We start from the raw sequence: 141,554 nt of genomic DNA, 5'->3' as shown, positions 1-141,554 counted from the left end.
CGATGCAGGGGACACAGGTTCGTGCCCCGGTCCAGGAAGATCCCACATGCCGCAGAGCAGCTGGGCCCGTGAGCCATGGCTGCTGAGCCTGCGCGTCCGGAGCCTGTGCTCCGCAGCGGGAGAGGCCACAGCAGTGAGAGGCCTGCATACCCGCAAAAACAAACAAAAAAAATACAGTTCTTCATCACACGCAAATCCACCCCATGGTGAAGAACCATCCACAGGAGACATTCCAGAAATCTTTCAATCATTGATTAGCCATAACCGTGAGTTGAATAAAAACTAGATACTTAACCCTTTATGGTAAGAAGTGAGGTGGAACATCCTTTGTCTCACAGGTCAGGTGAGGTTGAGGTCTGTTACCTGTGGCCACGCTGCTCCATCAGAGGTCCTGGCGCCCAGGCTCTTCCTGGCTAGACCACCAGGTTTTCTGTTAATGACCCTGATTTAGGGGCAAATAGTACAAAAGGACTTTGGTGACCAGGAAGAGAGATGTTGGGATTTTAAAGTTACAGTGTTGACTCATAAAGTTACTTCACAAAGAGTAACTGCGATTTCAGTGTGGTTGAAAATCAACATTCTGAGAACTAAGTGAGGCATGAAAAGCTCCCTTATCAAGGATGCCAGGAAGGACCCAAACATCGTTCCTTTAAAACAGGATTTTGCCAGGTTTGCACAGACCTGGGACATTTACGTGTTCTTTAAATGGATTTTGGACAGGGAAAAAAAAAACACAAAAAACTGCTGGCAAGCAGATAAGTGAATTGACTGCTACAGAAAAGGACTGGAATCAGAGACCAAACGATCCCAACAAAAAAGCAAGAGGCAGAGTTTTTCTGGGCCCACAGTAGAAATAGTTTCATCTGAAACAGCACAGCGTTTCCTGATCTGAAACAGACCCGAAGGAGCTGCGGTAGGAACGGCTGCCTTTCATTGGACGTTAAGCCACCGGACAGAGCCGGTCCTACTGACTTAGCAAAGGCACCCTGGAAACTTGTGTCAGATGCTCAAATATGCAGGAACCGACGACGGCAGAGTCCGGGATCCCGGAGCTGCTTGTGGATTTGACTCCAAGTCAGATGTGTTTGGAGGTTTTACACACGCCCGTTCGCACCCAGTTAAGTCAAAGTTTATGGAAAGGAGCACGAAGAAACGGGATGTGGAAACTCTGCATCTTGAGGAGGAAGCAAGCATCTTCCCTCCAAACCAGAGCGTGAGGGGCAGGGGCAGGAGCAGGGTTTGTCTTTTGTGAGGGCTGAGCGTTTCCTGAACGTCTACCAGGCACAGGAACAACACTTGGGTCCTTCACGAGAGAGCGATCGAGCCACTGTAACGAGACCAAGTTCTTTCTGTTTGCTCCGTGAGCACCCACACAGGGTCTCCTGCGCTTTCAGGAAAAGGGAGCGCAGGTGTCCTGAGCCCCCTCCCCTCCCCTCCCCTCCCGGGAGCCCCGCCAGCCTTGTGATCTGAGACATTAACTCCCTCTCCGATCACGAGGCAATTACGGATGATTACCTCTGAATCAGGGTCAAATCATCCACCGGCTTCCTGCCCAGGGTTGGAGTGGGCGGAACGAACTGCCTGTGAGAAATCCTCTCTGCAATGGGAGAAAAGTGTTCCGAGGATCTCCGCTGAGATGGCGGCTCAGGGTAACCAACCCTCTCCTGGCGGTGGTGAGGGCCCGGGTACCCGTGGGTACCCGCCACGGGGGTCTGCAGCAGGCGCACACTCCGGGCAGCTGGCCGTCCTCTCAGGGCCGGGAAGAAAGCGTTCAGTTTCAGTTTGCATCACTGAGAGGCGTCTGGAACTTCTTGCCCTGTAAGGTTTCTACCTTGTGGCTCCCTCACAACAAGTGTCCGACAGCCTAAGTGATACTTGCAGTTGGGTCTGAGTCCCTGGGCCTGCTCTGTGATTAGTCTACCCCCGTTCCCTCCCCCATAGAAGTTTCTGGTAAATTACTGAGTCCAGAGAGGGAGTCTCTGGCGGGTATTTCACCTCAAAGCACTATCAGTCATCAGAATTACCTGGAGTTCTTTGTTCAAACACAGAGCCGGCCTGAGAACGTTTTCTCCTGCCACGTTTCCGGTGATCCTAATGCGTCTGGTTCCAGGTCACTTGGAGAAACACTGGCCTACCCCACAAAGCTTTCCCTTTCTTTCCTGTTCTCCCTGAAACCCCCAACAAGAGGGGAAGGAGCCATTAGGGCCGTGTTGGCTGGTGCAGGAATTTCAGGAGAATTGAAATAAACTAGAGGAACTTGGATAACCCATCAATATTGCCACTGGATCCCTCTCCCAGGAAATATAATTTATTAATTTTTCTCCTTCTATGAACTAGACTTGTATCTATAGCAGAGAATTTTTCCCTCAAAAAGACAATCTTTTATCTTTAGAGAATAGGATCTAAACTGTAATCCTTCCTGATGAGAATTGTGTTTCCTGCTTTTTCTTTGTTGAGATATAATTGACTTACAACATTAGATTATTTTCTGATGTACAGCGTGATTTAAGATTTGTATATATTGGGAAATGATGAGCACAGTAAGTTTAGTTAACATCCATCACCTCAAATTTTTTTTTGTAAACAGAACTTTTAAGATCTGCTCTGTTGCACAGGGAGATCAGCTCGGTGCTTTGTGACCTCCTGGAGGGGTGGGATGGGGAGGGTGGGAGGGAGGGAGATGCATGAGGGAAGGGATGTGGGAACAGATGTATATGTATGACTGATTCACTTTGTTATAAAGCAGAAACTAATAAAAAAAAAGAAAGAAAAAAAAAAAGATCTGCTCTGTTACAACATTCAAGTATACCATACAGTATTGTTAACTAGTCACCACGCTGTACATTAGGTCCCCAGGACTTATTTATCTTATAACTGAAAAAAAAGTTGGTACTGTTTAACCACCTTCACATTTCCTTCTTTTTCAGATTCATCTCTCCTTTACCCACAGAATAAAAGCTAATACTTACTGAGGGACTACTAGGTACCAAGTGTGTACTAGTGGTAAGCGGTGTATATGCAGTGTGTCAAAGGATCTTCCCAACAGTTTTGCAAATGATATGTCATTGGCCCATTTTACATATGAGCAAACTGAGGGTTAGGGAGGTTTTGTGGTTGCCCAGGGCCACAGAGCTAGTCACAGGTAAGACAAGGATTCAAATCTGGGCCTGATTCCAGAGATCAGCTATATAGCTGCAGATAGTTATATTTTCTATAGTATTCCATCTGCTGTACCATGAAATAATCAATTACAAAATGAGAGACATCACGTATTAAACAATTCTTCTGTGACCCAACCATTCATTCAAATTCTGTATTTAATAAGCACATACTATGTGCCATGCCCTATAGTTAGGTCCTGAGAATACAGTTGGCCTTCTATATCAGTGGGTTCTGCATCTGAAAATTCAACCAACCTCAGATGGAAAATATTTAAAAAAAAAAAAAAATTTCAGAAAGTTCCCAAAAGCGAAACTTGAACTTGCCAGACTGGCAGTTAGTTACATAGCATTTACAACTGTTTATACAGTTTATGTATTATAAGTAATCTAGAGATGATTTAAGGTATACAGGAGGTAATGCAAATACTACTCCATTTTATGTAAGGGACTTGAACATCCTTGGATTTTGGTATCCTCAGGGGTCCTGGAACCAATACACCTCGGATACAAAGAGACAACTGTACAATGATGTACAAGATAGAACTTTACACAATATATTTTCCCAGAACGTCTAGTGAACTATTTTTTTAGTAGTTTGTCCTTTGGTTAAAATTGTTCAGAAAAGTACATATGTCATTAAGCTCAGAATGCATTCTGCCTTCCTCTGTTTGTTTTCTAGCAAACCACTTTTGACTTTCTAAAAACTCAGTTTAACAAGTTTCTTTCCTATTTTTCTTAAAGAAGGAGCATGTGTTGCTTTAACTTTTAAAATACTTTTTATTTTTGAAGGGACAATATATACGTATAGCTCAAAATTTCAAAAAAGACAAAGGATTTACAGTAAAAATCAGTCTTCCTTGTACTCCTGACCCCCAGCCACCCAGAACTCCCCAGCGGCAACCACTATTATATATATATTGTCTTCCCCCTTCCATTCCTTATTAACACAAATGGTTGGTTACTATTGCCAAATTAATAAATATACTTACCTCGTTCTTTTTAACAGCATATAGAACAGCTGTTCTTTTTAACAGCTGCATGTAGAAATAATTCTAAAATGTACCATGTGATATTTAATTAGGCCCAGTTGATGAACATATAACATGGTCCAATATTTTGCTATTACAAACAATTCTACGATGACTACTCTTGTATGTATATGGATTTACGCATGAGCAAGTCCACCTGTAAGTGAATTTCCTTTAAGGGGAAATGCTGGGTTAAGGGCAAATGATACGTGCATTTGTAATTAAAATTCTTTTCATTACTGAATATTTCAAGCATTCAGTAAAGAATGAGACCAGTATCATGAACTTCTACCACCTTTCAACGATTACCATTAATCTATGGCTGATACTATTTCATATATATATACCCTTCAGCCCAAATTATTTCAAAACAACCCCAGACATAATTTTTTTTTTTTTTTTTTTTGCGGTACACGGGCCTCTCACTGTTGTGGCCTCTCCCGTCGCGGAGCACAGGCTCCGGACGCGCAGGCTCAGCAGCCATGGCTCACGGGCCCAGCTGCTCTGCGGCATGTGGGATCTTCCTGGACCAGGGCACGAGCCCGTGTCCCCTGCATCGGCAGGCGGACTCTCAACCACTGCGCCACCAGGGAAGCCCCAGACATAATGTTTTTTCATTGGTAAACATTTTGGTATTATTTCTGAAAAGGGCTTTAAAAATATGTGTGTGTGTGTGTGTGTGTGTATAATTTCATTATCATACCTAAAATAGATTAATATTAATTTATTAATGTCACCATTTGTGTTACATTTCCCAAGATTGTCTCATGAAAACTTATTTTTCCAATAGTTTGTTCTTTGATTCAGAATCTAAGATCGATCCATCCATTCATTGCCGTTGGTTAAGTCTTTTTTTAATCTATTGGTTTCCTCCTCCATCTCTCTCCTTTCTCTTTTTTTTTTCTTTTTTCTGAGTGATATTACTGTAGAAACTAGCGAATTTGCTTCCAGAGTCTCGATTTTGCTGATTACATCCCCATAGCGTCATTTAATATGTTCCGCTATCCTTTAGGTCAAAGGAAATATACAAAATTAAACTGTAGAATTTCTTAAAATAATAAGAAAACACAACATATCAGAGTCTGTGTGGCATAACTAAAGTAATTAGAAAAAAATTTATAGAACCAAATAACTATCAATTAAAAAATTAAAATAAATGAATTAAACATTCAACTCAGAAAGCTAAAAGAAAAAGTAAAATAAAATCAAGTAAGCCAAAAGAGAGCAAAAAGGAGATAAATGCAGAAATTAATGTTTCATTATTTTTTCAATTTGTTTTTACAAACTGAAACTTTCGGCTCATCATTTGAGAACTAGGAGATCATTTTGTAATTTGCGACTAAATAGACAACATACCTAGGTAACTGTCAGAGGGAAAGGCTTTTCTACACAGTTTGCCCTGGATTTCAAGATAGGGCCTGCTTTGACTGTCAGTGGGAAATCAGGTCCGGAGCCCACATTTCCGTTCTTGGTGAGAAGCTGCAAGGTTCAGGCAGGAAGCAGGTGAGGCAGAGTTCTGGGGGCTCAGGTCTGGGGCGAGTCTCAGCCCCTGGAGTGACTGACGGGACTAGGGGCACCTCCTCTCCTGTGAGATAACAGGGCTTGGCCTTGACAGACTCCAGGTCAGATGGCAGCTGCCATAATTATTGCTCAGCAGGCCTTGAGCAAACCTCTCGAGCTGAAATTTCTTCACCATAAAACGGGGGTATTATTAACCCTTAACTTTTAAGGGGCGAGAATCCAATGAGATGCGCGGTAGAGCTAGATCTCAGTAGGTGGTAGCTAATAGGATGGCGCTCAGGTTCTGAGATTCCGTGATGGAGGCCCATGGGGAGCCGCTAAAACATCACGGGACACAGAGCATCAAAGAAGGGAAAGCAATCAGATAGCTTCCCTTCTCTGAGTCCCATCGCTGCTAAACGCGACACGCCTGCCCACGGTCCTTCTGCCCACCTTGCGCCCCGGCTGCACGCGGTGGACGTTTCCATCTCGGCTGCCGTGAGCTCTCCGCCTCTGACCCCCCCAGGCCGGGCTCGGGGGCCTGGGCTCTGGTGTGGGAGGCGCTTTCTCCTCTGCTAGGTCTTCCTGGCCCGGAGGGGGCCACAGAACGTCCGGGCAGCCCTCGGCCTGGAGTGTGGGCGACTGGTCCTTCCCCTCCCCTCCCGAGCGGGACAAAGACCCGGCCTTCCCCATTCTTCCTGCCATCGGCAGGCTCACTTGCTGGCAGAGGGGCCGCGGGGGCCGCAGAGAGACGCCCCCCTCCGCAACCCCCGTCCTCGGCGCGCCTCCCGCTCCTCCGGACCCGGTAAGTGGCCGCCCCTCCGCCGCGTGCCCCCGCACCTCCCCGGCCGGGCCGCCGCGCGCTCGGGACCCGGCGGGAGCCCCGGATCCGGCGCCCGCGACGCCGCAGGACGGAGGAAACGCCCGCGGCAAACAAAGGGCCGGGGTCCCCAGCGCCGCCCCGGAGCCCAGGGGCGCTCGCCCGCCCGGCAGCGCCGCCCGCGCCGCCCAGCGAGCGTCTCCTTATTTGGTCAAATGACACGCGGGGTTCTCCGGGCGGGGCGCGCCTCTCCCCGGGCCCAGCCGCCCGGACCTCCGCTGCCGTCCGCCGTCCGCGAGACGCCGCGCGGTGAGTGCGCTCCAGCCGGGCCAGGGCCAGGGGGCCGGCAGTGGGGGCCGGGGACGGGGGAGCCTGGACGGAGGGGGACCCCGGGCCAGGGGAACCGGGGGCGGTGGGGACAGCTGGGGAGGGGGTGCTGGGCAGTGGGGGGACATGGGGACAGGGGAGCTGGGCCACGGGGACACCCCGGGGGTACCTTGGGTGGGAGGGACCCCGCCCCATCCCGGAGGGAGGAAGGCAGCCGTCCTCTTGGAGAAGAGGGCCACCAAGCCAGTGGTCCCAGAGGGCTGGGCGCCCAGGCTTTTCCCTGCGGTAGGAAGGAGTGGAGCTTGCCGGTGGCCTCAGGCATCGACCCGTGGGGAAATTGAACTACTGAACCACCAGGGTTAAAAAAAAGGGGGGGGGGCTTGTTTTAGACGAACACAGTAGTAATCTTAAACTGTACTCGTGTGATACCTTAGCATACCTAAAATTGCAGGAAGAGAGAGTTAAATGTTTTATTGACAAATGAAGAGAGTTCTCTTTACTTTCGGATACCCATTTGGGTTTCCGTTCCCACTAGTCTAACCAGGTTAAATGAGCTGCACTAGGGCACTTAAATCACAATAAATCACAGCTGGGGCTCATAGCCGGGAGAACTGTGCTCAGAACCAATGCCAAATACTTCCTACCCCTTTGGCGCTAACCCCTGCTTGTGTGTGTTTTGTAATAATACGTTAGAGGGAGAGGCTTTGGTATCCTGAAGGTGATTTCGACTAAAAAACATTTGGGGCAAGTCTGAGAAGTACAGGAATTCCTAGGCTGCCTGTTAAACTCCTATAAAAGCAAGCAGTGAAGAATATTTTATTGTGCATCTATATGAAATTTTTCACAGTGTTTTTCATTCTGAATTTTTAAGGCTTATCAGTTAATATATAGAATGGGGTTCAGTGTTTGTTATCCTGGCGTGCCTCAGTGCTTCTGCACAGCTGCATGTTCAGAGGGCTGTGTTGGCTTACCACAGGCCAGGCAGTGCCAGGCACAGTGGGGTAGGCTCAGGTACAAACGTGCCACGAGGCAGGTGTGGCAGGTAGCCCGTGTGCTTGGGCTGGAGCTAGGCTGCCTGAGCTTACACATTCCCGTCCATCAGCCCCGAGCGGTGCAGTCTTGGCCAAGTCACCTAATCTCATGGTGCCTCAGTTTCAACAGCTGGAAAACACAGATAAGATGGTGGCTTGCTTTTCAGGGTTGCCTGCACATCAGAAACAGTGTATACAAATTGGATATTACCCTCATTTTTACAGATACACTGAAGCACAGAGAGATCAAAGTAACTTTTCTTAAGGTTTTCCAGCCTAGAAATGGTGACCCTGAGAGCTGACCCCAGGCAGCTCTTAACTTGAGAGCCTGAGTTCCAACCACTAAGCTATGGCGGATGCACCCGAACATTTTAGTGAGGCCTTAGTCTGCATACTTTCACCCAGGGTTGTTGTTAAACCACTTCCAGTACTGAAAAGACTCTAAATTGTAGACAAAAGGGCCCACCCAGCAGGATATTGAAAAAAATCCTACTGGGCTCAGGAGGTCTGGGTTCTCTTCCTGTCTGGCCCTGGGCTGGTTCCCCAGCCTCTGGGGCTCAGGCTGCCTCGTTATCAGCAGGGGGCTGGAGTAGGCAGGTAACTTACCTAAGCTGCTCTGACTCAGCGCCAGGAGGTACCCAGTTCTGTGAGCTCCCATGAGCAGAAAGAGACATTGGATACTTCCTAGGTGGTTTTCTCAGGACAGTTTTATCAGAGCCACATTGGTCCCATGGACTTATACTGAGCAGTCACTTCCTGAAGGTGGCCACCTTGAACTGAACGCACAAGCCCTTCTCTAGTGGCTGAGAGCCCAGTCTTCCGGAGTCCAGGCTGGCATTGTGACTTTGGGGTGAGTTAAGGGAATGGCCTCTCTTGTCCTGACTGGTGGATTTCGGTGTTAGCTCTTGTGATGGTTAATTTTGTGTCGACCTGACTGGGCCACCAGGTGCGGATCCAAGACACAAATGTTATTTCTGGTGTGTCTGTGAGGCTGTTCCTCGGTGTGGTTAACATTTTAATCTGTAGCCTGAGGGCTCTTCCCAAGTGGGTAGCCTCATCCAATCAGCTGGAGACCCGAACAGGCTGAGCAGGAGGGGACACCCCCTGCCCTACTGTGGAGCTGGGACTCCGTCCTTTCCAGGCTCTGGTCTCAGACTGAAGCATCAGCTCATCTTGGGTCTTGAGCCTGATGGCTTTTGAGCTAGAACTTAAACTTAAACCTCTGGCGCCCTGCTTCTTAGGCCTTCAGACTCAGACTAGAACCACCCAGTAGCTCTGCTGGGTCTCCAGCTCGTCAGCTGCTTGGGACTTCCAGCCTCCATAATGATATAAGCCAATTCCTAATATCAATAATAAACCTCTTCATATAATATATATATTTCTCTGGAGAACCCTGACTACTACCGTTCCCCAGTAACTTTGCTTCCCAGTTCTCCCCACCAGCTCTCAGTCTTGTTTTTTTTAAGATTCCATCACCCCTTTGCTACTGGTGGTCCTCACTTTCCTTTCGGTGTAAAAAGTGCTTGCCCACCCTCTTGGGTCTCTGATGAGAGGTTCAGGGCAGCCTCTGGTCTGTCCATCTTTAGTCCACTTCTCATGGGTGATTCTCACACACTGAGTTTGGACATCACATGTCACCCTGCTCATCCTTGGCCTTTGTCAGCCACACGTTGCCAGCCCTGATTTAGTCTGTGACTTACAGATCTCCTTTAGGTGTTTCTAAGTGTCTGTGCCCACAGGAGAAGTGGCTGCCATTTTTGTTTTTGTTTTTTATAAAATTATGTATTTATGGCTGCATTGGGTCTTGGTTGCTGCGTGTGGGCTTTCTCCAGTTGCTGAGAGCGGGGTCTACTCTTACTTGCGGTGCGCGTGCTTCTCATTGCGGTGGCTTCTGTTGTGGAGCACGTGTGGGCTTCAGTAGTTGTGGCTCGCGGGCTCTAGAGCGCAGGCTCAGTAGTTGTGGCACAGGGGCTTAGTTGCTCCGTGACATGTGGGATCTTCCCGGACCAGGGATCGAACCCGTGTCCCCTGCATCGGCAGGTGGATTCTTAACCACTGCGCCACAAGGGAACTTCATCTGCCCTGTTTTTATGGGTAAATAAAACCAGTGTAAAAGAGCATCCTTGAAGCCTGTAAACATTTAGGTTTCAAGAAAATAGGTCTGGGGCTTCCCTGGTGGCGCAGTGGCTGGGAGTCTGCCTGCCGATGCAGGGGACACGGGTTCGTGCCCCGGTCCGGGAAGATCCCACATGCTGCAGAGCGGCTGGGCCCGTGAGCCATGGCCACTGAGCCTGCACGTCCCGAGCCTGTGCTCCACAATGGGAGACGCCACAGCAGTGAGAGGCCCGCGTACCGCAAAAAAAAAAAAAAAAGAAAATAGGTCTATGTTTGGTGGTACAACTTTTGGAACAAATAAGAATTAGCCAACTTAGGCAGCAAGCGAAGGCAGCAGCAGGAGGTGTGCACGCCTGTTGTGCCAGGGCCCTGATGGTTGTGCTAGAGAAACGCCACGGGGAGCAGGGTTTCGAGGCCAGTGAGGGGCCAGCCTTTCCTGGAAGTTGGGATCATTGCAGATGGAAGCCCAGGCGGATGAGAGCAAACCGAGAGCTGCCTTTTGGAGATGGGAGGAGACTCCTGAAGGGCAGTGAGGGTTTTTCCTTTTGTTCTGTGTAAACAGACATGGATAACTGGACCGCAGGTTCCCAGGAAGCAGAGGGAGAGAGGGTGAGGTACACGCCCCCCCTGCCACCCACACCACACACCCACCCACACCCACACCATACACACCACACACCCACACCACACACGCCACACACGCCCATACCACACACACCACACACCCACACACACAACACACACACCATACACACCACACACCCACACCACACCCACACCACACACATACCACACACGCCCACACCACACCCACACCACACACCCACACACCCACACACCCACACACACACCACACACACACCACACACACCACACACACCACACACACCACACACACACCACACCCACACCACAGACACAACACACACAACACAACACACACACCATACACACACAGCATACCCACACACCACAACACACCACACACACCACACACCCACAGCACACCCACACCATACACACCACACACGCGCGCCACACGCCACACACCCACACCACACCCACACCATACACACCACACACACACCACACACACCACACACACCACACACCACACACACCACACATACACCACACACCCACACCACACACACACCATACACACCACACACACCATACACACACACCACACCCACAACAAACCCACACACCCACACCACACCCACACCATACACACCACACACACACACCACACACACCACACACACCACACACACACACCACACACCACACTGCACACACCGCACACACCACACACACCATACACCCACACCCACACACCACACTCAACCACACACACAACACAGACAACACACCACACACCACACATACCACACACACACCGCACACCCACACCACACACATACCACACACCATACACACACACCACACACACACCACACACACCCACACACACACCACACTCACACCACACACACACCACACACACCACACCACACACACACCACACACCACACACACACACACACACACCACACACGTGCTAGTTACGGACCTGAGGCCGATCACCGTCCTAGCCCGCGTAATGATTCTTGTCCTGCGTAGACAGAACTGACACGTTTCGAGATTAAATATCCAGATAGTATCTTAAAGGTGATTTAAACTCTTTGGAGCTAGAACTAAACTTTTTCGGAGACTGTGTGTTTTATCTCAGTCTCCCAGGGCCTAAGACGGTATCTAGAAAAGAGAAGTTAGTTAATATATCCTTGTTGACTGGATTTAAAAGTCCGCAGGATATCAAAACAAGTGTCACTATTCTTAGTTTATGGTCTTAAGGTCAGAAATCTGACATTTGTTATTTCCCATTTTCAGTATCCAAAAGGTAATTCCAAAGACAGCAGTTCACCTTATTCTAGCCTTGTCTCTCACACAAAACATTTCTTGACATGAGCATGGACAAATCAAGCTTGTTAAACGTTTTTGAAAGTTACCAGTTTATATATCAAGTTATAATACCTCCCTGATCTCTGCCTATATAGTCAGAAAAGGCTCAGTAAACGAAGCCATAAATATACAGCAGTAGGCATAGTCATTCTTTGAAGAATCCCAAAATGGATTTCAAATGAATTTTAAATACACTATAATATGTTTTTAAAAATAGCAACATCCCTTAAGCTGGTGTCCCTCTCCCTTTCACCAGAATTTTTATTTAAGAGAAACAGTTCAGCTGGACTAATGGAGAGAGTGTCGGGGTAGCAAAGCTGGTTCGTGTGTTGATCCTTCTGTTCATAGAAAAACAAACTGGTGCAGAGTGTTCTCTGGCTTCCCTTCTGGTGTGAGAGCCCCTGCCTTTGGACAGAGGATCTCTGATTTATAGGCTGCTGCATCCGTGTAGGACACCCAGGGCCCCGCTGGTACCTGGAGCCTGGGTCAGGGGGGCTGGCAGTTCCACCCAGAGATGTTGGGAGCATCTCATGGTGAGGTTTGTGCGTCTTGGCCTGACCAGGCCTCATCCGGGGCTGTGCAGCTGTGTGTTCACATGGGTTTGGATCCAAACACAGTAAGAACAGTTCCACCCACTGTGGAAGCAGCAGTGTCTCTGGAAGGGGGAAGAGGCCAGAGGCGGAGGAGAAAGAATGCAGCTCAGGATCTGTTGCATTAGAAATTGTACCAGCATCGGATGCCAAGCCCCATTACATCTGGGGTTTGCTATGCAAAGTGGATTGTTCACATAAAACATTCCTCGTTTCCACTCTGGATGTTGCCTACATGTTTGTGCTCTGGGATATTTGTATTCATCCGCCGCCCATCCATGTGTCCGTTCATTCATTCCCCAGGTGTTTATGAAGCACCTGACCCGTGTTTGTCACTTGGTGTGGCCGCAGTGATCCTAGGGTCCACCTTTGCGGGGCTTACGGCTGGGGGCTGGGAGGTGCACAGGCAGTCAGCGTCCTGTGGTGTCATGAAAACACTGCATTTTCCAGTACATTCTTCAAAAGAGCAAGCCCACGTGCAACAGACCAATTTTCTTAATTTTCTCTAAAAAGCTCTGGATGTTGGTAAGCCATGGCGTTTCCCACCTGGGACCCGGGTGGCATTTAAAGCTGGGCATGGCTTCTTCAGCACTGACTTACTGAGGCTGCTTCCTGCCTGTGGGAAGGCTTTGGGAACGTTCACAGATTTCTCTGCAGGAATCAAGGGGGTTAGGGTGGTCTCCTGGACCCGCGTGGATAGAGACGTGTGGGTTTCGAGGGGCAGGAGGCAAATGGCATCTTTGGGGTCAGATTAAAGTACATAGTTGAAAAAGGGAGCATTGAAGAGGGTGCTCCATGGACACTCGTGCGGCCCAAAGGGCCTCCTGTTCAGGAAACACCTGAAACTCTGCCCCTCCCTTGATTCCCAAGAAATGTTTCCGGTTAAAAAAAAAAATGCACCTGCTTCCTGGGCCGTAAACGCCCTCCTCCCATCTCCCTCCTCCTTCCTTTCTCTCCTTTTCCCACCTCTCCACTTCCTCTCCTCCTCCCTTCTTGTTTCTCTTCTCTCTTCCCTCCCCCCTACCAGCCCGCAACTCCAGACAATGACAGTTCTTAAACCTGAGAAGATAAAAATAGCCCACACGTATAAGCCTGTGGACCTTGCAGACAGTCATTATTTTCCATGGGGCAGCCCTGCGCGTTGCTGCCCACTGCGCTCTGAACCTGTGTCCTTGCCTCGGACTCAGCGCAGGGGGAGAACTGGTTTTAATCGGAGTCAACGCTCTGCACCCACCCCTCACCCCAGGACTCTTCTCTCCCAGCACCGTGGTCGGTGGTTGAGCCTTGTGGCCACATCTGTAAACCTGCCCCCTAAGATCCGGGTGCTTGTTCAGAGCCAAGGGGGATGATATCAGAGGATGATGTAACCCCGAGGGAGGGGTGAGAACTCCCAGACGCTGGGATTTGGGTTTGGTTCACGAATAACAAGTCAGCAGTCACACCTGCGGTCCAGATGTCTCCTGGCTTGCTGCTGCTTCATGCTCCCAGCACTTGTGCACCAGGTGATGGACAGGAGTGACAGGTAACCCGCGGGGAGGGATACGGCAGTTGAGAGAGGGTAAGCAGATTGTGCACAGTTAGGTTAAAAAAAAACAAGATGTTATGTTTTTTAAAATTTATTTATTTATTTATTTATTTTTGGCGGCGTTGGGTCTTTGTTGCTGCATGCGGCCTTTCTCTAGTTGCAGCGAGTGGCGGCTACTCTTTGTTGCGGTGCACGGGCTTCTCATTGCGGTGGCTTCTCTTGTGGAGCACGGGCTCTAGGGGTGCGGGCTTCAGTAGTTGTGTCACACGGGCTCAGTAGTTGTGGCACACGGGCTCAGTAGTTGTGGCGCATGGGCTCTAGTGCACAGGCTCGGTAGTTGTGGCCCGTGGGTTCAGTAGTTGTGGCTCGCGGGCTCTAGAGCGCAGGCTCAGTAGCTGTGGCACATGGGCTTAGTTGCTCCACGGCATGTGGGATCTTCCTGGACCAGGACTTGAACCCATGTCCCCTGCATTGGCAGGCGGATTCTTAGCCACTGCACCACCAGGGAAGCCCAACCAGGCATTTTTTTTTTTTTTTTTTTTTTTTTTTTTTTTTTTTTTTTCTTTTTTTTGCGGTATGCGGGCCTCTCACTGTTGTGGCCTCTCCCGTTGCGGAGCACAGGCTCCGGATGCGCAGGCCCAGCGGCCATGGCTCACGGGCCCAGCCGCTCCGCGGCATATGGGATCCTCCCAGACCGGGGCACGAACCCGTATCCCCTGCATCGGCAGGCGGACTCTCAACCACTGCGCCACCAGGGAGGCCCTCCAGGCATTTTATAAGATTAAAAAATGGAGTTATAGGAGGTGTCTAATGCAAGGCTATAGCTAAGTTTTTGCCATTAAAAAGAGGCTTGGGCTTCCCTGGTGGCACAGTGGTTGAGAGTCCGCCTGCCGATGCATGGGACACAGGTTCGTGCCCTGGTCTGGGAAGATCCCACATGCCGCGGAGCGGCTGGGCCCGTGAGCCATGGCCGCTGAGCCTGTGCGTCTGGAGCCTGTGCTCCGCAGCGGGAGAGGCCACAGCAGTGAGAGGCCCACGTACCGCAAAAAAAAAAAAAAAAAAAAAAAAAAAAAAAAAAAAAAAAAAAAAAAAAAGAGGCTTAAGATGGATCGTGTAACTTTAAATACACAATTTTGTATAATAATTTTCTATTTGGTAGCATTTGATTAAAGAAGAATTGGTTTTAAACACCTTGTGGTGGAAGGGACGCTCTTAGTCTCCTCAGTAGCTCGTGGGCTACTGATTCTGATGCTCAGGGGTTTGTGCTTCTTGTAACTTGCCGGAAATGCGCTCAGATTTGTGTCCCTCTGCTCTGCCCCTCATTAGTGATGGCCTCACTTTCCACCCCAACTTGTTGGTTTAAGCATAAGTGCTGTCCTAGTCAATAAAACTGGAGTGACTTCTCAGAGGAGATAAGGAACCAGATGGGAGAGAGATCCACCAGCGTCCAAGACAGTTCTGCAGAAACGGGGGCTGTCGGACCCTCCGGGCCCGTCGCGGCCACACTGGTCCTCCTGGGAGTTGGTTTCAGTGATGGGGGCGTTGTCTCGGGGTCAGCTCGGTCCCCTTCAGCTGATGTGGAGCCCTGTGTGTTCTCACAGTTTACTCTGTTAGATGATTTCTGTCCCAGTCCTGCAGAGTTGGAGGAGGTAGAAAGCATATCCCAGGTCTGTGAGCATCACCAGGGCCTTACCTGGGACGAAAACAGTTCCCCACTTTGATGACTCCAGAGCACAGGAATGGTGCTCAGTGGGGTTGGTGCAGTCTATGGTCTGTTGTCTCCTTTCCCCCGCAGGGCCTGTGCTTGTCCAAACCCACATGGAACCACCTTTCCATTTAGATCGGGAGTTTCTTTTTTCTAAGTGAGATGGCTCTTTGGGAATGCTCATATGAATCTTCTGTTTTCATTAACATTCCTGGCCTCCAGTTTTTCCATCCATAAAATGAGGTAGTCATAGATAATCTCCCAAATTGTTTCCAGATTAAAAAATTTTATGATCTATAGCCCTATCTCCTTTCCTTGTTCTTATTTCAAATCCTCAAGTCATTATTCTTAAATTTGTGTGACCAGAATAGGCAAATAAGGTTCCACAGGTAAACGGCAGCCTTTATTCGAAAAATCTATATGTTGGAGGGACGGCGCTTAACTGCGATGAACTAAACGATGGCCACTTTCAAGGCCAGTTAACTGAGGAATTACAGGAAAGCATTGCATCTTCTGCCAACATAGCCGCTGCAACCTGACGGTGGCCTTAGGACAAAGGATATTTACATGCTGTGTTTCAGAACAAAAATTCAAACGCTCAAGAGCCTCATCTTGTGATGTTATTGCAAGAATGTCCAGACAATGTTTTCTTTAACTCCAGGAAGAGCAATTCAGGGGGCTGGCTCTTGCCACATGTGTCCAGCTGCATGCTTCATACTTTTAGGAAAAAAACTGTCCTATAAACACAGAAGTAACCAAGTATGGATGCTTGAAAGTTGTCCATTTCTCTGCTTACAGTTGTCAGGATCTTATATACACAAGAGTACAAAATAAATAAACACTATCAAATTCGCTATTATCTCATAAACCAGACAGAAATATTTCATTTGCATCCTGGGGTATTATTTTGGAATTTCACTGTTAAGTGGGTGGAAATGACTGAAAATAGAATCAAGTTTAATCAGAGATTGTGAAACATCGCACAGAGTTACACAGTCAACCTGTCTCCATATTTAATCATTTATAAAGCTTTTTCACTTGTAGCAAATAAAATATTGCCACTTGAGAAGATATTTCTAAAGAAGTTGCACTGTGTTTCTAATGGCTCGGAGGCGTTTCTCTACACCTAGTCTTCCCAGGGTAGCCCGGCTCTTTCTGGGGTGGTGCTGACATGTTTGTGCAGGAACCACATGGGGAGGGGGGGAGGGGGGAGGGTGAAACCTCCCGCCTTCCTCTGCCCTTTCCCTGTCCTTTCTGCTCAGACACACACCGCACTCATCCTGGAAAAATGCAGCTCGAGGTGTCGCCTGGAGTGGCCGTTGACTGCCGTCACTGTGTTTCCCACCGTGATCATCCCTGCCCTTGGAAGCCAGCCCTTCCCTTTCTCCTGCTCCCTGGATACCTGGGCTGAGAGAAGAGAGTCTTGTCCCCTGGGAGGAATGACACCCCACCCCCCACCCCACCCCGGGGCGCCTCCTCTTGGGCAGGGGCCGGGCCTGCTTCCCAGTGAAGCCGGGTCGAGGCGATGCTCCCGTGGCCTCAGGTTTACCAGCTCTGACACCCCTCCCTTGGCTTCTGTGGTTTCTTCTTATTCAAATTCATGAATCATAAAGGGGAGCTCGCGGAAAGTCTTTTTATAGCAATGAGCATAGTGTTTTCTATCCCTGCTGTGCTATTTTGGGGGCAGGGAGAATGGGAAGATGTGAGCTTGCGTCCCACGTTTGAAGCAGGCACTCCTTCCAGGGGATGAGGGCTCTGATGCCAGCTCTTTCTTGGGTCCAGAACTGGGATCACGTTTTCTGACACGGTCACCCAGAATTGGGACTTTTAAAGAAGTGGAATGTACTCAGACACAGAACTGCCCCCAGCTAAGTTTTTAAAAGTATCATTGAAAATTACACCCGCTTCAAGGGTGAGTGTCGATTGCTCACGCAGAGGATGTAGCCACCGATGGGAAAGGTGATGGGAAAGGTGACCCTCACGGAGCAGGACGGTCACTGCCGTGTGCACGGGACATCGAGCACGCTCACTGAACCTGTCCTTTCTCTCCTCCCCGGTAGGTGGCAGAAATCTGGTGCCAGGATGACCGAGCGCTTCGACTGCCACCACTGCGAGGACTCCCTCTTTGGTCGGAAGTACGTCCTGCGAGATGAGCGGCCCTACTGCGTGGCCTGCTTCGAGGCCCTCTTCGCCAGCACGTGCGAGGAGTGCGGGAAGCTGATTGGCTGCGACTGCAAGGTACCCGCCCCTGGGCATCCCCCGGCCCTGTGCTCCCCGCCCGCCCTCGGGCCTCCCAACCCCCCTGGACACCCACACTGGACTCCCCAAGAACCACATGCTTCTCAGCACATTTGTGCTCACGTCCTGGTCCTCATCACCCTGGACACCCCGGAGGCCCCTCTGCTGGGCTCGGACCCTCCACCGGCCTTGCCCAGCCTCCTCCCCACAGACTTGGTCTCTGCCGGTCCCGGTCCCACTGCACCTGGTCGGGGCTTTTCCGGGACGTGTGTGCCGAGCATCCCAGGTCCACTTGTGTTGGCCCCATGGTCAGCATCCTTATCTATCCAGCCACCTGCCGCCCCATCCCCTGCTCCCCCGAGGGCAGCACTCTCCCTCCTGGGCTGACTCGTGGGGCAGGGTCGCACGATCAGTATTGGCGCGGTGAGCGTGCGTGTGGGAGAGCCGGCGCCCACCCCCGGCTGGAGGGGCTGAGAGGCCCTGCCTGCACTGGGGCGTCGGGGGTGCTTCTCTTCTTCGTGGGGAGGATCAGGATGTGTGGCTGCCAGCTGAGCAGGTAGGGCTGGCTCTGCTGGGGGTGATCCGGAGTGGTCCAGCGCGTGTCTGCCCCGTTTGTGTCGCATCCATCCTTCCCGTGACGGTCAGTAAGCAGCCGGCTTCCTGGCGCTAGGTGTTTAGTGACAGTCGAGGGATAATTTCCATGTTACAGGGAAGAAGCCTTTGCCCTGAGCAGAGACAGAGGGTGTGGGATGCCCCCACTTGAGCCCAGGCTGCAGCCACGTGTCGTGGCTCCACAGAGAGGAGTGTCACGTGGAGCGGAAGGGAAACGGGACTCGGCACCTGTCCTGTGGAAGCCTTAAAACCTCCAGAGCTTCGGCTACGACCACGAGCAAAAGTAGCTGGTCTTGCTTGTCTGAAAGCCGCCTGCCCTCCGACCTCCAGCTCTGTGTGATGTGTGTCCGGGCCCTTCTGCGTTCATCTCCAGGCCAAGCACAAGAGCTCAGACACCAAGTTGCCCCGTTCCATCCTGGCTCTGCGTCTCACTGGCTGTGTGATCGTGGGCCCATGGCTTGACCCCTCTGTGCCCATCTGCACGTTTATAAAAGGGAGCTACAACAAGGGAGCCTACATCATGGGTTCTCGTGGTGTGTAGCTACCATGCACTCAGTGCTCTAAGGAGCGGCTGATGGTGTGGAAAACTCCACCCCCTTTTCTCTTCCGACTGCTTTCCTGCAGCTTGCTCCCTCCCCCTGCCTCTGGAAGCTTCACTCTGTCTCTTTATCAGTTTTCACTAGAGAAACGTCAATAAAAATGTCCGCTTTGAGGAAGAACTAAGAAGCAGAGAAAACAATTACTATTTTATAAAGGCTTTACCTGGAAAAGACATAAGTAGCTGAGAGGTTCAGATATCATTCTGACAAACAACTCTGGTTTAAAGGAGATGTTTTGGAGATTTAGGGCTCATCATCCTTGCCTGGGGGCTAAAGTAAAAACAAAAGCGAAGTCACTGATCATTTCTTCAGTATGATTTAGTGGACAGACCCTTGAAACTGGTTACCCTTCGGCACAGGCTTTAGGAGCAGATAAACAAGAATTCCCCAAATGGGGCCAAAATCAACAAGACTGCTGCAAAGTCAGGCGTCAATCACGCTGAACTTTTCAACCCGGATAACGGTTCACTCTGTGGAGTTAGGCCACGTGATTCTGCGCATGTGGGAAGGGAAAAGATGTGAACTTGCAGTTAGACCTTGCCATTTGGGGCTTCTGAATGTTTGGAACGGTTTTCTTGGCTTTCAGAACTAATTATGCAGTTGGTTTTGTGGAGGAAGTGATGGCAGGAAAAATGTGCCTGTACTTCGGGAAGAGAAGCCCCAGCCTGACAGGAGGGGCGCTGGGCAGAGCAGCTAGGCTGGCGGGTCTGGTGGCTGTTCTTTTGTCTGAAAATAGCAGGGGTGCCATAAGCCCCACTTGGCTCTCCCTCTGAAGGACATTTGTGTATAACTGAAAATACCGCAAGCCACTGGGGATTAGGCCGATGTTGTGGGTATTGACTGACTTTCAAATAAGGTAGGCAGGACTTCAGGATGACCTGCTTCCATAGGTAGCTTATCTGTGTTTGAGCATCAGTTCTATGCGGACTCTCTTTCTGTTCTTTCTTTCTGTTTAGTTAACTCTGAGGAAATGCTGTGATCTCCAGGGGTAAAAATCATTCATTTTTATGGCTAGTGGAATAGTTGACAACAGGTAATACAAATAAAAATTTATGATCCTCTGACCTTATGCTCTTCCAGAAATTTTTCCTGGACACCTGTGGATACCAGCAAAAAAAATTTTTTTTTGCCTGATTACAGATGTTTTTCAAGGGATAGGTCTACCTAAGTCCCGGGCTTCAAAAAGTCAAGAAACCAAAGAAAAGATAAGCTGAGCCAGAACTCAGATGGCTCCTGATCCCCCCCATCAGCAAATTGGTGCCTTTAGCAAACTCTGGGCCACATACCTGGCTCAGACTTTGGGTTTTCCGTGTCTCTGCGAGCAGTGCCATAAAGTCAGACGGGCCTCCAAACCCACCCACCCGTGTGCCTGGAGGGGGTTGCGAAGAGTAAGACGTGGTAACAGTCAAAGGACCTTCTGCAGGTCTAAAACCAGCATTGAGGGCTTCCCTAGGGGCGGTGCAGTGGTTAAGAATTCGCCTGCCAACGCAGGGGACAGGGGTTCAAGCCCTGGTCCTGGAAGATCCCATGTGCCGCGGAGCAACTAAGCCCGTGCGCCCCAACTACTGAGCCTGCGCTCTAGAGCCCGTGAGCCACAACTACTGAGCCCGTGTGCCACAACTACTGAAGCCCACACGCCTAGAGCCCGTGCTCTGCAACAAGAGAAGCCACCCCAATGAGAAGCCCACGCACTGCAACCAAGAGCAGCCCCCGCTCGCCACAACTAGAGAAAGCCTGTGTGCAGCAACGAAGACCCAAGGCAGCCAAAAATTAAAAATAAATAAATAGTAAAAATAAATTTAAAAAATAAGTGAACAGGTCCCCTCGAGGGCACACCTGGGACAGGGCTGCACAGCGTCGTTCTTCAAGGATTGGAAAGAATGTGCAGTTGGGGACATGGTAGCCTGACAGTCTCAAAGTGCAGAACACCTTTTCAAAGTGCTGAGCACAAATGACACGGCAGATCCACTGATGAGGTGAAATGCCATGGATCTGAGGACTGGCTGGTTTGGGAATCAGCAGCTGAGCTTCTCCCAGCCCAGGAGGGATAGACAAGGTGTAAAGGAGGGTGAGGAACCCCCCCTGCCCGGAGCTGCCCTCATTAACTGGTGGGTGGGGGGTGCCTCCAGGCCACTGACTCCCCCTGCGGCTCAGCTGAGGTCTCAACAAGGGCACATTCGGAGCAAAGCCACAAGCGCTTCCCATATTAGGAATATTTCTAAAATGGAAAAATATAAATTCTGAAAGGAAGTGTTTGGGCCTTATCTTACCTTGTTTATCAGACATTTTACTGCAATTTACGACATTCTGCGTGCATAAGATTAGCATTGGTCTTTTTTCTGCGACGTGTCAAAGATTTTTTTTCTTCCTTTTTTATGTTTCTCCCCTTCATGCTCTCTCTCTACAGAACCTTAAAACCAGGGTATTTCTAGAACATTCCCAAGTTCTTGAAAGTCAGTGCATCCATATGTCTTAGCCTTGAACCTCTAGCGTCTAAATGGTATCTTTGGGGACCACATGGCATACGCGACACATAACAGAATTAAGTGAGACGAGACTAGCTCGGTACTAAAAACTAAAACTCTGTTTGGAGCCATGAACACCAGAGGTGGAAAGAGCCGCTAGGAACCCAGTTTTACAGACGAGCCTTCAGAGCAGCCGTGCATTTCGGTTCAGGCACCGGGTCGAATCAACCTAACCTAACCTGGAGGCATGGCCTTTCTGTGCCATTTTCCGGTCCATCCCCACGAGCCCCGAGCCCCCAAAGCCAGTGGCATTTCCCACCTCCGCGCCCACAGGGCATGGACTCTGCAGAAGTGAGTTCAGGAGGAGGTGGTGATGTGAATTATCAACTTGACTCAGACTCCCTTTTCAGGACCCCACAAGAGAAGGATTACGGGAAACCCGACAACACAGCAGCAGATGAGGGCTTCCACGTGTGGTCCTGAATGAGTTGCACGATGTGGGCTTTTCCGGGGGTGCCTGCGGGGTGGCACCAGGGGCACAGGGTCCTGCAGGGCCAGCATCACTCATGGCCACACAGACGTCACCGAGCGGCTGGTGCCCGCGTGGGGCCTCACAGCCGAGGGGGCGGAGGGGCGGGCCTCCCGAGGTCAGGCACGGGCACAAGGTGAGTAGAGGACACCGGGGCAGAGGGTGAGGCTGGGCGAGCGCTCTGAGACCTGCCTGCAGAGATGCTCCCGGGCTGCAGGTCAGCAGGAGGGATGCAAGAAACGGGGTTCACGGCGTCTTAGCACTGTTAGGTTAAACTTGCTCACCTATCAGATGGGAATAAACCTTATTCCGTGGGGTTATTGTGCGGCTGAAATCAAGTAAGAGAGGACTAAGAATTTTAGACTCAGAAGGGCTGGAGAGGCTGAAAGCACTGTACAGAGCAGTGACCGAGCCAGGAGCTCGGAGCTTCGATGAGGGCGTCCGTTCCATCCCCGTCTTCATGAGTAAATGTGATCTCAGCAAGAGACGCTTCGGGGCACCTGCTGTCACCACAAGCTGGCATCTAAGACTGACATGAATTGAGCCGTGTCAGTGTGCCAGGACCGTTGTCAGGGCTTCACCATCATCCCTGTCTCTCTGGGTGGATCTGAGGCTGGGAGAGGTCAGGTGACTCACCCCCAGCCCCACGGCAGGTACATACGTGGCGGAGCCAGGGTTTGAGTCTGGAACTCTCCGCTTTAAGTACCGGGATGAAATACATCAGGCATTTTAGACACTGTGCTCCTGGGTCCCCGAGGGCACTGGTGGCACAGCAGGTGTGCAGGGCGGTGACCGGAGGGCAGTCACCGCTGGCTGCAGCTGGCACAGGGGTGGACCGGTTCCAGTTCCCCACGGCCCCGCCCCCGACAGTGATGCTAGCTTGTTCAGAGACTGAGGCTTCTGAGAGCAGGGGCATGGGTTGGTATTTATCTTGAGGAAAAACATTTCATCAGAAGGTTTGAGAATTATCAAATGCCCCTGAATGAACATTTCAGGGCTGCGGAGTGTTAATGCAGAAACGTGTGTGTGCGTGCGTGCGTGTGCGTGCGCGCGCGCCTGAGAGGGGCAGACAAGGGAGCAGCTTTGTGAGGGTCACAGTGCTCCAGGGAAGGGACAGCTGGTGACTCAGCTGAGCCGGCATCTAGGAAGGACAGAGACTAGCTCCCTGGGGCGGGATGGGGGTGGGACCAGGAAGGGGGAATGTTTCCACGTGGCTGCCGTTACCAGCCTGGAGGGCTAGGCAGAAGCCAGGGCGTGAGCAGTCCTTCCCTTGACTACGGGACTCGAGACGCAGGACAGCAAGTGACTAAGTGACCAGCAGCCTCGGGAGGGTGGAGGCTAGGAGCTGGGCCTCCAGAAGGTCTAGAAGTCCTGCCTGGGTGCTTATGGTCTCGTCAGGACAGGGCGGTGGTACCCAGATTTCTAGGAAACTTTCTAGTGTCAGATGTCTGTCAACAAATCAGCTCTTGTCAACCTAGCTAATGTGTTTTCATGCCGGAAATGTTAACCGCAGGCAAGTGGATTTCTGCAGTGCTTTTGACCCACGAGATCGTTTTAAATGAGCTTTTTTCCCCTGACCGTCCAGTCCCCTAAGCATGCGCGGCTCCATCCTCCTATGGGACTCGCTAACCAGGGCAACTGGTGACAGCTGGTGGCTTCGCTCTCACGATGTCATCCGTGGAGGGTCCCCCTGGGCTGTGTTGAAGGTCAGGACCCAAAGGCAGATGTCCTTGGACTTGGCTTCCTTTCTTCACGGTTCACTCGCAGCCTCGCTGTCCCCTGCCCCGCCCTCCCGGCTCGCAGCTCAGCGGGGTGGGGCTCACGGAGGGGACCCGCGGAACTTCTGGAAGGGTGCTTTCCACATGCCACATGATAATCAAAACTTATTTTTTAATTGTGGTAAAATACACATACATAAAATGTGCCATCTTAACTGTTTGGAAGTGTACAGTTCAGTGGTGCTAAAAGTACGTACACTCTGCTGTGCGACCATTTCTTCTTGTAAAATTGAAGCTCTGTCCCCACTCACACCCGCACTGGCCCAGCCCCGGGTACCCACCCTGCTGCTTCCCGTCTCTGAACTTACCTCCTCCAGGACCTCATATAAGTGGAATGATTCAGTATTTGTCTTTTTCTGACTGACTTATTTCACTTAGCATGTCCTCAGAGTTCATCCATGTTGTAGCATGTGTCAGAATTTGTTTCCCTTGTGAGGCTGAATAATAGTCCATGTTTATCCGTCATCTGTGGACAGACGCTGGGGTGACTTCCCCCTTTGGCTGCTGTGAATGTGGGTCTGCAGATTCCTTCTTTTGGTTCTTTGGGGCATATACCCAGAATTGGAACTGCTGGATCGTGTGGTAATTCTCTTTTTAATTTTTTGAGGAACTACCATACTGTTTTCCATACAAAAAAACTGTTAAATGCATTTATTCTATAATCAGTGTTATAACAGTGATCCCATGACCAGAAACTCCTCCTCTTCTTAAATTAGGCTGATTATTGTTCTTAGTGGACAGGGCATTATTTATTTAGTTATTTAAATTTTTGGGCCACGACCCTTGTATCATGTGGGATATTAGTTCCCCAGCAGGAATCGAACCCGTGCCCCCTGCAGGGAAGCACGGAGTCTTAACCACCGGACCACCAGGCAATTCCCAGCGGATGGGACTTTAAATGGTTTGTTCGACTTTCAAAGTCTCAACAAAGACAGTGCTGAATTGCATTCATTCATTTGGCCTCCTTTGTCTAGCCGGGCGGGAACTCTCCCAGCCAGCTACCTGGAGCCGTGGCACAGCTCCGCCCGGCGCCCCTCTGTCTTGCCCTCCTGGTCTGTGCCCTTTCTCTGCCCAGCTCACGTCTTCGATGCTCAGCTGATGTCACCTACTGGATCTCTCCTGACCTGCTTTCCACCAGGTTGACCCAGGGCCCCATCCTCAGGTTCTGTCTCTGAGCTTCCCAGCAGCCTGGCCTCCCTCCTGCGGGGATCACAGCCATCATCCAGCACAGTTGGGTTTGCTCAGCGTCCTCGCGGCCATAGGACTCCCGGGGTCTGTGTGTCCAGGAGAGGCGCTGATGAGTTTCATGTGCCGTTTCTCTTTCTTACAGTCCCCAAGGGAAAGCCACTCGTTTTTCAGACGCATCTCTCGCACACACCCCTGTCTAAACAGTGGCCCTAAGAACAGCAATAGAAGCATCCTACCTGATTCATTCCAGCCCCTCGTTGCCCATTTGCCCCCCTCGCTGTGGGTCCAGCAGAGCCCACGCCCCCGGCCCCTCTCACGTCTCACGTCTCGTGTGCTCTGGGCCTGCAGGACTTGTCCTATAAGGACCGGCACTGGCACGAGGCCTGTTTCCACTGCTCGCGGTGCAGGGGGTCCCTTGTGGACAAGCCATTCGCTGCCAAGGAGGACCAGCTGCTCTGCACCGACTGCTACTCGCAGGAGTACTCGTCCCGCTGCCAGGAGTGCAAGAAGAGCATCATGCCAGGTGGGCACCAAGCCGCTGCCTCCCTCCCGCCCACCCGCAGAGAGAGAGAGAGATTAGAGCGAGAGAGACATCGTCTGTGCGCGTGCGTGTGAATGTACGTGTGCGCGCTTCCCCCGCCCCCTCTGCCCCCTTTGCCTCCCGCCCCTCCTCGCAGAGCTTGCGCGTGTGGGCGCGTGTGAGTGCGCGCGCGTGTGGGCGCGCTCCCCCCCCCCCCGCCCTCTCCGCACTCTCGGCGCACACGCGGAATTCCTTCCCCGTCGGTTACTGCCGCAAATGGGTGCTGGGCCGTGGCTGGGCGCTGTGCCCTCATGCAGGTTATGTTCCCGGCAGGCTCGGCGGCAGCTGGGTCCAGTGGCAAGGCCAGTGATGGGTGACCTGTTGGTGGAGGATGGGACTGTGTCCCTTGCTTTTTGGGGGGACTTTGGTTTCTTTGTTTTATGGGAGAGAGGGATCTTTCATTTTAAAGAACAGAGTGGACAAAAATACTTTATGGAATTTTTCAATACATAATTTAAAAAACGAATCTTGTTAGACACGCACACAGTGTGGGCGAGAAGAGCCTAAGATTTGGACCTTGGATGGTTCATCGGCTACTTAGGGTCAGTGATGTCCTCTGTGTGACCAGTAAGGGGTGGCTGGACGGTATAGCCTTGACAAATACATAAATAAAGCAAATAAAATACAGGACTCCCAGACAGATCGGAATTTCAGCTAATCCCACCTGGGACCTCGTTAATCTGGCATCCCTACCAGAGAGCCACCTAAAACCGGGAGAGGACGCTGTCCATTGACCGTCTTTGGGGATGTGGCCCCCGAATCAGGCTCAGGCTGGGGGAGTGGGGGTCGGTCACAGGCTGGGACCCCTAGCTCTTAGGAAGCTCGATACAGCTGCACAGGGAGCCCTCAAATTGCCCTGGAAGGTATCTGTTCTCAGGACAGCTTCTTTGGTAGATACACTTCCTTTAGTCCTGGGAAGTTTTAGAATTAAGGGCACACATATAAAGAGAATTCAACTCAGAGCAATAATAGTGTGTTAAATAATCTGGTAAAGTGTGGGTGAAGTTTAGAAAAAAATTGGTCTAAAGAGTAAATTAACCTTATGATTCTGACTGAAAGTGTGCAATCAAGTAAGTGATTTAAGCTTGTGGTTTTACACTGGAATTTTCTTAATTTGTAAATGGTTTTGATGCTTAAGATATTTTAGGATTCATTATATTTATAAGTTTAATTCATTTCAACAACAATTACTTAAGAACTTGAGGGACTTCCCTGGTGGTCCAGTGGTAAAGAATCCACCCTCCAATGCAGCAGACGAGGATTCGATCCCTGGTTGAGGAACTAAGATCCCACATGCCCCGGGGCAGCTAAGTCCGAGCGCTGCAACTACTGAGCCTGAGCGCCTCAAGAGAGCTCGAGTGCCGCAGACTACAGAGCCCACGCGCCCTGGAGCCCGTGTGCCACAGCTAGAGAGAAGCCCGAGCGCACCAACAAAAGATCCTGAGAGCCGCAACTAAGACCCAATGCAGCCAAAAAAATAAAATAAGTAAAAGAAAAGAAAAATAGGGGTTACTTTAAAAAACCAGGGCTCAAACCCGTGTCCCCTGCATTGGCAGGTGGATTCTTAACCACTGCGCCACCAGGGAAGCCCCGGGAAGAAAGATATTAACTGCCGCTTTGACAAAGACAAATATATGTCTAAGAGTAGAAGGTGAATTTTTCTTGATTCTGGCAGGCTGATCTCAAGACGACGCCCTCCTCCTCCCCAGGGATGTGCATCTCACCGTCTCTGCTGTAGGGGGTTTTAGGTAGAAACTGGGGGGAAGCCTGGCTGGTACCTTCTGTGACAGAGGCACAAGCCCAGAGGAGGGCAGCCAGGAAAGGGAGCCTTGGGGCTGTCACCTTTGAGCAGTCTCAAAGGTCAAGCTGATTTTAACAGATGGAGAAGTCAGGAGAGGAAACGGACTGAGCACCAAAGGCAGGGTGTCTGGAAAAGGCCTGGTGTGTGGGGGAAAAAAAAAAATGCAAGCACTAGATACTTTTTAAAAAAAAAACAAGAAAGAAAGAAACAAACAAAAAACAAACCTAGACCTGAGCGCTAGCTTCCTTCCTTGGTTTGATTTTAGAAAGTGCTACAACCAAATCAAGGTGAAAGCAGTGCAGACTGTCAGTGTGGCTTCTGCAGCGAAATCATATAGAGGACAAGAGGCCCCCACTCAGTGCAAAGCTCGCCCCCCTGCCCACACCTGCAAGTCACCAACCGCGGTGCACGGCTCCGTCCCCACCCAGGGAGGCTGAGCCCCAGCTAGCAGGTGCACCACGGCCTCCAGGCAGGGTCACGCTGTCACCGGGCCTTCACCGGGTTCCTCGCTTGCTCCTTTGAATCAGAAAAAGACACCCCTTCCACTAGGCGGTGGACTCTATCGGAGGCGCGTCCTCATCCGCAGCCCGTGAGAAGGAGCTTTGCCGCCCTCTGCTGGCGATGCTGCACAAGGACCACACGGTCTGCACCCAACCCCCTGGGGCTGCGGGGTGCCAGCGGGCGCCCTCCCACGGACCTGGGACGGGACAGTACCCCGAGCTCTGGGGTGGACATAAGACTGCCCTTCAGAACATGCAGAAGGCACGCGTGGTCTGGCCTGGGGCCTTTAGTGAGAATCACGATTGTCCTCCTTTCTCCCCGACCCCTGACAGGCACCCGTAAGATGGAATACAAGGGTAGCAGCTGGCACGAGACCTGCTTCATCTGCCATCGCTGCCAGCAGCCCATCGGAACCAAGAGCTTCATCCCGAAGGACGGCCAGAACTTTTGCGTTCCCTGCTATGAAAGGCAGTATGCCTTGCAGTGCGTTCAGTGCAAAAAGGTACCTCTTATTCCCCCTGTCCCTTGCACACCTGTTGTCCTTTCTGAAAGAGCGTCCACCTATCCCTAAGGTGTCTTCGTTCATCGCCCTCCTTGAATAAACAAGAAACGGCCCTAGACCTAGTTGGGGTGCGGGGAGGGGAAAAGGAAGCTGGAAAGGCCTGTCCCTGGGGTGGGGACAGATCCCTCGTCACTATCCAGGGCTGCGTCAGGTTAAAGAAAGAAAAGCGTCCTAAGACTACAGACAGGGTGGGAAGGCAGGCTCTGGGCTCATTTTTTCCACCCAGGAAGCCAGCCCCATGGTGTCTGTTAAGCCTCTTCCTTCCACCCGAGTAGCTGAGGAGGCTGTTGGAGCAGGTGCACCTGGTGGTAGAGATGCTACAGGGATCTGCCCGCAGGTGGGGCAGAGGAGGGGCTGCGTGACCTCAGATCCCGGCCCCTGAGCTGCGGTCTCCCTGCTTCGCCCTCCTGCCTGCCAGGAGGCAGTGCTGTCCCGGCAGACACCCCGGTACCCACGTCACGAACGGGGATCCGGGGTCTGCAGCGGGGGCCTGGCAGCTTGGGGAAGGGGCGGCAGGGGTGACCTCGCCGTCCGGAGGACAGCATCTCTGGGACCCGGACGCCGGTGCGGCGCATCCTGGGCGAGGACCGCGCGTCCTCCAGAGGCGAGGGCCGGGACAAGGGCGCCGGGCACAGGCCCCTGTGGGAGCTGACGCCTTTCTGCCCGCAGCCCATCACCAGCGGGGGCGTCACGTACCGGGAGCAGCCGTGGCACCGCGAGTGCTTCGTGTGCACCGCCTGCAAGAAGCCGCTGTCGGGCCAGCGCTTCACGTCCCGCGACGAGTTCGCCTACTGCCTGGGCTGCTTCTGCGACCTGTACGCCAAGAAGTGCGCCGGCTGCGCCAGCCCCATCAGCGGTGAGTGTCCGTCCCCGGCCTGTACCACCCCCTGCCCCTCGTGTGGCTGCCAGGCTTTGGCCTGTGGATCTGTTCACGTGTGCAGACTCTGGGCCGCCGCGCTCCCCTCCCCCGCACGCTGGGCGCGCTTCCCTGCCTCCCCCCATCCTCTTCTCCACGGCGGCGGCGTTATCGGCGTTATTTCTGCTCTCGGCTGGATTCTCTCCAAACCGCAGGCTGTGAGTCTCTGACATCCCCGCACAGGCGCAGGGAAGCAGCTGGGCTGTGCAGATGCTCCCCGGCCTCTGCGGGGGGGCTCGCTCTGGGTCGGCCCCTCCCACCCCCCAGGCACTTGGTGGAGCAAGAGCCCAAATCTGGGTGAACTACAGGATGTGCCCCAAATTCAGAGTGGAGCGCAGATGGCTGGTGGGACTCCAGTCCTGGAAATGCTCCCACTTTCAACACCTCTGGGGAACTTTACACATGTCTGCTGCCTGGTCATGATTTAATTACTCTGGGGGACGACCTGGGTGTTAGAATTTTTAAAAGCTTCTCAGATGATTCATATATGCAGAAAATGCTGAAACTCTCTGGCCTGAATCACTCGTTTGGTTCTGCCTGAGGGCCCGGGCCCGGGCTGTGTGATCTGCGGGTCTCTCATAGTCATTGTGAGCCTAGGATGGGTAAAGGCAGTTTAAGATGTTTAGGGAAAGAGTTGAAAAGCTTTGCTGGTGCAGCTCCATCAGTAGCAGAGGGAGTGTGGTATCAGAAAACTGGCCTCAGTTGTACACATATAGATTCTTTGATATTCTTTTCCATTATGGTTTATCACAGGATATTGAATAGAGTTCCCTGTGCTCTAGGGTAGGACCTTGTTGTTTATCCATCCTATATATAATAGTTTACATCTGCTAATCCCACACTTCAGTAAAAAAAAAAAAAGTTAAATTAGAAAAAAAAAAGTCCCTATCTAGGTTTCAGATCATAAAAAAAAAAAAAAAAAAAGAACTAGCCTTGGAGACCTGGGTTCACCCCCAGTCCTGTCACTCACTAGCCCAGGGGATTAGCCTGAGGCCACCCACGTGTGAATGGATTTAATGCCAGACATCAGGCAGTTAAATTACAAAAGGAGCTAACTGCTGGGTGAATGACAGGCTTCTCCTGCTACTCTGAGACCTCCAGCTATTAGCCAGTGTTGTTACTTGTTCTTAACATGGCAGATTGAGCCGTTCTTTCTGGAAAGCGTTTGTAATCGCAAATCATGATCCAAATTTCACCAAGGATTACCCCGTGTATTTGATTCCATTTTGTTTCAGGGGCCTTGGTGGCTGGACAGACCACCTGTGTTGTAACAGGTGGCCAACGTACCTTAAACATTTGATAAGAAGTAGACATCAGACAGAGTCAGACACCCCAACTGAAACGAGTTCCTGCTTCCCTCGTTTCGATAAAGGATGGCTTTCTCCACTGCCCACACGTCCTCCTAACCCGCTCCCACGTTCCACTGGCCTCACTAGACCTCCGAGTCTCGTGCGTGGCTGAGGCTTCTTCCTGCAGCAGGCGTGCCCATCCGTCTTCCCCCCGCCCACGTGGCGTCTCTTTCGTGAGGCCGTTCTGGGCAGTTCCAGAGACGGTTCACATCTTTCTCGTCTGTGCTCCCTTTGGCGCCTCATTCATTAATTGCCAAATTTCTGAGCACCAGACCTGAGGCACCCAGGGAAGGAAGGGGTGGGAGAACTGGGCTCCGTGACTCAGGCGTTTTTTCACTCGGGTGGGGGGAACACACACACACCCCGCAGGCTTCTTATAATTACGGCGATTGTCATGTAGCTGTGGAGCCCTTCTGTCTTTCTCCTGCGATTCAGGAGCTCCCCGACCTGAGCACGGGATGGGATTTAAACGTGGAGCCCAGCACTGATCACATGGCACCAGCCGGGCTTTGAACGGGTCCACACAGGACTCCTCCCCCCCGCCCCCATCCTCATCCGTGTCCTTTTCCTCCGTCCACAGGACTGGGCGGCACCAAGTACATCTCCTTCGAGGAGCGGCAGTGGCACAACGATTGCTTTAACTGCAAGAAGTGCTCGCTGTCGCTGGTGGGGCGAGGCTTCCTCACGGAGAGGGACGACATCCTGTGCCCGGACTGCGGGAAGGACATCTGAGCCCCTCTCCGAGCCCCCTGCAGCGCCCCCAGCCCCTGCTCGCGCTGCACCTGGCTCCACCAGCCACCTGGGGACGTGCCTCCGCGCTGCTCAGTGGTACTCACGTCTGTTTAAGCCCTTCATCTACCCTATGTGCTCATTCTGTTAGAGAAGGAGAAAAGCCGTGGAAGCCTGAGGCGGGAAGAGGGTTTTGAGATTTTGTAATCAGGCGAGGCCAATCAAAGTGTAAAAATCCTTTTGAGTGATACCTTTATAAACGCTTTTCTTTCACTGCATATTTAATTTTTAAGTGCAATTAATGTGTCACGCACTTGAACATTTCCAAGCTACGTAAGGTAATGAAGAGTTGGCATTTACAACAGTGTAACTTCCTGTCGTGCGGGGCCCAAAGCAAGATTACATGGCTTACAATAAAGTTGCCCAGAGCAGAATCTTCTGCCAGGCGCAGCGTGTGAAGCAGTGATGCAGCATCAGGTTCTGAGTACGAGTGACACTTCACTGCGGGTGGCGGGCTGGGTGGGTGTCGACTGAAGCGGCACCACACCTTCTATTTAAGAGAAAGTCTCAGCTGGCATTTCTTTCTCTTGGAATTCAGTGCTCTGCCTTTGACGCAGTGACACAGGCCCCGCGCATGGGCTAACGGCCCCGCAGGCAGCATGGGGTCACTTTTCTGGACAGAGCTCGGTGCCCTCCCATCATCATGGGTCCGGACCTGACAGTGGCCTGCCTTCTCCTCCGTAAGTGGAGGGGTGCCGAGGGACACAGGCACCTCGAGGCCGGAAATGACATCTTGGTCGCCCGTGTAGTTATCAACACCCGAGCAACTGAGAGCATCCTAGGAGACTTCAGTGAGTGTTTCTGAAAAGAAAGACAGTAAAGAGAGAGGGGATCGCTGCCATCAGGGTAACTCTTTTCTGGTAAACCTCTAAAAATGGTTCACTACTCACTTGACCCAGAAAACCCCATAAAACTGTGCAAATCAAGAGGTTCAAATCTTCGTGTTCACTTTAAGAACACACGTGAAACTGCCCAGGCTGTTAAGGGTATGCATACCCAAAAAGCCACCAAAATATCTGAAGGATGTCACCTGACAGAAGCAATGTGTGCCATTCCGTCGTTAGAATGGTGGAGCTGGTAGGTGTGCCCAGGCCAAACGGTGGGGCTGGATGCAAGGTCAGTGGCCCAAAAAGAGTGCTGAATTTTTACTGCATGCGCTCTAAAATGCAGAAAGTAATGCTGAACCTAAGGGCTTGGATGTAGATTCTCTGGTCACTGAGCACATCCAGGTGAACAAAGCCCCCAAGATGCGGCGCAGGACTTAACAGGGCTCACGGTGGGATCAACCCATACATGAGCTCTCCCTGCCACAGTGGATGAGCCTCACTGAAAAAGAGCAGATTGTCCCTAAAGCAGAAGAGGCGTCTGCACAGGAGAAAAAGGTATCCCAGAAGAAACAAGTAACAAAAGCGTATGGCCCGGGAATAAATGCCATAAGAAATAAATGCAAAGAAAAGTAATAAAAAAAAAAAAAGATAAACACTCAGAGCCCCTAGCCTGGCAGTAGTCTGTAAACTTGTCTTGGAAAGAACAGTTTACAGCTGCGAAGCACTGAGCCAACTTATGAGGTAGGGCACTGCATGCTTCTCTGTTTATAGTAACAGCTGTGACTTTTTGTCTTCCGTGTTCTAAGACAATGCAATGTGATAAAATGATAGGCTCCGCAACAGAAAAATCTGGTAGAAATCAAGTGCCATCTGTGCGGAGCATGTGTGAAGTCAGTTTCTTGACCTGAGCGCTGGTCAGTGCGGGAAACCTTTGATCACGGCTGAGACAGGCCTCTGGATGGACAGTCAGCTGGAGGCTTTTTAAAACGAATAATGCCCACCATCCCTTGTGAGTTGTTTTGCCGGCTTCTTCTACTTTATGATACAAAAGCAAAAGCGTTCTTGCAGATGTGCTTTTTAAAATAAAAATAGCAAAATGTTTTTAGAACAGTAAAAGCTTTCTAAATCTTGTGATGGAACATCTTACCTGCCCCTCATGATGGCCACGGGCACACCAGCCAGCCAGCGTTCAATTACCCAACCTTAAACTAACGGTTAGGAGAGTTCCACGTCTAGTAAGTAGCTCCTATTGGAATAATCCTCCCACAAGTTAGAACCACCCTGGACAGAATATTTTTAAAAATTTGAGAACACTGGAGCATGACCCACAGCAGGAGGACTCTGGAGGGGCGTGGGCCCTGGAAGAAGAGGGCAACCGGTAGGTTCCCATTCTTACAGCTTTTAGGTCAGGGCAGGCCCCACAGGGCAGCTACAGCTCTGTTAGAAAACCTGCAGTCTCACCAGCTTGAAGAACCAGAGGCCAGAGTTTGGGACCAACAGCCTCTGGAAAGTGAGGTGGAAAATGCTAGAAAAGAGAGCCCCAAGTTATGTGTGTGAAATCCCTACAAATTGCTGGCTGAACCGCCAGACTCCAAGCAGCCCAGCCAAGCCTCAAGGAACTGACTTCTTTGAGGAGGAGCTTCTGGATGGCGGTGTGCACCACCATCAGCCCAGGTCAGCTGGGCTCAGCGGACCCTCCGCCCAGTGAAACAAGCCTTTAGCTGGGGAAACCGTATACAACCTAAATAACGTAAAGTCTCTGAACATGTTCCTAGAGGCATACAGCACATGGAGAAACATTTATTCAGGAAACTCGACTGCCTGTTAATGAGGCCAGTGAAGTCTGTGGCATTTGAGCCCCAGCTGATCCCACCCTACCCCCACCCCCCAGTGTCATGTGACAGAAGCTCTGCTCCACGTTGGTGCTGCCCGGAAGGGAAGGGCTCCGCCCCAGGGGTGACAGGCTGAGAATTCCGGGGCTCCAACCTCTCGTGGGGTGGAGGTTCCACACCCAGAGGGGCAGTCTGAGAAGACCAGGGGCTACCAGTCCCCGCCACCCCCGCACTTCCCCAGCACCTACCTGGGAGAAGGAGTGTTAACTCTAGGAGAAGCCAACACTGTCCAGCCCCAGGGGGGAGGCAGGCCCTGTGAACTGGTAGCTCTGTGAACTCTGCAGGAGGGCTCTATTTCGAACCAAGAATGGAGAAATCTGCCGGAGGGGACTGTCAAAAACAACGGAGATCTTGGTGGCAAGCAATCAAGAGGGGGCTGGTGGCTCCATGATACAAATAGCAAAAAGCAAAATGGCAGGCAGGTCTGAAGTTTAACTGAAAGAATTGGGGAAAGAGTTGAGAAGAGCTGTCCTGGGATCCCCAGGGATCCCAGGAGACTGTGGGCATGGACTGGGCTGCACCCACCCACTCAAGAGCAGTCAGAGTGGGACATGAACAGACTTGAAAGCATGCTCCAAGCCACACCAGCTCCTCAGCAAAGAGCAGAGGTCTTAACTAGCTCAAGGTGCTTACACAGACCCTCCAACCAAACACTGCTGAATGTGTGTTATAAACACGCTCAAAGAGGGACTTCCCTGATGGCACAGTGGTTAAGAATCCGCCTGCTGATGCAGGGGACACAGGTTCGAGCCCTGGTCCAGGAAGATCCCACATGCTGCGGAGTAATCAATCCTGTGTGCCACAACTACTGAGCCTGCGCTCTAGAGCCCACGAGCCACAAATACTGAGCCCTCGTGCCACAGCTACAGAAGCCTGTGTGCCTAGAGCCCGTGCTCCACAACAAGAGAAGCCACCACAACGAGAAGCCCGCGCACCACAATGAAGAGTAGCCCCTGCTCGCTGCAACTGGAGAAAGCCCTTGCACAGCAATGAAGACCCAACACAGACAAAAAACCAAACAAAAAAAAACATGCTCAAAGAACTAAAGGAAACCACATTCACAGATTGAAGCATAGTATGTGCGTGAGAACAATCACTCATCAGACAGAGAATAACCAAAAAGAAGATAAACATGATAAGAATCAAGTGGAAATTCTGTAGTGGAAAAGTATATTAGCCAGAATGAAGAAATTCACTAGAGGGGTCAATAGTAGATTTGAGTTGGGAGAAGATAAAAAATCAGTGAACTTCAAGATGGATCAACAAAGATGGTGAAACTGAAAAACAGAGAAGAAAAAAGGCAAATGAACAGAGAAATGTGGACATCACTAAATGAACGAACGTACGCATAATGGGAACACCAGGGAGAAGACAGAAAAGGGACAGAAAAAATATTTAAGAATTAATGGCCAGAAACATCCCCCCGGTTCAATGAAAAATATTCATCTAAAAATACACATCCAGCACTTCCCTGGCGGTCCAGTGGTTGGGACTCTGCACTTCCACTGCAGGGGGCACAGGTTTGATCCCTGGTTGGGGAACTAAGATCCAGCATGCTGTAAGATCCCTGGTTGGGGGACAGCCAAAAAAATAAAATAAAAAAATAAAAACACACATCCAAGAAGCATCACAAACTCAAAGTAGGAAAACTGTGAAGTGATCCATACTCAGACACACCACAGTCAAAATGGTGAAAGCCAAAGATAAACGGAAAAATCGTGAAAGTGAACCAAGGTTTCAGCTGTCACACCCGCCTCTGGTCCCACCACACACAAAGCTTGCCTCTTCCTAACCCGCACCTCCCACCCACCCTCTATCAGTGGAATCATTACAATGCAGAATATTTCTGACGGGCTCTAAAATAATACAGTTCTTTGATAATCCTTTACATTAAGCAAGACTTGTATCACATTGTGAAATAAAACATACATAAAAGTTCATAAGATGAATGTTAGCAGGTAAAACTAAACTACGGAGATAGAAGTCAGAAACGAACGAACTGTGTATCGTTGGCCCACAGGCTAAATCCTGCCCACCACCTGTTTTCTTAGAACTTTATACTGGAACACAGCCATGGCCATTCATTTATGTACTGCATGGCCCACGAGGCCTAAAATTTTTACCATCTGACCCTTTACAGAAAGTTTGCCAACCTTGCTCTGTACCTTCATCTGGACAGTGTTTTTTGATATACATATATTCATAAATACATATATATGTAGATTCACTGAGCTGTATAAGACTTTTAAAAGTCATAGTATTTTATGATATCTCAATCAAAATAAAAAAAATTTTAAACATGTTACACTTTTTACAGTTTCTGTACTGAAGTCATTTTAAAGCTTGTCTTTCTTCTTTAAACACAGCAAGCCACTTGCTTGATTTCACCTGATTATTCTTTTTTTTTTGCTGTACGCGGGCCCCTCACTGTTGTGGCCTCTCCCGTTGCGGAGCACAGGCTCCAGACGCACAGGCTCAGCGGCCATGGCTCACGGGCCCGGCCGCTCCACGGCATGTGGGATCTTCCCGGACCGGGGCACGAACCCGTGTCCCCTGCATCGGCAGGTGGACTCTGAACCACTGCGCCACCAGGGAAGCCCTCACCTGATTATCCTAACACATGACAGCTGTGGGTCAGTCTCTCCCAGCTGATGCTTCTCCCTACCCCTGAAGTGTCTTCCTCCCAGAGTACAGTATGAAAAGGAGGAAAAAGACAAACTGTCTTAACCTAACAGATAGCACCTCAGCCAGGAGACCAAGATTCACCTCAAAAGTAGTAGGTCGTGTTGATAGTATGTACCCTTTATATGTGATGAAAGTGGCACTTTACCTCTGTGATCTTTGCCCCAAAACCCATAACCCTAGCCTAATCATGGGAAACACATGGGACAAATTCAAACAGACGAACATTCTACAAAATACCTAACCAGTTAGCCTCAAAACTGAAACTTTAAAGAGAGTCTGAGAAACTGTCACAACCAAGGAATTACAATGACTAAATGTAAGGTGGTATCCTGGGACAGAAAAAGGACATTAGGTAAAAACTACGGACATCTGGGGACTTCCCTGGTGGCGCAGTGGAGAAGAATCCACCTGCCAGTGCAGGGAACACAGGTTCGAGCCCTGGTCCGGAAAGATCCCACATGCCGTGAAGCAACTAAGCCCGTGTGCCACAACTACTGAGCCTGTGCTCTAGAGCCTGCGAGCCACAACTACTGAGCCCGTGTGCCACAACCACTGAAGCCCATGCGCCTAGAGCCTGTGCTCTGCAACGAGAGGCCACCACAGTGAGAAGCCCCGCGCACCACAAAGAAGAGTAGCCCCCGCTCGCCACAACTAGAGAAAAGCCCGTGCACAGCAGTGAAGACCCAACACAGCCAAAAATAAATAAATTAATTAAAAAACAAAACAAAACTAAGGACATCTGAATAAAGCTATGGACTTTAGCCCATAATAACGTATCAATACTGATTGATTTCAACACATATACCACACTAACGTATAGCAGTAACAGGGGAAACGGGGTGTGTAGTATATGGAAACTCTCTGTACTACCTTGGTGATTTTTCCATAAATGTAAAGCTTACCTAAAATAAAAGGTTTATTTAAAAGAATTATATAGCAAGGGAGAACAGAACAGAAGGCTTAGCTAGATGATGGTGTTTTTATATTTATGAAAAATATCTTTTACCTTAACTGGTATTTTAGTCTCTCCTAAGGCTTAATTATTAGCCATATTTTTAAAATAAATATTTTGATTCAGATATGCTAAAACAAAAACAAAAACTTAGATAATTTCACTAGATAAAAAAATGCTTAGGGCTATTATATATACTTATTGAACTAGTCTTGTTTCAGTCTTCTGATTAAACTGAACGCTTGGTTAAGTCTGAACACAGCTAACAGAGAGCTTCCAATTGCTCGCAGAATCAAATCCGAAGTCCTTACACGGCCCGTTTAAGTCCTGTGTAATCCGGCTCCTGCCCCCCCGCTTTGGGGTCATTTCATACTAGCGTCCGCACTCTCTCACTGATCCTAGCCACACCAGCCTTTCTGCCATGAAATCCTGTCCAGCCTCAGGGCTCCACTCTGCCCCTGGCTGGCATCTGAGTTAACCAGGGCTAGGAGCCAAGCACTCCAACACCTAGTGGCTTCGTACACCCCTCACTCTGCTCCCTCATGACTCTGAGTCAGCTGCCTGGGCTGGTCTCACCTGGCAGCAAGTGGGGAAAGGTGACAAGCAGTCCCAGGTCTGGGGGTTAGTGCTGGCCACTGGCTGGGGCACGTCTCTCCAGCAGGCTTTTCCCACGGCTGCTGCAGGGCTCCAAGAGTGAGAAGCACTGGTTTGATCAACGCAAACTACCAGGCCAGTCCACACCCAGCAGTGGGACACGGACTCCGCCTTCGACGGGATGAGCAACAAAGACCACACAGCCCTTTAAAACCCACCACCAACAGGAAGCTCTTCCTGAAAGCTTTCCCAAACGCCTTCCCTAAAGCATCATCTCTTCTCGGAGGCCTTCCCTAACCACTCCCCCCTCTCCCCCCATCCCTCAACTGTTTCACGACTGATTTTCTTCCTGTTGTCACGATGATCCATCACTCACTGAGCGGGAACTTACTGACTCACGTCTTTAACTCACTCTCCTGCCACAACAGGGCAGACAACCGAGCTCAGCGCCGCCGACAGCGCAGGGCACGTGAGCCGCAAAGGGCGCTTCAGTAAAAAACGATCTGAACGGAAACGAGATTTTTTCATCTCTTCTGTCCAGACAAAAAATGAAAGATCTCCTTTTAAGTTCAAGGTATAAAGTTACCTGAGGCTTTTCCAAGTTAATTAGTTACTTTAGAGCTTCAGTCTCCAACAGTAAGATACCAGTAAAAAACATGAACTTTTTCAAGATCACTCCAAACACAAATAACCCCTCGACCGAATCTCTGGTCAGTGCCCCCCTGGGTAGGAAAGCTTCCACAGGACAGGTTCGGGGGACTGTGTCTTCATCGCACGAAGTGCAGTGGCCGCCAGCGAGTCAGCCGTGCAGGAGGCCTCCCGTACAGCAGGCTGCCCTGGCGACCCAGCACCTCCCGCAGGCCCAAGACGTGGCTGGACTACTGGCACCAGGGCTGAGTCCAACTGATCTGGGTACAGAAGGCTGTACTATGAAGAATAAATAACACTTTTTGACATAGTTTAGTGAAACAGAAAGAGATCAAATCACTACAGAGTGTGTTTCCATTTTATTTTTTTTGTGAATGAGAAACCTACTCAATAATTTTATTCCTTTTATTTAAATAAGGATAAGGCTCCTTAGAAGATTTTTTACATACAAAAATGTACATTACAAGGTTAAACTTTCTGTACCGAATTACAAAACCTACACAAGCATTTAATAAAAGAGCACACTTAAAAACATTTTGACCATTTTGGAGCCTCAGAATTACTGAGGTCCCACAGTAGTAAACAAAGGAAGCTCTTACATACATATGATTTAATCCACTGGCAGTTTCACTTAATGTAAGTTTTTAACAGGCTGTTGCTATTAAATGAGTCTCTAGATCAGTTTTAGAACCACCTCTCAGAACCTAGTTAACCAAAATACTCTTTCAAACAATAACTGCAATCCTGAAGAATTTTAATACTAGCAGAAATACCACAGCCTCCCAGCAGTAGTGAGCCAGCCTTGCCAAGTGCCTGGAAGCCGCCCAGACCAGTGAGCGGGCCCTGGTAAACCGCCCCGCCTCCAGAGCCACTGCGGCAATTCAACGCCCGGTGCCGCAGGGCCTTGAGACTCGCAGACCCCCGCAGCAGCGTCTGTGGTCCTCAAGAAGCACGGCGCTCGCCTGGCCCCGGCCCCAGCGATAAGCGGGTCGGGCAATACGACTTGTAAACCTAAGCCTGGAGCTCAGGGTCTACAGGGTGAAGGAGAAGGAGCAGAGAAAGTGAACTGTGGGGGAGAGGAGAGTAAGAACAAGGGAAACAGGGAACAAAGTGGGGGAGGAAGAAAAGAACGAGACCAGCTGCTACGGGCAGGAAGTGGACACGTGCCTGTTCCCTGGGAGCCACCTGACTCGACCGACTGCCCTCCGCTGACCCCAGGAAGGACTCCAAGCCACCAGGTCAGCCCACGTTAGGGAGCGAGGGGTGGTCCAGGCGTGCGCCGTTCACACCAAGGCCTCGGAAGCTCGAAAGCCCACAGAGCACCGCCTCGGATCCCTACCGTGGCCCACGGAGCTGTGTCTGCACACCGCGAGGAGACCTAGCGCTCGGATGTGAGCGTACGTGACACACAGCACAGGGTTGAGGCTTCTCCACTTTTCAAACTCAAAATAGCTCAATAATATGCTGCTATGTGAGCACTGATTCTGAATGTTCATAATATAAACTTCAATTTGAAGCAACAATGTTACACAGTTCAGCTGTTACTACCAACCTACTCTGTAAGTTAAATATACAAATTAAAAATTAATTTTATTGAGTAACTAAAAACAAGTTTCCACTGACTTAAAACTGTCAAGTGGCTAAATCTCTCTTAACCAAGAGAGAAATGCAGATGGAAGCAGAAGAGACAACAGAATGTAGAATAAAATTTGTCATTCTACCCTGAAATCTGCACTGTTAAAATCTCCCTTAACACGCAGTTGTGTATAGGATTATGGCTGTCCTTCAACAATATTCCAAATATCAGCCCCGCAGACAACCAAACACTTAACAATTTAGCATAACATTAACAACTTATGCCACACTCGGTGTCTTTCAGTTTCGTCTTACAGGTATGGATTTATAGTCTGGATAAAGGCAGAAAAGCTACAAACTGTAGGGTTAAAGGTTTAGTACAGTACTTACCTGCAAGGCTGAATTAATTTTTTGTAAGGCTATTCAATAGCTGAACTGAAATGCTTGTTTTAACATATCAAAAAAGGAATGGATTGCTCTAAAAAGTGTTGAAAGGCAAACCCCATTCGAAGATCAGTCGTACAAGGGAAGAGTATAAAGTACCCTTGGCCTTGGTTAGAAATACACAGCAGGAAGCGGACACCAGAACTCGTGAACCTGAGGGCTACCCTATCTCCCCGCTGACTTCTGCTACACAACTGGAGCGACACCACTTAACACCAACAAAACCTCGGCAGCGCCTCCGCGGGTGCCGGTCCCTGCCCCCATGCTGCTCTCTAGTGACCTCCGACTCAGCAAACCCCCTTCTGCAGGCTGCACGTCGCGCTGAGTTCCCCTCACTGCCAGGCTTCCTGGATTCTCAGGTTCTAGAATTCTACCCACCCTTCCTATCCTGTAAGCTTTCTGCCTTCAGGTACCACCTCTAAAGTGATCACTTCCCCTGAAGAGTCTGAAGTCGGCCTCATTTGGAAAAGATTAAGCTCCCAGGAGAGGCTGATACCGGAGCTGAGAGGGAGGTCAGAGCCACCGTAAGAAGAGGAGCAGGGCTGCCACGTGACAGGAGCGTCCAAGGGTTGGGCTGGTCTACTCACAAGAAATCAATTCACAATTAAAGGGAAGGAGCAACAGCAAGCACTGGCTTCCCTTTCGATGTTTATGGGAAGAGGCAACGTGAGCACTTACAGAACAGCAATTTTATCCGTATATTCCGAACAGTGTACTGGCAGCACTACTAACATGCTTTCCATGGGGAACCTGGAGGAGGAGTGTGGCAGAATTCACTAGAATACTGCAATGAACTGTTATTTTCTTTTGCTTGGGAAAAGAAATGAAAATTGTGAACTTCTAAAATATCCGAGTTTCAAAAACCTCAAATTTCCCCAAAGACCAAAAGAGACTAATGCGAATAATTCCTAAAGTTCATCAAATGCTTTATACCTGACTTGCAGCTAATTATTTGAGGAGGACCAATATAAATGACTTATACTAAACCATTTGTTTAAAAAGAAATTCTTTCCTAATTGGAGCATGAAAGGCAAGATTTCTTCCTCCCAGAGGAAGGAAAAGGAGGGAAAAAGGAAAGGAAAGGACTTTATTTCTTTGAACCTAATTTAAACCTCTTAAGAAAATTCCACAATAATCAGGATCTCTGTAAATACTGTCAGTAAATGTGAACTCGTTTGAAAAACTAGTTACAGTTATATTTACATTTTTGGAAACTTTCCTTCACGGCCATGTAACATGCTGTATCTTCCTCTTTGCTTCTGGGGGCTTCAGGTTATTCTGAAAAGACATGAGAAGAAGTCAGTTTACACTTGCAGAAATGTCAGAGAACACCCAAAAGGCACATTTTAAACCAAGCCTGACCACTGAGGCAGAAACGGTGGGGCACTGCTGCCATCTGGTGGGGAAGGCGACGAAGGAGGCGGGGAAAGAAGGCGAGCCCCGGGCTCCCGTTTTGCCAGCTGTGGCTTTCAGATGTTTACCCTGCAGACTCACCCACGATAAAGGTGACCAACATGCCCAGGCCTGGGCCCTATCGCAGAAGTGACTCAGTCAGCACCCACGGGAGGGGGCTGGGACAAGGCTCCGGCTCTGGCCAGGTTTTCTGGAAGCCCCTCGAGGTGACCTCAGGCACATGCAGAGTTGAGAACCACTGACTGCTCCCGACCTGCTTCCTCCCTGCCGAGCCCATCGCCTCCCAACCTCACAATCTAAGACCTTAATACAAGATTTAAAAGAGAAAAAAATCACACCTCTGAAACAGTAAAAGCTTTCTGGGTAGAAAAATGCTTTCCAAGAGACTGGGGAATGACTCCTTGAAGCTCACTCTTATCACAATATTCACGGTCTGGACCGCTCGTCCCGCTCGCCCCACAGGAGTGACGGGATGAGGGCAGAGGCGGCATGGTGCCGTCAGAAGTGCGTCCGCTGAGGCCACACAGACCTGGATTCAAAATGCAGGCTGGCCACTTACTGACTCTGGAACCTGGACAAGGTTATTTAAATTATTTAAGCTTCTTTCCCCTCATCTGTAAAATGGGAAAAGCTATTGTACCTCCTTCACAGGGTTGCTGAAAGGAGTCAATAAAGAACTAACACAAGAACTTTGGGTGGCTCAGATATGGAGCAGCTTTCTTTTTCCAAGGTCTGCTATTTTAGTTTTTTTTTTTTAATTAATTTAATTTTTGGCTGCGTTGGGTCTTTGTTGCTGTGCGCGGGCTTTCCCTAGTTGTGGTGAGCGGGGGCTACTCTTCGTTGCAGTGCGCGGGCTTCTCATTGCGGTGGCTTCTCTTGTTGCGGAGCATGGGCTCTAGGCACATGGGCTTCAGTAGTTAATGCTCGCGGGCTCTAGAGCGCAGGCTCAGTAGTTGTGGTGCACAGGCTTCGTTGCTCCACAGCATGTGGGATCTTCCCGGACCAGGGCTTGAACCCGTGTCGCCTGCATTGGCAGGCGGATTCTTAACCACTGCACCACCAGGTCTGTTATTTTAGAAGGTCTGAACCACTCAGTTTTCCTCCCTTTGACACACAACTTGAAGATGATAATAAAGCCAAAGTATACTTACAGGAATGCTATGGACGGAATGTTTGTGTCCCCTCAGAATCGTGTTGAAACCTGATACCCAATGTGATGGTACCTGGAGGTGGGGCATTTGGGAGGCGCTTATGTCATGAGGGCGGAGCCTCATGAAGGGGATTAGTGCCCCCATAAGGGACCCCAGGGAGCTCCCCTGCCCCTTCTGCCATGTGATGACAGTGAAAAGCAGCTGACTCTGAACCAGAAAGTGGGCCCTCACCAGACACTGGATCTGCCAGTGCCTTGATTTTGGACTTCCAGCCTCCAGAACTGTAGGAAATAAGTGTTCATTGTTCGAGCCACCAGTCAATGGTATTTTTTGTTATACCAGCCTGAATGAACTAAAATAAGGAATAAAAGCTATAAAACTGCTGGATGTTTAAAAGTGAAATCACTTTTCTGAGAAGATCAAATATATATAGATATGTAAAATCTCATAATTAAACTCAAAATAAACCATGCTAACTATAGAAATCTGCCGTACAAAATCCAAGCATCAAAACGGTAAGTCTAGTAGAGCGTAACAGAGGAGACTCCCGCCTTCTAAAGATAGGTGCATGTGAGGGGTAGAGGAGGCAAGAGGTAACTCCTAGAGATTCTGGTGCGATTTTAAGGTAAGTGCAAAACAGACTTAGGGTCAAGCTCTAAAATGCTACTTAATAAATGTGCGACCCTGGACAACTGAGTTAACGTTCTAAGCCTTGCTAACAAAGGACTATTTCTCTCTTTTAGTTCCAAGATAGTTAAAGGATCTAAGTGAGGAAACTCTAGGAAAAGGGCCTAAGAGACACTCTCTTTACACATTTTAAGCAGAAATAAACTGAGTGCACTTCAAGAAACCTTAGCTTATCGTCATGGATTCCAGGGCTCAAACACACAAGAAATGAGATATACAAGTGAGACGGATCACTGACGGGCTGGAGAACGATTACATCTCCTATCCACACTCACCGCGGCCGCGGCCTCGGCCTCGGTCTCCTCCTTGGGAGCGGCGCGCTTTAACTTCACCGGAGTAGTTCCTACAGGCGACAAAGGCGGCGACTTCACAGGGCCGGAAGGACTTTTCCTATGCGTTAAGTCATGGTTCTGTTTAGTGTCATTATTATTGTGTTCCATTCTATTGTTCGTAGGCAAACTGGAAGACAAAATTAGGGGTGAAACACCTGAAGAGGAATCTGACAATTTTCGAAAGGCATTACTGGTAGCGCCGGCCTGAGGCCGGGACTTGAGTCGGTCATTGTCTCCGTTCTCAGTCTTCTTCACTTTTATGCTTGTACTTGTTGAACTCCCGTCAAACACGATGAGGGGTCTTTTCCGAAACCCGTCTGCAGTGCTACTCCTGAAATAGGAGAGATGTGTCATGAAAAATACCCTCTGGACAGCAAACCAGTTCCCTAGGACTCAAAGGTAAAACAATGACCGCAAAAGATTTATTGATAAGACTAATCTATTCTAAGTAGGACTACTGGAAATAGGGCTACCAGAAATGCAGTTTTCTATGATTACTTTAAGTAAAATGATAATTTTCCAGTGCTTTTAAGTTTAAAATATTTATTGACAAAAATTTAAAGTTACCTTTCATGAGTACATAGTTATTTTTAAAGCATCAATCCACCAACTAACCCCAAAACTTAAAACAGGATTTCCTAGTAACAAAAAAAATTTTTTTTTTAATTTTTAAAAATCACCATCCTATTGATAGGGTTATCTTACCCGTGTATCAATGATTATTTAGAAAGGAAACAGATTATAAAACTATACTAAACTACCATAATGGCAGTCTACAAACAATGGGACAGGACATCCTGCTCCATTCATTAAAGGTCTTTAAAGCCATGGCATCTTCTAAACTAACTGTAACTGTAACATCTGTATAATTTTAAGTTTTTAACTTGGCAAGTCTTCACATATAGCTTCCGAAAACCTAACTTCCACTCTTAATCATAAAGGTTAATAATAAAAGCATTCATTTGTTCATTATTAATTATACCTCAAATGAAACATAGACTTGTTTATTTAAAATAAACATGTTAAAAGAACTTGAGTCATCAGGAAGAACACTTCAGCTCTGCTGCTCAGGCACCAGCAGCACCAGCACCATCTCGGGAGCTCAGAAGAAATGCAGCACCTGGGCTGTGACCTGTACCGATTCAGAATCCACATTTTAGCCAGATCCTAGGCGACTGGCCAGACTCACCAATTCTTAGGTCAGCAGTGAACATCATTTGGTAGAAGATGAAAAACAAGCTCACTGTCCACCCACTGCCACCTCAGAAGGGAAACAGACAGCAGGACTGAGGGCAGGACACTCCGGCTGGGGAGAGGCCAGCCTAAGACTCAGGAGCGCGCTGAAGTTGGAGAAGCACTGCACCGAGAGCCGGCCCTGTGTGGTGTGCCCTGGGGGACATCACGGCACCTCCGGAGCTCAGCTCCTCCGGGGAAAAGCATAAGCAATTCACAAAGGCCTGATGGTCTCTTAGATCCTTCCAGCTTTAATGCTCTGATTTGAGAGTCAAACTGTGATGTTTACAAACAATCAAAGATCCTTTCCAAAATGATATAGAGGAATTAAGAGGGATTACCATAGGAAGTAAAACATAACAGTATTGAAAGCTTTGCCTACGACAATGTGCCTGAATGTGCAGGTCAAGAAGAAAATACTTTCTTAATAAGAGTCACCAAAAAGAAATTAAAGGTATACACGGCATAATCCACAGATTTACAACCGTTAACACTAACACACGGCCTGTAAGCACAGAGTTAAAATGACGCTCACCCTGAACGGTATGTGTTCCTGACCAACAGGGAGACTGTACACATATCTCTTCTCGAAAAGACTCTACACAGATGAGCACACATGTTACGTTCTTCAACTATTCTCAGACTTGGGGAACAATCTCCCTATCAGTCATGAATTTTTCTTTGTACCTAGAGATTAAAGCCACTAACTCAGAGCTTGCGTTCTCCTCATCCAGCCCTCTCACTCCCTCTTCCCCCACTTTCTCTAGTGCACTGCCTGTGACAGTAAGGCTCTAAAAAGAAATTCAGCAATTAATCAATAGCACCCACTTGTGATAAATAGACACAAGAAAAGAAATAATTAGCCCATTTAGGGATCTTAGGATACTTGGTCCTCACTAACCAGCTACACTGATTAGTTAAATGTAACTTTCTTTATAAAAGGAAATTCATTTGCTTGTGGTTTTATAAAAAATTTTCTGGAATTTAAAACTTTAAAAGAGTGTACCTGAAGCTACACGACCACCTCTTCATTTCTATTTTATTCAAAGACCTCAGAGTCTTATCTGACTCCACTTTTTTCTGACAATTCAACCAATCGTATTGGCTCTGCCTCCAAAACACATCCAGACCCCAACCGCTTCCTACCAAGTCCACTACTTCAGTCAAAGTCACTGCCATCTGCTGCTAGGATTACAGCACAACCCCTTAAGTGGTTTCCCTATTCCCCTCCCCCAACCTTAAATCATTTCTCAGTACAGCAGCCAAAGTAAACCTCTTAAAATGTACATCAGATGGTGTCACCACTCTGCTCAAAATTCTCCGATGGCTCTCATCTCAGAGCAAAGCCAAGGTTCTTACAACGACTGAGAACCTCCTGCACTCACCCCTGTGCACCTCCTTCCCTGCTCTGCCCTTGACTCTCCCTGCCCAGCCTGATGGCTTCTGGGTTGTTCCTGGCACATCGTGTGGACACACTCCTGACCAGGTTCTCAGGTTCGGCCTGGGACGCTGGCTTGCCCTCTACTTTCTACAGGTCTCTCTACTGAAATGTCACTTTTCAGCGAAGTTGTTCCTGGCCACTTTACGTAAAATTGTCATCCCTTTCCCTGTTTCACTTTTCCCTTAGCATTTACCACAATGTAGCATACCTTGTATTTTACTTAGCTTTTTTATTGTGTTTCTCCCAATTAAAATATGAGCAAGGAATTCTGTCAGTTTTATTCATGCTACAGCACAGTACCTGGTACTCAATAAACAGTAGCTGAGTCAATATTGCTTACCTAAGTTTATGTGGGGAAAAAAGAAAAGCAAAATTGTTTAGCCATATAAGATAAGACGATAACCAGAAGGACGGAAAAGTACCTTTTCGTCTCATTTTTTATCTCATGTTGTTCTCTTTTCTTTTCCATCACTTTCCCCCATCTGTTCTTTGGCAAATCTCTCTGAGGCAGTGGTATTGCATGCTGAACATAAAGATCGGTAAGACTGTCTTTGTTTACTCTCATGTCATTTTCAACAGTTATGTTCTTCTGTAGAAAAGGAAACAAAAGTAATTTCAAAACAACATCTCTCATTTTAATAACTAACCAACTGCCTACCTAACAGGGTAAAACATGACTGCTTAAATTACAAGTATAAAACCATTTTCATGTTTAGACATATGCCTAACATTCTATATGATACTGCAAGAAACAGTATTATAAAGACGCTAAGCTCTTCAAATTTTTGGTTCAGCTTCATCTTAAAGACAGTGGTCATATGTCCTCAGTGCGACAAGGACAGTTGTCCACACTGCTCAGCCCACACAGGAGGCATAAAGACCATTTCCAGTAGCAGCATCTTAATCTATGAACAAAATGAGGGACTTTCCGGGGAGACCAGACAAAAGAAAACAAACAATGAAAATAATTACTACATCCTGTCAAAAAGTTATCTAGAGTGTTACTATCATGATCAGATTAGCGGGCTGGAGGTCTCACCCTGTATATTATTCCCCATGTTTCCCTGATAGTGCTTCTTAAACTGAAGTTCACCACCCAGACTTCAATGGCTCTATGGATGGAAGCTGCATTCCGCTTACTGATGATGGTCCTGATAACAGTACACACTAGAAAAGCGGCCCCTCATGTCTGTACCAGTCCTTTCAATGGCTCCAGTCATCGTCCAACTATCCCTCTCTACATCACCTCACTTTCCGATTTATTCTCAACAGAAAACATATGGCAGAACGCATAGGAGCAGTTACGGATAGAGTTGGATTTAGGAAGGAAAATAAGGATGGAAAGGAGATTGTGGGCTCAACAATTCAGAAAGGCTTGGAAACGTTTGTGTTTAGAACTGACAAAACAAATCCAATCTGCCCTCTGATAAATTGATCCCCTTTCCTTTTGTTCTTCAAAATTTAAAAGCACAAATTTTACTTCTTTTCTTTCTTATACTGGAGCATTCTTTTTTTTTTTTTTTTTTTTTTTTTCCAGTACGCGGGCCTCTCACTGTTGTGGCCTCTCCCATTGCGGAGCACAGGCTCCGGACGCGCAGGCTCAGCGGCCATGGCTCACGGGCCCAGCCGCTCCGCGGCATGTGGGATCTTCCCGGACCGGGGCATGAACCCGTGTCCCCTGCATCGGCAGGCGGACTCTCAACCACTGCGCCACCAGGGAAGCCCTGGACCATTCTTTATTATCAATTTTCACCTATACTCACTCAGAAGAACGGGGAAACGCTAGGGATTCTCTTGGACAACATTCCTACAGAATGTATTCTCTTGGACAACATTCCTACAGAATCCATAGACACTTTAGTTAGGGAAGCACTGCCCCAGGACAGTGGTTCTCAAACTGTGGTCTCTGGACCAGCAGCAAGAACTCGTTAAAAATGGCAATTTCCAGGCCACACCCTAAACTACTGAATCTGAAACTCTGGATATGGAGCCCAGCAGTCTGTGTTTTCACAAGCTCCGGGGTGACTGTGACCTACCTAAAAAGTTTGAGAACCACAGGTAAGAAAGGTAACTGACATCCCTAAAATAATCTATTTAGCAGGGGAGCTTGTGGAAACCAGAGGAAGAGTACCGAGGGGGAAAAACACAACGAAAACACAAGGAAAACAACAAAACATGCTACTTAAACCCCTTCAAAAGCTTTCAGTAATTCTCTACCACTTTGAACAAAACTCATCACTTCTTTGGTCTTATTTCTCTTCTGCTATCAGAGGCCACACCAGCTGAAAAAGAGCAAACGCTGCACTGAGAGCCAGTTCGCCTGTCTGCACCATCTACCGACGGTGTGACCCCACAGAAGTAATGCCACTTCTCTGGGACTCAGTTTTCCCATCTTTGAACGCGGTGAGAGTGGAGAACAGTCGATTTCTCCGATGCCCTCCAGCCCTGGCAGTCAGGGACCGCCACCCGTCATTTCCGTTCTTCTACGACCTACCCCAGCCCCTCTCTTCGGAGGCCCTTGCTTACATCCAGGCCGCGGGGGTCGCCTGGACTCCCCTTTCCGAGTCATCAGGACTCAAAAACGTAAGTCCTAACTCCCGGGAGTTCCTGATATTCTGAGGACATCTCTCTCCCGGACAGGGTAGTGAGGAGACCCGGCCGGTCCGAGCGAGGCGGAGAGAGGCTCAACCCGGCGGCAGGCGCGCCGGCGGCGGGTGTGTCCGGCGCCGCCGAGGACTCCCCGGGGCGAGCTCAAGTCCCAGCGCCTCCCCGAAGCAGGCCCGCCCGCCCCGGCGCGCCGCACCTGCTCCAGGGTGAGGAGAAGGAACTCCTGGGACAGCAGCTCCGGGTGCAGCAGCAGCTCCGAATCGGGGCAGCTGCGACCGCCCACATCCCCCGCCATCATCGACGCCAGGAGACCCTGGCCGGCTACCCACAAGGCCCCGCGAGGAAGCGTCCCGGAAGTGACGTCCCAGCCGACGCGGCGGCCTCGGGTGCGCCGTCACTCTGGGTGCGCCGCCCGTCCCGTTCCGCCTCTCAGGGTCGGCTGGGGTGCCGAATGGGCTCTAGCCGGGGAATACCCCCGGGGGAGAAAGAAATGAAAGGTCTTTCTGCCGAGGAAACGATTGGCGTTTCCAGTCTGGCTGGAAGAGAGGGAAAGGCGAAGTTCATGGAGCGGTCCACGATTGGTCGCGCCCGGTCGCGCCTCCTGTGACGTCAGGGGCAGAGATCAATGGGAGCCCCAGGACGGCCTCGCGGGAAGACGGCGCGGGAGGCAGATAGATGTTATCCCAAATATGGCGTAGGAAGCGTTTCGGGTTTCTTTTTTTTAACCGTTTTATTGTTTGTTTCTTAATTCTCCTTCAGTATGACGTAAGGCCAGAGGGTTTAATTCCCTGAAACCCCACCGCCTGGCACATAGTAAGCGCTCAAGTATTTGTTCCCTGAAATAATACTCGGAATGAAACTGCTCAAACATGAAAGTAACGGCTGAGAAGCACCGGGGACACGGCCGCACTTTTGTTTAGCTTCCGCAGCTGTGAAATGGGAATGATAACGCCACCTCACAGTGTTGTGAGGTTGGAGCCAAAGCAGGGAAAGTCCCTTCCCTGTTACCTCTATCTACCCGGACATTTGTTGTAGCCTGTTGACTGTCATCAGGGGAGAGAGGTGGCAGGACGGTGGTGTAGGTGGGGAGAAGAGAATTTGTAAGAGCTTGAAACTGGGGTTACCGGTTCTTGCTGTGTTCTTTCTCCCTGTGGTTTTCAGGACTTAACCTGAAGCCTCAAGCTCTTCATCAGCAAAAATGCTTTATGGCAGGTGAGATCTGTGCGCTTTTTTTCTCCCGATATTTTCCAGTTTAAAGCTAAAAGTACTTCCCTGCTTAAAACTAAATCTATTAAGATAACTCTTGGTGCCTCTGAAACAAACATCTCAGGATAGAGGGAGCGTCCCCTGGGCAGAAGAAAAAAATCAAGAGTCAGAGAGGAGGGAGTAGAGTTCGGTTCTAACACCCCTCCCTGCTCCAGGGAAGGAGAGACTATGTCTTTGGTAACACCTGCCCCGGCTGCATCCTGGGCAGAGGCTTAAAGAATGGCGCCTACGAGAACATGTGGTCCGCTGTGTTTTAATCAGAGTTTCTGATGTAGGAAATAGGGCAGGGAGAATTCGCGTTTCTAACAAGTTCTAAGGTGATGTTTCAAATGTGTCCAGGCAGAAGGGCCACCTCACAGAGACTCCTGTCACATCGAAGCAAGGAAGCTACAGGCATCCCGACCTTCAAGCCAGGAATTTACCGTGATTGGAAGGGCCAGGCCTGTCAGCACCAAAACCAAAAGACTGAAAACCAAACCCCAGAGTGGCCAAAGAGCATCTCAGAATCTGTGTGGGGACCAGGGATGCGAGGACCTGACCTCTCCCGCTTCTCCTCATCTCTGGCACTTCACAAATTCCCTAACCAGACACAGTCCTGAGGAAGGGGGCCGGCCTCCGCTGATAAGATTATTGTCACTGCAGCTGAGTGGGGGCTTAAAGTAGAAATAAAGCTCAGTTACAGAAAAAATTCCATTTGTTGCATATTTAAGTTTGTAGACTGAAGTTTATTCCTGCTACAGTATTATCTGTGAGTATTATATAGTAACCATGAATGCTTAAGTTTTATTATGAGAATTTTCCCTTCACTCAAATATCATGAGGTTTTCATTAACATTTTTATTTGGTGCCTGTAGTCGACAAGAACAAAGCTGAGGCAAACCAACAAACACTGCCCTGCCTGGCATAATCACCTCACTGGGTTATGAGCTCCTCTGGGACAGGGTGCATATGTGTCCTTGGAATCTTCGCCCGGTCCCTAGCATGCACAGCGCTTGTACTTAAGTACTCAGTAAGTGTCTGCTGAATGAATGAATCGTGAACAAGATATAAACTGAAAAAAAAAAAAAAAAAAAAAAAAAAGATATAAACTGAGAACCTGGGGTGTTGATTCCTCTTGTTGGCAGTGTAATATTTAAGAGACTTATAAGTATTTTATCAGATGTATTGTCAACTATATCTGAGCGTCCATAAAATGCTTCAAAGTGAATATAACAAAAAACAGTTCACGTTTTGGACCCATGTTTTTAGCTATTTAGAACCACAGCTGTGCTATGTGTAAGTGAGGATGTTAAGTTTTGGGAGTAGATAGCAACTATTAAAGTATTCGGTTGTACCTATTCAATGCTTAATCTAGTAGACCATTTTTTTCAAACTATAAAATACTCTAACGTGTAGTATGGGCCCAAGGGATATTTAATAAATATAATAAATGAAATTAATTAATAATTCCTTTGAAAATATGACTTTGATAATTCCTAAATATGACCAATCAAAACAACATGAGAAATATTGAATTAGCCTGATGCAGATCTTTGCACATTTATGGAATAGTTACTTACAGCTGCCGGACATATGTGGAATAGACTTCTCAGAAAGTTCAGGAAGAACAAATGTTTCTAGATGGAATAATGAGCACATGTGGAGTTTGCCATTTTAAGAATCTTACGGCAAATCCTTTCAAACAGGAAATAATTATTTCTGAATTACCTCCTTTTACTCCCCTTTTTCGTTAACACGTTTGCACTCCTAGATTATTTAAAGCAGAACACAAATATTCCATAAACCATTCAACCAACAAAACTTAATTTTATGTATAAAAATGTTATGGTGTTATTGAGTTCTGGGTTCTTATCCTTGCTATTTTCTTCCATGGAATTTGGGAGAAGCCTTTCACTTCTCTTTGCGTCTGTGAATTCGCGTGTACAATGCAAAAATCAATAGTGCCTACTTCCTAAGGATATGGCGAGGCTTAGATGAGATCACTGCAGTAAGCCCCTTAACCCAATGTCCAGCTGGCAGTCAGTAGGTGTCACCTCTGCACCTAATCTCACGCCAGGCCATGGTAGAGCGCTGAAATGAAAAAGCGCAGAGTGGATTCAAGCCCCTGCTGGGCCAGTGATGAGCTGATGATCAGTCACATATTCTCCACAAGCCTGGGCAAAATGAGGAGATGGCTGTGTTTACTCTGGTGTTCTCCAGCTCCCTGGCTGCACTAGACCCGGGAGTCCATTCATTGCCACTTGTCCTTGAAGCACACATAGCTGTACACTCTGGGAAACCTCTTTCCCACCTGGAGGCTGGGCCAGTGACACTGGATCCATTGGGTCAGGGCTGAAGCACTGTCTGGGGCTGGGGCACGTGTGTGGCCATGAACTCAGAAGGGAAGGGCGTAAAAGGCCATAGAAAATTAATTCCTGATGGTTCTTTATTTCCTTCATTTAACTTTTTTTTGGGGGGGTCATTTGTTTTTCTCCATTTGAGGCAGAAGTCCACAGAGTAGAATCTGGTATGACTCCTGGCTCTGGAGGACGTTTTTATTCTGTAATCCCCAGGGGCTGGAGGAAAGCTGAGGTCACAGGGGACCTCTAAAGTCAGGGACAATCATTGAGAAAATTGGGCTTTTTATAATTTATGCTGATAAGTGAGCACTGACAGCTCTGGAGGGAGTTTTCTAAGTTTTTCATCGTGAAACTGGATTTTGACTGTATATTGAAGAGAGGCGCATGGATTGTTCGTAACCTAGGAGTCTTCACTGTGGCTTGACCCAAAGGAATAGCTATTGATGAGCTTTCCTTAAAGAGTGGGTAAAATAGTCCCAGGACTCCCTGCTTCAATAAGGACACCTTGGAATACACTGCCCCTGGGGCTCGGGGCCAGCGGTGGGCCGGAGGCGGGCGGCTCATGCCCAGCACTACATTTCGGTTCCAGTGGGGCCACCAGCAGCCGTCCACTCCTACAGCCCGACTTCGTCAGGTGGCAGCGCCGTCCAGCCTTTCCCAGGAGTGATGGATGGGTGGATGGATTCATTCATTCCTTCAGCAGGTGCACTGCCCAGCGCCGTCGCGGTGCTAGAAGCAGGGCGGAGAGCGAGTCCGGCAGGCCGCGGGGGAGGAGAAAGCGCGGCCCCGACAGCGGCAGCCTCGCCGCGTTACCGACCCCGCCCTGCGCCCGGTAGGCTCCGCTCGAGCGCCCGCGGGGATCGGCGCGTCTCCCCCCGGATCCCCGAGGCAGGGCCGCCGGGAACCCTGCAGACCCGCGGCACCTGAGACCGGAGGGGCGCCCCCGTCCCCGTAGCCCGGCCTGGGGCGGGGTCTGCAGGCAACGCGAGGCCGCAGGCCGGACGGGGCCTGGCGCTCCCTCCCTCGGCCGTCCACGTGACGGGAAGCGGCGGGGCCGGGCTGGAGCCGGGGCCGGGGCCCAGGAGCGCGCGGCCCGGGGCGCGGGGCCCGGAGCGGCCGGAGCGCGGGCCGGTGAGCGCGGGGCGGGCAGGGAGCGCGGGGAGGGTGGGGCTGGGGTCGGCAGGGGCTGCGGGGCGGCGGCCTGCGGGCAGGTGCGCGGACAGGTGCGCGCAGGCAGGTGCGCGGGTGGCGGGCGTGCGGCGCCGGGAGGGGGCGGCTGTGCGGCTGCGCGCTTTCGGGGCAGGGAAGACCCGAGACTTGGTCCGGGTTTGGGTGGGCTTTCGCTGTTCTGGAGGGAGGAGCCCGGCGGGACGACACCCCGTGCCCCTCGCCCGTCTCCCCTCCGCCCGTGCGTGCGATGGTTTTGTCGCTGTGCTTGACGTTTCCTGGAGCTCGTGGGGTTTGAGAGTGCAGATTCCGGGCCACATTCGGGCCTGTTTGGCCTGTACTGGGAGACGGGGCAGGGGTGCGATGGGAGGAGGGGAGACCTCGCCCCTGTTCTCCCCTGGGACGGAGGTGCGGCTGGAAGGAAGTTGAGTTCTCCGCTTCTCGCCTCCTGTGTTTTAAGGGGTGGCTTTCAAGACAAGCTCCCGCCTGCAGTTGCCCGCACCTGCCATTGCTTCCGCCACGGGCTGCTGGGTGACCATCACCCTCCAGGCCCTACCTGGCCGCTGGAAATGGGGGTTCACACAGCGCCTCTTAATGCACACGGACTGTACTGGGTGCTGGGGTCCCAACCTGTCGGATCAGGGTTCCATCCTTGAGGAAGCGCTTGGGGAGGGCAGGCAGCCGCGGGGACAGTGGTGGCAGGTGAAGACCCCGGGGAGAATGTGTGAGGAGGGTCCGTTGCGGTGTGAGCTGGCAGACCCTGGCCCAGAGCTCACGGCTGGAAGCGCCCCCCGAGCCCACTACCCCTCCTCTGGCCGCGCTTCTCTGTTGGTCAGCCGGAAACTCCAGCCCTATGGTCAGATAGGAAGGAACATCTGGCCAGCTGCTTCCTTTTCTTTTTCCTTCCATTTCTGACAGCCACACAGCCTCAGTGGTCACTGAAGCGGCCTCTTTGGTGTGTGGCCCCAGAGGCCGTCTGCCACTAACCTTCGCAGGCCCCGTTCCTTTGTGAAAAGGGGCAGTGCTGCTCCATGGCGGTGGTGGGCGTGGAGCTGCAGGTTCAAACCCTGACTCTGCCACTTCGTAACTGGGAGCCCAGGGCATTCACTGGACGTTCTGAGCCTCGATTTCTTCAATCAAAATAGGGGGAATATGAGAAGAGATACATGCATTCCAGGAAGAAAATGTGCATTGGGCACAGAGCCTGGCACTTAGTAGGTGCTCGATGAATTATTGTTACTAGATGGAAATTAGGATGTGGGGTGGTAGCTTCTCAGCTCTGAAGTCCATGGTGTTGGCTCTGAGTAGCTGTTAACCCAGTGAGGGCTCTCTTCTGGGACGAGACTCCCTGGGGGCTCCGAACTCCAGTTTGCTGTGCACATTTTACAAAGACACGGGGGACAGGTGTGGTGCTAGCCCTCGCCTTCAGGTACGTCCTCTGCCTTTTCTCTTCCACTCAGACGGTGAACAGCAGTCCTTGGGTCCTACAGGTGGAGGCAACTTGCCGTCCACTGCGGGCTCCCAGGACACTCCAGCCTCTGCCTAACCCTCCAGTGACAGGGATTTTCGTCAGGAGCCTGTTCTTCCCTCAGGCAGCTCCAGTTGACAAGTTTTAAAAGCACAGAGCTCACTGTTTAAAAAACGTGAAATTTCCAGGCCTGATTTTCAGCTAGCATTTCTGTTCATAAAAAAAAGTAGTTATTATGGTTTATTCCTTCACGCTAATATTAAAATATTGTGATCCTTTAAAAAAACTCGAGGAAATTTGACTTAATGAGTTAAGCATCTTCATCTTGGTCTCAGTTCTCATTAGAAATACATTAATCATTGTGGCAGCCAGGTGTTTGTATACCGCCCAACAGTTTGGCCTGTACTTTATAACTCATCTCCTCTGTGGCAAACCTGACCCGTTTTTCTTTCTTAAACAATGCCGTCCTACAAAATGAACGTAGAAGTAACAAGTTAGTTTGGGGCTACCCCGAGTGAGCTGGAGTGTTCCATGCAGAAAGGCAGGAGTAGTCATTGAGCATGTTGTGAAATCGTGCAGATGATTTGAGATCAAGATCTTTTGATAGTCAAGTAGCTGCTGTTGGGTAAATTAAAGATTCAGGGAAAATAACATGTGAAAGAGGACCATTGCCTAGCATCCAGTAGGCCCTCAGTAATTCTTATGATGGTTTGAAGGTCCAGTATTGAGGACGATGTTACAAAGGAAATGCCCTGGAGGTCCACACTCTTCCTCTGTTCCTTATCCACCTCCCCTGCCCTGCCGTTCCCCAATCCCTGCTTCAGTCATAACTGCTGATGTTGCTGTTCCAGGACGCATATGATATATAGACACAGAGACACACAAATGCATATATGTGGTATGTGTATATATGTATGTGTACATACACTTGCGTGTGTATATTTACATATCTATGTATGTAAATAATTCTGATTAGTATTGCCCAGGAAAAGGGTCCCAACTATGAACAGTTACATATAGGTACGTACTGGGAAACGATCAAGATGACAAGTTAGTTGTTCGGCCTTAGCTGTATTTTTTTCTTCTTCTGTTTTAAGATACTCTTTCAGGTCATTGAAACAGGTTTACCTTGATGTAACTAGCCTCATAATATCTCTGTCACGTGCGTGCAAAAGAGAACATTAGATGGTCATCCAGTGGTGTCCTGATTTTCGGAAGGGGGGAAGCGGTCCTTGGTGCAGGTCAGTAAATGTGTTGTCGATTCCTGGCAGACTTCAGGACCCGGTCACTGAGCAGCCGGCTGTGAGAGCTGAGAGAAGCACAGGGGCAGCGTGGGCTGCAGTCCCTCCGAACAACTGACGCCACAGAAACCTGTGTCCCGTGTAGATAAGATTACCGGCTTAGCGGAGAAACGTGTCCGCGTGTCACTCTGTATCTGAGGTTGAGCAAGGCAGTGCTGACTGCACTCCATTTGGGAAGGAGCGTTTATTTGTGACACAGGTTGTTTAGGGGGCGTGGGGAGGGGGCGAGGCATTTGGCCGCAGAGAAACGTCAGAAGGGAGGGTGAGGCGGGTCCTGGGGGCCCTCTTCTAGCCTCGGGATGGAAAGCGAGGACCTACTGCTGAGGGTCCCCCGGGAGGAGCCGCAGGAGGACCCCACCTGCGGTCCTCACACCGTGGTGCCCCCCGTGTCGGGGGTTGTCTGAGTTCTTTTGGGGGATCCGAAGTCACACTCGCCCCCTTTGGTCAACGCAGTAGGAAGAACATGGCCTTGGAGTCAGAAACAGAAACGGCGGTGAAGTCCCAGTTTCTTCACCTGCGGCTGTGTAGCCTCTGTGTCCGCAGTGACACCCGCCTCTCGGAGCGAAGCAACCGTCCAAACCCGGGGCCCAGGGCCGCAATCAGTTGGTGCTCATCCTTCATCCAGACTCAGAGCGGCCTTGCCCCCGGGGTGGGCAGTGTTGCGCAGTGGTTAGGGGCCCACTCCCCGTGGTCCTTCAGCCTGTGAGAGCTCCATCTCCCCCTGCGGAGTGGAGTGGTGAGAGTGCTGGCCTGGTCGGCCACCGCGGTGAGCTGGAAGAGCCCACTTGATCCAGAGCCTGGCACGTGAGGAGCATCCCAGGGATTGTGGCTTCCCTAGGATACTGTTATCACTACCCTGTCCTCCACAGGAGCCAGAGAATAGCCCAGAGGGAGCGTGTCATCCACCCAGATTCAAGGAGGGGACAGGCCCAGAGGCTTTAAGTGACTTGCTAGGAATACACCCTCTGTCCACCTGAGTCCATCCCAGACTTTCCCGGCTCCCCTGGTCCAGCGTCTGCTCAGTCTTCTTCCTGGGTCCATGAGAAACTGGCCCCGAGCTTGCTTCTTAGCCTCCATGGGAGAGAGGCCAGGTGACCTGCGGTGTCGTGAGACCTGCTTTCCGGCCCCTCCACTCAGCTCCGTCCTCTGGGCCTCAGCTGTCTCTCCTGATCTTATGGGACCAACGTGATAACCTGTTGACGTGGGGTTGAAAACAGCGGGTGAAACTTGGGAGGCTGTGTATCTCCCCCCGGCCCTTTCCTGGAACGTGAGAATGTGTGACAACTCTAATTCCCTTGTGGGTTTGATATTTTCAGACCTGATTTCAGTAGAACTGCTATTTTCAGTTTTCCCAAAGATTTCCCCCTTCTAGAGTATTGGTATCTCAGGTCTTTATAAATGTGTTTACCCAGATTAATCGAGAAACTTCTTATGAGACTTTTTTCTATGAAAGTCTGTTGTTAAAATGGCAAAATAATTTTTTTTTAAAGTTGCATTTGTAGAAATACTGTAAATGACAGGCAGATTCAAGGAATGCAAGCTCTCTTACAGCTAACGCCTGAACTTCTCTGACCAGTGGTGGGCTCTCCGAGGGTCTCTGCCATGCTCCCTGGGCCCACTTCTGAGACTCTGACCCCCAGTCAGGGTCTTTCTTTCTTTCTTTTTCAGTTTCTTGGCTGCACCCTCTGGCATGCAGGATCTTAGTTCCCCAACCAGAGATCAAACCCGTGCCCCCTGCGGAGGAAGCGTGGAGTCTTAACCACTGGACCACCAATGAAATCTATTTTCTGATGAATGGTTTCCATCCCTTGAAACGGTGCCCAGGGAGTGGTTTTTGCCCCCGATCCCTTTTGACAACTGGTGGGTTTGTAGAGAACCTCACATGCTTGCAGACGTAGACATGGCTTTCCAGCTCAAGTGCCTGAGGAATTCAAGGATTCAGAACTGAATGTAGCTTATAAAACAAGTGACTGATGTGGAATAATATGAATAGGTTAATGACTGTAACTTCTCTTTATAAGTAAGAGGAAAGGTTGGCCAAGTTTACATTTTTAAGGGTTTCGCATCTTGTGATCAGTTTGGAGTTTATCTTTTAGGCAGTGGCACACTTTCTGAAGCGCTTTAAGGGGGGTGATGATGTGAGGTTTGAGATGTGAGGTCCATGGTCCTGCCCATCTTCCTGTGTTGGCTTAGAATCAGGCCTGGCTCTGGTCTAAACGTTAGAATGACTGTTTGATCTCTATTCACTTATAAAGGACTATCAGAAAATTTAAAAAAATATAAAATGGGACAATAGCAAATCTGCCTTTAGGTAAAGTGTCCTTTTTAAAAGGTAGGTAAGAATTAATCTTTAGCTGGTCCATAGGGAAGTACCTCCTGTGATAGGGCTGTGATACCCATTGATGGGTTTTTACCTCTATAAAGTGATACATCTCTGATGCACATATGCTGCGTAGGGCTCTATAGAGTTTGTTTTATTTTAAAGTGTCGATGTAATCCTCAAATGTGTGATTCTTTGCAGACACACAGGGTGCCATGCCCATCTTAAGGCTGTTCTCATATTATGTGAATGTTCTGTGACAGGAGGTAACAGTGTCCTTTGGTTCAAGAAAAGTAATTGTTGGCGAGGATCCCATCTTAATATTAACAGCACTTTGTCATAGCATTCTTTTAGCAGGATATATTTATTTCTGGCTCAGATTGGGAGTCTATATGTATATATATATTTTTTCTTTGTTTAATCTTGTAACCTTGGGTCTACAAGTGTCCTTCTGCGTCTAGATAATCTTTCTACTTCAAACATTGCTTTTATTCCATGTTTATTCTTTCTGCTGTGACTTTTATCCGCAGCGTGGAGCATTTCCATTGCTCCAGGTTCTTGCAAATCCCCAAAGTCATAGGACTTCAGAGGTGTTGTCCGCTTGATGCGTATGCAGCGAAGTCTCCTTGTAGCTGCAATTTGCAATTCCAGGTGGTTCTGCAGGTTGATCACTCCTCCACGGCTGCTGGCCATTCACGTCTCCGCTTCTATGAGAAGCTGGATCACCTTTTGCCCGTTCTTCTGTGAGATTCGTGTTATTTTCTTCCTGTGCGAGTTCTCTGGACCATCCGGGCGTGTTTTCGTCAGACGTGTGAGGTCAGCGTCTTCTCCCCCATCCTCATGTTTCTTCATCTTAACTTTTCACTTTCTTGATGGTATCTCTTGAAGAACGTAGGTTTTACATTTTAACGTGAATAAATTTATCTTTCTCCCTAGGGCTTTGCTTTTTTATCTTATTTTAGAAGTTCTTCCCTACCTTAAGGTCATTAACATATTTTCCCCTATTTTCTTCTCAAAGTTTTAAAGTTATGCCTTCCAAACTTAAGAATCTTCATCCATCTGGAATAATTCTGATGTATGGTATAATGTAGGACTCTAGTTTATCTTTTTTCTTCTGTGTGGATATCCAGTTGCCCAGCACTGTTTATTGAGCATGTATGTGCTCTGTATACACCCTGTGATATACAGTAGCACCTCTGTCATATTTCTAGGTTCCGTATATGCATGGTCTGTTTCTGAGCCCTTGGGTATGTTCTCTTGGGTTCGTCCTGTACCAGCACCACATTATCCTAATAGCCATCACTTTATATTTCATCTTATCTGTTGTCAAGTCCCCTTACCTTACCTTTTTCAGAAGTGTCTTGCTTTTTTTGGTCCTTCTCTGCATATGAATTTTATAGTCTTCTTGTTGAGTTATACACACACACACAGATACACACATATACACCTGTTACAATTTTATTGGAATTGCATTTTTTTCTCTGGGTCTTTTGGGGGCAAGTTTGCTTTTCATGGAAGCAGAATTTGCGTACAGTAAAATACACCGAACCTAAGTGCACAGTTGAGTGAATTTTGACAAACCCATGCACCTGTGCAACCAATACCTCAAACAAGATGCAGGATATTTGTGTCACCCCAGAAAGTTCCCTTGTGTCACCCCTTCCTTTCCAAAGTAACCACCGTTCTGACTTCTATCACTATAGATGAGTGTTGCCTGCTTTTGAACTTCATATACATGCAGACACACATATGTGTATGGTTTCTTTCATTCCGTGTTTTTGAGATTCATCCATGCTGTTGGCTTTAGCCGTGGTTTATCCTTTTTATTTCCAAGTTGTATTCTGCTTTGTGAATACTCCACGTATGGGTACAAATGGGTAAAACTGAGCTGTTTCCTGTTTTGGGCTATTATGAATAAGGCTGCTATGCACATTCTTGTGCAAGTCTTATTGTGGGTGTTGGCATGTACTCCGGAGAAATGGAAACATTTAAGAGCGGAACTGAGGGGTGACAGGATACATGCATGTTTAACTTTGTGAAAGACCACCAGACTTCCAAGGCAACAGCATCATATCCTCCTTCCAGCAAAGTATGAGGTTTCTAGTTGTCCTTTATCCTCATTAACATTTAGTGTTGTCAGTCTCTTTTTTTTTTTTTTTTGCGGTACGTGGGCCTCTCACTGTTGTGGCCTCTCCTGTTGTGGAGCACAGGCTCCGGACGTGCAGGCCCAGTGGCCATGGCTCACAGGCCTAGCCGCTCCGCGGCATGTGGGATCTTCCCGGACCGGGGCACGAACCCGTGTTCCCTGCATCGACAGGCAGACTCTCAACCACTGTGCCACCAGGGAAGCCCGGGAGTTAGGACTTTTTAACATATTTGGGGAGATATAATTCAACCCACAAGAGATGATAAGGGTCTTGTTCCTTCTTTTATGTGTTTTCTCTTTTAATCTTTAAATGTGCTCAGTTAACCTGGCAGATTTTATTACCTTAAACCAATATTGCATGCCAACTTATTCATATTGTGTTCATACACACACACACACACACACACACACACGTGTATTGCTTGACTCAGTGTGCTAACATTTAATACTTTTGCATGTTATTTATAAGACTGATCTATGATTTTCCCTTTTCCTATATCCTTATCTGGTTTGGATATCAAAGTTATACTTTACACTGGCTTTATAAAATGAAGTTAAGATACGTTCCTTCTTCTTTTTCATTCTCAGGAAAATGTATTGTGTAAAGTTGGAATTATGCGATTGCCAAAGGTCTGGTAGAACTGTTAGGAGATCCATCTGGACCTGGTGCTTATTTTATGGGGCAGTGTCCGTGAAATCAGAGTATAGCCCGAGGTCTCGCATTGTGTAAACGCATCAGCTCTCCCAGGCTCGGCCAAATGCTACGAAGAGAAGTAGGGCCTCTAGAAGCCTATACGGCTGTTGTAACAGTTCTTCAAGTAAAGAACACAGAAAAACATTTTTGAAGCTTATGGGTAATCTCAGAGTCTGCTGCCCAGCTCTCTGTGTAGCAGCAAGAAGGGACTTATTGAACTGAGGTTTCCTAGGAAACCTTTAGGGACCTAGGAAGTTGCCAACCCAACAGGTTCTTTTGACAGTGGCTTCAGGTGTAACTAAAAGATACTGTGTACATCTGTAGAAGAAAACTAGTATTTTTACATTAACATTTTCAAAGACACTCAGATTCTGATTATCACTAGTGGTGGTGTGTATATTCTTAATTTGGTGGAAAGTAATCACTAATATTTAAATTTTGACCCTTAGCACACATGTTGCTTTATACCGTTACTTGTGTAGTTTTCTATTATGTCCTTAATGAGATTGGGAGACTCTTGGGAAAGGCACAGTGTCTTGTAACTTTTTTTGCACACATACAGGTGCTTGTTGCATATGTAATGTTACCTTTTTTTTATTGTCCATGCATGTATTAATATTTTTCCATTTTTTTCTCTAGATATATATTTTGCAATTTTGAGAAAACTGAAATATTGATCTTTTAAATTACAGCCATGCTTTTAAGGTGCAGTTCCAAGAAAAAGTTAGTTTAAATATCAGATCAGTTTGTGATCACACGATAAAGTATGAATTGTACACTTTAGAGAAATTCTTAATCTTATTACCATGTTAAAACCTCTCTGAATTCAGACCCCAGTAAGTTGGACTTAATATAGGGAGGTACAGCCTAAAGTTTATCTTTCTGTGATTCATTATTTTATCCAAATAAATTTATCATGTGACTAGATCATGGAGGAAATTTTCCTGCTGCTTAAAGGAATAAATCATTTTTTTTTTTTTAATAAATAAATTATTTATTTATTTATTTATTTATGGCTGTGTTGGGTCTTCGTTTCTGTGCGAGAGCTTTCTCTAGTTGCGGCGAGCGGGGGCCACTCTTCATCGCGGTGCGCGGGCCTCTCACTGTCGCGGCCTCTCCTGTTGCGGAGCGCAGGCTCCAGATGCGCAGGCTCAGTAGTTGTGACGCACGGGCTTAGTTGCTCCGCGGCATGTGGGATCTTCCCAGACCAGGGCTCGAACCCGTGTCCCCTGCATTGGCAGGCAGATTCTTAACCACTGCGCCACCAGGGAAGCCCGAATAAATCATTTTTAAGTATCAGAATGTTCAGTGTCAGCTTTCATTTACCTCCATGAATTCTGTTTTAGCAACTTTGGAGTTCATAATACACTATTGTTGACCTTTGTGCTGTGAATTGGCTCTCCAGGACTTATCTAGCACTAGATACACACTTGCACCCTTAGACAAAATCTCCCCAACATGCCCCCAGCACCTGGGAACCACCATTCTACTCTCTGTTTTCAGGAGTTCAGCTTTTTTAGACTCCACATATAAGTGAGATCAGTCAGTGTTTGTCTTTCTCTGCCTTATCTCACTTAGCATAATGCCTTCAAGGTCCACGCATGCTGTTGTAAATGGCAGTATTTTGTTTTTCTCATGGCTGAATAATACTCCCTTGTATAGACGTATATGTATGTATGTGTGCGTGTATGTGTGTCCATATATCTCACATCTTCTTTATCCATTCATCCATTGACAGACACTTAGGTGGTTTCCAAATCTTGGGTATTGTGAATAGTGCTGCAGTAAACATGGGAGCGCAGAGATCACTTCAAACTTCTTTTTTCATTTCCTTTGGATATATACCGAGAAATGGAATTGCTGGATCATATGGCATTTCTATTGTTAATTTTTTGCGGAGCCTCCACGGTGTTTTCCATAGGGGCTACACCAGTTTTCCACCGACAGTATACAAGTGTTGTCTTATCTCCACATCCTCATCAATACTTGTTGTCTTCTTGATCATAGCCATTCTAACACATGTGAGGTGATATCTCATGGGGGTTTTGATTTGCATTTCCCTGATAATTAGTGTTGTTGAGCACCTTTTAGTGTACCTATTGGCCATTTGGATGTCTTCTTTGAAAAAAATGTCTATTTAGTTCCTCTGCACATTTTTTTTTTTTTTTTTTTTTTTTTTTGCGGTACGCGGGCCTCTCACTGCCGTAGCCTCTCCCATTGCGGAGCACAGGCTCCGGACACGCAGGCCCAGCGGCCATGGCTCACGGGCCCAGGCGCTCCACGGCATGTGGGATCTTCCCGGACCGGGGCACGAACCTGCGTCCCCTGCATCGGCAGGCAGACTCTCAACCACTGCGCCACCAGGGAAGCCCTGCACATTTTTAATTGGATTGTTTGGTTGTTATTGTTGTTATCATTATTGATTTGTATGAGTTCTTTATATATTTTGGGTATTAATCCCTTATCTGATATATGGTTTGCAAATATTTTCTCCCATTCTGTAGGTTGCCTTTTCATTTTGTTGATTATTTCTTTTGATGTGCAGAAGATTTTTAGTTTGATGTAGCCCCACTTGTTGACTTTTGCTTGTGTTGCTTGTGCTTTTGGTGTCATATTCAAAAAATTATTGCCAGTCCAAAGTCAAGGAGCTTCTTCCCTATGTTTTGTTTCAGTTTTACGGTATCAGGTCTTATGTTTAAATCTTTATGTTTAAATCTTTAATCCATTTTGATTTAATTTTTGTGAGTGATGTGAGATGGTGTCCAATTTCATTTTTCTGCACGTGGTTATCCAGTTTTTCCAGCACCATTTGTTGAAGAAACTGTCCTTTCCCCATTGAGTATTCTTGGGTCCCTTGTCAAATATTAGGTGATTTTATAAGTGGAGGATTATTTCTAGGCTCTCTATTCTGTTTCATTGATCTGTGTGTCTACTTTTATGCCAGTACCATACTGTTTTAATTACTATAGCTTTGTAGTATAGCTTGAAACCAGGAAGTTTGATGCCTCCAGTTGTGTTCTTCTTTTTCATGATTGCTTTGGCTATTTGGGTCTTCTGTGATTCCATACAAATTTTAGGATCATTTTTTCTATTTCTGTAAAAAATGCCACTGGAATTTTGATAGGGATTTTATTGGATCTATAGATGGTTTGGGGTAGTGAGTACCTTTTAACAATGTTAATTCTTCCAATCCATGAACATATTCCGTAGGTATCCTTCCATTTGTGTCCTCTTCAGTTTCTTTCATCAACATCTTGTAGCTTTCATTGTACAGGTCTTTCACTTCCAGCCTTTGCTGGAACGCATCAAAGAATTAAGGGTTTGGTCTCTTATGAGGCAATGCTTTTGGATACGGGAAGTGAGAAGAAGTCCAGCCAGCCTCCCTCTGACTTCATCAGGCCCTGCAGTTCTCTTTAGAGCCGCATAATCCCCTCTCCTGCTTGAGGCTATCAGGGACTACTGGGCGTGAGTCTGCTTTCTGGCCACAGTGGAGACATCAGGCAAAAGCCATCTTGCTCATTTCTGCTGCCTCTAACTTTGTGGAGTGTGAAACCAGAGTCCTTTCCGGAGGAAGAAGTAGAAAGCCCAGGGTTAGAGTGTGGGGCAGTCTGTCTTCTGGTGGAAGTAATCCATTAACTGACCTGTCAGTAACCTCACCAATCCACTAAGCACCTCAACTCACCACCTGCAAGACTTGGAGATTTGCAGCACATCTTTTCTTTTTTTTCTTTTTTTCTTTTTGGCCACGCCGTATAGCATGTGGGGTCTTAGTTCCCCAGCCAGGGATCGAACCCATGTCCCCTGCAGTGGAAGCATGGAGTCTTAACTGCTGGACCGCCAGGGAAGTCCCGAGGCACGTCTTTACTGCTCCACGTGAACAAGTTTCCTCTGGGAGCCAAATATGGTGCTGGGGCAACGTGCGTACCTCAGTGGGAAAAATGCAAGGGAATTTGGGGTGTGATTCCTGCCTCTGCATCTCCTACGAGATCTGAGGGGCAGGAATTAACACACAATATAGGTTGCTCCCCACCATTCACTTAGACACCGAGCCAAGTGGCTGGTGAGGCTCAGGGGACCATCAGTGAGGGTCACTTTTGCCTTTTTCTGAAGTGTTTTTGTTGCGTTGTCTGTGTGAACAGGTGTGCTTGTCTTCTACCCACAGGTGTGTTTCCCAGGGACAGTGTAAGGAGACTCCCTATAAATCTCAGCTCTTTTTTTTGTTTGTTTGTTTGTTTGTTTTTTGCGGTACACGGGCCTCTCGTTGTGGCCTCTCCCGTTGCGGAGCACAGGCTCCGGACGTGCAGGCTCAGCAGCCATGGCTCACGGGCCCAGCTGCTCCGTGGCATGTGGAATCCTCCCAGACTGGGGCACGAACCCGTGTCCCCCGCATCGGCAGGCGGACTCTCAACCACTGCGCCACCAGGGAAGCCCTCAGCTCTTTTGAGAATGAGCAGGGTGGCACTTCATTAGAAGCATGCGTGTGCTCTCCTGCCAGGGTCTCTGTTTGCCTGGTGGGAGGAGACCAAGTGGGAAATCTTTTCTTTCCTTCGCTTTTTTCCAATAGTGTCGAATGATTTCCTTTCACTGAAATCAGAGCTGGCAATCAATGTATATTTATCGTGACCAGAAATGGTTCTGCTTAGTCCTCGTTCCTCTAACTTACCTTTCTTTTCCTCTCCCGCAGATCAGCCGCAGACATGATGAGCACCAAGGCCTTCACCCTGGTCCCCGCTGTCGAGCGGGATCAGCTGATGGGCGACAGGGAACGGGTGTCATTGGAGTGTGTGGAGTGCTGCGGCCGGAACCTGTACGTGGGCACCAGCGACTGCTTCGTGTACCACTTCCTGCTGGAGGAGAAGACCATGCCTGGCGGGTCGGCCACGTTCACGGCCACCAAGCAGCTGCACAGACACCTGGGTTTCAAGAAGCCGGTGAATGAGCTGCGGGCGGCGTCGGCCCTCCACCGGCTGCTGGTGCTCTGTGACGGCTCCATCACCCTGGTCCACATGCTGAGCCTGGAGCCTGTGCCCTCGGGTGCCCGCATCAAGGGGGCCTTGGCCTTCGCCTTGAATGAGAACCCGGTGAGCGGAGACCCCTTCTGCGTGGAGGTGTGCATCATCTCCGTCAAGCGCAGAACCATCCAGGTGTTCCTGGTGTACGAGGACCGCGTGCAGATCGTCAGGGAGGTGTCCACTCCGGAGCAGCCCCTGGCAGTGGCGGTGGATGGCCACTTCCTGTGCCTGGCCCTTACCACCCAGTACATCATCCTCAACTACAGCACGGGCGTCGCCCAGGACCTGTTTCCCTTCTGCAGCGAGGAGAAGCGGCCCATCGTCAAGAGGATAGGGAGACAGGAGTTCCTCCTGGCAGGCCCCGGCGGATTGGGTGAGCAGGATGCCAGGCACCTCGGCTAACCTCGCCGACCTCTGCCCAGTCTCCGTGCGTTCCGTCCTTGAATTCACGCTGAGATCGGAGAGGGAGATTGTGGTTCTGAAAACTAGACACGTGCAAACAGAACTGCACGCCCAGTGCTTGCACAGTTTTCATTAGATTGTTTTGTGAGTGTGGGTTTAATGGAACAAAAATAGACCACTCTTAGAATCACATTTCCTTTGTGCTAAAGTAGAGCCTGAAGGTGGCTCTGGGGAGAGAATTCCACTAAAGGGCTAAGTCCACAAAGAAGAATCTGTAAGACTTCTCTATAAGATTTTATCCTGTGGGTGGGTTTCCTAGCGGATTGTTTTTTTTAGCCATTCTGAAAGGAGCTGAAGGGGCTCGCTTAACAGATGATTTCAAAGGTGGAGGCTCCAAGGGTATGTCCCTGATTTTCTCTTACTGACTGCAGTTTCGTCCCACCAAAAAGCATCTAGCAGCTAGCTCCTTAAAAGGGCTTTAGCTGTTTGGTGTGGTCTTCCTCATTCTCTGCACTGCCTCCTAAGAATCAGAGCTGGCAATGTCATCTGTGGTCATGGTCGTGGATGGTTCGTAGTGTGTGTGTCTGGGACAAGCAGGTGCTGAGACGAGTGAGTGTCCCTTAACACCCATAGTCTTTAACCTGTCTTCCTGTCCTCCTATAACTTTGTGATGCCGTGGCTATGGATGAGTAGTGCCTCGATCCTTTAAGTCACAAGGGGCTGCCAAAGGGCAGCCTTCTGTTGCCGTCCATTCCTCCTTCCTGTCGACCGGAACCTTCTGCACGAGAAGCTTCTCATTAACTCGGTTTGCCCTTAGGATCATCGTATAAGAAAGGCAGGAGAAGGGGGTTTTTGGAAAGATGACCCTTCTGTCTTCCCTAAGTGAAGTGTCACCATGAATCATGGATGTAAATGTTTGTGCTGTTTCGGTCCATCTGCCCTTGGGGGTAGTTTATTCAGGTGGACTGCAAGCCCCTTCCCCACGCCCCTGGAACTTTGGTATCTTCCTTGCCTTCTGCTGTGACAAGGTGTCCGGGGTCCCTCTGTACGTTTCCTGTCCTAGATCTGGTTTCCGCCATTTCTCCAAGGACCCCTGATGCTTAGAGACCACAGTCTGGGTGCTGGAGGTGCTTGGGGTCCGTTGTTTCTAGGCCTCTTGGGTGGACAGAGCTGGGAAGTATGCATTATTTAAAGATAAAACCCATCATGAGAGCACATTGATGGAACAAGTTTGGGGCTACAGGGCCCTGACCCTGTCTTTCTGCATGCCTGTGTCTCCTCCTGGCCACCCCCAAATCCTAGTAAATTCCCACCATGACGTGGTTGTTCCTTTGATCTGCCCCACAGGACACAGAGCAGAAGGACAGGATCGACACCACTGCGCCCGCCATGTAATCACCAGAAAACGTTTGTTTGTAGTTCTTTTTGTCCTCGGTACGGGCCGTGTAACCCACTAGGAACGTGCGGTCACATTTCTGCATTTAAAGTCACTGGGAATCGTTCCCATCCGTGTGGCTCTGCCAACAACGGGATATTCAGTTAGATGGATGTGTTTCGTTTCACTTTCCATTTCTAGAAATTGCTTTCTCTTATTGTTTTCTTCTGTAAATATGTACAAGTTTCCACGTCAGATCCACACAGCAAGGTACATTCATACTCTCTCCTTCCCCCAGAGATAACCTTTATTAGTGTTTGTCCTTTCATTTTCAAAGAAAAATTATAAATGAATATGTAGATACGTATATCTCCCTCCTTCAGAGTTGCAGGCTGTCTCTCCTGTGTGGGGGGACCACCGTGCATCAGTCAGGCCCCGGTGGTGGGCATTTGGGTTTTTTCCAGTCCATGGTGTTAGTAGGAGCTTATCTGTTTGGATTTTTCCAGTGTGTCTGTGGGAAATCTTTCTAAAGATGGGGTTGCTGAGTCCACATGTAAATGCATGTGAATCTGGAGGGGGACACTGCCACCTCCCCACCCCGACAAAGGTGGTAGGTACCATTTTTTCTTCCCCTGGCGCCTGTTTCCCCTCAGCTTTGCCAGCAGCGTCCATATATTGTGAGACTTTTGTGTTTTTGCCCGTCTGGCACATGAGGAATGGTATCTCAGTGGTGTTAATCACATTTCTCCTTTTATGAGCAAGATGGAACATTTTTCAAGAATTTAAGAGCCATTTGCCTTTCTTTGGATGGGAATTATCCCTTCTCGCTAGCTGTTTACTTTAGCATTTGTTATATATTTGAGATACCAACTTGTCTGAGGCATGTTTCAAATATCTCCAGTTGTTACCCTGAAAAAGCGTTTCTTACACGTTTCTATATACTCAAATGTATTAACCTTTGTACTTTATTGCTTCTTTTTTGAGTCATAATCATTAGGGATGTTTCCCCCTCCCAGGTTGTAGACAGATTCACCCACATTTTCTGCTGGTACTTTTATGGTTTCATTTCTTATAGTGAAGAGTGAATTCGATTTCATCTTTGTCCGTATGGTTGTCTGTTCTCCCCACACCTGATTCAGGAGTCTGTCTTTCCTCGCTGGTGGCGGTGGCTGCCTCTCAGGTACAGTCAGTTTCCTTATCCCGTTGGGCCTCGCCTAATGGGCTTCCTGTTTTGTTCCATCGGTCCGATTGCTTATTGATGAGCCAGAGCCAGCCTTAGTTGTAAAGGCTTTGTTGTGAAAACATTTGACTCCAGTATCCTTGTGTTGGTTTTAGTGTTCAGATTGAAGGGGGAAAAAAAATGGTAGTCAGTCATGTTCAGGCCTCATTTTTCCTCAAACTTAATCTGTCTCAACTACCTGGCCATCATGGTAAATGAACCAACCTTCTTAATTGTTGTTCTGCTTGTAATAGGTGTGATTATAAGCAAATTGGAGCTCCCTTGTAAGCTCTGTAATACATCTCTATATGCAGGCTCTGTGTACAAGACAGTAAATCACCGCCATCATTAAAAGGCTTCAGAAATTAAGTTCAAGCAAATTACTATAATGAATGCATACGCACCATCAGACATACGAGCACTGTATGTTTTCATTTTGCCCACTGCCTTCCCCCCTGAAGATCACATGTGCCCACTCCCCTGTCATGAGAAATTGCTCTTAACTTTTTGCCTTAGTTTTTTTGTTTTTTGTTTTTGTTTTGGTTTTGGTTTTGGTTTTTTGGCGGGGCCGCACAGCCTGTAGGATCTCAGTTCCCCGACCAGGGATTGAACCTGGGCCCCAGCAGTGAAAGCCCAGAATCCTAACCACGAGACCACCAGGGAACTCCCTGCTTTAGTTTAAATTGTACTATTTTAAGCAGCGCTTTGTTGAAAATTTCATAATACAATTGATTATTGTGACTTTAAACTCTATCCTTGGATAATGCTTCTTGAAAAATGCAGATAATTCAGCTATTCCGTACCCCTCATGGCCCCCCTTCCCCCCCCCAGCTCAGATAAGGGGGTCCACTGATATTTAAAGGGTGGAAACCATCTAAATGGAAACATAACCCAGTGGAAAACAATGGTTTTTAAAGGTGTACCATTTACAAACGTGGTACATTTGCAGGTTGACAGCACTCGTGCGCCTTTGACAATATAGAAACAATAGCGCGTGTCACCTGCTTTCAAGCATAGAATCAGTGGGTGGGTGTCAACAACGGTGCCCCTGTTCCTGAGTGGACCTGTGAAACCTTAACTCCACCTGACCTGGACCCCTGGTTGCCAGTTACTGATCTGCTCTTTTATTCCAGTGAAATCCTCTGCTTTTCTTTTCGTGTAGAAGCCTCTGTTCTTGATCTCTGGTTTCTGCCCTTTTCATTGCAAGAACATTCATGTGCACAGTCCCTGATCGGGTGATGCCGGCCTTAGCGGGTAAGTGCGGTGACCCTGATTTAATTCCAGGGCGAGGCTGGACAGCGTTTTGGTGTCCGTGCTCCCATGAGAGCTGTGCTATCCAGAACATGGTTATTTGACCTGAAATTCACAGGCTCCTTGGGGTTGCTGTATGCTTGTCCCGTCACCAGGTTACATTTGCCAAACGCCTGGGTGCAGATGGTGTGCTTTTCCCTCCCTTCAGGCTCTCTTGCTGGCTGGTTCTAAATGCTCGGAAAATTCTAGAGAGTTGCAAACCTCATTTCCTCCTGCAAAGCTCAAGCTTTGCACCTCAAGTTTCTCTCCCTCCACGTTTCACGCTCTTTGAAGACTTTGGCGATGCAGTCGTGGGGTAATTCAGACCTTAGTTATGTCCTCTCTGTGACTGTACAGAATCAGAGATGCCAAAGTCCGTGCCTTCACTCTTGTGCCCTCTCCACCCCTGGCTCAGAACCCACTGCCCTGTCCGCCCCTCTTACCTGCTGGCGCTGAGCTTTCCGCGGTTTTCCACATTTCCACCGAACTCCTTGACTCCTGGTCTGCTCTGGAAAGAAGTAAGGAGCCCTCGCCAGCCTCAGAGGAACCTCCTCTCGCCATGGTCTGGCCTCCCCTGGCTCTCCTGCTGCAGGAAGGGTGCCCTCACCCCTGAGGATGCACTGGAGCTCCAGGCGCCCCTCCCAGAGGTCCATGCCCTGCCAGCCCTGCATCCTGACCCCGGCTTGGTCCCAGACTCGCCCGATTGTGTTGGTCCTGATTCTGATGGCGCGCAGTGGCCTTGACTCTCACTCCCTCTGAGTCAGGTGCCCAGTTCCCTGGTTCGCCCCAGAAGTTATCCCTCCTCGGTCAGACCCCCTGGCTGGCCTGACTCAGGCCTCCTTCCTGGTGGCTGGCGGCCACGTGGCCTCCCTCCTTCCTGGCTCCTGCCAGGCCAGCCTTCCTAAGGCCCCTGTAACCCTGTAACAAGTTCAGCCTGACTTTCCTGGTCAGGGTTTCCTGCTCTGCCCCGAACTTGAACTTGACTTTCTGACCCTCAGCATCCCAGGCAGGGTTTGCTCTCTTCCGGGGCCACATACCCACTTCCCTGCATCCCGGGGACCCTCGTGCGGGGGCCCCACTGGCCTCCTGTCATCCTCCTGTGTCTGCTTTTTATCTGGGAGGTAGTTACCAAGGCATCTCCCTGAACCCCTTCACCGCTGGGGAGCCCCCAGGTGCGGCTCAGGTCGGCTGTCGCTCTAAGCTGATGCTCAGCATGCTGCCTTACAGCTCTTTTTTTTGTTCTCATGTAATAAATGAGCTTTCTTTTCTGTTCGTGGTGGGTTCACCCGAAGTCACATACTCTTTCGGTGCATTATTCTCCATTTTACACTATTCTTAAAAACACCCCAGTGACCATTGTGCTTGTCAGTTGGCCATCGATTTAAAAGTAGAATCACCAGATTAACATGTCAGTGTATATTCAGTTTTGATAAAGAATTATTCTCCAGAAGTGTTCCTCATACCAAACCAACACTTGGTGCTATTAGTCTGTAGCCTTTGGCCAATCTGATGGGTGTAAGTTGGTTTTTTACTTTTTTTTTTTTTTTAATTTCTGTTTCCCTGGTTACTAAGGAATATGGGAATCTCTTCAGGAATTTAGTAGCTATTTGCATTTTGTTTTCTGTGAATTACTGATGCATATCCTTTGTTTTTCTCTTGAGTTAGTCATTTTCGGAATGATTTTAAGAGACTTTTAAGGGTGGAAGGGAAATACTGAAGGGGAAGGAATGTGTTTCCTTAGTAGGAGATACACTCTCTTACATACACACACACACACACACACACACACACTCTCTCTCTCTCACTCTCTCTCTAAGGCTCACTGCTCTGTCATATTGATAGGGTTTTGGTTGGTGCTACCTACGTGACAAGAGCCAATATTTTAAGTGTGAAGCAGAACCAAGCAAGTGTTGTACGTACAAGTGGCCCCTGCAGGAGGTGCCCCAGATTGTGTCAGGCAAGAGCACAGCGTGGACACGCATGTGTGATCCCACTGGATACCCATTTTCTCTTTTTATAAATTTATTTATTTTACTTTTTTGGCTGCGTAGGGTTTTCATTGCTGCACGCAGGCTTTCTCTAGTTGCGGTGAGTGGGGGCTACTTTTCATTGTGGTGGGCAGGCTTCTCATTGTGGTGGCTTCTCTTGTTGCAGAGCACAGGCTCTAGGCATGTGGGATTCAGTAGTTGTGGCGCGTGGGCTCAGTAGTTGTGGCACGTGGGCTCTAGAGCGCAGCCTCAGTAGTTGTGGCGCACGGGCTTAGTTGCTCCGTGGCATGTGGGATCTTCCTGGACCAGGGCTCGAACTCGTGCCCCCTGCATTGGCAGGCGGATTCTTAACCACTGCGCCACCAGGGAAGCCCCTGATACCCATTTTCAAGAACAGCCTACTTTGGAGGAAAAGAGCTATGTTTGTACTTGATTAAGTGCAATACGTTTCACTCTTTGTAACCACTGAAAATTTAGGAGGGTCAGTGATTTCATAGGCTTAGGAATTTTGCTCCTATCATATATTTGAGATACTTTCCATTGCTTTAAAGTACTGGCTGTATTTCTCTGTCTCTCTCCCTCTCCCCGCTTCTCTGTTGTGTAATAGAAACCGTTTTTCTACTGTAGGAATATCTAATCATTTGCAGGCAATAGCATGCTGTTTTTTTGTTTTTATTGAAGTATAGTTGATTTACATACCATGTCTTTAAAGGTGTTTTATGTCAAGCACTTTGAAAACTGACTTAAAATGGATTGACTTCACTGGGTGAACGTGAATTTTCATAAACCCCAGTATCTGTGGACTCTATCCAGCTCATTTGGAAATGTCGTTTAGTGCTTTATGTACAAAATAGATGAACCGTGGTTGACTATGGAAGTTATCATTGACAAACACTTAACAGCTCTCTGTTTTCAGTTGCAAGATTGGTTGTATCCCTGCATCAGAGAGAATGTGTATCCAGAATTAGACTTGAACTCTGAACAGAGACAGTTCTGGATAGGAAGCCTTGTAGAGTGCCCGGCACACAGTAGGTGCTCAATAAGTATCTGAATGAATGCGTTCAGTGTTGAATGAACGTATAGGGAAGAGCTGGCACTTAGAGACGCAAACCCGTTGGAGGACCGGATGTGGAAGCAAGCTTGTGAGGCTTTTTAAATTGTGTGAAAGTCACTTTTCCCCACATGTGAGGACATGAGCTGTATACACCTTCATGTGGGTACATGTACACGTTTTTAACGTCATGTTTAATTGGAAGGAAATACTGATGTAGACATCCTGGGGAAAGCGGTTCTCTTCACGAGAATAGTCACGGAGGGTCCTTTGCACACGCGCTGTTATATTATCTTTCCCGTCTTGAAATGTAATGAAGGCGCAGGTATTCTGCGTTCAGACACATCTACAGAAAACAAACAAGCAAAGCCCAGCTCTTTGAAGCCCTCCTGACCCTTCCTGTTTTCCCAGGCATGTTTGCCACGGTGGCCGGGATATCTCAGCGCGCGCCCGTGCACTGGTCAGAGAACGTGGTTGGAGCGGCTGTCTGCTTCCCATACGTCATTGCCCTCGACAGCGAGTTCATCACCGTTCACAGCATGCTGGACCAGCAGCAAAAGCAGACCCTGCCCTTTAAGGAAGGTCACATCCTCCAGGATTTTGAAGGTACTAGTTTCCACGGAATCTTAACAACATTTAGCTGTCAATCTTTTATGCTTGTATTTCTTCACTAAGTGCTATTAAGGGTCCATTGGGAACTTGGCCTCTTGCTGAGCATGGAAGATCCACAGGCAATGGTAATACAGTCTCTGTGCTTCAGGGGCACCGAGGTTAAAGGGAGATAGTGAAACAAATAGCCACAGCAGTTTGAGAGCTTGATGGCAACAAAACAAGGCCAATTGGGAGAGCAGAGGAGGAAGTATTTCCTAGAAGTATCAGGGAGGGCTTCCTGTAGGAGATGGTGTTTGAGCCAAACGTTTAAGGATGAGTAGGAATCTGCCAAGTGGGTGTGGTGTGAAAGAACCTTCAGGCAGAGAGAAAGGCACACGCAAATCTGCACAAGAAGGAACTCTGGGCTCCGGGCCACGCAAGTGATTCACAGGGACTGTGGTGCCTGTTGTATGAGGAGGGCTGGCCTGGGTGAGGCCGCAGTGGACCAGGGCAGCCAGGGAGGGAGGGATTTATTTTACTTTTCCTAAATTTTATTATGAACACCTTCCAACGTGGTGAAAAGTTGAAAGAAAAACAAAGTGAATCCCTGCCCCCCATTCACCTAGATTTTTTCATACTGGTTCACGTTCCACTGAGCAGTTTGGAAGTAAGTGGAGGAGACCATGGCACTTAATTCGGAATATCCTTCAGCAGGCGTTTTCCCGCGTGACCACAAAGCCCTTATCACACCCCAGAAATGTGCTCTCAGCGCCTGCCTGTGGTCAGATTTCCCCGGCTTCCTGAGAATGCCCTTGATGATATTCTCTTCAAACCAGGAGCTAATCTAGAGCTGTGCATTGCCCTTGCTGTGTCGGGATTGGGGCTCCCCAGACATTGCCCTTCCTGTGTTAGATGCTGGGGACGCAGACCTGCTGAGTCTCGAGGTCCCACGTGAAGCGTGTCAGGGTTTGACGGGGGCCCTGACACACGTGCTGGGAGAGCTCATTCATGACAGTGTTACGTGCTGTGCACACTGAGGGGTGGAGGTGGGCATGGGGGATGGGTTGCGGGCACGCAGAGGCTGGCGACATCACCCACCCCCAGCGGGAACACAGGGAGGCTTCCCAGAAAGAGGGACACCAGTGCACAGCAGGGGCAGAACCTCATCTGAGCGTGAGGACAGTGACGTCGGTTGACATGGAGGACAGATGACGCAGACAGAGAGCCGGGCAGGGAGGCCAGGAAGGGGAGATCCAGGCGGGGAGAGACCAGGCGGTGGGACTGGGATGGACACGATGATTCCCAAGGAGGGAGGAGCAGAGGGAGAAGAAGAGGCTCTGCTGACCCTGAACGACCTTCAGACAGAGAGACAAGGTCGTTCCACCGCTCCCTGGGAACAGGTGATAGTTTAGCTTCAAACGTGTCTCCGGAGGGAGCAGAAATCGCACTCGAAGCTTGGCAGGAGGGGCTGTCTTGGGTGGCAGGTCCGACTCCCCAGTGGACCATGCCAGACATCACGGTGCCGGGGGCAGTGGGGAAGAGAGAAGATAACGCCGAGATCGGGTGATTTTGGATGGCGGGCGAGTGTGAAATGTTATCTTATGGTTCCGAACGTTGCGTTGTAATCTTAGTTTCCTGTAAACTGACTACCCTGGAGAGAAAAGAATTTTTCAGAAGTTTTATATGAGGGATAGCATAATTCTTACTGCTTATTTTCCAGGACTGAGCACTATAGCCTCATCATGGACCTACTCAACTGGTTTTAAATTTATCAGCACTTCAGAATAAAAAAAAGGCCAAACATTTCAATATCCCCTACTTCGGAAATGTACTGTTAAGAGTTCGTCCTTGGGCTTCCCTGGTGGCTCAGTGGTTGGGAGTCCGCCTGCCAATGCAGGGGACACGGGTTCGTGTCCCGGTCCGGGAGGATCCCACATGCCGTGGAGCGGCTGGGCCCGTGAGCCACGGCCGCTGAGCCTATGCGTCCGGAGCCTGTGCTCCACAACGGGAGAGGCCACAACAGTGAGAGGCCCACGTACTGCAAAAAAAAAAAAAAAAAGAGTTCGCCCTTTTCTGATGGTGGGAAGAAGGAAAGAGAAGTATTCGTTTCTGGTTGCTGTGGGAACTCGGGGTTGGGGCGCTGTGGTGACATTGGTCAGACCTCCGCTCGTGCTCCTCTTTGGGCGAGGGGGTGTGTTTTCTTGCCAGCGCTGGGTTCCTACCCTTTCCAACCGTGTTCCATTTCTTCCCAGGAAGAGTGATCGTCGCCACAAGTAAAGGAGTTTACGTCTTGGTTCCGTTACCTCTGGAAAAACAAATACAGGATCTTCTAGCGAGCCGGAGAGTGGAGGAGGCTCTGGTTCTAGCGAAAGGCGCCCGGAGGAACATTCCAAAGGAAAAATTTCAGGTTTGTAATCCGCAGGCCCCCAGGCCACCGGCTTAGAAAACGTTAGGATCTAAGTGCCCCGGGCCCTGCAGACCGCTTCCTGTCCGTCATTCAATTTTCTCTGCGTCTCCACGTTGTACAGATAAGGAAGCAGGTCTCAGAGCAGCCGGACCAACAGCTGGATGAAGTCACGCTGCTGGCCGAGGCCAAGTCGGGATTTGAGCCTCTGACATAATTCCCGTGCCTAATTCACCAAGTTGTATTTCTAATCAGCATCCTTCTTCCAGAGGAGCCTCAGGGCACAGTGGTTACAGACGAAAAGAGGAACCTCAGGTTAATTTGTCTCCCAGTTCAGAATTTATATTTGTTGGGATGGGGTTGAATTTGTAGAGTTTAGGTTTATGTTATCAACAGAAAAAGCTTTGTGAACTGTACTGATAAACCATGTAATGTTGCCGGAATCCATCTAATTCATTTCCTTAGGAGAAAACTTTCAATGCATTTTACAAACGCTAACTTTAATATCAGTGGTATGATCAATACAATTGATGAAACAAACACAAATTATTCTCATGCCTGATGAAATCAGGTTTCCTAAAAATTTGCTCCCTGATCAGTTGCAAGGTGAGTTCGGGTTACTCTATATATTTGAGAATAATAGAGCGAAATATTGGTGTGTGCACGCTTCATGTGAACATCTAAGTCCATCATTAAAAGTTCTGATGAGGGCTTCCCTGGTGGCGCTGTGGTTGAGAGTCTGCCTGCCGATGCAGGGGACACGGGTTCGTGCCCCGGTCCGGGAAGATCCCACATGCCGTGGAGCGGCTGGGCCCGTGAGCCATGGCCGCTGAGTCTGCGCGTCCGGAGTCTGTGCTCCGCAACGTATTGCAAAAAAAAAAAAAAAAAAAAAAAAAAGTTCTAATGAATTCATAGTGATCCCCTGCTTGTTTCTGTGGGCCAGATTTTCAGGACGATGTGGTTTGTGGAATGAAGCTGTGCTTTCTGGCCTCAGTGGCTTTATGCTGCAGAGGGTAGATTCTGAAGGTGGAAGAAGTCAGGACGTGTCACTTATGGTCACAGGATAAATATTGATCAACTTTCCATCTTTACTGCTCATTTAAAAAAAATTTTTATTAAAGTATAGTTGATTTACAATGTGTGTTCATCTCTACTGTACAGCAGAGTGCCTCAGTTATACATAGATATTCTTTCTCGTATTCTTTTCCATGATGGTTTATCCCCGGCTGTTGACTGTAGTTCCCTGTGCTCTACAGTAGGACCTTGTTGTTCCTTCGTGCTACAGAGAATCGTTTGCATCTGCTAAGCCCACACTCTCAGTCCTTCCCTCCTCGCCCATCGTGTTCCTCATTTTTTAGTGAGATGACCTGTGAGCATTCAGCAGGGGGCAGCAGATGCACAAAGAAGAAACCCGTCAGTTCAGGGCGTGTTTCTGTGCTGAGCGCCTGTTTCTGCCGCGTTTTCCTTGCGTATCCACGTGGGGAGGCGGGTGCTGAGGCAGCCTTGGCCTCTGCTCTGCTGCTCTCAGCTTCTCTCCGTCCCGAGGGTGGGCCCTGGGAGCTCGTGGGTGTCTGGACGGGCACATGTCGGGTGCCCCCTCCTTGCACACACCCATGGGCACACCTCAAGTGTGTCCCATTTTCTTAGAGAGGCTGCCCGTGTTCTTGGCTTTTTCTTTCCTCTTGCCGTTTTCCTGAGAGCAGCTGCGCAGTGCATAGTGGATGGTGTTAGTGCTCGTCTGGCTCTGCCATCTGCCATCCCAGTTGGGGTTTGTGCACCTAGCACGCTCCCCGCCTTCCCCCTGTGGTATGTACCCCAGACGTGCACCCCCAGTGACCTTGAACTTGGCTCTCGTTCTCATGCCCACGTGGCTGCTGGGGACCCTTCTCCCGTTGTGCCTGAATTGTTTTCACAGCCCCTTGCCTGCATGTCTGCAGTCCGTCCTCCACGGCCCCACGGAAGGTGCTTTCTGACGTGCCCACCAAACCCTTAGCTGGAAATCCTTCCGTGGGTGCCTCCCTGCCCACAGTCAAGTCTGCATCAGGTGGCCTTCGCGGCCAGGCCCTGCCCACTTCCCCGCCCCCCCACCCCCGCTGCCTCCTTCCCCCCATGACCCCGACCTGAGCTGTCCCCTGCCTGAGCCCTGCACTGTGCCGACACTCTGGGAGCCATCCTAAAACACTTCTAATCCTGAAAGCAAGTCAAAAATAGCCAGTGCCACCATCCAAAGACCCACCGCAGAGATGGCTGGCCTCTGGGCATCCCTGGGTAAAGCCGGGACAGCCTCGCTGCCCCATCAGCGCCACGTGCTTTCACCCACCTCCCCGCCCTCCCTGTTGTCTTTACTTGTTATTTGTGCTATTTTCTATCAGTGGAGTGAACTTCTAAACTCCACCGAGTACAGCTTTCGATACCTTGCTCACATTTGCCTTTTCTCTGAGTCCCCCCCCATCCCTGAATGCTTGCTCTGGGCTCCCACAATTACACGTGTTAACCTGTGACCCAGGGCCGTTTTTTTTGTTTTTTTTGTTTTTTTGTGGTACGCGGGCCTCTCACCGCTGTGGCCTCTCCTGCTGCGGAGCACAGGCTCCGGACGCGCAGGCTCAGCAGCCATGGCTCCCGGGACCAGCCGCTCCGCGGCATGTGGGATCTTCCCGGACCGGGGCACGAACCCGCGTCCCCTGCATCAGCAGGCGGACTCTCAACCACTGCGCCACCAGGGAAGCCCCACAAAAGTAGTTTTTATTTCCCTTTAGGAAGGGAAGAGTGGGTGACATTTGAATCCTGCAGCCACGAGGGAAAAATTGTCATTCAGCGGATTTCTCGTCAGCAAGCCTGGGTGTGAATGAGAATTCTTCTGCCACAGCTGACGGGTCCATTTTTTTTTTTTTTTTGTGGTACGCAGGCCTCTCACTGCCGTGGCCTCTCCCGCTACGGAGCACAGGCTCCGGACGCGCAGGCCCAGCGGCCATGGCTCACGGGCCCAGCTGCTCTGCGGCATGTGGGATCCTCCCGGACCAGAGCACGAACCCGCGTCCCCTGCATCAGCAGGCAGACTCTCAACCACTGCGCCACCAGGGAAGCCCCTGACGGGTCCTTTTTATCCTTCTTGCTAAGTGGTTGGCCCTTGTTGCTTCTCCTTTCAGAGATGGAACTGGCATCCCCTCCCAACAGAACCTGGCCTCGCTTCTGTCTACCTATTGCTGGCGGCGTACAGAGGCCAGTTTTCCCGTCAGGCATAGCTAGTGTCGGGGAAGAGAGTCATGAAAAAGCAGCTGCCTCTCCTGCCGTCTCTGCAGGAATTGCTCTGCAGGGACGGGAGGAGATGCTGCTGTGCTTTGGAGAACAAGCCCCTCTGAAAGCTGATCGGAAGCAACAGCCTTTAGGTGTCTCCATCTCCCTCGTTTCTTCGGGGGTAACAGTGTTAGCCGCCTGCTGTGTACCTGGGTGAGCCAGTGAGCGGGAAGAACCGGGCTCTGGAAGCAGAAAGGTCCGGGTTTCAACCCTGGCTCAACCACTTACATGTTAGTAACTCTGGGCTAAAAACTTAGCATCTCTGAACAGGATGTTCCTGTCTGTAAAACGGGCTCAGCGAGTGACAAAGTGGAGTTTCATAAAAACAGATCAGGTCAGTAGGTGATTACTTAAATGGCAGGTACCCTGCCAGGTTGTGGGGATGCTAAGATGAATTACGTACATGCCTTCAAGGGATTTATGGCATATCAAACAGCGGGATGGATTGGAAAGGGGAGGAATTGAAGTCCTAGGGTCTTAAGCACAGTTAGAGTCTTTAGGTGTGAGGTGGTGAGGGCCCGGGCTGAGGTGATGGAGCCAGTAAGGATGGAGCAGAGGCGGGTCCACAAGGCCTTTCAGACAAAGGTGGACAAAGCTTGAAGCTGACCAGCTGGACAGTGACAGGGAGGGGGTGGAATTACAGACACCACAGCGCATCTTCCTTAAGTGTGTTGCTATTTCTGGAAGTTACCAGAACAAAAGGCTCTGTGGTCCAGGAAGTTTGGGTAGGACTGGATTAGACACAGATCAACGGCCCTTTTATTGCAGGAATCCTCGGGCTGCGGTGCGGATGTGGCTGTGTATCACCGTTGAGGGGAGGGGATAGAATGCACAGTGACTCCCAAGCTTCGGCAGGAGAACCTGCGTATTTATCTGTTTATCCTTAAATGGGTGGGCCTTGTGCTCTGGAGGGATGCTCAGAAGTGCTGGTGTGAAGAGTCAGTTCCACAAGAATGAAGAAGGATGGGCAGCTTCCGGGCTCCCAGGGACGCCGGCGATGTTCACATCCATCTGAGCACCAGAGGTGGAAGCAGTCAAGGAAGCCAGGGAGTGCAGGAGGAGGAATACGGATCGGGATGGATGGGAAATCTACGAAGAAGAAAGAACGATGCTTAGACAGAGAACAGCTTGGTCTCGGGAATGAGGGGTTGATTGACATGTATACGTGTCTATGTTGAAAATCATTTCGCATAAGCCTCGTTTTTTCCTTACCTTGTAACTTCAGGTTTCCGTGTAATAGTTAACAGTTAGCCTGGATTATGACCAGACGCTTAGCTTCTCCTCCTGTCGTGGTTCCAGGGCAGGTCAGAGTGCTGAAACCTGTCTTTCCCTGCAGGTCATGTACCGCCGGATCCTGCAGCAGGCGGGCTTCATACAGTTTGCGCAGCTTCAGTTCCTGGAGGCTAAAGAACTCTTCAGGTAACCTGAGGTGTCGGTAGCGAGCCTTCCAAGCGTCCCTCCGCGGTCAGACCTCCACTGTGGCTGTGATGGGAAAGGCCGCCACGGGTGCTGTGCTCCGGGGAGAAGTAGCGAGGCCGTCGTGTGTACACCCCTCGCACCCCCTGCCCCCCTTAGCCCGAGGGTCACTGTCCTGTGTCTTGAAGGTAGGGCAGTTAAGGGGCATACAGAGTGGTCCTCTAAGAGAGGAGAAGGCAATTCTTTTTTTTTTTTATAAGGAACGTGGAATTTTTTTTAAAATTTATTATTTTATTTATTGATTTTGGCTGTGTTGGGTCTGTTGCTGCAAGTGGGCTTTCTCTAGTTGCGGCGAGTGGGCTTCTTATTGCGGTGGCTTCTCTTGTTGCGGAGCACGGGCTCTAGGTGCGTGGGCTTCAGTAGTTGTGGCACGCGGGCTCAGTAGTTGTGGCTCGCGGGTTCTAGAGTGCAGGCTCAGTAGTTGTGGCACACGGGCTCAGTAGTTGTGGCTCACGGGCTCTAGAGTGCAGGCTCAGTAGTTGTGGCGCACGGGCTTAGTTGCTCCACAGCATGTGGGATCTTCCCGGACCAGGGCTCGAACCCGTGTCCCCTGCGTTGGCAGGCGGATTCTTAACCACTGCGCCACCAGGGAAGCCCGAGAAGGCAATTCTAAAGAGCGTGTTTGATGCCCTGTGAAGGATTCCTAGGAAAACACGATGGCTCACTTTCCCTTTCCTCCAGAGATTTTACCAAAAGCTCTGAGTTTAGAGAAAGAGCAGGTGCTTCTGGGAAGACTTGAAAGACTGTTCTTCTTCTGAGGACATTGTAAACGGCATGCTCCTGGTCCACCGTCTTAGGAAGCTGAGGTCCCTTCCGCGTGACATGGATCCTGCACGCGTGGGCCGCCCCCTTCACCAGCACCCATCCCACCCCTCTCCCTCCCCAGCCCAGGCCTGTCTCAGCCCCTCCCCCCTCCGGCAGCCCTTCCTCTGGGCTGGGGGTCAGGTGCGCCCTGGGAAGCAGTGGCTCTTCGCGCTCGCTCAGAAGATCAACTTAAACCCGCTGTGATCGCCCTTCAGTGTCCCACGAAGGCATCGCCTGTAGAAGAAGTTTTCCAAATGTCCGCATAGAACAGATTCCGCACGACTCAGAGCCGTAAAGGAGGAGATGTACACGGGGCCGCCTCTGAATCTGCCTTTGATCAGAGCTGCTGTGCCTCCTGCTGTTCCCCCCCCGCCTGGGTTTGCGGGGACCCATGGCAGCCCTGGAGGTGCCACGTCTGCGGCCGCCGAGCCCTCTGCTCTGTCGTGGGGTCTGGGGGTGGGCGGTGCCCGGCCCGCGGTGCTTTGCAGCCTGTGCAGCTGCGGACGGCGTGCAGACGGCGCGCCCGTCCAATGTCGTCTTGTGTGCCTGCGTGCACCCTCTCTCTCTTTTTGCTGCATTTAGTTTGACACTGTAATTGCAGAAGCGGCCAGCTGGACGTGCGGGAGCTGATCTCCCTGTACCCCTTCCTGCTGCCCACGTCCTCCTCGTTTACCCGGTCCCACCCTCCTCTGCACGAGTTTGCCGACCTCAACCAGCTGACGCAGGGCGACCAGGAGAAGGTGGCCAAATGCAAGCGCTTCCTCATGAGCTACCTGAACGAAGTCCGCAGCACGGAGGTGGCCAACGGCTACAAGGAGGACATCGACACGGCCCTGCTCAAGCTGTACACGGAGGCTGACCACGACAGCCTGCTGGACCTCCTGGTCACCGAGAACTTCTGTCTGCTCACCGACAGCGCCGCCTGGCTGGAGAAGCACAAAAAGTGAGTGTTTCTGTCCCCCGGACGCTCCCCCCACCGAACCCGGGGCTCCCTGCCTGACCCTTCCCCGTCCCCACCCATGGGAAGCTGTCGTGCAGCTTAGGCACCAGCGTGAGTTCCGAGTCCCAGGCGTTCATCAAGGGACCACCCAGCACCTCGGGATCTGTCAGCCTCATCACGGTCTGCAGATCCACCGCTGGGGTCTTAGAGGGCACAACTCTGATGCCAGCTCCTTCATGACAGACCGTACAGTCATAGGCCTTGTCAGTCAATGGTGTGCTTGTTCAGTTTCCATCCGGGTGGGACTCAGCTGTGCGAGATGCCGCATGCGTGTCGGGAAAATGATAGCGCACTTCAGCCACTGATGGCCAGGCTGAACGCACAGATGGGCATCTGGATAAACAGATAGAGAGTGAGGCTTCTGGATCTTGTGGATAAAAGGTTACGGGGTCAAACTCCTTCATTACAGGCGTGAGCTGGTCGGCACCCACCCGCTTGCCGACCGGCCAGCGGGTACGATGGGGGCCCGTCTGCAGTGATGACGTGGTTAGATCTGGCAGCTTCTTCATCCTGGGGGCAGGCGGTGGTCTAACCCTTCTAGGCCTGGCGGGGGTTGAGTGCTCCCTGTGAGATTCTTTGTGCCTTTTGGTATGCATTTGACATGGCGGAGGTGCTGGTGAAATTCCACAGAGACCCAGGCTCACGACCCAGACCCTGTTCAGATGCAGGACGTCATGGGCTGGTGACTGGCCTGCACGTGGGAAGTGGCTCGTTCAGCCGTTTCCCTCAGTTTCCCGAAGGCACTGTGGAATGGAGTGATTTATTTAGGAACTAGAAAACGCACTGACAGCTTATGGCAGTGACTTGGGATGGCAGGGTCTGGCGGAGTCAGTGGAACTTTCTAAAAGCTTTCGGGAGAAGAGAAGGGTCCTAGGGAATAGTTCAATATCTTGAGAGGTTGCTCTTTGAGGGAAGAGATCCGATGGCCCCCTGGGGCAGCTTGATCTGGTCACCTGCTGGGGAAGAGGACCAGGAGAGGACACACCTGTGAGCGTGGGAGGGTGGCGACAGCTCACGGCCCGGGCGATGCCCGTGTTGTCCCTGATCCTGTCCGCTTATAAATGAGGAAGCGAGGGCCAAGGAAGGTAACCTACTTGCTCAAGGTCATACAGTCCCTAAGTAATGAAGCCTGGATTGAAAGTCAGGGCCTGGAACTCTGGGTCCCCCCAGCCTGACTCTCCCTGACCTTCTGTTCTCTGCAGTGCCTGCATACTGTTGGCATTTCTTGCCGTTCAAAATCCTTACCCCAGAATGGCTCAGACAGCATCCCTTCCAAACGGTCTTAATACCTCGTGATAAGTTAATAATGGTTAACTGAAGAGATGGCAAATCATACTAGTATTTGAAGCAAGTTGTAAAGCAATTCCAAATGTGATTTTCCATAGTATCATAATAGTTTTATTTTTCAGTTCATCTTAGATGTGAATATGGTCCTTTCTGGAAATTGATAGGGAATACATTTTCAGACTATAAGTAAATAAACAGAAAGGAGGATCTTTCTGGTGCTTGAAATTTGTTGTTGAACTGAGTTGAATAGCACATGTGGGGCTGGGGGCCCAGGGCCAAGGGTGTTGCTGTGGGGGTACTGCCTGCAGTGGGTGGTCAGGAGAGGGTGCACTTACCCCGAGTTTTCTTCCAGGTACTTTGCACTGGGGCTGCTCTATCATTACAACCACCAAGACGCTGCTGCCGTTCAGGTGAGTTCAAAGGCATCTCAGCACTGTTTAAAAACCACCACCATTTAGCTTAGCAACTAAGTTGCTAAGCAGCTAAGCCCATGTGCCACAACTACTGAGTCTGTTTGAAAAAAAATCACAAATTGATAGAGACCAGTCTTGCCTGATCTACGTTTTTTACAAAACAAAAATAGTACTGTTTTAGAAAGCGAATCCTTGAGAAATGTTGTCCAAGGATTTTCTTTTATTTGTTTGTTTGTTTGTTTGTTTGTTTATTTATGGCTGCATTGGGTCTTCATTGCTGTGCACAGGCTTTCTCTAGTTGCGGTGCGCGGGCTTCTCATTGCGGTGGCTTCTCTTGTTGTGGAGTACAGGCTGTAGGCACGCGAGCTTCAGTAGTTGTGGCTTGCAGGCTCGGTAGTTGTGGCTTGCAGGCTCTAGAGAGCAGGCTCAGTAGTTGTGGCACGTGGGCTCAGTAGTTGTGGCGCACGCGCTTAGTTGCTCTGCAGCATGTGGGATCTTCCCAGACCAGGGCTTGAACCCATGTCCCCTGCATTGGCAGGCGGATTCTTAACCACTGTGCCACCAGGGAAGCCCCAAGAATTTTCTTTTCTTCATCTTTCCATCTCTTTAAAGAACATTGTCAAGACTGAGTTGTTTAAAATGTAAGAAAAATAGGATTTCTTACTGAGCCACAAAGCCTGTGACTCCACTGCCTTATCAAAAATTAAGGCTGTGAGTAACAGGTTGTAATTTCCACTGTTAATGACAATACGTCTTGCCAGAGAGCTGGGTTGTCATGTCATCTGTGACAAAACTAAAGCTGATCAAGGCCAGTCACTTGCCCGGGTGGCACCACTGGTCAGCAGGAGAGCTGGGGACTGAGCCAGTGCTCAGGGCCCTGGCAGGGGCTCTTGCGCCCAAATTTCTCATCTTGTCTCTTGTCTTGCATCTTTTGTGAGCGGCCAAGAGCATCAACAGTGCTCACCAAACTCACCAAGCATATCTGGTTGCTTTGAGAAATTACCATGGTAACATGATTGTGGGATAGGTTAAAAAAAAAAAAAAAAAGGTTCCCATCAACATACTCCCCATGGCTAAGAGCAGATTTGGGTGTCAAAGCTAAAATTTTTATTTTTTTAAAACACCATGTTCTGAGAATTTGTTATAAGTGTGTTAATAACATCAGCAAAGCTATATAGACAGGAGTTTACAAAATTGAAATAATATGGAATAAATCACCATATATGGCAGAATTTTTTTAATGACACATTTCAATGGCTGTGTGAATAGTTTGTTTGATTTGGGGAATTCAGCGCTGAAGAAACTAGTAACATAAAAAACATTGGTGTGCTGCTACCAGAATTACGGCTGCCTGTGACAAAACTAAAGCTGTTTACACTGCCTGCCTGTTTCCTGGGCTGCTTGCTGGTATGGTGTAGTTCAGAAGTCAGTGTGGACAGGTGGGTGAGGACCACGGCACAGACGATGATGCAGGGGGGCTCTCAGGCAGCCCCCATCTCTGCCACACCTCATGATGCCACTTCATTCTGAGGCTCTGAAAGTAAGATTCAGTTTACAGGGACTTCCCTGGTGGCGCAGTGGTTAAGAATCCGCCTGCCAATGCAGTGGACACAGGTTCAAGCCCTGGTCCGGGAAGATCCCACATGCCGCGGAGTAACTAAGTCCGTGCGCCACAACCACTGAGCCTGGGCTCTAGAGCCCACGAGCATCAACTACTGAGCCTGCACACCTAGAGCCCGTGCTCTGCAACAAGAGAAGCCACTGCAGTGAGAAGCCTGCGCACCGCAACGAAGAGTAGCCCCTGCTCGCCACATCTAGAGGAAGCCCACGCGCAGCAACGAAGACCCAACGCAGCCAAAAATAAATAAAAATTAAAAAAAAAAAATAGTACATATGCACAGTGGAGCATTAAAAAAAAAAAAGATTCAGGGGCTTCCCTGGTGGCGCAGTGGTTGAGAGTCCACCTGCCGATGCAGGGGACATGGGTTCGTGCCCCGGTCCGGGAAGATCCCACATGCCGCGGAGCGGCTGGGCCCGTGAGCCATGGCCACTGAGCCTGCGCGTCCGGAGCCTGTGCTCTGCAACGGGAGAGGCCACAACAGTGAGACCCGCGTACCGAAAAAAAAAAAGATTCAGTTTACATGGCAGGGAAGTGTCTGGATGAAATAGCAAAGGACTTTATTATTAAAATCTACCCTGAGCCCCCATGCAAAAGACAGTAGGAACACCAGGGCACAGGGTCACCAGAGGTTTTTGAAAGCAAATCAGACTCTCACAGTCCCAAAAGGTCTTCAAAATCAGAAATTCCTGTGACAGAGAAGGCTGGAACAGCCTGGCTGATGGATGTAGGTGAATTTCTTCTGTGTCCCAGCATTGTCAGTGATGATTTTATTTCAGGAAGAGACTTGTGTGTGTGTGTGTGGTATGTGGGCCTCTCACTGTTGTGGCCTCTCCCGTTGCGGAGCACAGGCTCCGGATGCGCAGGCTCAGCGGGCGTGGCTCACGGGCCCAGCCGCTCCGCGGCATGTGGGATCTTCCCAGACCGGGGCACAAACCCGTGTCCCCTGCATCGGCAGGCAGACCCTCAACCACTGCGCCACCAGGGAAGCCCCCGGAAGAGATATTTTTTAATGCATCCAAGTCTCCTCATATACTATATTTACTATTTGTATTACTATGATCTCATTAAAAAGGAAAGAAAAAGAACTTGGTGCTTTATGTTCCTGATTTCCTGGACCATGTCCCCTCTTTTTTTTCTCGTGTGTGTGAAAAAATTAAAATGGATTTAAGCCTCTAAAGTTTCTCCTGCCACCCTGAAATATTGAAAGGCCAGACAAATAAACACATGGCCTTTCTGAGCTAATTCTAAGAGGTATGTAACCTTCCCTACCTTCTTTTTTCTTCCTCTCCAGCTGTGGGTGAGCATCGTGAATGGGGATATTCACGACTCCACGCGCTCAGACCTGTACGAGTACATCGTGGACTTCCTCACCTACAGCCTTGACCCGGACCTCGTGTGGCAGTATGCTGACTGGGTCTTGCAGAAAAACCCGGAGGTTTGTGCTTAGTAAACGCATTCGTTCAGGGGCGGCAGCGGGGCTGGTGAAAATGGACAGAAAACTTGATTCTAGGTGGGAAAACAAGCTACACTTTAACCCTTCTCTCCACTTTCTTTCCCGCCCCTCCTTTTAATACATGGCTTGAGCCGTCTGAATCCCAGCTCTCGAGGAATTTCTGCATTTCAGTGCTTCTGCACACCTGTGTCGGGGGCAGGCCACTGTGTAGGAAAGCAGAAAGCACCGCAGGTCAGGTCTTAGCATCTTCTTAAACACCTGTGTGTTGACCCCCACCTCTAACGGCATCTGGTCCCTTGTTCTCTGTGGGCTGGAGCAGGACCAGACTGTTGCCCTGCAGGGCGTGGAGCTGGGCCGGGGGCACACCAGGCAAACCGTCATCCTTGCTTCTATGTGTCCCCAACCCCCTTTGGGAGGGGTGGGTTGGGGACATAGAAGGACCCTTTTTGTTTGTTTGTTTTCATCAGTCATTTTATTAATCCTTAAGGGAAATGTAAATCAAAACCATTTCACACCCAGTAGGATGGCTAAAATTTAAAAGGCAACAATAGTACGTGTTGGCAAAGATGCAGAGGAATTAGATTCATTGTTGGTGGGAAAGTAAAACAGTACAGTCATTTTGAAAGACAGTCTGGCAGTTCTACTAATGGTTAAACAGTTATCATATGAGCCAGCGATTTCACTCCTAGGTATGCATCCAAGAAAAATGAAAACCTTTATTCACATAAAAGCTTGTACATGAATATTTATGGCAGTATTATTCACGACAGCCAAAAGAAAGAAAAAACCGTGTCCATCACTTGATGAATAGATAAATAAAATGTATATGCACAAAATGCAATAATACTTGGCAATAATAAATGAAAGGGGTTCTTTTTAGTATTTTTTTATAAAGTTATTTATTTTTATTTATTTATTTTTGGCTGTGTTGGGTCTTTGTTGCTGTGCATGGGCTTGGGTCCCATGTGGGTAATGCACACAGTGGGTATGGGCGTTTGGAGAATCGAGTTCACTGAATCTTCAGCCGCTTGTATCTTCTTTCACTTATGATCCAGCAAGTGACCGTCCTTGCTTTGGATGATCTAAATGTTACAGAGTTGTTGCTTCATGGATTGTCAAAACCTACCACCAATAAATGTTTGGTTCCTTACTTTCTGACCCTTTTATAAGGAATTCCAGCTGGAGCTCTGCGGCATTTCCTGTCTCTGTCAGTGCTTCATCTGCACTGTTTTTCCGAATCGTCATGTTTTTTTGTTATTTTTTTAATGTGGACCATTTTCAAAGTCTTTATTGAATTTGTTACAATATTGCTTCTGTTTTATGTTTTGGTTTTTGGGCCGCGAGGCATATGGGATCTTAGTTCCCCGACCAGGGATTGAACCTGCAACCCCAGCACTGGAAGGCGAAGTCTTAACCACTGGACCACCAGGGAAGTCCCATGAATCATCATGTTTTTGACAGTGGTTTTACCCAAAGCATACAGTGCTCAGAATGAAGATAAGATGGGGTCTTTGCAAAGCACGATAAATAAATTGCTATTCTTCTTTCAGGTCGGAGTTCAAGTTTTCACCAAGAGACCTGTAGACGAACAGCAGAGTAGATTTAACCCAGATGATATCATCAGTTGCCTTAAGAAATACCCGCAAGCCCTGGTTAAGTACCTAGAACATCTGGTCATGGACAGGAGACTGCAGGTGAGGCCCCAGAGCGCAAGCTGAGCTGCGTGGGCTGCGGTGGCATCACTGGGACCTGAACTTGGCCCACGGGTCTAACGTAATGTCTTGTGTTCCCGGCACTCAGTCTGTACACGTGGGAGGTCAGGGAGGGAGCCGGATGTTCAAGAAAGAGACCGGCGGCCTAAGTAGCTTTTTTTCTCACCCTCCATCTCTTGTCCCCTCTGCTTACATTTTCTTCTCTTTTCCTTCCTTGTTATTCTTTTTTTTTTTTAGAGTTTTTTTTTCCTTGGTATTCTTAAAGGAAATGAGGAAAGCTGTCCCTTTTTTGGAGAATACCTAAATCCCGTGGCCCTTACTTCTCAAAATGAGATATTTTCCCATAGATTGTATTTTATTTTTTACATTTATTTATTTATTTATTTATTTATTTTTGGCTGTGTTGGGTCTTCATGTCTGTGCGAGGGCTTTCTCTAGTTGTGGCAAGTGGGGGCCACTCTTCATCGCATTGCACAGGCCTCTCACTATCGCGGCCTCTCTTGTTGCGGAGCACAGGCTCCGGACCCGCAGGCTCAGCGGCCATGGCTCATGGGCCCAGCTGCTCCGTGGCATGTGAGATCCTCCCAGACCAGGGCTCGAACCCGTGTCCCCTGTATTAGCAGGCAGATTCTCAACCACTGCGCCACCAGGGAAGCCCTCCCATAGATTTTAGATTCAGCTTCTCTGTGTCGTGGTTTCTGAAAGCTTTTGCCCCAGTACGTGTATTCTGTGGTTGTCCTGTAGCCCCCGCTCACCTTGCACGTGCAGTCTCGGGCACCTGCTGGCTGGTTGGTTGGGGGACGTTCTCTGGGCTCCCCTAGCAAATGCTGTCTGTCTGCTTGTCCTCCTGTCCTGTAGAAGGAGGAGTACCACACGCACTTAGCCGTCCTCTACCTGGACGAGGTGCTGCAGCAGAGGCCCAGCGCCAGTGGCAAGGATGCAGAGGTGACCGAGACGCAGGCGAAGCTACGCCGCCTGCTCCAGAAATCCGATTTGTACCGAGTCCACTTTCTGCTGGGTGAGTGCATCTCTCTGGATAAACGTCACCGGCGGGGGTGGGGGATGGGGGCAGGGACGGAGGCCTTGGCCTCTGTTCGTCTCTGTTCGGGGGGCAGGGGTTGGATTGTGAGCCTCTGTGGCACAAAGTCAGCCTCCTGAGGGCAGGCGAGCCTCCTTGTCCGTCCTCCACCCTCTGGAAACGGACAGGGCCCCTTAGCTGATGACACGAAGGCTGCCCTGGGCGTTGGGAGGTCTGCATGTCTGCTGAGCCAAGCTGCTTTGAACTTGTTTATTCGGCTTTGAAGCCCTCAGGTCAGTTCCTTCTGAGGCTCCAGCTCTGATCACGGCTTTGAAGGTGGCACTGCCCCCAGCAGTCCACTTGGCTGCCCCAGGCTTGGAGGAAGGCGGGGGTCCTGGAGGGGGTCTGGTTTTCATTTCCTCCAGGGCAGAAACCACACTGTCCATGTTGTTGTGTATGAGCCTCCGAGCAGCACCTGGCAGACTGAACCTGTCTCTTGCTGTATCGGGCACCGTGGAGTTTCCAGGTTGTCCTTACTGGGTTAATATATTTCTCTTTAGCAGCTTTTAACACCGCTCTCTGACCATTAACTACACCGATTCTCATTGCTCGCGGTAGTTGTGTCCTGTAGAGTCTCCACAGCTGAGTTCACGGACACTGAGCCATCATACCTGCAGGAATGCAGGGTCAGGCTCCTGAGGACCTCTGGTCACATCCTTTTCACCAACCGATCAATATGTAACCTTCTTTATGTGTGTTCCTACTTAAAGACCCCTTATTTAATGTATGTTGTTGATTCAGTGACACTGAGCTCGTGGCCAGCAGCACGTGACTCAAGCCTGAATGATGCTCGTGTGACACGTGGACTTTGTCCTAAGGCACATGGCAGCCCTGCGGGGAGGCTACGTGGACACCCCTGAACTCTGCCACCCAGGCCAGGGCGTCCAGGCAGCCTGGGTGGCAGAGGAGTTCAGGGGCATCCGGGCAGCCAGGCTTGCTCTGCCCGTTCTTAAGCTCATGGCTCATGCAGTTGCGGCGTTGGATTGGCACCACCCGGCGCAGGCCCTGCCGTTTCTAACCAGCAGGTCCCACCTCACAGACAGGATCCGGGACGCCGGGCTCCCCATGGAGAGCGCCATCCTGCACGGGAAGCTGGAGCAGCATGAGGAGGCCCTGCGCATCCTGGTCCACGAGCTGGCCGACTTCCCGGCAGCGGAGGACTACTGCCTGTGGCGCTCCGAGGGCCGGGCCCCACCCTACCGCCGGCGGCTCTTCCAACTGCTGCTGGCCATCTACCTGGGCCCCGGGCCCTCTGCGCCCGAGCTGGCTGTGGCCGCTGTGGACCTCCTGAACCGCCGCGCCGCCGAGTTCGATGCGGCCCGGGTCCTGCAGCTGCTGCCGGGCACGTGGTCGGTGCAGCTGCTCTGCCCGTTCCTGATGGGGGCCATGAGGGCCAGCGTCCACGCCCGGAGGACCACTCAGGTGGCTATGGGCCTGGCCAAGTCCGAAAACTTGATCTACAAGTACGACAAGGTGAGAGCCCGGCCCTCTCGGGCGAGACGTGTGATTTCAGGTTGGTTTTACCCGTGGAAAAATTGTCCTTGTCCGTTTCTTCTCTGTAACTTCAACACACGTGATTTCTTCACACAGTCACAGGTGTGCCCAGGTGGGAGCGGGGCCGGCAGGTGTACGGTTGGGGCAGCTTCCCGCCCCTTTTAGACACTGACGGTCCGCAGAGCCGCGCTCCGGGCCCTGGTCCACGCTGCACGTCACGGTGTCACTGCATCCGCACAGCGCTTCCGGGCACAATTGTGTCCCCATCACAGAAGGGGGGCAGGGGCGCCAGGAGGTGACACAGGACACAGGATCCCGGCTATGGACTGCAGGCCGATGCAGAGCCGCACGTTCTGGGTCCCCATCTCTGTCTCCTGGGCTTGCTGTGACTGATAACAAATCCCACAGGCCGGGGGCTCAGACGACACGCATCCAGTTCTCACCGTCTGGGGGCTGGGAGCCCGAGATCCAGGCGCCAACAGATTCGGGGCCTGGTGAGGCCCCCATCTCACTGAGCTCATGGGGCCGGGAGCCAGCGCTGGTTTCTTCCTCCTCCATAAGGGCCCTGAGGCCGTCCTGGGGGCCCAGCTCCAAACACCATCCCACTGGGGGTCGGGGCCTTGACGTTTGGTGAGAGATACAGGCATTCAGTCCATAACATCCCCAAGCTCATCCAGAGGAGGCTTCTCTCTGGTGAGGCCCAGACGCCCTGCAGCCAGCTGGGTGTCCTTCCAGAGCAGGAATCCGCCGTGTTCCTCCCGCTGGGAAGCCTTCATTGACTCCCCAGTGGAGAAGCCGAGGCCGGCAAGATTCAGCCTCCCTCCTCTGGCCTGTCCCCGCCCGTCCCAGGGAGCTCAGAACCTCCCAATGGACTTGCCGTTTCATACATACGGCCTTTGAATCCACCGTTTCCTCTGCCTGAGACGGCTCACCTCTTCCTTTTGTGCCTGGTGAACGCCCACTCGAAACCCCGCCTAAGTCTTTCCTTTGTGAAACCTTCCCATCCCTTGAAGCAGATGGGTGCCCCGCGTGCCGACTCACGTGCTGCATCCGTAGCTGTCCCCTTGCCTGTTAGGCTTTGGGTTCTCTGAGGGCAGGAACTTCCTTTACTGATCTCGGTATTCCTGAGCCAACCTGGCATCTTGAAGGCATTGAATGTTTGTTGAATGACTAAAGAAACTAACGAGTAGGGTGAATTCACTAAGCCGACACTCTGTCCGGCTACTAGGCTGACTCGCTGGGCTGATTCACACACATTGCAGAAACGCTTTTAGCTTGCAGAACTCGTCCTGTTTATCGGACAAGAAATAATAAAGTTTTGTTAGTTTTGTTAGTTACATTTAAAGGAAGGAAATGATGTTTCCTGGGGCCGGTCAGGAATGTGCCACGGATCAGCCCTGTGGGTTTGACCCAGTCTCTTAGTTGGACCTTAACTTTTCTTGTTTGCAAACGAGGGAAGCAGGGAATTCGATAGCTTTCACTGTCTTGTCGGCTCTAACGCCCCGTGATTCTGCAATAGGCCTTGCTTGAATAGATCAGAGCTCAGAGAATCTTTGAAAGATCTTGGTGAGAACTTCCTCCGCCAGACAAGCAGCAATTACTTTTGTAAAATAAGAAGGCAGTTTTGTAGCTTTTTTGACTTTTCCAGTTCCAGAGGATGTTTTTGTTTATTTTCACTGCTGATACTCTGTTTCGAGAAATTGATATTAAAGCTGTTCTCACCAGTGATAAAACAACCCATGGGGTAATGCGTGTCAGCTCTGAAAACCGGTGTCACTTACGTCACAGGCGTCCCTGTCTTTGTTTCTTTTTGCAGATGAAGCTGAAAGGAAGCTCAGTTCGGCTCTCAGACAAAAAGCTTTGCCAGATGTGCCAAAACCCCTTCTGCGAGCCTGTGTTTGTTAGGTATCCCAGCGGTGGTCTCGTCCACACCCACTGTGCGGCTGGCAGGCACACGAACCCCAGCTCCCCCAGCCCCGGGGCTCGGACTTGAAGAGGCTGGGCCGAGGGCTCCTTACCAAGCTGGCTGGGTGCACAGAGCAGGAAGCCGTGTCAGCCGTCATCGGGTTCTGGGGGGCTTCGGTCCGTGGGAAATGGGATGCGGCCGAGCCCCTGCATTGGATGGAAATGGATAATCCCCAAAATAGAGACATGCCAGATTCACCCGTCCAGGGACATCGCCACCCAAAACAGATGTCTGCTCTGAAAGGAAATGAGCCTTCCTGTGCCACCCGGACAAACCAGACCCCGCACCCCGAGCCCCGATCGGTAGACACGTATGTGCACTGGAAACGTTTGCTCCGGTGGCACGGAGGGGACCGCGTCCTGGTGGGCGAGCGGCCAGGGCGCAGAGCTCTCTATCATCACCGCCTGGCCACGCTGCGGGCTCTGCCTTTGCCCTGAGGGACAGCTGACCCCAGGGAGGTATCCTTGTTCCTTCCCACTTCCCATCTGGCTTCCAACCCCTAAAAGATCTGCCTGGGTACCCAGGCCCTCCCTTTGGGGTAAATTCCTTCGCTTCTGGCTGCCCCGCAAGTGAAGGCCCCGAGAAGCTGTGATGCGCCAGAAGGAACTGCTCGCAGGTCTGGAGCCGCCGGTGGGGACAGGAGTGCACGGCGCGTCGCCCGCCGGTTTGTTTGTAACTCCGTGATTAACATGTTCAATTAGAACTTTTAATTTGGCGTTATATCCTCTTCGTGATCCTTCTGTCTTTTGGAAATTCACCTCCATCATGTTCATTAGGGACGTTTTTCTTTCTACCCCCCCATTGATTCCTCGAGAAATTAAAAGGGAAAGGTCGTGAGCACACACCAAGCGTGTTTTCCGGGGCGGCTGGTGGTCACCTCCACGCTGGCCAGGGCGGGCCGTGGGTGACGGCTGCCCTGCGCGACGGGGATGTCGCCCCTCCCGAGGGAGCGCCGCCCCCAGAGGAAGTCCAGGCAGGCTGCCTTACCTCTAGCACTTTACACGCCTGCCCTGCGGCTTCCTGCACACACGGGACAGTCACCTCCCCGCATCACAGACCCCGCGTCCATTCCGCGTCTCTGTCCAGCATTGCGGAGAAGCTGACGCTGTTGTTACTTCACTGCCCTCTTCTGAATTTCTTCCTGGTGATTATCGACTCTATCAGGGACTAAGAAGACAGATGCCGTGACGCCTGGCAAACGTGCATCAGCTCGTGCGTGTGATGAGGGGACCCCGGGATCCGGCCCCTCTCCTTCGGCCCAGGCCTTAACAGACAGGGTGGAGAGCTCATCCTCCCTTCTGTGAAAACGCTTTCTGTACTAATCATGGTCACTGTTCTCCTTCCTCTTGTGATTCCAAGGGGGTCCAGAAAGCAAAGGCATCCATGCACTCTTCCCTACTGTGTCTCGATTTCTAAAGAATAAATGAAGAAATTCTTGCAGCTCAGCCGTGTGCTGTGTAAGCTGGTGTGAATGAAAGCCCAGTCATGAGTCTTACCCTGCAGATGGCTGTGAAGGAATGGCCGTGTTACTGGGGACGTGACCATTACGACTCGTGAGTTTGGGGTTATCCCTCAGAGAACAAGCGACTAGGACACGGAAAACTGCACCTTTAAAAGCACTGTTTCTCTCCACGAGATGGGTACAATCCTGGAAAAGCCTTCGGATTGTTCCTTTCTCACTTGGGGGCACTGGTCTCTCTTTGCTCTGAACGCTGATCAATATTTTGAAATGTTTGTTATCCTTTAGAATGATGGGAACGGAAGTTGAGCAGTTTTCTATCTCTACTCTAGAACCCTCGAATGCAGCAGAATTCTCTGACCCTGTGCCGAATTGTTAAAAACCTTGCCTTTCTCTAACTCCCACAAGGCCCTTTTCTCAAATCATATTTTTTAAAGAAATACGTGGTTCTTTCTAAAGACCTGCTCTCTTGTGATTGTACCATTGGTTAGAGGAATTAGAACCATCACTCGGCCCTTGTCCCCCTGGGTCGCTTCGATGTCACCATCCTAGTTAAAATAGCACGAACTGGACTCAGCTGACATTAGTATTCTCTGGGGAAGACTCTTCAATTTCACGAGCTGGTTATCTGCTGTCGCTTATCCGGTATCCACGTGGGAGTGGCACGTGGGCTATGGAGCCATGAGCCCGCGCTCAGAGATGGAAGGCCCGGGCCTGAGCCCCGGATGTGCTTGCAGTGGGGCTCCAGGGGCCCTGGGTACCACCCTTGAGTCACTGCCTGTCACACAGCCGGGGTAACCTGGGCTTCCCCCTTGCTTGCCTATGGAAACCTGGTCCTTTCAACTTTACCCTTTGCCCCTGGTTGGATCCCAAATACACAAGGTGTACAAATGTAAACTTGTTGATTTTATTAAAATTCTTTTGATTCTTTGTCCCTACTGTAATTGTTTTTTAAATAAAAGTTATCTTGGTGACGTGATGCTTTCTGCTGCATGGCACCTATAGCCCAAGGGGCCATACAACTTAGTCATCTGCCCTGGTGGTGCCTTCCAGCTCCTGCAGGGACTTGCATTGGTCGTTCCTCAAATCCTTTGGTGTTGCTTCACTACGTTTTAATTTACGTCTAATTACGGTGTAATTTACTGGTGTAATTTCCAGGTATCTGGTGTTTGTACAAATACTAGAAAATACGCTGCTTTGTAGCAGCTGACAGAGAAGCTCAGCCATTCCCAACCTGCCTCGGTCGTGCCAGGGTGCACACCCACCGGGCCAGGAGCTGAGGGGCTAAAAGACACCTTACCAAGAGCTGTACGCAAGGTGCTAAGGGGGCAGTTTTCCTCTTTGAATCCATGCATTCATTTATTCATATATTCATTCATTCATTCATTCATTCATTCATTCCACAAGTATATAGTGGAAGATGCTCTGTGCCAGACATCGTGCTCCGTTCTGCAGAAAAACTGGTGAGAGACACATCTGGTCTCAGCCCTGCTGGAGGTAATGACAGCCCCGGGGGACAAATGCCAGAGGACGTGCAGTGCTGGTGGACCAGATGCACGGAGTTGGAGGGAGAGTGCTGCACTCGGCGGGGGGGGGGGGTGAGCTGGCTTATGGCCCCGTGGGGATGGAGAGAAAGAGGATCCAATGACTCTGCAGCTCGGGAAGGCGGCAGGGGACAGTGACAGATGAGGCTGGAGGCCGAGGCTTTATCCCAGTTCTGGGCAGAAGAGAAACCCGGGTGTCTGTGCCGTAGAGAGACCAGCAGTTCCCCCACCAGGGGCAGCCTCAGCCAGCGTGTCCATCTGGTATTGGGTCCATTCATCTTGGTCTTTACACGGTTTTTAATTATATGGGAAAGGAGTCCCACCCCCCAAAAAAGAAACAGAATGTTGTGGCCAGTTTATTTGGAGAGTCCCTTGTATTAAATTATAGTACAGGGAGGGCTTCCCTGGTGGTGCAGGGGTTAAGAATCCGCCTGCCAATGCAGGGGACACGGGTTCGAGCCCTGGTCCGGGAAGATCCCACATGCCGCGGAGCAACTAAGCCCGTGCGCCACAACTACTGAGCCTGCGCTCCAGAGCCCCGCGAGCCACAACTACTGAGTCTGCGCGGCACAACTACTGAAGCCCACGCTCCTAGAGCCTGTGCTCCACAACAAGAGAAGCCACCGCAATGAGAAACCCGCGCACCACAATGAAGAGTAGCCCCCGCTCGCTATTAGAGAAAGCCCGCGCGCAGCAACGGAGATCCAATGCAGCCAAAAATAAGGTAAATTAATTAAATAAATATTTAAAAAAAATTTTAAATAAAATATAGTACATGGATAAAAAATTGGAGGTATAGTAAGGCCAACAGATCAGGAGACAATTGCCACTGAAAAGATAGTTTTTATACTCACGGATCCCGGAGACCCTCCTCACAGGGGAGGGGGCACACCAGCCACATGGGGAAGCACCAGGGCCAGGCAGGAGGCACAGGGCGGGTCGGGGAACGTGGGCAGGAGCCTTTATTGTGGCTTCCAAGGGAAGGAAGGGGTGAGGCAGCTGGGCAGGCTTGGGGCTGGCGAGTTGGAATGATTTCCATGGGCTCTGGGCCCAGCGGCTGCCCCTGGCTGGCTGGCCCTGGCCCTGGGGGATTAGAGCAGGCGGATAGCAGCTCGGGGTGTGAGCACTCACAGAGGAGGCGGTGGGGTGTGGGCGCTGCTTGGGCTGCTTTGTATTTGAAGGGGCGCTCGCGGGCGAATGGTTCACTGTCCCCAGGAGCCAGCCAGTCCTGGGAGCGGCAACCTCTCCAGGGTCAGCCAGGGCCCGGATGTCAAAGCATCAGAATACAGAAAATCAAAGACGTGGTTAATACAGATGTTCGATTAAACCACTGGGGTGGCCACATTGTACTCTGCTTCCCAGGACAGAGAATTGAACGTGACGAGTTTAACGTACTTCTAACAGCAAGATAGCAAAGGCTGCCCAGAGTAGGGGATACTCATTATAGGATATTTTTTTTTAATAGTGGAAAACAGAAATAAACAAAACCAAACAGGGAGTACTTAAGTAACTTAGCTTCTGGTGCAGCCGCATAATGGATGACTCCCAGCCAGCAGAAATCACTTCAAAACATGAAAAAAAACTACCAAAACACTAAGCTAAGTTGTGGGATAGTATGATCTAAATTTCGCAAAAGAAATACACATTTTTATATGTAAGTTATAAAAACTGGAATATCTTTACTTTTCTTTATGCGTTTGGGTAAAAAGAAAGTTTTCACTTCTACAAGGAGCAAATTAACTCTATAATAAAAAATAATCAGTAGCTATGATTTTTAAAACTTGTCTAAGACTAGGGAACATTTATTCCTAAGGATGGAAAGTACTCCATTCTCTTACAGAATCTAAATCTGAACTTTAAGGTATAGCATCACCTCATGTCTAGTTAAGAACTTACCCATATCTGCTTATTGCATCATTTGAGAAGGAAAGGTTCGAGGAAAACAGAGCAGGGGGCCGGGGAGTGAAGAGGATCTGGGGGAAGAAGAGGGTCTGCAGGTTCACACGAAGGTATAATGGAGATTTAGACTCTGGGGACAAAAACCTGGTGGAACCTCTCACCTTGGAGAGCGTCTGAGCGGATGCATCTCAGTGGTCCCAGGGCTCCCCGCCAGGGAAAGCAGTTCCTAGCAGCCTGGACTGCCTGCTTCCTGAGAGGCCCGGCAAATCCCGTGACAATCGAAGCCTTGGGGAGACAGAGCCTCCTGCTCGCCACAGTGTTTCTCCCTTCACGCCTTGAAAGCAAATTACGCTTTGCACTTTTCCATATGCACTTATAAAGTTATTCAGTCCTGTTTGTCTTTTATGGTGAGGTGAGTGACCCTTTCTTCATGGTTTAATAAAACATCCGAAGTCTTCATGACACCACAGCAAAGCACGGCCAGGAGGAGAGACTGCAGCAGCATTTCAATGAGGGAGGAAATGAGAAATGAGTCCCCAAAGGACACTTAATAAGGAACAGCAAACCTGTCTTTTCAAAAATGCTTCTGGAAATGAGCTTGGCTGTTTTTTTCCGGCTGGATGGTTGGCAAAGGGACAGCAGCTGCCAGAGGCAGCAGGAGAGAGCGCTGGGGAGCTGGAACACGCAGATCCGTGCAAGGGACCGGCCTCATTACCCCGGCCCTGGGGATGGTCAGACGTTTACCTGGACACCTCCAGGCTGAGCTGGCATATCAGCAGCCTCGGATTCCTGGTTGTAGAAGGTAACATTCTGGTGACACCTGTGTGTTTCTCATACAGGTGAGTTCTTTCTGTTCCTATCCGACTAAGTAGGAAAAACCCCTCTGTGCTGCAGCCCCTCCCTGGTTTCCTCTTAGCCAGGCACGCTGGCACCTCTCCTATTCTTAGATCACCTCGCCCCCGGCTCCTCCAGGAGGAAAGGGCGGAGGGCGGAAGGTAAACCGAGACTGTCTGCTACAGTGCCCTTGCCCGCCCGCCCCAAATAATGTGCGTGCACGCGCACACACCATGCTATTGTGTTCCAACATCCTTTCATTCTTACACAATCCAGATGTAACCACCCCTAGGGTCCCCAGCCCTGTTTTCTTGAGCTGCCCAATCGCCATGGCCTGGCCCCGGCCCTCCTTCTGCAGGTCCACCTTGCCATCAGCAAACGGTCTGCACCTTCCAATAGGCGAAGCTTTGAAAGTATACTCTTTCCTTAAGCATAATCAAATTCTTGGCAGACTCGGTCTCAATCGCTGTTGATTGCGGTTTTAAATTATAAGTTTTTTTTTTATCTTGGCAAAAGTCATCTCTTTGTGGCTGCAAATTTTCAAACACCTATTGTGCCTAAAAGGTTAAATGTGGCGACTCTCTTCTCAGCCCAGTCATCAACGCATATGCAATTTCTGTGTCTGGACGCACATCCCCAGGCGCTGGGGGCTAGAGGTAAAGAGAGAGGTACCATCTTGGGTTGATTGTGTTTATTTTACATTGAGAAGAGGCTCAGTTATGAAATTTGTACTTAGGACTTAAGAATGTCTGTGTGTGCTAAGGTCGCTCGTTTTTCAAAATCGTGCAGTCTTGGCAGAGACTGCTGGCAGTCCCCCACCTCCTCCTCTCCTGTGCTGAGAGAGGCTTGACTGGACACGTGGGCACCTGACTAGGGACTCAGTCTCCCAGCCTCCTTTGCAGCCGGTGTGATCATGTGACTCACCCCCAGCCTCCTCTGCAGCTGGCGTGATCATGTGATTCATCCCCCAGCCTCCTTTGCAGCTGGCGTGATCATGTGACTCATCCCCCAGCCTCCTCTGCAGCTGGCGTGATCATGTGACTGGGCTCTGGACCAGGGAAGACCAGGAAAGACCAGGGGAATGTGGATGTGCCTGCACACTTTCGCGTCCTGAGGAGCCAGGACACCGACCTGGCTGCGGCCTGCACTGACCACAGAGATGAGGACGGTGCCCCAGGGACAATGCACACCGAGATGGGCGGAGCCTGAGTCCCGAACAACCCGGTGGGTAGGGAGCCCACCTCACAGCTGGACTTCCGTGAGAGTGGGCGAGGTTATTTTTTAAAGTTAGCGCTGGGGGTGGGGGTCGGTTACAGCAGCCCTGCCCATTTCCCCTAGCCCACTGCCTCCCCACCGGCCTCCCTCCCGCCTGCATCCCTGCATTCCCGGTTCCGCCACCCAGCTGTCTGCGGACCTTAGGACCACCGAGAACAGTGGGGGTGTGACCTCAGGCTGTTTCTCCAGCCTGGGAATAGGGTGGCACTACCCACCCACCCCTTCCCCTAGCAGCCCAGGGAGGCTGACTCACAGCCCTGGGAGCGTTTTGAGCGGAATGAAGTGGTCAATTCAGGCCATCGAGTCCATGCTCCTGGCTTCAGTAGCTGTTGTGTTCTTGTCAGCCGACCCTAAAATCTTACAAGCACATGAAGATAAGGAAAGGGCAGGACAGCCAGTTTCTGAAACACATTTTTACCCTTGCCCCAAGCAGACAAAGCTGGGACGTAAGCAGGTTGACAACACGACCCTAGCGATTACTGCCCCGTTATATCCAGCCCAGGCGTGGGACTAGATCCTCATATACATTATGTCATGTGTTTCTCTCGGGGGCCTCTGGCTGGGAGTGTCTCCCTCATTTAGGAGGCCAGGAAGCTGGACACGGAATCACTTGCTGGAGGCAAGGCTGCTGACTGTGTGAGCAAGGGGGACATAGCAACGTCGGAAATACTTAACATGGCAGATTTTTAGTTCCCAAAAAAGCGTGTACTGTAAATCATGTCAGGGGAAACTACGCCAGGGCCCAAAGTAGCCAAGTAGGAATTGATCTAGATTTTGCTCTTCATCTTGGTTGTCAGAATGTCCTAGAGAACCTTTGCCTTTATTTCACCCCAACAGCAGGGGGCCAAGATTCATGATGACAAAGTAGTGGATTTTCCCGGGTGGTGAGAATTAGGATGACACTTCTGAGACTTACGGTGTCTCGTTTTCTGAGGCAAGGCTCTCCCACGGGCCGTCACCACCACAGTCACTGCCCAGGACCCCACAGAAACAATTCAGCGCCCAGGGTTTGGGGGAAGTCCAGGGCCAGAGAGAAGATGAAAACATAATACAGAGAAGCAGTGGTTGCCCTGCAGGCATCAGGGAGGGAGACAAGAACTTGCTATTTATGTGGTATTTTAAGAAGTTCCTTGAAGGCCCAGCGAGACTGGAGAGAATCAGGAAGTCGGCAGAGTGAAAGTCAGAGGTGAAACTCACTGTCTGGAATTATCTAGCAGGGTGGGGAGCTTCTAAAAATGTGGGCGCCCTGCTGTGACCCTCCCACTGCGCAGTCTCCCATTGTCGTCAGTAATGCCCTTTAGTCATTGCAGCTCGGCTAGTGGCTTACAGGTTCTGGACCAGACTTCCCGAAGTGGGTGTATCTTAGGAGGTGTCCGACCCCAGATTCTTGGTGTACTAGTCATGGCTCTGGTGCTAATTTTGGCAAGAAACACAGTCTTTTTTTTTTTTTTTTTTAAATCAGCAGCGATATTATTTATTTATTTATTTATTTATTTATTTAGGCTGTGTTGGGTCTTCGTTTCTGTGCGAGGCCTTTCTCTAGTTGCAGCAACTGGGGGCCACTCTTCATCGCGGTGTGCAGGCTTCTCACTGTCGCGGCCTCTCTTATTGCGGAGCACAGGCTCCAGACGCGCAGGCTCAGTAGTTGTGGCTCACGGGCCCAGTTGCTCCGCGGCATGTGGGATCTTCCCAGACCAGGGAGCGAACCCGTGTCTCCTGCGTTGGCAGGCAGACTCCCAACCACTGCGCCACCAGGGAAGCCCAGAAACACAGTCTTATGCACCGAAAGAGCAATAATACTTTACTTAAAATATATACAAAATTATTACTTTGAAACATATATATTACTATCCAACATACATCAAATAACGCTGATTGATGTACATTTTGGTCCCTTCGTTCGTTCAGTTTTGTGACTTCTCTTTTACACGAGGCTCCTATAGAACGTTCTCTTACATGCCCGCCGGAGGGGAGGTCCCCAGAGGCCTGGTCCCCGTGGTGGTCTGGCTGTGCAGCTCTGCCTCGCGGCGGGCACTCGGGACACAGAAGTGAGGGGACCCACCTCAGTCAGTCACATGCCACTGACCATCTTCAACCAAACTCTGTGCCTCTCCTCTCTCCTCTCCTGTCTGTCTCCCTGTCCTCTCTCTCCTCTCTCTCCCTCCTACTCACTCTAGGTATACAATGGTCTGGGGGGTCTGGGCCTGGGTGTAAAAGGAGGGTGAAGTTGGTGAGAAAAAGTGCCAATTATTTTCTGGAAAAGCCCTCGTCTGGACTTAGGTTAATGTGAATTATGTTATCTTTCTTTTTTGCTTCTGTCACAGGAGGAAAGCATGGGAATGGGGAGCTGGTCTCTTCATACAACCTTGGAAAGGAAAGGAGAAGAAAAACACAAAGGGGAGCGTGTGTGTGTGTTACCGTTATCCTGAGATAAATCAGACACGTGCCTTTGGGCCCAAACGGGCATGACCCATCACGGTCCCCTCCAGTGCCTTGCATCTCGTAGGCACTTAATGAATGCTCACTGCATGGATGGATAAACGAAGGCAGGGGATCTGGTGACTACAAGTGGAAAACATGCACATGGCAGGGACCTCGGCAGGGATGTGGGAGACCCTCTAGGCCTGCTTCCTCGCTTGGCAGATGGGGAAACTGAGGCCCAGAGAAGTGGGGGGTGAAACGAGCAAGGTCACGTGACTACTTCCTGATGGAGTTAGACTTAGAACCATATTTTCTACATTTATCCTTAAATTTCCCACTCTCTTCAGATCTGAAGCTGTAAAGAGAGCTCCGTGGACTCGACATGTGCCCTGACCTCAGGAAAGTCACCTCCCCCATCAGAAGCTCCCAGTGGTAAAGGAGGCCCTGGGTGTAGAGGCCGGGCATATGAGACAAGCAGCAGGTCCCCTCTAGGCAGCTGCCCTCCTGGGATCCCAATCCTGCCTGGGCTGGGGGACCAAGGTCCCGGGGAGGTGGCCCCGACAGCAGTGGTCAGACCCCTGTGGCCCTGAGTGAGGTAGAAGAACACAGAGGTCAGTGGGAGTGGGTCATTGCGTCCCCGCCGCAGGTCCTGGGACGGGGTGAAGCGGCAGCCTCGGCGCGTCGAGAGGAACATGTAGACAGACCCCCGACCGCTTCTGGGGCTGAAAGCAAGTCGCTACAAGTACTTGCTGAAAAGATGGATCACAGGAGAAGGAGTGTGGTTCCTACTCACGGGGACAGACGGAATGAGGACAAGGGGGGCCCGGGGGCCAGAGGTGAGAGAGAGGGAAGGGGCAGGGGCTGTCACGGCAGGCAGGGAGGTGACAGGCTTCAGGGTGAGGGTCCAGGTGGGCCGGTCCAGGGAGGAGGGTTGAGGATGTGCGCTGGGGTGGGCTTGTCATTTCAGCCGAGCTGCCCCCGAACATTCTCTGGGCTTCAAGCCACCAAGGCCTCCCACGTGTCACACGGGGGCAGCTGAAAAGCCCAGGGGCCCCTCTGCTTCCCGCGTGATTTTGGTTTATAGAACGGACGATTCGGCATCGTCCAAATGCACATCTGACCACTGTAAAGAACCTGGCCTGTGTCCACGACGTGTGCCACAGACACAAACGCCTCTGAAGAATGCTGGCGCCCAGCACACTGACTGAGGACCCAGAGATGAACCTACTTGGGTTCCTCATGTCAGAACATGGCACCACAGCTGTCTCCGAGGCAGATCTTGAGAGAGCTCTTTAGACAGACCTCCTGCCCCGCAGCCAGCCTCCCTCCCTGCTCCCCTCACCTCCCTAACAACGTTGGGCCCGACTCCTCCATCACCCACCCGTTTCCCCTTTTGTCGTGACGGCCGTCCAGTTTCCATCAGACCCGCAGGGAGAAACAAAAATAATTCATCGTGCCAACCTGGGAGCCGCAGCTCACCCGGTAACAAATGAGTCCCTTTGTGCTTAAGAGCCCCCCCCCGCACCAAGTGCTGAGTGCACGGGAGTCCCAGGAAGCCGAGCGGGGGGCAGGGGGCTCACCGCCACCCCCTACACGGCGGACTGGTTTTCGGTGCACGCGTAGACGGTGCTCGGCTGGATTCGCCTCCGGATCCGCTCAGGCACTTTGGGCAGGATCTGCAAGGTCTGGGGCAGCAGCTCCAGGCAGGCCTCGCGGAACTTCTTGATTCGCCAGCAGTAGACGATGGGGTTGAAGACGGACTTGAGGTAGCTGAGCCCCAGGATGCAAGAGCTGGTGGCGTAGAACGAGGGGCCGCAGTAGAACCTCCGGCTGAACACGGACAGCAGGCTGTAGACGGAGTGCGGCAGCCAGCACAGCGAGAAGCCCACGAAGAGGATCAGGATGGTGGTGAAGGCCTTGGTTTTGAAGCTCAGGTCCAGGCTGACCTGCTGCTGCTGCCGCTGGAGCCGCCTCAGGCCGGCGCGGGGCAGCCACCGCAGGTCCAGGCCGTCCGACTGGTTGTGCACGCGCACGGCGTTCTTGCGCACCGTGTGCAGGATGCCCAGGTAGGAGCCGAGCATCACGGCGAAGGGCGCGAAGAAGGCGGCGCCCAGCAGCGCCAGCACATAGGCGCGGCCGGCCGGCAGTTCGGTGTAGCCCAGCACGCACTGCGGGGCCCGCGCCGGCACCTCCACCAGCGGCCAGGCGGCCAGCGACGGGGCCGAGACGCAGAAGGACAGCGCCCAGGACGCGGCGATGATCACCTTGGCCCTGCGGGGGTTCAGCCTGTCCTGGCGCTGCACGATGATGAGGAAGCGGTCCACGCTGATGATGAGCAGGATGGCCACGCCCTCCAGGACGAAGAACCAGTAGAGCGCGGCCGAGAGACGGCAGAAGGCGTCCCCGAAGTGCCAGCGGACGGTGACGAGGGTGACGGCAGTGAAGGGCATGCAGCACACGGACAGCATGATGTCCGAGAAGGCCAGCGTGGCCAGCAGCAGGTTTATGGCGGAGCGCATGGCCGGCCTCTGGTACACGATGACGCAGACCACGGCGTTGCCGAGGAGCCCCACCACGACCATCAGCATCATAAGGACCGCCAGGGACATCCTGAGGGGCGCTGGCGGCGCGGGGGGCCCGGGGTCCGCCACGTGGCTCCCGTTGGGCAGCAGGTATTCGTGGGTCTCGATGGACGAGCGGTTACAGGCCATCGTGGAGGAAATCCTGGAGCTGGGGCAGAGGGGGGAGGGAGGGGCCTCAGCGCCTCGGGGGCTGCAGCCTTTTGCCTGCCGGCTGCATCTACCTCCCGGTTGTCTTGGATCTGGAAGGCACTGCAAAAGCCTGGGGGAGCCTCCCTCTTTGGGAGCAACTGGCGGGGATTTGCGATTCATCAATCACAGCCTCATCATCTCCGTGACAACCGACTGTGTCCGCAGCTTTCTACTTGGACGCTCTCAGTGGCCTGGAGCAAAGAAGCACGAAAGAGAACGGGGTTAGACCTTCCAAGCACGGGTTGAATAGAGCAGTTTTTGCCTTTTATAGGTATTTTCAACATCAGAGTGGCGATGACTCACTTACTTACCACGTGGGACAAGGCTTGGTCTTCACAAATACGCCGAGCCTTGTCACATCACCCGGGAAACCTGATTAGACCCACCTTGTGGGGGACCAGACTTTGTAATCAACATCTCCATAATCAGCATATATTTTATAACTTGAATTATAAACAGCCTGATCCAGTGAAGGTTTGGACAAGGCAACCCCCAGTAGAAAGCCAGCTCCATGAGGGCAGGGTTTTGTCTGTGTTGTTTGCTGTGTCCCCAGCGGAGAAGATGCTCAACAGAAATTTTGTGGAGTAAGTAAATGGTAGTTGATGCCACTGCTATTTGTTTTAAGTGTGGAGTCACATGCAGTTGTAAGAAATAATCCAGCAAGATCCCATGTACCCTTCCCCCAATTTCCCGTAATGGTAACACTTTGGATAACTGTAGTGCTGCTAGAATGTTACTTTTGGAAACACTGATGAAAGGAGGACACTATCACCCCAGATAAACCCTTTTAAAGGGTGCTATCGGGGCATCCCTGATGGCACAGTGGTTAAGAATCCGCCTGCCAATGCAGGTGACACAGGTTCGATCCCTGGTCCAGGAAGACCACATGCCGCGGAGCAACTAAGCCCGTGCGCCATAACTACTGAGCTTGCGCTCTAGAGCCCGGGAGCCACAACTACTGAGCCCGTGTGCCACATCTATTGAAGCCTGCATTCTAGAGCCCACAAGCCACAGCTACTGAGCCCGTGTGCCACGTCTACTGAAGCCCGCACGCCTAGAGCCCGTGCTGCACAACAAGAGAAGCCACCGCAATGAGAAGCCCGTGCACCACAACGAAGATCCAACACAGCCAAAAATTAAAAAAAAAAAAAGATGCTGTTATCTTTCATTTCGTGTTTCTTTCATGGGTGTGGCCAGGATGGTGTTCTGTAGCTCAGTCCACAGCTTGCCTGAGCAGGTGAAATCCACCACTTTCCCATCACTGGGCGCCTCCGGAAGGCTGCTTAACCTCTGCTGGTGTGACCTTCTCGTCTGTAACATGCAAATTCCATAGCTTCCCACTGACCGATGACTTGACAGGCTGTCCACTTGAGGCTGAAAGAATGTCCTTGCAGAGGCTGGGGGACGTCGCTCCTTCTGGCATTCAGCATTGCTGGGGTCAGGTTGGAAGTGGGTTTGGTTCTGTTCCTTCACAGGTGACAAGTTATTGCCTCTTGAAGGCTGGATATTTTCTTTCTGAAAAATGTTTACAAGGCAGTGTCTAGATATGAGTCTTTTCTTGTTTTTTGTGCTGGGTACTCAGTGGGTCTTTTAAATCCAAAGCCATGTGCCCCTCAACTCGGAGAAAGTTTCCTTTTTCATGTCTTTGCTAGTTTTCTCCCTTTTGATCTTTGTGGAGAATACTTAACAGGTAGGTGCTGGACCTCACTGATTGAGCCTTAATTTTTCTTTTCCCTTATTTTTTTTTTTTTTTTTTTTTTTTTTTTTTTTGCTGTACGCGGGCCTCTCACTGCTGTGGCCTCTCCCGTTGCGGAGCACAGGCTCCGGACACACAGGCTCCGCGGCCATGGCTCGCGGGCCCAGCCGCTCCGCGGCATGTGGGATCTTCCGGGATAGGGGCACGAACCCGTGTCCCCTGCATCGGCAGGCGGACTCTCAACCACTGCGCCACCAGGGAAGCCCTTTTCCCTTATTTTTTAAAAAAATTTTATTTAAAAAAATTTTCATTGAAATATAGTTGATTTACAATGTTGTGTTCCCTTGTGTGTGTGTGTTTAATTTGTCTGCTTTGGACTCTTTTTTACACTGTGCTCTGAGGGGTTTTTTGACTTTATGTTTAGTCCTATTTAATTTCGGACTTCGGCGTCATGTTTTTTTTTTTTTTTTTTGCGATACGCGGGCCTCTCACTGTTGTGGCCTCTCCTGTTGTGGAGCACAGGCTCCGGACGCGCAGGCTCAGAGGCCATGGCTCACGGGCCCAGCCGCTCCACGGCATGCGGGATCTTCCCAGACCGGGGCACGAACCCGCATCCCCTGCACTGGCAGGCGGATTCTTAACCACTGCGCCACCAGGGAAGCCCATGCTAGCGATCTTGAGTCCTGATCCTGCCGAGTTCCCAAGGCAGGGGGGCCACTGGGGGCAGTCTCCCACCCACCCTTTCACTGTGTGACGTGCCCGGGGGTGGTCCAGTGCGGGCCAGCCTTGCATCAGGGTGCACGGGTGTGGAGCCAGCCCCAAGCCGAGGGCTTCCCGTGCTGGGAAGAGGAGGGCTGCCCTCTGGGACCATAAACCTTCATGACCGCCAAGTGCATGGTTAGTACATTCACTGCAGTCTTCTATTCTTTGCCTAAAGGAGGAGAGAGAAATACCTATCACTTGACTTCACACAGGTTGGACCTCCCCTTTTAAAAAAGTGGTTTGAGTGGGTCTCTTTTTCCAGTGCAGATGTTAAATAAGTATTTCACATAATTTGTAAGGATTATACCAACCTCATAACTCATGTTTAAGAAGTGCTGGGGCTTCCCTGCTGGCACAGTGGTTAAGAATCCGCCTGCCAGTGCAGGGGATGCGGGTTTGAGCCCTGGTCTGGGAAGATCCCACATGCTGCAGAGCAACTAAGCCCGTGCACCACAACTACTGAGCCTGCGCTCTAGAGCCTGCGAGCCACAACTACTGAGCCCATGTGCCACAACTATTGAAGCCCGTGCTCCACAACAAGAGAAGCTGCCACAATGAGAAGCCCGCGCACCACAATTAGAGAAAGCCTGCGCGCAGCAATGAAGACTCAACACAGCCAAAAATAAATAAATTAAAATAAATAAATTAAATAAAAAAAGAAGTGCTAAGTATATAATAGGGTGTAAGAACCCAGCCCAGGATCCAGGTGGATCCTACCAATGGATGATTTTATTTCTTAATTTCTCTAAGTCTTTGTTTCTTCATCTGTAAAGTGGGGATAACAACAGTGCCCTCGGGGAGGGTTATTAGGGGAAGCACAGGAGGGGACGGGCCCACAGTGCTGGGAGCACGGCAAGCAGTGCACCGAGCTAGCTGCTTATTTTCTTTTCGTACCTGAGCTTTATTGAGATACTATTGACATGTAACATATGTAAGTCTAAGGTGTACAATGTGATGATTTGATACACGTATAATATTGAGAAATGGTGACCACAATAAACTTAGTTAACAGCTCCATGCCCTCATGTAATTATCTTATTTTTGGTGTGTATATGGTGATGACATTTAAGATTTACCTTCTTGGGCCTCCCTGGTGGCGCAGTGGTTGAGAGTCCGCCTGCGGATGCAGGGGATACGGGTTCGTGCCCCGGTCTGGGAGGATCCCATATGCAGCGGAGCGGCTGGGCCCGTGAGCCATGGCCGCTGGGCCTGCGCGTCCGGAGCCTGTGCTCCGCAACGGGAGAGGCCACAACAGTGAGAGGCCCGCATACCGCAAAAATAAAAAAATTAAAAAAAAAAAAATAATAAAAGATTTACCTTCTTAACAAGTTTCAAGTGTATAATACAGTCTTGTTAATTGCACTCACCATGCGGGACATTATTCACAATAGCCAAGACATGGAAACAAGCCAACTGCCCACTGGTGGATGAATGGATAAAGAAACTGTGGTGTATATATACAATGGAAGAAGCTTTAGAATTATTAACAATATATCATTTGGTATATACTTTGTTTAAAAATTACCTAAAGGTATAATACAATTTTAAAAATGTAAGAATCCAATGAACTAACAGTTTGACTAAATTTTCTTTTTACAGGCCCAATCTTTATTTCCTTTGAGAAATAAATGTTTCATAATTTCAATAAAAAGAATGTTGCAGGGGCTTCCCTGATGGCGCAGTGGTTGAGAGTCCCCCTGCCGATGCAGGGGACGCAGGTTCGTGCCCCAGTCCGGGAAGATCCCACATGCCACGGAGCGGCTGGGCCCGTGAGCCATGGCCGCTGGGCCTGCGCGTCCGGAACCTGTGCTCCGCAGCGGGAGAGGCCACAACAGCGAGAGGCCTGCGTACCGCAAAAAAAAAAAAAAAAAAAAAAAAAAACTAAAAAGAATGTTGCAGTAGAGAATGTAGGTGACTAGAGTGGCCATGGAACCAGGAGGCTGGGCAAGCAGCTTCGGGCCGCACCAGGCCCCTGGGAAAGTCCCACGAGCCATGGGGGGGATCACGTGGGCAGTGACCAGCTTGGGCTGGTGCAGGCAGTGCCCACCAGGAACCGAAAGAACACGCGTGACCAAGTGGAGATCCCTGCCGCAGGTGGTGGTCCAGGAACGAAAGCGTTCGAAGGAGACTGGAATGGTTTCTTCTTTCCTTTACCTTCTGCCAGAGACAAACTGTGTGAGCCAGGAGAGCAGCAGACCTGTAGAAGCTTCCAAAGACACCTCAGCTGACATTTCTCTTTTTTGGAAGCCCTCCTGCTTTCCACTTACTCATGCCTACTTCTTCCTCTGTGCTGGCAGGAAGCATCTCTTTTTCCAACTTCCCTAGAGTCGTCCTTATCACAGAGATCTCAAGTTGAAGGGCTGGGGTGATGTAGGAATCTAGGAGGCCTCAGACCACTTAGTCCTAAGGCTCTGCGGGTGGCAATGTCTTGGTGATGTTAGCTCAGGTCCACCCAGCCCCTGGCGCTCCAGGTGTAGACCCTGCCTTGGCCGAGCACGCCCGGAACGAGTTCATCTCTGTGGTGGGAAGAGTCATCCAGACTCGTGGAGCCTCGGCTGTATAATCAGAGATCTAGTGTGTTACTTTATAAGTGAGAAGTATCTCTCTGCAGATGACAAATGCTTGTGTTAGCACGATACAATACTTCTGTGCCTCAGTTTTCCAATCTGTGAAATGGAGATAACTACACATCTAACCCCAGCGTTGTAAAACCATGTGCAAGACCTGGTACAAAGACGGGCATTAGTAAATAATTAATCAACTAGTAGTTAATACATTAACCCACATCCCTCATTGTTTCAAGTTTATGGATTTCTATCTCTTGGATTAAGGAGCAAGAACCACAACAGGCATGCATGAAGCCCTCATGGATCAAGTCCTTCTTGGAGCACAGAATAAGGGGTCACTGAGTAAAAGACACATCCCTGTGTGTCCATGTGTCTGTCAGTCCTGGCTGAACCCTTCACCTGCTCGCTTCTCTACGCTGTAAGAGCGGATCTTCCCTACAACATAATTACGGGGGTGATTTCATGCTTAACCAAAGGAACAGGTGGTGCAAGGAATTTTTTTTTTTCATGTGTGTCTTGAGGTTGAATCAGATTAAAATTGTTTGGGCTTCTGGGCAACAACTTGTCTCAGATATTTTAATTTAGCGTTTTGGTCACAGTCCTGTTGCTAATATCCAAATCAACAGCACTTTTCTTACCAAGCGCTCGGGCACACTAAAGATCAAAGTGAGAGGTAACAGGCGAACAGGAAATGTTCCGGTACCTTCTTTAGTCTGACCCAGCATGACCACCTCTCTGGCGGATTTCACTCGGAGGGGTGGGATCCTGATGGGAATTACAAGCCGAGGAAGAAGCGAGTCGGGAACGGAACCGTTTCGAGGTACTTACTGTAGTTCCCATGCCATCAACCCCACCTTGGAGCTGGGCGGTCGTGCAGGTGTTGAAGATAAATAAGCATCTTGAACTGAGGTTTCATTTATGAGCTAAGGGGAAGAGACCAGCCTTTGCTGTGGTAGGATCAGAGCAAGAGTGAACGCAGTTTCTTGTCCGTGTTGCTGACGAGCATAGAGAAAAGACAAACAGTGCTTCCACCGAACCAACCACGATGAGGTGCAGAGAACCCTTAGGTGAGAGCACACCTTCCAGTAGTTGAAGGGTGGAGGGTGATCATCTGTGAGGGTGAGGGCAGGTGTCTTTCTCTGCTCTGTAAGTATGACAGCTCTGCGGGGGACCACCTGGTGGTACCCTGGGGGGTTACCTGGGCCAGGGGCAGCCGCAGGATGCTGCGAGGCCCTGGGACCTGCCCTGCCTGCCTCCCTCTCTCCCTCCCTCCCTCCTTCCTTCCTCCCTCCCTCCCTCCCTCCTTCTCTCTCTCCCTCCCCTCCCATCACCTTCTCCTCTCTATCTCTGTGTGTGTGTCTGTCCGTCTCTTTTCTAGCTTTTAAAACTTTTTATGATGGTACATTGCAAACCTATAGAAAAGTAGGAAAATTAGTATAACAGAGCCCCATTTGGCCAAGCTTTTGAGATGTGTTTTTCCCATTTCCTTCCATTGAAGTGGGAGCAGCTCTGCACGTCCTTGTCACCAAATACCTCCTGTCCTGGCTTTTTAAAAAATATTATTTTATTTATTATTTTTGGCTGCGTTGGGTCTTTGTTGCTGTGCACGGGCTTTCTCTCGTTGTGGTGAGCAGGGGCAACTCTTCTTGCGGAGCACGGGCTCTAGGTGCGCAGGCTTCAGTAGTTGAGGCATGTGGGCTTCAGTTGTTGTGGCTCGCGGGCTCAGTAGTTGTGTCTTGAGGGCTCAGTAGCTGTGGCTCACAGGCTCTAGAGCGCAGGCTCAGTAGTTGTGGCACATGGACTTAGTTGCTCCGCGGCATGTGGGATCTTCCCGGACCAGGGCTCGAACCCGTGTCCCCTGCATGGCAGGCGGATTCTCAACTGCTGTGCCACCAGGGAAGCCCCTGTCCTGGCTTTTGTTTCCAATGTAAAACCCGGAGATTCTGCTGGGTTTTCTTGGAGAGAGGAGAGCAGGCTGAGAGGCAGAGGAGTGTCCTGATAGACAAGGAGAGGAACGCCAGCCCAGGAGAGGTTCCTAGGGGACAGGGCCGGCGGGGAGTGGGTACTCAGAGGGCTAGGGGTTCTAGAACCTCTCCGAGTTGCTCCAAGGATTTGACCGTCCTAGTAACGATGGTCCTGCAGCCAGAGATCAGGCCCTGATAGGATGTCACTGACTGTATTGCAAACGTGTAGTTTCAGGTAACAGATCTCCTCTTAGCTGATAACATGCAGCTCTGAGTTGATGGGAAGGGACAAAGTCTGAAATGTTTTTCTTCCTTTTCCATTTTCAAAGTCCGACATGAAGAGACCATCCAGGCTGTAACCTGAGATGGAGCTCGCTAGAACCCAGAGCGGGAGGGAACGCAGTGTGCAGGCAGAAGCCCCTGGACTGGGCGGAGGGTTGCTGGGAGGGCAGCAGGGCAGGGCAGAAGGCAGAGCTGAGCCAGGGGAAGACTTGCTGGCAACTAGGAGGTTAAGCACCAGCAACCTCCACGGGTTCTCAGTGGAGGCTCTTAGCTCTTTCCTTCTTGCCCCTAAAGCAGAATGGCCTGAAGGCAGGTCCACATGGAGGCAGCAAGGCGCCTCATCACCTGTGTTGTCTGAAACATATAACGCACAACCTCAAAGGTGAGAGTTAGGTTTTATTTGGCAGACAAAACTGAGGACTTAAGCCCGGGACACAGCATCTCAGATCACTCCGAGGGACGGCTCCGAAGAGGCAAGGGGCGGGGGTGGGGGTGGGGGCCAGGATATATGGGAGTTTTTGCAACACAGACCAGGTAGTTGGAACATCAGAGGATTACTGTTAATTAAGAAAGCCAGACATGTCAAGTGAGGGAATTGAGCGCTTTTCTCTGTATGGGAAGATGCAAGAGTCTTAACTCACTGAATTCATTCCTTTGATGTGCACCGCAGCCATCTGGGGCCAGTATCCTGTGCTTTCTCACCCTGAGTCTCCTCAGGGTGCACCTTCCGGGTGGCTGCAGTCTGATGGCTGCTAGATGGGGGAGCATCCTGTTTCTATCCTGAGTTCCCTCAGGGCTCACCATTGGGGCAGCTGTAGTGTGATGGCTTGATGGCTGCAGCATCCTTTGTTTACTGATAGGGCAGGTGGCACTTGTAGTTCACACGTTTGAGGTCGGTGCAGCCCAGAAAGCCCGCGTCACTGTTGGGTGTTCAGGGAAGTGACGGCCCCTCCCCGCATGATGGCCACAGCAGCTGTTCCCCCATCTTCAGGCCCCACCTTCCATCTTCTCGCGGCTCCTCTGTGCATCTCTGTGTCCTCTGAGCAAAGGCGGGCGCTGGCCTTCCTGGGGCTGTGCTCTGGGTGCCTGGAGAGTGTCCCTGGGGCGGGACCACCGCCCACTTCGAAGAACAAACCCTCAACGCACTGGGCCGGAGACCAAACCCTTCTTAGGGAACTGTTTTCCAGAAATACTAAAGTCAAGTACTCACTACACACAGGCACGTCTACATTTCACTTCACAGACTTAGAAATATGTATTTAATCTCCAATAACATTTGCCATCTCTTCTGGTGGGCAACTTGGCGGACTCTTTCTCTGAAGTTGTGGTTATTGCTTCAGGTAACCAACTGGCATCTGAGATACTGGACTTTTAATTCTTACTACGGAAAAACACAGTGGTTCACAAACACCCAACCTAGGGAATGAAGTCGGTTTGGGCAGCTGGAGAAGTTTGCTGTGGAAACAGCTTGACTCTGTCCTTAGCTGCAGCCACGTCACCTGCCTTTTTGATACAGACTGTCAAACAGATGGCATATTCCAATTTCAATAACTTTATTGGCAATGAAAACATATGCAAGAGCTGCCAAAAGTAGTTCATCAATAGCTGTGCTTAGAAACAGGTGTCGGGCTACGTGTCTCAACTTTTAAGAAAAGTGAGCTGAGAGGGACCAGATTGTTTGATTTCTCAAGTCAGGCAAGGCTCCTGGGGGAAGTTTTTCAAATAGAACAGAGTCGGGGAGCCTTTTAAGGAAGCACATCTTTACTATTTTTAGCAACACCTGCAATGTATTGTGTGCGCGTTACTGCCACAGGCTCGGTCCTAGCTCGGTGCTTCTCTGAACCTGCATCAGCATCACATAGGAGTTTGTTAAAAATGTAGATTATCAGGGCCACCCAGACCTACTGAGTCAGAACCCTGGGGATGGGGCCCAGGAAGCTGTGTTTGAACCAGCGCCCCAGGGGATTTGAAGTTCTCAGTTGTGGGAGCTACTGACACAGCCTACCCCCTGGAACCGTGCCATTGACTCGGTTTTACAGACAGAAGCTCTTGACCTAGAAATTCATAAAAAGACACACCTGCCTTGGGACCCAGGAGGACTGGTTTAACCCTGTGCCACTTCCATAAGATGTAAGTGAGAGTTCACGGCAGTCTTTTTTTTTTTTTTTTTTTTTTTTGCTGTACGCGGGCCTCTCCCCGCTGTGGCCTCTCCCGTTGCGGAGCACTGGCTCCGGATGCGCAGGCTCAGCGGCCATGGCTTATGGGCCCAGCCGCTCCGCGGCATGTGGGATCTTCCTGGACCGGGGCACGAACCCGGGTCCCCTGCATCGGCAGGCGGACTCTCAACCACTGCATCACCAGGGAAGCCCCACAGCAGTCTTTTATATTTGCAACAAGTTAGTATTTCGGGGCAAGAGCAACAGAAACAGAAGAAGGGAGGAAAGTGGCTCAGAGGCTCTGTAGGACCAGCACGGCAGCCGTGGACAGGCCCCAGGACCCCGGCCGCCCTCGGGCACGTACGACCTGCACAGGTGAGCCCTCACAGGTGCTTCTGGAGTGATGTGGGTGAGTTCTCCTTGTCCCCCCAAAGTTAAACTCTGCTGGCTGGAGAGAATGTAGGATTCAACGCTACATTGGCAGGAGACACAGGGTAGCACCAGGATTCGGCCGCTGTCCACTCTGTTGAATCCGCGGTGCCACCCCCATGATACATACAGAAAACATCCATAGGGCCCCGTGGAGTGACCAGGCTTGGGGCCTGAGAGGGTTAAAGCCTTGACATGCCCGCAGCCCATCCTACGGAACTAGCCTTCAGGATTCTATGAGTAAGACGGGGGCTAAGACAGACTGAATTTTTGCTCTGACCAAAGAAACAGTAACAACACCTAGTATCTGGATAAAACTTTAAAATATTCAAAATGTTCCCAGAATGTGCTCATTTCCTTCTCACAGCCACCCGATGATATGTTAATATTCCCATTTACGGATGAGGAAACAATCAGTACATGAAGTGATTTGCTTGAGGTGACACAAGTGGGCAGAGGGGCTCCGGTCACTTCTCGCCTCATCTCAGGCCCTGATGCTTTCTCTGTCCTGGGGGCCCGCGCAGTGGTACCCACTCAGGGTGCAGGTGGGTTTCATCGTGTGGACAAATTCCTTTCTACAGACTCAGATGCCGAGTCGGATACACTGACTGCCCACACTTGCTCTAGTTATGAGAAAGAATAGCTGGTAATATAAGTCCTGAAAAGTCCAAAGAACCCACCCAACCTTCACCAAATACCTGTTTTTTGCATCTTTATGTTCCCCTCTTTCTTTAGAAGAGGCCGAAGCATATGGCTCACGTAGGGACCTTAGTTTCCAAGTGAATCCCTGAAAATTGTATCTGTGCACGTCACTGTTAAAAGGCAACTTCCCCCCCGCCTTTTTTGTTTCTGTGGTACGCGGGCCTCTCACTGTTGTGGCCTCTCCCGTTGCGGAGCACAGGTTCCGGACACGCAGGCTCAGCAGCCATGGCTTACGGGCCCAGCCGCTCCGCGGCATGTGGGATCCTCCCGGACTGGGGCACGAACCCATGTCCCCTGCATCGGCAGGCGGACTCTCAACCACTGCGCCACCAGGGAAGCCCTTTTCCCCCTTTCTGAACTAGTTTAGAGGTGTTGTGTCTAAGGTGGAGTTTTTAAAGTCCCGGAATCATGTATGAAGATTTTGCTAGAGGCACAAAGCCTACGGTGCTTGTTTAAAAATAGTTTGATGTTTTAATGAAATCTGAGACACTTAGCACTTTTTCAAGATGCTAAAAAATAACACCTGCCAAGGTCAAGTTTCTCCAGGTAGATATGTGATGTCCCAAGCAGCCTGTATGGGGCTCCAAGACAGCCCACCCTGGGGCTCCCAGTGCAACTACAGCTCCTTTAAATTCGAGAAACCCCGGGTGCCAGCCCCTCAGACTTCTCAGCCTTGCAGCCTGGCTGCTTTGCAAAACCTTTTCCCTTCTCCAAAATCACATCTGCAGGTGCCCATCCCTCTGCTTTAACTTGGCTTTCTCAAAAACTATTTTTAAACTCTTTTTTGGTACCTTTGCAATTTTTCTAACATTTTAATGCCCCTATTCTGAAAAAAGAAAACCCTGACTCTGATAAAAATATGCTTTTTCATTTGCAGTAAAGAAAACAGACACAGCTGATGTATTCAATTAAAGTGATTTTTGATGATATTTTAATGTTTTTAACAGCTTTATTGAAACACAATTTACATATGACAAAACCTGCCCATCGTAATGTTACAATTCAATGAATTTTGTATAATTTATAATGTTGGGCAACTGTCACCACAATCTACCTTCAGAACGTTTCCATGGCCCCCAAAAAAGACCCCTTGTGTCTGTTTGCAAGCAACTGGTTGCATTTTTAATAGTGGTTTTCTTTTTGTTTTTGTTTTTTGGCTGCACTGCATGGCTTGTGGGATCTTAGTTCCCTGACCAGGGATTGAACCTGTGCCCTTGGCTGTAAAAGCATGGAGTTCTAACCACTGGACCACCAGGGAACTCCCGATTTTTTTTTTTTTCTTGCAGTACGCGGGCCTCTCACTGTTGTGGCCTCTCCCGTTGCGGAGCACAGGCTCCGGACGCACAGGCTCAGCAGCCATGGCTCACGGGCCCAGCCGCTCCGTGGCATGTGGGATCCTCCCGGACCGGGGCACGAACCCGTGTCCCCTGCGCCGGCAGGCGGACTCCCAACCACTGCGCCACCAGGGAAGCCCTGAACTCCCGATTTTTAACAGCGTTTTAAATTCCCAAAAAAGAGTTCCTAATACTGCCCAAGAGCTTGACAGTTGTATGGAGGGCTGTTAATCTGGCAGCCCCGCCCTGACATTTCCCCCCTGGGTCCCCGGCAGGAGGAGGGAAGTGGTATTGAAATTTGTGATAAAGATGAAATAGCATTGGAATCATTTTAGTCCTTCGACCAGGCCCACGTGGATATTCGTGACTCCGAGTGAACAAGCATCAGCTGGGCAGGGAGCAGGGCAAGCTTAACTCCTTCACCCCTATACCTCCAGCAAACCCCTGACCAACCTAGAGTCACGATAGACCAGTGAAGCACAGCAGGTCGTGGGGCTGGGCTGCTGGTTAGGGAGCTCCACAGCCAAACCACCGTCCTGCCTCTGCTTCTCAGCCTTGGAACTTGAGGACCGTTTGCAATTCTTCAGCCTCTGCTGCTGCTGCTGCTGCTTCTGTACTAACCCCACAGGGTGGCAGCAAAGATTAAACAGCATCTTGCAAGTCACAAGTCAGGCGGAGGACGGGCCTTCATCAGGGCAGAAGGCAAGTTCAGAGACATCATGCAGCAGAGCTACTCGGGAAACACCTGCCTGGCTCTCCAGGAGGTGGATCCAGTGTGGATAGCCCTGGAGAGCACAGGGGAGCGAGGGGCTGGATGGAGAAATGGCCGCTAGTGCTCGGTCGAGTTCTTGTTCTGGAGAAACATTGTCAAAAGGAAGCTGCACTCCCAGAAGCCCCGTCAGACCCAAGATCATTACTGCTGCCCGATTAACTGTCATGCATGTGTTCAATGCTATCCACGGTCCCTCCGAGCACCTGGAATGACTTGTTCAGACTTGTTTCATTTACAACGCATTACAGTTTAATTGTCACATTAAAAGAACTGATCTAGAAATTCCACCTCCAGGAATTGGTTCTAGGGAAACAATTATTGATGGTCACAGAGATTTGGCCACACGAATGCTTAGGACAGTGTTGTTTCTAAGAGGGAGACTGAGTGTAAGTTCGGTGACAGGAAGGCAGTCAGGAGACGCAGGGCCTGTGGTCACAGCTCTGGGTTAAATGCTGACTCTGCTCTTGGTGAGCCTCTTGGTCTCGGTTTCCTCATCTGCAAAATGGGCAAATGAGATTCTCTCCCTCACGTGCTCTGGCAGGAGCAGCACCGTGCATGGGACCCGGTGAGCACTGGGCACGGGCTTCTGCTTTGCCTACGACATCCTACAACAGAATTGCGTCCCGCAGCAAAAATAACCCTGCAGGCCGATGCTCGGCAGCTTGGAAAGATGTTCACGAGATAGCAAGGGGAACATGAAGGTTAGAGCATAGTGTGTAGAGTTTGAACCCTCGCCAATAAATGCACGTGTTAAAAACGAGCATGGGGGGGCTTCCCTGGTGGCGCAGTGGTTGAGAGTCCGCCTGCCGATGCAGGGGACACGGGTTCGTGCCCCGGTCCGGGAGGATCCCATGTGCCGCGGAGCGGCTGGGCCCGTGAGCCATGGCCGCTGAGCCTGCGCGCCCGGAGCCTGTGCTCCGCAACGGGGGAGGCCACAACAGTGAGAGGCCCGCGTACCGCAAAACAAACAAACAAACAAACAAAGGTTCAACATCTGCACCTTGTTCCCATGCTGGATTCCGAAGTTCTAGCTGTAATTCACCGGAAAGGTTGAGAATCTAAGACAGGCTGGGGTAAGGGGAGGTGTCGACTCCGTAGCCCCTCACAGCCGCTCCAGAGATGGCCAACAGCCCCGGGGTTCCCCAGAGGTCCTCAGAGCAGCTCGGGGCCCCTCATCACCCACAAGTCTGCAGAACAATCCTCTCCCCTGAGGTCAAGGTCTCCGCTGCTCTGATTGTCATCTCTTCTCACATCTCTCAAAGGCTTCTCTGCCCGATCCACCTTCATGCTCTTCTCCTTGATACAAGGGCCCCTCAGCAAACGCCCCATGCCCACCGACTGCAAGAGCCAGAGACCCTCGAGGTCAGGCTGGACACCACCCTCCCTGCCAGTTCCTCACCAGTGCCTGCTGATTTCACCCCTCTTTCACCATCCCTTTCTCTCTAGACCACGACCCCAGCATGAGTTACGACCTGAATCAGCACATCGAGATCCTGACAGGTCCTGCACAAAAGAAACCCTTGGCTCGGTGAACCCAGCCTCGCTGAATCCTTTGTGGCCCAGGAACACTTGGTCCCTTCATCACGTCTCCCAAGACTGCAGCGTGGGATACTCCTTGGGAGACACCCTGGACCTCTCCTGGTGGGGGAACCTAGCATTTCCACCCTGTCCTTATCACGAGCTGCTTCCTTCTCTAAAACCCCAGGCATCTCCATCACTCCCAGGGATGGTCTGGGGCCACCTCTCCCCCTCAGGCGTGTGGCTGCAGGTGTGAGAGCAGAGCCTCTCCCTCGGGACCACTGGGATGTGTTTACAGTGCAGACTCGAGGGCACCAGGTCTGGGGTGGGACCTGAGGTTACGCCCTGCGTCCAGGCTCCCAGGTGAAGCCCAGCAGCCTTCGGACCCCTGCCCGGAGCAGTGAAGGCAGGAGGTGAAGGTGACTTGCAGGTGACAGACCCCGGCCCCATTCGGCTCTGCCCTTAACTAGGCAGCCTTCAGCTCTTTAAACCCTGCTTTCTTGACCTAAAATGGGCATAAGTACACGGTGAGATTGTGGACAGTTGCGGTTGTCCACACTGTTTTGTGGTATTTGATGAGACGATCAGTCAGCTGCGCCCCCAGGAGACAGAGGAGGGGCTCGGAAACTAAATGTGTTCCACTTGCAGGAGGCCCGGCCTCCCGCCGGGCCACGTGGGGAAGGTGCCCGGGGTCCAGGAGCAGAGGTCGGGGTGGGAAAGTTTTAAGGCACAGCCCTTATTGGGGTTTTCCAGGAAAGGCCGGGCAGGGCTGGGGAGCATCAGAGGATTGGCTGGTTTGGATTATTTGGGCGGGCTTCGGGGAGGGAGGGGTGGCCTCCGGTTCTCTGGTCCCTCTGGGACCACGGAGGCAAAGGAGTATTGCCTGCTGGGGGTCAGGGGCAGAGGGAGCAGTCTGGCGCTGGGTTGATGAGTCTGAGTGTCAAGGGCATGATCCTGGCTGGCCCTGGGAGGGACAGACAGTCTGCCACCCTCTGACCCTCGCCCAGGGCGTGCTGGCTGATTGGATGACGCGGGGCACGTGTGTGTGTGCGCGCGCGCGTGCGTGCATGCAGCACCGCCCGGCACACGGCACTCCCCACGTGGCTGCGGTTGCTGTCATCGTTTTTGTTAGTTGCTGTCATCGTTTTTGTTATTCTTGCTCAAAGCTTTTCAAACCCGCGTGACTAACAGAAAAGAACTCCTTCCTACCCCGCACCAATGTGAATTTCAGAGCAAGGTGCCGAATCCTTGAGGATGGAGCGGGCGTCCCCACGGGCTGCTTCCTCCCTGGAGAGCCCGAGCTGAACCCCGGGCCCCTCACCCCCGACCTGGGTCCCAGCCCTGAGTCCATCCTCCCAGACCCTCCGCCGAGAGGAACAAATTGTGATGATCTCTGAACTTCCCTTCCTGTTTGCTTGTAAATGAACTCGCTACCCGAAAGGCTGAGAATCTCTGCCTGTCAGATATTTTCTTCCTAATTGATGAGAAAGTGCTCAAAAATAGAGCTGTCACCTGACACATCCTGGAGCGAATTGCCTTATACACAGCAGGCAGCTCAAGGCATGTTCACGGCTCACCTTCGCCTCGTGGACCCCAGTTCACAGCAGTGGGCAGACAGCAGGGTGCGGGAGGGCTGGGAACGCCCTTTCATGCTCCCCCCACCCATCCCGGCTTCTGCTTGAACTGCGAACGTTTCAACCAAAGACGAAGCAGGCGATCGAGCCACACACCAAACCTAATCAGCAGGTCCACTGACCCCAGACTTTTTAGCGCCTGCCTGCAGGTTCCACCGGCATCAAAACGCGAAGACATTCAAAATGGACTTAATTGATATTTATAGGACATTCCATCCAAAAACAACAGAATACACATTTTTCTCAAGTGCTCATGGAACATTCTCCAGGATAGATCATATCTTGGGTCACAAATCAAGCCTTGGTAAATTTAAGAAAATTGAAATTGTATCAAGTATCTTTTCCGACCACAATGCTATGAGACTAGATATCAATTACAGGAAAAGAGCTATAAAAAATACAAACACATGGAGGCTAAACAATACACTACTTAATAACAAAGTGATCACTGAAGAAATCAAAGGGGAAATTAAAAAATACCTAGAAACAAATGACAATGGAGACACGAAGACCCAAAACCTATGGGATGCAGCAAAAGCAGTTCTAGGAGGGAAGTTTATAGCAATACAATCCCACCTTAAGAAACAGGAAACATCTCGAATAAGCAACCTAACCTTGCACCTAAAGCAATTAGAGAAAGAAGAACAAAAACATCCCAAAGTTAGCAGAAGGAAAGAAATCATAAAAATCAGATCAGAAATAAATGAAAAATAAATGAAGGAAACGATAGCAAAGATCAATAAAACTAAAAGCTGGTTCTTTGAGAAGATAAACAACATAGATAAACCATTAGCCAGACTCATCAAGAAAAAAAGGGAGAAGACTCAAATCAATAGAATTAGAAATGAAAAAGGAGAAGTAACAACTGACACTGCAGAAATACAAAAGATCATGAGAGATTACTACAAGCAACTCTATGCCAATAAAATGGACAACCTGGAAGAAATGGACAAATTCTTAGAAATGCACAACCTGCCAAGACTGAATCAGGAAGAAATAGAAAATATGAACAGACCAATCACAAGCACTGAAATTGAAACTGTGATAAAAAAATCTTCCAACAAACAAAAGCCCAGGACCAGATGGCTTCACAGGTGAATTCTATCAAGCATTTAGAGAAGAGCTAACACCTATCCTTCTCAAACTCTTCCAAAATATAGCAGAGGGAGGAACACTCCCAAACTCATTCTACGAGGCCACCATCACCTTGATACCAAAACCAGACAAGGATGTCACAAAGAAAGAAAACTACAGGCCAATATCACTGATGAACATAGATGCAAAAATCCTCAACAAAATACTAGCAAACAGAATCCAACAGCACATTAAAAGGATCATACACCATGATCAAGTGGGGTTTATTCCAGGAATGCAAGGATTCTTCAATATACGCAAATCAATCAATGTGATACACCATATTAACAAACTGAAGGAGAAAAACCATATGATCATCTCAATCGATGCAGAGAAAGCTTTCGACAAAATTCAACACCCATTTATGATAAAAACCCTGCAGAAAGTAGGCATAGAGGGAACTTTCCTCAACATAATAAAGGCCATATATAACAAACCCACAGCCAGCATCGTCCTCAATGGTGAAAAACTGAAACCATTTCCACTAAGATCAGGAACAAGACAAGGTTGCCCACTCTCACCACTCTTATTCAACATAGTTTTGGAAGTTTTAGCCACAGCAATCAGAGAAGAAAAGGAAATAAAAGGAATCCAAATTGGAAAAGAAGAAGTAAAGCTGTCACTGTTTGCAGATGACATGATACTATACATAGAGAATCCTAAAGATGCTACCAGAAAACTAATAGAGCTAATCAATGAATTTGGTAAAGTTGCAGGATACAAAATTAATGCACAGAAATCTCTGGCATTCCTATATACTAATGATGAAAAATCTGAAAGTGAAATCAAGAAAACACTCCCATTTACCATTGCAACAAAAAGAATAAAATATCTAGGAATAAACCTACCTAAGGAGACAAAAGACCTGTATGCAGAAAATTATAAGACACTGATGAAAGAAATTAAAGATGATACAAATAGATGGAGAGATGTACCATGTTCTTGGATTGGAAGAATCAACATTGTGAAAATGACTCTACTACCCAAAGCAATCTACAGATTCAATGCAATCCCTATCAAACTACCACTGGCATTTTTCACAGAACTAGAGCAAAAAATTTCACAATTTGTATGGAAACACAAAAGACCCTGAATAGCCAAAGCAATCTTGAGAACGAAAAATGGAGCTGGAGGAATCAGGCTCCCTGACTTCAGACTATACTACAAAGCTACAGTAATCAAGACAGTATGGTACTGGCACAAAAACAGAAAGATAGATCAATGGAACAGGATGGAAAGCCCAGAGATAAACCCACGGACATATGGTCACCTTATCTTTGATAAAGGAGGCAGGAATGTACAGTGGAGAAAGGACAGTCTCTTCAATAAGTGGTGCTGGGAAAACTGCATAGGGACATGTAAAAGTATGAGATTAGATCACTCCCTAACACCATACACAAAAATAAGCTCAAAATGGATTAAAGACCTAAATGTAAGGCCAGACACTATCAAACTCTTAGAGGAAAACATAGGCAGAACACTCTATGACATAAATCACAGCAAGATCCTTTTTGACCCACCTCCTAGAGAAATGGAAATAAAGACAAAAATAAACACATGGGACCTAATGAAACTTAAAAGCTTTTGCACAGCAAAGGGAACCATAAACAAGACCAAAAGACAACCCTCAGAATGGGAGAAAATATTTGTAAATGAAGCAACTGACAAAGGATTAATCTCCAAAATTTATAAGCAGCTCATGCAGCTCAATAACAAAAAAACAAACAACCCAATCCAAAAATGGGCAGAAGACCTAAATAGACATTTCTCCACAGAAGATATACAGACTGCCAACAAACACATGAAAGGATGCTCAACATCTTTGCTCATTAGAGAAATGCAAATCAAAACTACAATGAGATATCATCTCACACCAGTCAGAATGGCCATCATCAAAAAATCTAGAAACAATAAATGCTGGAGAGGGTGTGGAAAAAAAGGAACACTCTTGCACTGCTGGTGGGAATGTGAATTGGTACAGCCACTATGGAGAACGGTATGGAGGTTCCTTAAAAAACTACAAATAGAACTACCATATGACCCAGCAATCCCACTACTGGGCATATACCCTGAGAAAACCATAATTCAAAAAGAGACATGTACCAAAATGTTCATTGCAGCTCTATTTACAATAGCCCGGAGATGGAAACAACCTAAGTGTCCATCATCAGATGAATGGGTAAAGAGGATGTGGCACATATATACAATGGAATATTACTCAGCCATAAAAAGAAATGAAATTGAACTATTTGTAATGAGGTGGATGGACCTAGAGTCTGTCATACAGAGTGAAGTAAGTCAGAAAGAGAAAGACAAATACTGTATGCTGACACATATATATGGAATTTAAGAAAAAAAAATGTCATGAAGAACATAGGGGTAAGACAGGAATAAAGACACAGACCTACTAGAGAATGGACTTGAGGATATGGCGAGGGGGAAGGGTAAGCTGTGACAAAGTGAAAGAGCGGCATGGACATATATACACTACCAAACGTAAGGTAGATAGCTAGTGGGAAGCAGCCACATAGCACAGGGAGATCAGCTCGGTGCTTTGTGACTGCCTGGAGGGGTGGGATAGGGAGGGTGGGAGGAAGACGCAAAAGGGAGGGGATATGGGAACATATGTATATGTATAACTGATTCACTTTGTTATAAAGCAAAAAAAAAAAAAAAAAAAATCCCCACCGAGGAATTTTAACAGGGCGTCACCTGTAAGTTACAAGTGGCTACCTTTCCCTTGGGTGTGTTTTGGGACAATTTTCTTCCACGGACGTGTGTCACTTTATTTCTTTTTAATACTATGAAATATTTCAAACTACAGAAATATTTCAAACTTCTGCTTCTCCTGAAGCAGAAGCAGCTAGTTTTCCCATCGTTTCTAGAAGTTCTCCACCGTCACGTCATCACATTTGCTCTTCCCTCCTTCTCTCTCTTTCTTCCTCCCCACCTGATTAGACATGGAGGGACGTTCCCACGTTCTTCTCTGCGTCCCCTAACCTCTCATATTTTCCACAACATCATCTCTCAGTTTGTGCCTCCTGGGTGATTTCTTCAGGTTTTTCTTCCAGTTTACAAAGTCTTTCTTTTGCTCAGTCTATTCTGCTATTTAGTCTGTTCAGGAAGATTTAATTATGATGGTTTTCATTCCCCTGTTCCTGGCACAGAGCTTTACAAGCCCTCAGGATTTGATAGGAGTGTCTTTGTGATGCTAAGGATGCAGCTCAAGGTGGGTCCCTAGATGGGTCGGGATGCGGCTGGCCACTGGGAAGGCAGACCATGTGATTAGAGGTAGGGGGTTTTGGTCATCCCACCTCCAGGGAGGAAGGGAACTGGAGACTGAGTTCAATCACATGGACAATGACTCAATCAATCGTGCCCACCTGTGAAACCCTGATAAACACTCTGGACCCCGTGGTTTCCTGTTGGTGAACACATGCCTCAGAGCTCACCTCTCTGCTCCTTTTATCTCCCTGGTTCTCCTGACCTATGTCCTTTATAATAAACTGTAAATATAAGTGCAGCACTTTCCTGAGTTCTGTGGGCTGTACTAGCAAACTATTAAGCCTGAGGGGGTCATGGAAACTCTGGAACTATAGCTGTCAGGGGTCCCAGTGGCCTGTGAAACAAGAGTGTCGTGTTGGGGACCAGGCCTTGACTTGTAGGGCCTCTGCTGACTCCATGTGGTCAGTGCCAGAAGGACACTCGTGTGTACAGCTGAGGTTGGAACGGAATAGAATCCCAGTCCTCCTACCTGCTGTGTGTGAGACTCTGGGCAGGTCACAGAGCCGCTCTGTGCCTCAGTTTCCTTGTCTTAAAAATGAGGGACTTCCCTGGCAGTCCAGTAGTTAAGACTGAGCTCCCAATGCAGGGAACACGGGATCGATTCCTGGTTGGGAACTAAGATCCCGCATGCTGCATGGTGCAGCCAAAAAAAAAAAGATCATAGCAGCACCTGCCACATAAAATGTATGAACAATAAACGGGACACTCAGCGTCTGGCACATCATGACTCCCCTGACAAGTGGAATGCCCCGACTCCTGCTCAGATGTCACGTATCCAGAAAGGCTGCGGCGCGGCCTGCAGTGGAGGTCTCTCCTCTTTCCCTGCACTGTGGGTACCCCCATCCCTCTCTCTGTTTTATTTCTGTTCGACCTGACACCTGTATTAGGCAGCTCTTCCAGTGACAACGCTCTGTAACAAATCACCCCTCAGACTGTTACGTCCAGGAGCAAAGCCTTTACATTCACGCTCATGGGTCCACAGGCTACAGGACTGGTTGATCCCGGTGGGCTCAGCTGAGCATCTCTGTTGCCACCTTGGATCTGCTGGGCGGGCCTCCAGGCTGCAGGTCGGGGTCAAGTCGGTGCCACAAGTGTCCCATTATTCTGGGACCAGAAACTACTCGGGCCGTGTTTTCACGGCAGTGGCAGAAGTACAGGAAGCAAGCCAACACCCATGAGCATATTTGAAGCCTCTGCTTATGTTGCCTACCAGTATCCCACAGGCCCAGGTGCATCACCTGCCATGCCCAGTGTCCAGAGGCCAGAATGGACTCTATTTCCTGGCAAGGAGCTGCATGGTCCATAGCAACGTGTGATGCTTAATTCTAATATGAGCAGGCTTTGGGGAATCCGGGAACAATGCTCCAATCTACCACTCTCCTTGGCATATTGTATTTTTACTGGTTTTTATCAAGAGTACTTTTCCTGCTATGTAATAGAAGCTCCACGAGAGCAGGGACATTGGTTGTTCTGTACACAGTTCTCTCCTGGGCCCTTAAACAGTCACTCTGCAGCAGGTGGCTGTTGACTGAATGCGTGAACAAAGGAATAAAGGAGCCAGGTGAGAACAGTAGTGATAGCAGTCACACTGCTAACCTTCTATGGTACAGCTGGGGATGAGCCATGAAATGTCCAAAAAGAGGTGGGCGGGTGGGGTTTCCTTAATGCTGAAGGGAGGGTCCACACAGTGCTGTTGGCCAGTTGCCTCCTTGCACCAGAAACTGGCCATGGGACAGTGGAGTCACAGGTTCCGGGCCAGGCCATGGTTCATCCATGTGGATCACTTTATACTCATCCTCAAAGCCAGATGCTAAAGCCAGAGCTGCATCATAGGTACCCAAAGCCAGGGATGAGACATCATTTCAGCATCTCAATGCCCCTGGTTTTCAACCATTTGTTGTAAGAAGAAGCACTAGTGCTGAGTTAACTTCCCTAAAGTAATACTTAGCAGCTGGCTGACCACAGAATTACCAGCCTCATTCACTAAGTAGAATTCTACACCCAGAGGTGGAAACATTGAGTTCAGCCTACTTTTATATACGTATTTTTTAACTTTCCTTGTTGAGGAATGACACCATGAATGGAAAGGGCCCTAAAAATACAAATTCTCTACAATTTAGCAAATGCAGGGACAATGAAAAGTCTAATAATAAACTTGAGACAGACTAAATACCACATAATTAGCACACTTGAACCAGAGGCAGAAGAAAAACATGTAATTAAATCTGAATACTTTAGGAAGAAATAAAAGTGGTGCAATAATAGCTAAATCAACCAGAATGAGAAAGGTTATAAAAAGAAACCTCCGATTGATTTCCCCAGTAAGAAGATGATTTGGGACCAAACAGCACAGGCTGGAAGAAGAGGGGGAAATTCACTACGGATACAGAAAAATGAAGCTGATGTAATTTCCAAGAGCAAACGGTTGCTTCTCCAGAAGCACCCTGAAGGCTGCGTTCTCTTATGGTTGGTGAGAACAGAAAACACTGATGTGTAAAACTCCGTTCACATGTAAGTATTAATTAAATAAAAGATAAAGCCCTGTGGTTCCTGGAACAGCCAAGAGCGTTTCTACCCCAGGGCCTTTGCACTGTGGTTCCCTGCCTGGAGAAGTTTCCAGATTATGGCATGACTCACTCCTCACCTCACTCCCAGCTCTGCTCAGACGTCACCGTAGCTCCCAGGTGCTCTTTCTGCTTCTACTTGGCTTGATTTTTCTTCAAAATAAAGCACAACCTCCACTCAACACCGTATTATACATCCGTTTATTCGGGTTTTTTTGGCCTCACCACGCAGTATATGGGATCCTAGTTCCCCAACCAGGGATTGAACCCGCACCCCCTGCCCTGGAAACACAGAGTTTTAAACTACTGGACCGCCAGGGAAGCCCCTACACTTGTTTGTTCTTTGACCTATCCTCTGTCTCTCTGTATGCACCACGGTGGGGAGGGCTTGGACTTTTATTACCCACCATCCCACTGCACCCCAAGCACCTGGCTGGAAGTACATGAATGAGGAACCTTCACTGACTGACTAAACGAGCACAGCAAGCACCCCAGAGGACCACACAGTAAATCCTCCCAAAGGTGGGAACAAACAAATCCGTGGAATTTGTTGACTCGGCGGAAGGAAATCACACCTTCCTCCTCAATATCACTGTTATAAAAGCTGTCGTTGAACAGCAGTGCTAAGTATAGCTGCCCTCAGCCTGCTCTCGGCACTGAATGGCACTGGCATTGAATTTGTTTCTCACAAGCACCTTTCTGGGGAGGTCCACGTCCGTGGGGGAGAAGGGGGCCCCGGAGCCCGGGATGCTTAGTGCGAGGCCGCTGCGGAGCAGACTCAGGACCGCGCAGGCTGGCGGGGGAGCCGAGGGAGCTGGCGGGCACCACGTCTGCAGGAGGCTTTCCAGGAACCAGCAGATCTGGGACTGAAAGAACGATTCCTAGTACTCTGGCTTGTCTCCAGTTTCTGTGCAGAAAAAATGCAATTACTTTTTTCCCCCTCTTTCTGCTAAGAACCCGCAGAGAGAGGATGGCTGGCTTTCCAGGGACCCTCTGGACTCTGGCAGTCACAGTGATTCCCAGCCCCCGGCACATGAGAACCACCCGGGGAGCTTAAATCGTAAGATGCTCAGGCCTCACCCTCTGGCATTCCGTGTGCACTGGCCCGGGGCTGGGCCCAGGCATCTGCATTTCTTTTTTTTTTTTTTTTGCGGTATGCGGGCCTCTCACTGCTGTGGCCTCTCCCATTGCAGAGCACAGGCTCCAGACGCGCAGGCTCAGCGGCCGTGGCCCACGGGCCCAGCAGCTCCGCGGCATGTGGGATCTTCCCGGACCGGGGCACGAACCCGCGTCCCCTGCATCGGCAGGCGGACTCCCAACCACCGCGCCACCAGGGAAGCCCTGCATTTCTTTTTTAAAAAGTGCAACAATTGTTTCCACTGTGCAGGGGGTTGAGAGCCCGCTGGGGCCCCAGAAGAGGTGCAGGGTGTGGAGGATGGGGTGATGGTAGGGGAATGAGGTGCCTCACTTTGTATATAGACACAGGATGAGAACGACTACTTTTCCTTTTGCCTCGGGCTCTGATATGGCTCCACACTGGTCACAGTCCTGTCTTTATTTAAACATTTTGCTATTTTGCTTGTCGTGGGTTTTTTGCATTAATTTTTATTTTTAAAAAATGCATGGAAATTTTATTTATGTTGATTATGGAGGTGTTTTGGCACCTAGTTAAACTTAGTGCCTGAAGCAAGTGCCTCAGGGCTTCACCCTGGGGGTGGGGGGAGGTGGGATGTGACGGTGCCCGTGGGAGGGGGCAGAGACCTGCCAGAGGGCGCATTTCCTGATGGGAACATCTCATCCCGTCACCAGAGCCTCCCTCGGGGAGACACCCAGACCTCGGCTCTAAACGCCATCTTCATGAACATGGTATCTCCGTCCGGCCCAGACTCCTCACCTGACTTCCTGACAGTCCCACTTGAGTATCTGAACACGTCTCAAACTTGTTCAAAGCTGGCCTCTGCATTCCAAATCCTTCTCTGGCCCAAAGCAAAACAACGGCAGCAGCAAACCCCAGTCCTCCTAGACGTGCCTCTCAGTTTTGTTGGGGCCCAGGGCGGGCTGCCCCGAAATGTGCCTCCATGCCATATTGATTAATCTGAATTAAAGTTACTGAAAAAACGGCCGATGCAGGAGGGTCACTGTGACCCTCCTGTCTGTCCCTGTGAAAGCAGGAGCTAAATCCTCCGTGTGAAGGGCCATCCCGGTACGGGAGGAAGAGGCATCCTCATCCTTATCACCAGAGATGGGGATTCAGGGCTGAGCAGCCTGGATAAACAAACCTTGTTCCTTCTTTACTAATTTAGTACCCAAGCGCAGAGCTTAAATTCCTTGCTAATTAAGCACCCAAACCTAAGTTTCTTTGTCCTGTCAATTCCTCCCTGCGGCTTCTCAGGGCCCATGTCTATGAGAATTTAGATCTGTGTGCATGAATTAAATGTTTCTCTTTCTCCCACTCATCTGCATTGTGTCGATTTTATTACTGGTCCCGCCAGAATTCAAGAGGGATCAGAGGGGGAATTTCCCCTCCTCCACAGCACCGGTTCACAGGCCAGATGCTCTGGCATCTGTCACCGCCCCGCCAGCCCCTCAGCATGTCCAATCCCCCAGCAGTCTGTGGACTCTGCCTCTGCACATGCCCAGAAGCATCTCCTGTCCGCCCTCACTGCCTCTCTCCTGTCATCTCCTTCCTGGACCCCTGTCAGCCTGTCTCCCCCCAGCCTCCAAGCAGCCCAAGCGATTGTTCTACACCCAAGATCCATCACCAAGTTCTGTTCACACCTTGCCATCAAAAATAGAGCAAACCCGGGGCTTCCCTGGCGGTCTAGTGGTTGAGACTCTGCGCTTCCAATGCAGGGGCCACGGATTCAACCCCTGGTTGGGGTACTAAGATCCCACGTGCCAAAAAAATTAAATAAATACATACACAAAAGATTAAAAAAAAATAGAGCAAACCCCTTCCCACAGCTTTCCCTGACAAACAGACACACCCTTTGCCTCGGCCCTTGAAGCTCGGCCTGACCAGCTGTCAAGCTGCCCAACCATGCTGTCCACCACCCTCCTCCCTGCTCACTGTCTGCAGCCGCACTCTGGCCTCCTTCCTGGCTCTTCCACAGGCCCAGCTGGCTTTTGCCTCATGGCCTTTGCACCTGCAGTGTCCTGGTATGGACTGCTCTCACCCCTGGAACCTCCCATGGGGGCCCCAGCGTTTAGGTCTTTGTTGAAATGTCATTTCTTTAGAGGGGACATCCCTGACCACCCCACTGGTCACTCTTTATCTCACCTCTGCTTTCTGTATCACTCTTGTCTATCTCCAAAATCATTTTAAGGTACTAATATTTTGCTTGTCTATTGTTTTTCTTCACCACTAGAATGTATATTTCATGAAAACGGTGGCATTGTCTGTGTGGTTTGTGCTGTGTCTCCGTGGCCTACAAGAGAGCTGGCTTATAAGAGGTGTTCAATAAATACATGTTGAATTAATAAATTACTGAATAAATGAATGGATAAGTGCGTAACTGAATGTTAATAATAGAACTTTCTCTTGGAAATTCCTAGGACCTATAGGCTAGCAGGATGACTTTTACACTTCAAGGTAAAGAACCAAAGACATACAGCTAAGGAATTCCAAGAACTATAAGGTACAGAGTTGCTGTTCTTCTTGGAAACCCTTCCAGCACCTTCAGTGGATTTGAAAGGCAGGCCCCTGTGACACGGTCCATAAGTAGAAGAATAACGGCCCTGCCAAGAGGCTGGGACAAATCCCTGGAACGTGCGAATATGTTACTCGACGTGGCACAGGGGAGTGGAGGGTGCAGGTGAGCTTGAGGTTGTCAGCCAGCTGACCTGGACGTGGGGAGGATCCCGACTGGACTGTCTGCGCAGGTCCAGTGTGATCACAGAGCCCCAGGTGGGAAGAATCAGCGTCCGAATGGGCAGCAGAAAAGGACTCACTGGCCAATGGTGATCTTAAAGACGGAGGCAGAGGCCACAAGCCAAAGAAGGTAGAGGCTGGAAAAGGCAAGGAGACGGACTCCTTCCGAGCCTCCAGAAGGACCATATCCCCGCTGACGCTTGACCGTAGCCGAGGGATACCAGTGTTGGACTCTGACTTCCAGGAATGTGAGGGAGTAGAGTTGGTTTGTTTGGGTTTTTTTTTTTTTTTTTTGACTTGGTTTGTTTTAAGCCACCCCATTGTAGTGATGTCACACGGCCCTAGGAGATGAACATATGGTCTGTCGGCAGAAGGTGGTCAGGGCAGTGCCCTTAGCCCTCTCTCGTGTCTATAAAGACTAAAAACTGTGTGAAACCAGGAGATGCAGCAGGGCGGGTGGATTCCGACCCTGAAGACCAGGCCAGGGATACGGCAGTGTCATGAACGGGCCCGTGGCAGACTGGCCAGGGGAGGGACGTGGCCGTTTCCTGAGAGCCACTGCTGGGCTCTTGGCTTTTAGCCACGTCCTCTGGGGGGGCCGGGGGGAGCACGCAACAATTGTCCACCACCATTCATTCTTTCACTCACTCATCCCTTACAAATGCTTTTGGAGCATCAGTTAGGTGCCAGGCACTTCGTCATCACCGTGGCGACAATCATACCAAAGGTCAGGTTCAGGAATTGACTACATTTTCATGGAAAATTTGGCAATAATAATAATAATAACAACAATATGCACCACTTACTAAGAATTTACTATGTACCCGGTCCATGCTGGATACTTAAAGAACACTTTGTCTCATCTTGACAAGGCAGACAGCAGGTCCGTCCTGCAGATTCTCGGAGAGGTGTGTTTAATGACATGTGGACAGCCACAGGGAACAGGATATAACTTAGATGCCTCTCTTGCCTGAAGCTTGTGCTCTTTCTGTGACATCACACTGACCCTCAAGATAGAAAAAGTTTCCATTGTTTTACTTTATCGCATGCCCGAGACTGTAATAGTATTACCTGTAATCTTCACAACAGCCCTATGGGGAAGGTATTGTCTCCACTTTACAAATGAGGAAACTGAGGCTCAGGGAAATTAGGTTTCTTGTCCCAAATCACGTAAGTCATAAATGTCAGAGCCAGGGTTGCCCATCTCCACGTCTTGTGTTTGGTCCACACAGCAGGCTGCCTTGGGCAGATCCCGCTGCCTGAAGTCTACAGTTTTAAAAATACATCATTTTCACTCCTCCAGCTTCTGTTGTCCATTTATATCGTTCCTCTCTAACAGAATCTCAAGCAGTGCCCGCCTTTACTTTCCCTGTCTCACTTTTCGCTCCTTCGCCCGCTTGCCCGGTTTCTGGCGTCTACACTGGGCTGTGATGGGGAAACTGTTTCCATTGGAAAATCAAGAAAGGCAGCTGAGGCCTTTGGGAGAACACAGCGGAGACAGGCATCAGCTTCCTGTCAGCAGCCGGGCCCTAGTTGGAGGGGCTTCAGCGGGTGCTCTGTGTGGGGCAACTGGTCCTTAGAGGTTTCCATGGAGACCCCTCTGCTCTCTGATTCGCTCACCAGACCCTTGGCATCACGATGGAGACCACTGTCCTGAGGACCCCGGGCCTGCCTACAACAGGCCCCCAACGAGGCGCCCCATGCACGGGCTGGGGGTAAAACAGAGACCAGCCCCACATCTTGTGCATGGAATTTCCCAGAAGTGGTTTGTAAAGCAGATTATCCTTAAACTAGTTTTATTTTCTATAGGAATAAAGCTGCTGTTAATACTGATCCACTATGATCTCATCTTAACTTGATCACGTCCAGAAGACCTCATCTTCAGACACGGGCACAGGGGTTAGGACTTCAACATATCTTTTTGGAGGACACAGTTCAACCCCCTACAGATGGTATTATAGTTATATATATTTTTGAGTCTTTATCTTTTTGGATAAATACTGGAATATTTATAGATAAAAGGATGACAGGACATATGGAAGTTGCTTCAAAATAAACGGAAGGGGGGCAACTGGATGAGAGTTTAGATATAATAGCTGGCCACGAGTTGATCACTGTTGCATCTGGGTGATGGGTACATGGGGTTTGTTGTACGTATTCTTGTTGCCTGGTGCTGTGCAGAATACCACCCAGGACTTAGAGGCTCAAAGCAACAACAGTCATTTTATTATTACCTCTCAAGGTGCTAAGGGCTGAGAGAGCTCAGCTGAGATGGTCTTCACTTTTGTCTCTCATGCAGTTACAGTGCTCAGATGGTGTCTGGGTCCAAGTTCAAGGTTCACTCATGTACACGCCTGGTGCCTGGGCTGGGCTGGGAAGGTGCCAACACCTGGGCCCCTTGGGCTCCTCTGTCTTCTCTCTCTGTCTTGATTCTCTACTACGGAAATGAAAGGTAGCACATCATGCCCTCCCCAAACTACGTCCCTTTGGCATAGGACTATTTCGAGCTGAAGGCACTTGAGTAGATACAAGAAAAGCTCCCTGCCCTCCTCTGATTTGCCTAAAAGCAGGACATAACTTTGTAAGTCCCCCTCCCCCCTCTACCAGGAAGGAAGAAGTTAATCACCAGAGACCACTCTAGACCCATTATCAGTGCCAAGATGGTGCCAGGGGAATCCACATAACAAACGTCGCTAAAACTAACCCCTCATCCACAAGTGGTTTCCTCCTATATTTCTTTTCCCACAGTTTGCTGCCCTGGAAGCTCACAGTCCTTCTCCTTTGTCTTGTCACTTGTCTATAAAATTATGGTTCTTTGCCGAGATGCTCCAGAAGCCCAAGTTATAACCACCCCTGGAGCTCGTCGGCACTGAGCTCTCCCGTGTGTACGTGAGACGCACGTGTTAGTAAGCTTCTGTTTGGTTTTCTCTTGTTAATCTTTGTCAGTCTAATTTAACAGGGTCCCAACCAATGTAAGATGTATATTTCTCTCCCTGACAGTGGCTCTTAGGGTTCCTTATATGGTGGCCCAGGGCTCCTGAGGTGTGTGTCCTGAGAGAACTGCCTTCTCTAACTTAGCCTCAGAGTCACGCAGCTTTGTTTCCACCCCCTTCTTTGGTGGAAGCAGCCACAGGGCTCACTCAGGTACAGGGGAGAGGGACCCAGATGCCACCTCTTGACAAGAGGCAGGTCAAATGACTTGCACATATGTGTTTAAACAACCACAGTATGGTTCTCCCCACTTTTGTGTATGTTTAAAATGTTTCCATAATAACACACACAGCCACAGAGATTTATAAAATGCTATTTGGGAAATCCCTTTACTTCCTCAGATGAATTTCAAATTAATGTAAAAGTTTTGTATGCGGTTCGGAGGCAAAAAAAAAAAAAGATAAAAAGAAACTGACTAGAAAAGAATGTCTTTCCAGCATAGTATATCATGCAGAAAAGAAACAATATCAAGAGTCTGGGGAAACCCAAATAGTGTTTTATTACACCTTGCAGCCTGTAATTTAATTCCCTTTGCATATCACCTTTCAGCTCTGGGGTCCGTAAATATTTGCCAACATATTTATTTATATTTATGCAGTTGCCGTAAGAAAGAATCAAGGTTTTGCTTTTTTTTTTTTTTCCAGCCAGGCAGAGGGAGATGGTCTGGGAAAGCAGAAAATGTGGTACAGGAGGGCAGTGAGGGTTCTGCCCCCCGGGGAGCATCTCAGTGCTTGTTGGGAGGGGCGGGAGGGGTGGGGGGGGCGATGGGAAGGGCGTGGCTGGTGGTTATTGGGGCGGCCACCAGGAATTTCCCGTGGGTCTCCAGCCACACGGTCGGGTTGCCCTCTCCTCTCCCTTGAGGTTGAGTGCGGTAAGTGGCCCTCGTTGGCCGGTAACCGTGGAGGGTGCCCTCTGGCTGATGCTGAAGCGCAGGTGCGCCCCTGACTCCCTCGCCCTTCCTGGCCCTTGATGCTGGAGCCATCCCTGCCTGAAGGTGACGAAGAGGAGACCCCAGCCACCCTTGGCGACCACGGAGCAGGAAGCAGCCCTTTGCTGCTCCCCGGGGTTGTCAGCACCACGTGACCTCGTCCCCCGGCCACACAGCAGGCAAGGACTCAGGGTTTGGGTCACATCTCTGCCGCTCCCTGGGTCTCTGGGCAAGTGAGTGGCCCTCCCTGAGTAGGATACACATATTAATGCCTCCAACAACCTACAAGAGAGCATGTATGAGGCTTAAGTGACGGCCACACAGGGAGCAGCTTCTCAGTGCCAGGTCAGCTACGTGCTCAGTAAAGCACAGACTCTGATCCCCTGGTTCTCTCCAAGGCCTCGGTTTCTCATCATTAAATGAGGCCGTGAGGTTGCAGGGGACGGTCCCCGAGGTGCCTTCCTGCCTTCTCTAGGATAGGACTGGCGCCTTTTACACAGTCACATTGTGGAGTCCCGGAGAGTCTGCGTGTGTCTTGACAGTGATGGATGATTGAAGGACACGGACTAGCCACCCGTGACTTCTTCCGTCTCAGAGGAGAGGAAGGATCCTTTCCCTGCCCTGAGAATCGTGTATGACGGTCAGAGAGCCTCTGGCAACCCCCGGCAGTAAATCAGCGGTCAGAGTCACTGGATGTGGCCTGAGACTCAGGGACGTGCCCTGGGGAGGGGACGGGAGACCCCGGGGAGAGCCACACCTCTCTCCCCAGCTTCTGATCAGCCATCCAGACACCAGCTGTTTATTTTTCACTTGCTTATGTGATTAGATCTGCTTGGCTGACGGCCCTTCAAGGCTCCGTTCTCAGGAAAACCGTTCTGACGTTTAATAAGCCTGGGTAGACCGCGGCTGCGCGAACCACAGGGCACCAGGTCAAGGTTGACCTCCCCCGGCCCCAGCCTCGTCGCAGCATTTTCTTCTCCATCAGGTGCTCTTTTGCGGCAACACAAATCCCCATTCCCCCACCCCGCAAGTTTTCCTTCCCCAGTGGATTCCTTCAAACAACAAATAATGACTGTGTGCTGGGCTCGGAGCTGGGAGCTGGGATGCAGCTCGGGGCTTCCCTCATGGAGTCCAATGGGGAAGAGGCTTCACGGAACCATCAGGAAACTGCTGGAAAATGGCAAGGCTGGAAAGAGCTGCGGAAGCAACACCCACGGTGCAGGGACCACGGCGGCGCGGGGCCCCTCCCCACGTGCCCGCTCCCCGAGGGTCCTCACGCCTCCACCTCGCCCCTGCCCGGCTGACACATCCCCACCGTGCTGCAAAGACTCCCCAGTCTTGACCTCCTGCCCCTTGTCTGAGCTTCTGGCTTGTATTTCCAACTGCCAGTTACACAACGTACAGTCGTCTCTCGTAAGACTAAAATCGAACGCGTACCAGCACTTATTATGGGTGTTTTCGACAGGAATGTATGCAATCCTTCTCAGGAGTTCTCTTGCTGTTCCTATTTTGCTCGGGGACAGTGGTGTGCAGAGGGGTCATACCCTTGATCAAGGCCACACGGCTTAGAAGTGGCTGAACCCGGATTTGAACTCTGAGCTCTGACACCAAGCCTGGGCCTTCACCACTGTCCACTCCATCCACTGCCACCGGGGTGACCCGTGGCATCTCGTATTAAAACATCTAAAACCAAGCTCGTCTTGCCCCTCTCCACCGAGCCCCTTGCCCATGCACCCTGTGTGAGCTCTGTCCCTCTTCCTGTCTTTTCTAGAAATGACATCGTCACTCTCTCAGGCACTTAGAGTGTCACCTCCCCCTGCCTCTTCCCTCCTATGTAATCAGTTGCGAAGTCCTGTGGCTGCTGTCTGCAAAGTCTTCTAGGTCATTATAACAGCTCCTGAATGATCCAGTTTCTGCCTTGCCTCTCTCCAGCTGACCCCCAAAATAACATGTAACGTTTGTCCCCCTACGTCTGTTTGGTTCCTCCCTTGATCAGATACCTTATGGCTTCCTAATGGAACTCATGAATCCGAAGTCCTGAGACCTCTCTTCTGGGTTGCATGTATATCCCCTGAAACTCACCCACGGCACCTGAAGCTCAACATGCCTCCAACCACACCTTCTGCTGTCACCCGCTCCATCCTCCCGTTCTTCCTCTGGTAGCAGAACCCCAGAGAGTTAGCGGGACACAAGACAATGTTTCCCATTTTCCCTGCAGCGAGGTACGGCCACGTGACTAAGGTCTAGCCAAACAGAGGTTTCGCAAAAAGGATGGGGGAAACTTGTGGGCCATGACCTGAGAGGAAGGAGGCACGCTCTCCTTCCACTGCACTGGAGCCAGGTGGTCTTGGCGGTGTGCCATCTTGGACCACCTGACAGATGACAGAACAAGGTAGAAAGAGCCTGTGTCCCAACACCATGGAGCTACCCTATGAGTTCTGAATTGCTTACACTTCAGCATCTATGTAGAAGATAAATAAGTGAGTGTCTCTTTTGTTTAAGTCATTTTGTGTGTCTGTAGCGGGGGGGCGGGGAATACCTTTCTAAGCTCTTGACTGGGGCCCCTATTGTGAGAAACAGATGAACAAGAGAAGGATATACACATTTACTTAATAAACTTTCACATGATACAGGGCCCTTAACAAGGAAATGAAGGCCCAAAGAAATGTTAGATCTGAGTGTTTCTATGCTAGGTCTGATGAAGAGTGGAAGGCTGTGGAAAGATATAATAGGACAGAGGGTGCGAGCTAAGTATAGTAAACTTGAGGACACATCGCAAGTTCTCTTCCTTCAGATTCATCTGTGTCCCTGTCATCTGGGAGATGGCAGTTATGACCCCTGGACCTGTCCCCAGAGGACTGGCACTGCCTTGGTCTACGGTAGGGGATGTTGAATACATGAACAGAATGAGTGCAGGAGAAAACTGCTGAGACAAGGGAACAGACTCTTCCGCCACGGATGAGATGCCAGTATGCC

General features: G+C 50.0%; 4 protein-coding genes across 7 annotated transcripts; 2 read left to right on the top strand and 2 right to left on the bottom strand.

Annotated features, from left to right (window-relative positions):
* The first annotated feature begins 6,413 nt into the window (after positions 1–6,413).
* On the top strand, positions 6,414–31,892 carry FHL2 (four and a half LIM domains 2). Of its 2 annotated transcripts, none has more exons than XM_081253632.1 (6): positions 6,414–6,494; positions 17,828–18,005; positions 25,525–25,699; positions 28,391–28,560; positions 29,290–29,476; positions 31,466–31,892. In XM_081253632.1, exons 2-6 carry the CDS (start codon positions 17,850–17,852, stop codon positions 31,615–31,617), a joined length of 840 nt encoding a protein of 279 aa, XP_081109758.1. In that variant the 5' UTR covers positions 6,414–6,494; positions 17,828–17,849; the 3' UTR covers positions 31,618–31,892. The 2 variants fall into 2 exon arrangements, with proteins under 2 accessions (XP_081109758.1, XP_081109759.1); XM_081253633.1 differs by lacking the exon at positions 6,414–6,494 and adding an exon at positions 6,738–6,818.
* Positions 31,893–42,051: 10,159 nt separating this feature from the next.
* On the bottom strand, positions 42,052–50,530 carry LOC308627618 (ashwin). Its single transcript, XM_081253922.1, has 4 exons — positions 50,352–50,530; positions 47,971–48,137; positions 44,818–45,205; positions 42,052–42,569 (listed from the first exon to the last, which is right to left on the bottom strand). The coding sequence occupies exons 1-4, from the start codon at positions 50,451–50,453 to the stop codon at positions 42,513–42,515; spliced, it is 714 nt and encodes a 237-aa protein (XP_081110048.1). The 5' UTR covers positions 50,454–50,530; the 3' UTR covers positions 42,052–42,512.
* A 3,757-nt stretch (positions 50,531–54,287) lies between these two features.
* TGFBRAP1 (transforming growth factor beta receptor associated protein 1) lies at positions 54,288–98,219 on the top strand. Of its 3 annotated transcripts, none has more exons than XM_081254951.1 (13): positions 54,854–54,891; positions 60,680–60,832; positions 67,541–68,241; positions 75,605–75,799; positions 78,037–78,191; positions 82,819–82,901; positions 84,364–84,705; positions 86,402–86,459; positions 89,375–89,518; positions 91,087–91,230; positions 92,107–92,266; positions 93,366–93,799; positions 95,637–98,219. In XM_081254951.1, the coding sequence occupies exons 2-13, from the start codon at positions 60,726–60,728 to the stop codon at positions 95,811–95,813; spliced, it is 2,700 nt and encodes an 899-aa protein (XP_081111077.1). In that variant the 5' UTR covers positions 54,854–54,891; positions 60,680–60,725; the 3' UTR covers positions 95,814–98,219. The 3 variants fall into 3 exon arrangements, with proteins under 3 accessions (XP_081111078.1, XP_081111077.1, XP_081111076.1); XM_081254950.1 differs by having other exon boundaries at positions 54,855–54,891; positions 60,668–60,832; XM_081254952.1 differs by lacking the exon at positions 60,680–60,832 and having other exon boundaries at positions 54,288–54,891.
* Positions 98,220–106,588: 8,369 nt separating this feature from the next.
* GPR45 (G protein-coupled receptor 45) lies at positions 106,589–108,157 on the bottom strand. Its single transcript, XM_081253989.1, has one exon. The coding sequence runs from the start codon at positions 108,107–108,109 to the stop codon at positions 106,808–106,810; it is 1,302 nt and encodes a 433-aa protein (XP_081110115.1). The 5' UTR covers positions 108,110–108,157; the 3' UTR covers positions 106,589–106,807.
* Positions 108,158–141,554: the final 33,397 nt, after the last annotated feature.

The sequence above is a fragment of the Mesoplodon bidens genome (genome assembly GCF_964165515.1).
Source record: "Mesoplodon bidens genome assembly, chromosome: 14".
NCBI lineage: Eukaryota > Metazoa > Chordata > Mammalia > Artiodactyla > Ziphiidae > Mesoplodon > Mesoplodon bidens.
Note: the sequence above shows the minus strand (reverse complement) of the source record. Positions and strands in the feature narration are given on the sequence as shown.

What these genes read in the sequence shown, in the direction of transcription:
- FHL2 (XM_081253632.1), top strand. Translation starts at nt 17,850, where the DNA reads ATGACCGAGCGCTTCGACTGCCACCACTGCGAGGACTCCCTCTTTGGT. An exon ending in TGATTGGCTGCGACTGCAAG is followed by an intron (nt 18,006 to 25,524) that starts GTACCCGCCCCT and finishes CTGGGCCTGCAG; the next exon opens with GACTTGTCCTATAAGGACCG. An exon ending in AGTGCGTTCAGTGCAAAAAG is followed by an intron (nt 28,561 to 29,289) that starts GTACCTCTTATT and finishes TTCTGCCCGCAG; the next exon opens with CCCATCACCAGCGGGGGCGT.
- LOC308627618 (XM_081253922.1), bottom strand. Translation starts at nt 50,453, where the DNA reads ATGATGGCGGGGGATGTGGGCGGTCGCAGCTGCCCCGATTCGGAGCTG. An exon ending in ATAAAAAATGAGACGAAAAG is followed by an intron (nt 45,206 to 47,970) that starts GTACTTTTCCGT and finishes CTCCTATTTCAG; the next exon opens with GAGTAGCACTGCAGACGGGT. An exon ending in AGGCCGAGGCCGCGGCCGCG is followed by an intron (nt 42,570 to 44,817) that starts GTGAGTGTGGAT and finishes ATGTCTTTTCAG; the next exon opens with AATAACCTGAAGCCCCCAGA.
- TGFBRAP1 (XM_081254951.1), top strand. Translation starts at nt 60,726, where the DNA reads ATGAGAAGCTGGATCACCTTTTGCCCGTTCTTCTGTGAGATTCGTGTT. An exon ending in TGGCTGGAGAAGCACAAAAA is followed by an intron (nt 84,706 to 86,401) that starts GTGAGTGTTTCT and finishes GTTTTCTTCCAG; the next exon opens with GTACTTTGCACTGGGGCTGC. An exon ending in TGATCTACAAGTACGACAAG is followed by an intron (nt 93,800 to 95,636) that starts GTGAGAGCCCGG and finishes TTCTTTTTGCAG; the next exon opens with ATGAAGCTGAAAGGAAGCTC.
- GPR45 (XM_081253989.1), bottom strand. Translation starts at nt 108,109, where the DNA reads ATGAATCGCAAATCCCCGCCAGTTGCTCCCAAAGAGGGAGGCTCCCCC.